Consider the following 144,179-nt stretch of genomic DNA (forward strand, 5'->3'; position numbering starts at 1 on the left):
AAGTAAAAGCAAATGTCACCGTGTCATCAGGTTTCTCACGTCAGCTTAAATAGCTTTTGCAATTGCTTCATAGTGATCCTGTAGCCAGGAACTAATGGATATAGTAGATTCCTGGCCATATCTCTTTCTGAGGTTGCTGTGTTAAAGGACCGTATTGCTTCCCAGTAACTGTAGAGAGCCATCTTACTCATTTCTTTTATCTGCATATTATGGAAGGCAGATACACATATCTAAAACCTATCAAAGGCGGGGGTTTCCCAAGAAAATGGGAGGGGACGCAGCCAGGATAGCTGACCCCAACTGACCGAAGGGATATTCTGTACCATATGACATCATGTTCTGTATATAACTGGGGGGTGGGCTGGAAGGTGGGTCAGTTTGGGCTCTTGCAGATCATCAACTTTGAGTGGTGAGAAATTGTACGGTTCTCACTTGGTTTGATGATGATTATTGTTTTTATTGTTATTATTTTCACTATTAAATTGTCTTTGTTTTTTTCCTTCTTCATTTTCAATTCTCTCCCCCATCCCACTGGGAGGGGGGGAGTGAGTGAACGGCTCTGTGGTTGTTTTAGCTGCCTGCCAGGTTAAACCATGACTGGAGGTCAGAGGGCTTTAATGTCCCTGGGTAAAGTCAACTTCTTCCAGTGGAACTTCAGAACTTGGTCAGCTGAAGTTAATGGCAAAAAAAAGAAATTTGGGCAGAAGTAACCTCCAGGGCAAGGGGCAGGGCAAGGGGACGGAAAATGGGAGGTAATGGCAAATGGGAAAAGAACGTGCAGGGTCAACTGGGTGAGATGAATAATCAAGGAAGTGATTAGAAAATTTTGTATAATTTTAGAAGAGGATTATGTTCCAGTTCTCTGTGACAAGAAATTCTGGGCCAGACCTTCTGCAGATATTTATGAAATACAGCAGTGCCTCTCCAGTTTAGAGAGATTGCACCAGTTCTAGCTCACGGTTGATCTTCAGGTCATTGGTCTTCACCTGCACTCAGTTATTTGGGTCTGGAAGACTGACTTTGTCCCTCAAGCCATTTAGGAATTAGGTCCACAAGGAAATGCTAGCAAAGAGGAGGCCTCAAATAGAGTGTAGTCAGCAAGCTGTAACGTTCATATGCAGTAAATGAAGAAAACAATACATCCAGTTGTTCACCTATTCATGAATGGAACGAAATGTCTGTGGTTTTATGACAGTGGTATCAATTAAGCATCAAATGACAGTTAAAAGAGCATTTTTTGAGACTTAATAGGAAAGATGATGGATAATCTTTAATAGAAAAGATGATGTGTAATCTAGTTAAAATTATAGGACACAAATATAATTAGATTTTCCACACATAAAAATTGTAACGAATATTTAGGCTCTTAATTGGATTTTAAAAAGCTAGCAATATCGAGTTAATAATTGTGACAACTAATAGAGTATCTAACTAAATGTCAGTATTTTTATTAATTGATATTTAATTTTCTGTAGACTGTCTTGGCAAATGTTAATTAAATGCCAGAAAATTTCTTACAAATTTTAACATATTAATAACCTTAAATTATGCCTTTATTGCTTACATAATTGTAAGTTAATTATACAGCTACAGACTTACTCTCTACCCTTTACACAGAGCTCAGGAGGATGAGGTTTCTTATGGGTCAAAAAATTCACCTGCTTATTAGCTACACAAATGGAAAATGAAGGCTAATCCTGTGTAATCATGTTCTTTCTGTGGTGTAGCACATATTAATTTCTGGACAACTCCTAGTTCCAGCCAAAGGAATTTTAACTGGGTGCAGTGTATATTTTTCCTTATTTCCAGGATATATGTCATAAAAGCTCATTAATTAGGGTTGTAATGGTCTGGGATTCAGAAAAACAGTTATTAATCAAAACTTGCAGCTGCTTTTGATGACTAAATATGGCCATGAACTAGCCGTACCATTGGTAATTCAAGTCATTCAGAACAAGCGAATTCAGGTCAGTACGACCAAATGCTTTGCCTTTTATCAAAGCATGTATTTATCATTTGGAAAACTAGCGAGTATTTCTGAGCAATTCTGTAGTTCAGCCCACAAGCTACTTCCAATCTTCTGACAAAACAACTTCTTCTTGAGCAAGGCTCACTATGAATCAAAAATACAAGCAAGTCCAAGACTCTTCTCTTCCTTCTTAAGGCCAGACATTTTCAGGATCCTTACTTAGATACCTACTGTTCTACATCTAAGAGGGAAGTCTGTACGTGAACCCTTGGTTCTGTTGTATTGTTTAGATGATTTGCGACTTCTCAGGCTATGGCTTTTTGCTTATAAAGAAGAGAGCTTTGCAAATACTGACTTATATTTGGATTTATTATCTCCTTACATATTTTTTTATTTAATAAAAAGATAGCATGCAGAAGAAGGAGCCACCAAAACATAGGCCTAAGTTTTTGGAGTAATTTTTTTTTTTTATACTTTCACTGTGAGTTTGCAGTGGTCAGTTATACCTCAGTGATGTACAATTTCAGCATCAGTGACTTGATTTCTGTTTTCTACAGCTTCCATGCAAGAGTAATCTGTGGCTATTCGTAGAAGCATCAGGTAGGGAGTTTGAGGAAAATTCAGGCAGTGAGGAGGCTGACAAGTCAGATCTATAACTGTAAATCCCCTACTTTTTAGAGGAATAATTCCCTGCATTACTGAAAGAATGACTGTGCTTGCATTGGTTTTCCATTTTTCGGAAAGGGATATTAGTTGCTCTAAACTATGGCAAGATTGTGTAATCAAAGTCTGTTTGTTGACATTTTGGCCAATGGGCCGAGTTTTCCTTGTATGCACATTAGAAAGTCTACAGAAAAAGTAGATAGTGACGTCTTAGCTACTCTGGATGTTTGTGGACATCACTGTGTAGGGCACGTATACTGTTCTCTCTTAAATACCTGAAAATATTGAAAGAAAGTTTGTCTACTGAGTGAAAACTTTGCCATCATGTTCAGGAAGCAGAGTAGCTTAATAATTTAGCACAAAGACCAGTGTTTGTGTTAAAAAGAATAGGCTGCCAGAAAAGTCACTTGGGTGCAGTCATTTTAGTCCATGTTTTGTCCCTTGTCAATGTAGCCATTTACACAGCTTGAATTCTTCTCCCTTGACAGATCATAGAATCATAGAATGGCTTGGGTAGGAAAGGACTTTAAAGACCATCTAGTTCCACGCCCCCCAGCCATGGGCAGGGAAACTCTCCACTAGACCACGTTGCCCCATCCAACCTGGCCTTAAACACTTCCAGGGAGGAGACATCCACAACTTCTCTGGGCAACCTGTGCCTGTGCCTCACCACCCTCACAGTGAAGAATTTTGTCCTTATATCTAACCTAAATCTACCCTCCTTCAGCTTAAGGCCATTACCTCTTGTCCTATCACTACATACCCTTGTAAAAAGTCCCCCTCGACATTTTTCGTATGCCCCCTTTAGGTACTAGAAGCTATAAGGTATCCCCAGAGCCTTGTCTTCTCCAGGCTGACCAACCCTAGCCCTGTCAGCCTGTCTTCACAGGAGAGGTGCTCTAGCCCTTTGATCACCTTTGTGGCCCTCCTCTGGACTCACTCCAACAGCTCCATGTCTTTCTTGTACTGGGGACCCCTGAGCTGGACACAGTACTCCAGGTGAGGTCTCACAAGAGTGGAGTAGAGGAGGAGAACCTCCTTTGACCTGCTGGTCATGCTATTTTTGATGCAGCCCCAGATACAATTGGCTTTCTGGGCTGCAAGTGCACATTGCCGGGTGATGTTGAACTTTTCATCAACCAACACCCCCAAGTCCTTCTCCTCAGGGCTGCTTTCAATCCATTTGCTGCCCAGCCTATAGCTGTGCTTGGGATTGCGCCGACCCACGGGCAGGACCTTGCACTTGGCCTTGTTGAACTTCATGCGGTTCACATGGGCCCACCTCTCCAGCCTGTCAAGGTCCCTCTGGATGGCATCCCTTCCCTCCAGCGTGTCGACCACACCACACAGCTTGGTGTCATTGGCAAACTTGCTGAGGGTGCACTCGATCCCACTGTTCATGTCGCCAACAAAGACGTTGAACAGTGCCGGTCCCAGTATTTTTCTGGCATTTGTGCCATAGCAATTACATTGCTGTTAATTAGGTGTGGAAGACTTTAACGGATCTGGCTTCTATTTCCTCCTTTTTTCCAAGATTGCACCGTGGAATTCAAGTCTGATTTTGGGTAGGTAAGAGACATTGCCAAAAGTTAGAGAGAAGTTCTTCCTAGGGATAAGGATGCAACTAAAAGTCCTTTCAAAACCAAAATTCGATAAAGCCCAGTAAGTGAAAGACACTGCTTTTCCCGTGTCTCACAAGTGGAATTGCTCTGGTGACAGCAATCACAACCAGATTGTGTGATCCATTGCAAGGTATTGAAGGGGATCCTGATATCAAAGAAGTTGACAGGAATGTATAAGGTCTCATGCTGTGAGCTGATACTGGATTTTGGTTAGTAAGCAAGCTGGTTCATTGCTGAGTAAACGTGTTACAGCTGCAGAGGGTGATCTACATACAAGCAAGTTCCCACTTCATCCAGAACAAGATGGTTCATCAGAATATGTAAGATTTCTGGTGGTTTATGTCACATTGCTGATGAACAGCTGTAGTTTGCGATGATTTGTGTGACACTTGTGTTCAGAATTACCTCTTATTTGCTGTAGCCCCTTCCTGTTTTGTTACAAGGATCAACTTTCCTAGCTTCCTTAATAAATAACACACTGTTTCTTGCCAGTAAACTGGATTGCACAAGATGTTCTTCATGTCAATCAGTGCTTTGGTTTTCCAACTAATCTGTTATTACTCTGAACTTCTCCCGGGACTTTGAGGGAAAAGTTTATTAGAAAGATTTGAATTTTCATTCACTCTGTCTCTTTTTGTTTGTCTGTTCATTATCTGGCTGGTTTTACTGATGCTCCTGTTTCTTGTGCCTACAGAAGGAAAGGCATCTTTTGCTCAGGCTCCCAAGGGGCGCTGTGCACAGATGCACTGCATTAGTGCCTGCATATTCAGGGGTACAGAGTAACACATCTTGCAGTTCACCTCAGCTTCTTTCTTGCTTTCCACCCCAGTTTTACCATCCTGTGAGGATGGAACCTTTCATTAATAACGAAGTAGAGATTGCTAAACAGTTATCCCCATGTATTAGTACAATAGCTGAATACATATGAGTTGTGGACAGTGGTACTAATGACCTCTCTCCCCTGCCTATCTGTTGGTTCTAGCTATGGCAGGGACTACAGCTGCTACAGACCGTTGCTGCTTCTAGACCATCTCCACCATTTGTTTCAGTGGAACGATTATCTTTTGCATCAGTGGTGTTTGATACTACAAAAAGAAAGTAGGATGAGAAGGGTGTGGGTATGTTGTTAATAGAGAACTCAGTGAATCAGAATGATTTTGGGGCATTGATTGATGTCAGTGGCAGCACTGTCCTCTGTTATGTGACCTGCTGGTTTTACTTTCAGTTTATGTTCCTCCTCAGTGACACAGTGGCAGAAAAAGCATTTGATCCATTCAATTCATTTGTGATTATGGTCATTTGTTACTCTGGCTTTCCTGTTTATATCTTACCAACATGAAGTGAAGGGTCACCACAAATGGAAATGTTGAAAATTAACTATATAATAAACACATGCATAATTTTCAATTAACTTGTCCTTAGTCCATAAATGTATCCTGCGGTGAAGTGCTCAGCTGGAGGTGTTTCAGAGGAATATACTTTTACAGAACTATTACTGCTGGCAAATGGCATACATGTAACCACTGGTGAAAAACCTATATTTACTGATGTATCAATAAGAGCAAGGATATTGACAATATAGCTCAATACAGACAATCAAAATGCACAACTCATTGATGGAGAGACATTTCCAACAGGTATATAATGTCACGGCATTGCCAGTTTCAACACGGTAGCAGTGATTTCCACCAGTGTCAGGATCTTCAAAATCCAGACATCATTCTTTTTCCTTATTAATGTGTGAATGTGTGTGAGAGAGGCACAGAGAGATGTTCTTATATACCTGGGAATGAAAGATACCTGGCCGCTTTCCGGATCAGGGAACAGCAGTGATTCAGGCAGAAGTCAGGAAGGTGTGTGGGCTACTAAGCTAATAGAAATTAGGATAGCTCATCAAAACTAATAATTTGTTAGTTTGTTTAGAGGGGGAAACAAAGAAAAACAAGCTCAAAATTAGATTTGGGATTACTTTTTCTCTTTGTCTTTAGAAAGTGAATTAAAAAAAAACCAAACAAACCGACAAAAAAAGAATAATGGTAAAGGCTTTCCTTGCCTTTTCTTTCAGCTTTATCAAACCTTTAACTTTTTGGAAGTTCAAGTCACAAAAGAATCACCGAGGCTCTGGCTTTGACGCTTTGGCTATTTACAGGGCTTGGTGTTTAAAATCTCTGAGGAGGAGAAGTTGAAACCAAACTAAAAGTCAACTATTTTTGCTTGGTTTACCTGTAATAAAATTCCACAAAATTTGTAATAAAAAAATGTAATTGGGAATCTCTTGTTACCAAAAAAACCTCACCCCAACGTACTTTTTGTTTTAACCAGCTCTGTTTTCTATAACGGCTGTATGTTCAGGTGTATTAAATACACCTTCTAAAGGTGTATTAAAGGCAAAATATTTTAACGTTTTCTAGGGGCTATTTAATAATCATAAATCAATGCCATAAGCAGCATAATTTTTCATAGTGCCTCTCATCTATGTGGACCTTTTACAAATTAGTTGGTGAAATCTGTTCTGCTATCTTCTAGTTGTATCCTGATTTTACATTGATTTAATTGATGAAAGTGATTTCATATTTGTGATATGATATACTTTCATGTGTGATAACACTTATTATTGACCTTTTTAAACTTCTAGCCTAACATCTGTATACTTCTTTCATAATTCCTGCGTTCTATATTCTTATGTACTTCTTTGTACTTTTCTCCTTAGATTTTGTTCAGTTTCAATATGAATAATTCTGGTTAATCAGCTTTCTTATATTCCAGATTAGTGATAATTGACACTGTTTCTTGGTTGTGTAGTTTATTCTACCTATTAATGGATTGTACTTTTCTAAATGTCAACCTCTGTTCTGGAAATAACACACCACCATTTTACATGAAAATTAAACGGTAGGGTTCTAGATAGGTTTGTGCATGTTTTTTTTCTCATTTTAGTATTTAGATGAAAATATGCAATTAATTTATATTGAGATATTTCCTAATTTTGCACTATACATTGAATGTGTTGACATTGATCAGGTGTTTTCATATCTTGTTTCGTTAATAAAGGATGAGTGAGAGAATCAGAGAGCTCTAAGTCATGATATACAGTATTGGAATTAAAGCATGCTCAAGTGCTGACTTTCTGAGCCTGAGAAATGTTTTGCACTCCCTATTAGAAATACTTTGAAGCACTCTCACAGCCTTTGAGAACTTTGCATTAATATTACACTGATGGACAGCGAAAATAAATTTGTACACACACATGCCCAGAGATATGCACTCGTGAACAAATACACTTTCAATTCCTATAAATCCTGTAGGTCAAATGTGATTATTGCAGGTACTGCAACTTCAAACAGGCTAAGATTAAAGTACTTTAAGTTTCTATACTCTTTTTTGTGAAGAACCATGAGCCAGCAGTGTGCCCTCGTGGCCAAGAAGGCCAATGGTACCTGGGCTGCATTCAGAAGAGTGTGGCCACCAGGCCAAGGGAGGTTATGCTCCCCCTCTACTCTGCCCTGGTGAGGCCACCTCTGGAGTGCTGTGTCCAGTTCTGGGCTCCCCAATTCAAGAAAGACAGGGAACTGCTGGGGAGAGTCCAGCGGAGGGCTACGAGGATGATGAAGGGACTTGAGAATCTCTCGTGTGAGCCAAAGCTGAGAGAGCTGGGTCTGTTTAGGCGGGTGAAAAGAAGACTGAGAGGGGATCTCATCAATACTTATAAATATTTAAAGGGTGGATGTCTAGAGGATGGGGCCAGACTCTTGTCAGTGGTGCCCAGTGACAGGACAAGGGGCAATGGGCACAAACTGGAACACAGGAAGTTCCATCTGAATATGAGGAAAAACTTCTTCGCTGTGAGGGTGACCGAGCACTGGGACAGGCTGCCCAGAGAGGCTGTGGAGTCTCCTTCTCTGGAGATATTCAAAACCCACCTGGACGTGATCCTGTGCTACCTGCTCTAGGTGATCCTGTTCTAGCAGGGGGGTTGGACTAGATGATCTCCAGAGGTTCTTCCAACCCCTACCATTCTGTGATTCTGTGAAGTAAGATACTGGCTTATTTCTCTATACTTCTAATCATTGTTTTGTATAACAAACATAAAAAAGTCAAGCTAAAACATGCTATAGCAGAACATTCTTAGACACATATTTTGAATAATATTGAAGTTGTGGGATTGTCACTGCAATGCTTCAGGACAAAATTTCAAATTAAATATTTGTTTAAAAAAACAGGATATTGAAATGTTCATGTTTTATTCAAATTGATATATCCTCCAGGAAATCTGTGTATAGTAGTTTTATTTTCAGGTCAACTAGTTCCAGAAGTGCAAAATCCCATATTTAGAGTTTCTTTAGCTCTGACCCCTAGATGATTTCTAGGAGCAAATTATAATTTGATCACTGTTCAAGTAAATTTTACAGAAGAAAAATTTGAAAACAGGCAAGTAAACCACAGGCAAAATGCACAGAATAATCAAACTTATATTTCTCTTTACACTGTGATATGAGTTTAAATATATCTGCAGAGTTAAGCTGGTTGAGTATAAATCAGTTCTGAGTAGTAAAACTATTCTTAGTTTTCCTGAAGTACATAAACCTATGTTTTATTTTCACTCTTCCTCATATTGTTCACGGGTTCTTAAGGACACGAATCCTTGTGTTTGGGTATTTTTGGTTTTTTTCCTAGTCATAGGGGAAATATTAATGAAAGAACTGCCATGTTATTTTGTAAGAAGCCTTTTAAAGACTGTCACCATTGGGCTGACATTGTTTCTTCCTAAATACAACATGCAATGTATGCAAGAGACTGAAATCCATGTACACACACATGCAACAAATACTACTCTGCGGTACTCATCTTCCAAAGTCCAGAATTGGGAAGACTTTCAAAATAAGTTAGCTTTGAGTTGTGCCAGGGGAGGTTTAGATTGGATATTAGGAAAAATTTCTTCACCGAAAGGTTTGTCAAGGATTGGACCAGGCTGCCCAGGGAAATGGTTGAGTCACCATCCCTGGAGGTGTTTAAAAGACATGTAGTTGTGGTGCTTAGGGACATGGTTTAGTGGTGGACATGGCGGTGCTAGGTTAACAACTGGACTTGAGGATCTTAAAAGTCTTTTCCAACCAAAATGATTCTATGATTCTATAATTCAGTTGTCTTCTGTGTCAATTTGCATTGGCATTGATTTGGCCCTGCTTTCAAATATATATATCTATCTCTATATGTATATTTTAATTACAGTGAAAAAAGGCTCTTTGTGTATATACACTTAGATTTTATCAGTTAAAATATTTTGTCAGGCATATTGTTCTTCCCTTGAAAGAACAAGCTAGCCTTATTTGTGATACTGTATATGTTCTGACATTTGAAGAAAACATTTTATTTCATATGGTGGCGACATCAGTAAGCTTGTTATAAGAACTGTGTTTCCCTCCCAGCTGCTTACCAGCCCATTTTTTGTTAATTTTATGAGTATGTAATATGGTCTTGATTTTTAAGGAAACAAATTACTCCAGTGAATCCAATGGTTTACTATGCAATGGATATGTACAAATCAGTATACCTCAGTAGCAGAGGTATAGGTTTTCTCTGCTGTGACATTGCAAAAGTATCTTAACATTACAGACATTAAGGACTATCTGCTGCACTGCTGAAGTAGTAAAGATTTTCTTGGGATCAGCACTACATGTAAGACAGTTGTCAGACAATGATGTGGTTAGTCCTCCACTAATCTTGAGTGACTGAGACAACAGGAACATCATTGCCATCAGATGAACATTTTTGCCCTACATGGATTTTTTTAATGCTGGGTAAATAAGAAAGTTCAGGACCTCAGAATTACAGACTTAACTTTGGTAAGGATTCTTACTTACAGTTGTATATCAGGTTTGCAATTTAAATGAGATAAGAGTTCTGCAGTTTTACTATAACTCTATAAAAAACAAAAAAATTGTTGAAAGTAAACCATGAAAGTAAAAGAATAGCTCAGTGACAATTCACAGTTGTCAAGGATATAATGTGGGAAGACAAAGGAAGAAATTGAGAATGGCAGTTACAATAAGTTACATGAAAACAAAGGCATTTCAAAAGTTGTGCTGAATAGCTTTATGTAATGTGGAAAATGGAAAAAATATATAAAGCAGATGGTTATCAAGCAAGAGGAGGTCTAGGCAAAAGGAGGTCTAGACAAAGATTTAATAAAACTATTAATTAAAATAACCAAAAAATCTTTCGTTTCTATGACAGCAATAGGGAGCAGAGGCCAAGAATTAGACATGGGGGAAAGAGAAGTTGTTGCTGAGAAGATAGTTATAAAGTGATATTTATTCTGTAGGTCTTTTAGAACTCATTTCTCAGTAATGGACCAACTAGGGCAAAATTGGAGCATAAATATGTCTAATAAGAAAATCTAAACATTTTATGAAGAGTGGAGGAGTGAACGCATTTTCTCTCCTTGCAGACTTAGCCAAGCTCATCAGCTACGCACTGAGATCAATACAGAAACATCTCTTTATTTTTGTGGACTCTGGATCACAACCTGGGTGAAATAAAATAGTAAACTCAGTAAAATAGTAGTATACTGCTTATATAACTGTCCAGAGTTGTTTTGTAATGAATCATTTAGACTGCAGGAAGAAATGGGTTACAAAATATGAAATGTGTGTTGATCTTGCAGAATATACGCAAGTAAATTACCTGACTCACCCTGCCTTTTTCTCAGCCTGATTGAGGATGAGACAAAGATTATCCCATTTTCAAAAATAAGATCCTCACAGCTGTTTATGTAAACAGAGATTTACTGAAGCATTGGCAATATCTGCATCTGCTCCTACCATTGCAATGAAAATCATTTCACACTCACTGCCCTCTTTGGTAGGGGAGAGCTGAACTTGTTCTCTAAACCATCATGACAGCACCTGAATTATAACAACCCACTGGTCAGGCTTTATTGTATGTCTGCATGCTTTAAACATGACTCCACAGGATATTCTTTCTTCTCTCATTTTCCTCTCTGTCTTAACTGTGCTATAATTTTCTTCTTCTCTCCCTCCTCCCTTTTTTGGGGGGTAGGACCTCTTTACTGTTGATTTAGTCTTCCTCAACACATAGTTAAACTAGTGTTTACCTCCTGGTGTGCATTGGGTGTTATGGCCCTTAGCTGTCAGAAACTGGGATCTGCAGTTTCCTTTAGCATTTATTAGGAGTGTAAAGAGTTTAAACAGTTTTGGGTATTATATAGAACTAACCTAAACACAAAAGGGGAATCAAAGCTAGTTCAGGACTGATGTTAATCTGTATAAATGACTGAAAATCATTGTCACCATAAACTGCATGGAAAGGAAATGTGAAAAGGAAAAGAAATGTGAAAGCCATGGCTCCCCAGTCCCCCCAAGAACCTTCACAAGGTTCCCAATACAATACAACCTGGCTTTATGGTAGTTTTAATAAAATGCTGATTTGGAAGCATTAAGAACCTACCAGACCAGTAATGATGTCAAAGTTAGACAGCTATCTAAGTATCTGAATTTCTAGGGTTAGGGAATTTTTTCAAGCCTTGCTTTAATCTAGAAGTTCAGAAAAACAAGGAAAAAAAAAGCAATAAAAATTCAGTACTTCAGAATTTATGATCTTTCTGAAACCAGACAAAACAAATAAACAACAAAACTCACCAACACCACAAAACTGAATCAGAGGTTAGTAGCAAAATTATTGCATTTCTTATTTTTCCTGGAGAAAGTTTATTTATTCTTTATCCAGCTTGGATTTACATGACTTTTCTCTTTAAGGATGGAAAAATCAAGAAGAGAAAGTCAGTAGCACATAGTGCAAGGGTGCTGTGAAAGTGGCAGACAGACGCCATCATTGCTTGCCATCAGCTGTGGATGTATTCACATTCCATTGAAGTTGCAACCAAGACTAGCCAAGTACAATTCACCATACGCTGGGGCAGCACAATTCAGAAGGCCACAGAGACTCTTGAGGGCTCATGGAACCAAAGATGAAGCCACCAGCAGCCTTGATATAAAGCAAAGAGTTTACATTATTTTTTAAGGAAAATACATGCGATATCAAAAGGCAATTATGTGTATTTAAACGTGAACAACTCAGGCATTAGTACTGCGAGCATTTTCTGCCTGGCTGGGAAACCAACTGCATTCCTTTTTACTGTCATTGGCCATATCTAATGCATCTTTGTGTTCTTGCTGGGGGTAAGGTAGACCACCATTTTCCAACAGTACATATGGACAGTACATTCTGGGCTAGATAATTCCTCTGCTACATCAGAGATAGCTTAAAATAGTTGTTTGAATTGTTAACATTAGATGTAAATTACTTTGCTCTTTGAACTGTCATTCCAGAAGATTATTCCTTTAATTCTCATTGCTATCGGATGTACTGACATATAGCTGGTCTTGCAAAGGACTATTGACTTGAGCAACTATCTATCATGTTTTTCTGTATTTTTTTGTCCTCCCACAGCTGGGATTGACCCCTAACTGGAATATAGTTAGACATCTTTTCTCACTTTAGCAAAGCAAGATTACTGGACAGCAGTTCAGAATGGCACTTGCCTTCCCTCTCTTCTTTTAACAAAATGATACAATGAGGCACTTTATTCAAATTCTTTGATTTTTAGGGAGGAGAGACAAATATTTAGTAGCTGAATGGGAATTCTGGATGATAACATTATCTATTTGTCCAAAAGTAAACTTTGTTACAGCAGTTACACTATATCACTGAACTAGAGAAGTCTCTTTGTCTCTCTCTTTCCTTAAAGATAGAAGAAATCTAGAAAGTTTTCTAGTATTGGTTCTGCTGCACAAAGAGCATAAAAACCAACAGGGCTCAAAACAAAATGCTATATTGAATAATAGAAGAAGGATGATATCAATATGTTTTTATCAGTTCAAGAAATGTCTCTGTAATAGCTTCTTGGTGCCCAGTGCTCTAATACTCTATATGGCTACTAATGGCTTTCTAATCTCATCATCTGCAATGCTAGAGTTTTAAATCTACTTACTTCAATTTCATGACATGTATCAGGGACAAAAGGATGTATTTGCTGGCTTTGTGTTACATATTTTTATTAGATTAGAAGGTGCCCAGACATCTTCATCAGGAACTCGTATTGCAAGTTCTCAAGGAGGGAAGGAAAGAAAAGGTCACTTTATTAATAATTTCAATAGTCAAATAAAAAAAGCCAGAGTCTTGATGTAGTTTTGAATTACAACATATCTGGCACTAGTTTCACTCTGAATTTCTCCTTTCAGTAGGCTGCAGCTTGCCTCTTTCTTCATTTTACCACCAGAATCCCTTCCCTTCCTTCCCCTTCCCCTTCCCCTTCCCCTTCCCCTTCCCCTTCCCCTTCCCCTTCCCTCTCCCTCTCCCTCTCCCTTTCCCTCCCCTCTCACTCCCCCTTCCCTCCCACTCCCCCTTCCCTTCCCCTCCCCTCCCCTCCCCCTCCCCCTTCCCCTTCCCCTTTCCCTTCCCCTTTCCCTTTCCTTTTCCCTTCCCCTCCCCTCCATTCCCCTTCCCCTTCCCCTTCCTTTACATTTTTTTTTCTTCTTAGGAGGTACAACTGACTAAACAATTTGAGCATGTGTGGGGAGAAAAATCTGTCAATAAATTTCCTTTAATCCTCCTGAAATTTTTTCCTGAAAGAAAGCTTAGCCTAGAGCAGCTGAGATATGTGTAGAGAATATCAATAGCATTTTCATCCCTTGATAGCTGACTTTCTTTGCTATAGATTACTACCATTTCAGTGCAGAGTAAATGACTTCTTTTTCAGAGGGGAGGAATTTTGAACAGGAATGGAGAGGAAATCATGTGAAATGCACTGTGTCTGACCTGTCCCAAAAGCAGACAACTCTATTAAAATCCTTGGATGTAAGAACTCATCTTTAACTCAAAAGTAGATATGTTTTTTAGGTCCAGAGATTTTCAAGTTAGTCTGTCAAGCTGGCTGACATAACAGCTGTTACAAAAACAGAGCCCACAAAAGAGGAAAAGGATGGGATTAACAATTAGTGTAAGATCGTATATAAACCTGGATTCTTCTTCAGTGCACAGAGACTTGCAAAGTTAACAGTGAACCTTGATTATTCTTCACTGGAAAAATACAACAGAACATCTTACCTTCTGGAGGCACTGGACCAGGGGGGACCACATCATGATGTATTCTTCTAAGAGAACACTCTTGAGCTTTCCAGTCAAGATTTGTCTCTGCAGCCCATGCTGACTCTCTCTGCCTGGCTTCCTTACACTGAATGCTCTACCTGAATGCAAAAAGGCGCTTTCCTCATGTGTTTCTGCCAGAGCAAGAGTAGAACTGGGTATTCCTTCCTCCCACTTTGGACCGGTTAGGTTGTTACAGGTATTTAGTAGGCACAGTAATATGAATGTAAAACTTGTCGGTTCTGCTCAAGTTCCCTACTTTGGGAAATACTATTAGAAGAGAGAAAAACAAAGATAGTACTAAAGAGCCACTTCTGAATTTAAGAAATATGTGATATGAACCTTGAAAAGTACTGATACTGAGTCTTCATGTGTCTGACCTACTGCCATGAGGTCACATGAGTGTTCACAGTAATTTTGAATTGTATTCAGAAACTTTTCAACTAATCTGACTGTTCTAGCTGAATATCCAAAGGCTGTTATTGCACTCTCCAAGAGAAAGCAAGTTGAAATAACACATTTCTGCTATGGCTGCAAGAGCCATTTCAGGTTCTAGCATTCTAGTAAATCAGTTCTACTGTTCTAGTAAATCCCTGTGCAAAAGGACACAAATCTGTCAGATCCAGACTTTGGCTGCATTTTTTTGACCTTTGTTGAAACTAGATTGATGTTATTCTGATGCACTCCATGAACCTTTAGAGGTTAAGAAGTTCAAAGGTTTCTTTGAACCTATTTACATTTCAGTTTAGTGTTTCGTTTACCATTTGTTTGTGCAACTCTATATTCTGATACCAAGCATCATGTAATAAATCATGCACGTGCACTGTAGTAGTATTTCACCAAGTGCTGAGAATTGTTAAAATACCTGATAGTTTTTCTTAAATGCCTCCTGTCCTGAAATCATTCAGGAGAAAAAACCTCAGATGCAAATTATAAAGTATGTTTTAGTTCTTGTGATTTCAGAAAAAATGCATGCTTGCCTCCCAAGCACATTATAAGATAATAGTAGTGTTCATAATCTTCTCTAGTTTTACAGGATTCTCTGTGTTTCTTAGATTAAATTGTTGTCTTTGCAGAAACAGGGTTTAATGAAAAGTTAGAAACGAGTACATACTATAATTGCGGGGGGGGGGGGGGAAGAGATTAGCCTAAAAGTAACTTCAATTTATTCATACTTTGGATATACTAAACAAGTGCTACTGAAAGCTAGAAGAAACATTACAGCAAATTTTGATAGTACTCTTTGTTGCACCTTCATTAAAAAAATGCATTAAACTTTCCTAGGTTTAGTATTTCCTATTCCTATTATGCTAACTTAATGGGTTTAGTTTATTTATTTATTTGTGTGTGTGGAAAATCCCATGTTTAATTAAAAAGGCATGAAAGGGAAAATAACATCATCAGATATCCTAAGCAGTATTTACCACTGCTTGTGCTCTAATGTGGGTTTTTTGCATTTATTTAACATCAGTTTTTAAGTAGTACGAGTTGGTACAGTTGTATTGAAATTAATGGACCTACATTGGGTAAAATATCTCAGAATATAGCCTACTTGGTTTGGGTTTTTCTGCTTTTCTAATGTGGAGTGTAGCACAGGATAGTGACTTCTGGATCCTTCCTGATCTCTGTCAGAGGAGGATTTTGCGTGTAAGGATTTTCTACCGGTATATTTTCCTTGGGGTCCTCTCTTGAATTTAGCAGTCAGGCACCTGAAGTCTCTGTTGGAGTCCTTTTGGGGATATCTGTTGTGAACTGTATCACCATCTCTTTTAGCAGTTAGGAGAACATCTTTTACTCTTAGTGTGTTTGTCTCTTATTTGTCCTTTGCATTTTTTTAAATAATATTCTTTTTTTCCCCTGTATTGTGTTTTGTAGATGATTGTAAAGTTACTTGTATACCTAAGATCTCTTTTCTAATTGTAAATTACAAAAGGAGTAAGAAGCTTGGGGATTTTGAACAGAAGTTTAGAAACCACTACCCTCAAATGAAATTAAAAATGTGGCTTATGTAAAAGAACAGGCTTGAGAGGTAGCCTTCACGATTTATAATTTGCCAGGGCCTACATATGTGAACATGGCCTATAGGATATGTGATGAATAGCCTTAATGGGGAGCATTAGTAAAATAAATAAAAGCAATGCTTCTGCCATGATTTGGCACCAATCAGGACTAATCTTCTGGGGTAAGTGGAAAGCTGGCAGATCACAGACACTGATATTAACAAGTTGGGTTTTTTCTTTAATGTCGAAGTGACTGTAATCCTGTTCCTACTTAAAGACATTACTGTAGAAAGAGAGAGAGCTTTCTGAACTGTGAGTTTAAAAAGCCACTCAGAATTCAGATATTTACTCATTTTCAATGTAATTATCTGTAACATCTGATTCTGCTTTCCTTCCAGCCTAACCTTTTCCTGGAAAGAAAACACTCAACTGATTTCTAGTGGATTTTTATGGTTTAAACAGATGAGACTTGAAATTAAAAGCTGACTTGTGACTTGCTTATCATGGAACTTTGATTTGATTTGAGATATTTTGACCATTTGTTGCTGCCTCTGCTATTAAAACTTCTGCCAGGTAGTCACTAAAGTGAAAAAAACTTTCTGATATGATTCCAACTTCATATCTTAGGCACAACAAGAATAACCAGGTGTGCTGGTTTTGACTGGGATAGAGTTAATTTTCTTCGTGGTAGCTGGTATGGGGCTATGGTTTGTATTTGTGCTGACAACAGTGTTGATCACACAGGGATGTTTTCGTTCCTGCTGAGCAGTGCTCACACAGAGCCAAGGCCTTTGCTGCTCCTCACACCACCCCACCAGCGAGTGGGCTGGGGGTGCACAAGGAGTTGGGAGGGGGCACAGCCGGGACAGCTGACCCCAACTGACCACAGGGATATTCCATACCATATGACGTCATGCTCAGCATATAACTTGGGGGAAGAAGAAGGAAGGGGAGGATGTTTGGAGTGATGATGTTGGTCTTCCCAACTCGTGGTTATGCGTGCTGGAGCCCTGCTTTCCTGGAGATGGCTGAACACCTGCCTGCCCATGGGAAGTGGGGAATGGATTCCTTGGTTTCACTTTGCTTCTGTGCGCAGCTTTTGCTTTATCTATTAAATTGTCTTTATCTCAACCCATGAGTTTTCTCACTTTACCTTTCCAATTCTCACCGCATCCCATGGGGCAGAAGGATGTGAGCGAGCAGCTGCCTGGTGCTCAGTTGCCAGCCGGGCTTAAACTACAACACCAGGTAAGGAAAGCAAACACACATTGGTTTAACTTTTGCTCTGAAGGTCACTGCTGTTGTGAGGGACATTTTTTGTTTCATGTAGAAACATAAAGATAACACATAAATTATTGTGAATAGGAATGTTTGTGCATGGATTATTTGTTATTCTCTCCTCCTCTTTTGCACGCTCTAAACACGTATGTTCAAAACCTTCAAGCTTAGACTGGCAGACTTTTTCCTGAAGGTAGAGTAGATTCCTGAAGAAAGGTAGAGTGCCTTTTCTTTGTTCATCTTTTACACCACTATATGAGAATGGCTGTGTGCCACTTGCTGCACTAGAGAGAATTACTGCACAAGATAATTAAAAGGAGACTACCAGAGAGAAATTTGATATTTGCTTTTGCTTGTCATAGTTGTCTTTTTCTGCTTCACTGTCACTAGGGTAAGTAGTATTACATTTTTATTTATATTTGTTGTTATTATGAGGTGTCTCCCCAAAGGGTACTCTGACTGTAGAAGCCTGATAACTTTGAAATCATCTAGCTCTCTTTGCTCTCTCCTTTTTAATATAGCTTGTTTTAGATCCATTTGGCACATCTCTAGATATAAGTGCTGCTGCTCAACTGATGTTGCTTTCCAGCTCCCTGCCTCAGTCACAAGGTAACTCTTAGATATTCTTGTGAGTTGTTCAATAAATTCTCCATTGAAAGCTAAGGGCAACTGGGTTAAATCACTCTTGATATGATTTACCGTTGTTCAATGCCCTTTCCCATATATTGAAGAATATGGAGCAAATACGTTTGCTGCCTCAAAATGAAACAATGATTAATACATGAAGACAAATAGTCAAGAGAAATGCATGCAGGTTTAGCAACAATGGAGGCAAAAATAGTAACTTATGAGTGATGATGATTCCACTTTTTTCCCCAAAGAAATAGATACAGTTTTAAATGGTTCAACAGGCTGCAGTAGGAGGAACATATTAAATGTAAACAGCCTGGCCATCAAATCATGAATATTGCATTTTCTTGCATTACCTGTGAGATTGACTATCACTCTAAAAGGGGTCAAAGTATGAGTGGAAAGAAGGCTCAGTGTAGCAATAAATAAACAACAAAGAGGCAATGATGGGATGAATTCAGAGACTTTGTTTTGGAGGTTAAATTCACCTCTCATAGCAGAGGGATTACCCCTTTATTGCAGCACAGTAAGTGAAAGAGTAACTCTGCCCTGAATGCTCCTTTCATTTATTCATTCCAAGATCCTCTTAGCACTTTTCTAGCAAACAGTAAAGGTTGAAAAACAATGCTATCAATTAACAACTTCTTTTCAAATACTCACACTTCCCTAGAAAACTCCCTTTTGGTCTTCTTTTTGAATTATTTTATTTACCAAATAGCCTTTTCTAGAGGCCTATTAGCTTATTCAACATTTCTGATCTACCACTATAAAGTAATGTGCTTTTTAATTGTGGCAATGCTAAAAATTATTTTTAAATACAAATGCAGTTCAGCTTCAGAGTCATATAAAAATATGTATTATAGTGGTTTCATGTCATTAAGCCTTTGTCTTGCTTATGATAAATAGAACTGGTTATAACTTTGTTATTATTCTGCTATTAATTTCCAAGAATATATTGTGAACTTCTTCAGTGAGTTCATGCACAATGTGTGGGATTTTTCAGAAAATATTTTTTAGTCTGCAGAACAGAGAAATACAATTCCCTGTTCATGATCGGACTTCATTGCTAATATCTAAAAGAATGTGAATATCAAATTCTATTGCATATTTCAATTTTAGTAAATTTTGCTGAATTATTTTGTTATAGTAAATCGTCTAACAAAAAGAAGAAAAATACTGTGTCATGTAATATAATTACCATTCTTAGAACAGAAGTAAAAATTCTAAACTAAACTAAACTATGTGATTCAACACTAGAGTATTTATTCATTAATATTTGCAGCAAGCAAGTGTGAACATGCTCTGGAAAGCTTATTGCCCTGATCCGCATTGTAAAATAACTTATTTTATAATAATAGGTTTTTAAAAATCAGGAAGGGAACATCGCTATAGCAATGATCATTGTGTGGCATAGATTTAAGTCTGAGTGCTTGATATTACATGACCATTTACACAGTTTTTTTAACATTTTTTTCATTATATTCTGCATTTTCCATCTACCTCATTCTGAGAGATTTCCTGTACCATACTTTTATGGCCAGCTGACAATGATAGGGTATCCTTTGAGTATTTGGGGTGGAGCAAGGAGAGAATAAAAATGGCTGATTTAACTTCAGGTTAAACATGAATCACTGACTAGTTCAAATCTGATGTGCCCTGTAGATAACCAGAGCTCATTTTATCAATATCAGTTTTCCAGTTCATTAACTGTATTTAACCGGTCCAGGGCAGGGGGATCAGAGAAAGTTTTCACACATCATTTCACCTAGGCTGTTCTGTTGTCAAGCTTTGTGGAAAATGACAAGGAATTGTCATAAAATGGAAAGAGATTTCAGGCATAGTGGATGCTGTACTTGCCTTTTACTTGCAGGTTTATCTGATGCTCAGCATAACTGCAGCAAGAGAAAATGTTTCAAAGCAGACAAAATCTATTTCCCATTATTTTGTGTGACATAGTGAGGAGCTGGACAAACTCCTTTATTTAGTCTCATGTGAGTTGCAGCAAAAGAAGGATACCATCCATTTTGAATCAGTGAAGCATCCTTGTGAAAAACCTACTTTTAATGAAAAGTTTTAACCAAATTCAGGTTGTCTGTGCTCTCAGTCTGACTGGAATTTCTACCACTTGTGACAACTCACTGGTCCTCAGTAACTGCTGCTATTCAGAACTTAATTATCCTAGGAAAGTTCAGTGTCTTCAAATTTATGTGGTTCAGTAAGAGAAAAGTAGCAGTGTCTTTTCCATCAGTGCTGATAAAACCTGGGTACCTGAGTTTGTGTGAGAAGCACTGCTGACGTTTCCCTTAGAAAAATAAATGTTAAACAATGTACTCTGCCCAAGAATCTAGCAAAGATATCCACTTAGAATTCATTAAGTCATCACCAGTTTTTAAAGAAGGTCCATAAACTGCTACATTAACTGCAATCAATTGTTATCAAATTTCCTGCATATGTGTTTTGTGCACTAGTTTCTAGACTGGTAGAAGACAAGGTCATTGTCTGTCTAATCCTCTTACCTGGTTTATTCACTAAAATGTTTAATACTGAGTTGTTTATTAAGTCTTAATTTCTGTTGAGAGAATAATCTGATATATGTTTTTCTTTCTGGTTTTGGAAAAATGAAAAAAAGGATTAGAATCATAGAGTCATAGAATGGTTTGGGTTGGAAGGGACCTCAAAGATCATCTCGTTCCAACCCCCCTGCCATGGCCAGGGACACCCTCCACTAGACCACACTGCCCAAAGCCCCATCCAACCTGGCCTTGAACACTTCCAGGGATGGGGCATCCACAACTTCTCTGGGCAACCTGTGCCAGTGCCTCACCACCCTCACAGTGAAGAATTTCTTCCTGATATCTAACCTAAATCTACCCTCTTTTTGTTTAAACCATTACCCCTTGTCATGTCACTACATGCCTTTGTGAACAGTCCCTCTCCAGCTTTCAAGAAGAAATCTGGCCAAATAAAGCACTCAGGAAAAATTTGGGCAGCTGTCAAACTAAATTTGTTTTCAAATAGATATATTGGAAGTGATAGCTACTCACACTTTAGCTGATTAAATAAAAACAAACTTGAAAGCAAGCTTTACATCCCTGAAACACAGCTACGTGCACGGGACAGGCCAGAGTGGGGTTGTGGAGAAGGGATAAATACAATGTTCTTCTTTGAAATTTGGCCATTCAAGATCAACAGTGCTGAGAAAGCTTATAAAGCTCAAAACAAAAGGCTGTATCTGTGCTCCAGCCTGATGCTGTGTTTCAAGAATAGCAGGGCCCTTTCAGGTTTTATTTTTCATCTGTAGGTCTGATACAATGCCACTTAAACATACTATGTTTCAGTTTCTCAAATGAAAGGAACCTATAATGCAATCCAAACACTGCCTGACTAAAACTGGGAGTTTAAATTTGGAAACCCAAATGTTCAAATGTCTGGATAGATTCTGGATTCCTAAAGGCACATCTACACCAAAACTGGAGCAGCTAGTGGAGAATCAATGCCCAAGCACATGCCCAAAGTATCTTTATGTGTAGACTTAGCTCTCATCCAAACGCAATTTAGCTGTGTTTCTTTGGAGAGTCCTGTACTGGATCAGAAAAGAGAGAAGCTGTCTTCTAGGTATAAGAATACTTCTAATTTTTACATATTGTGCTGGAAAAGTTGCCGGTATAATGAGTGAATTGAACTGGAACATCGAGAACAGGTGGCAGAGGTCTAACAAAAAGGCTTGTGTGCTAGAAAAAGGAAACAAATTTAATGACCAATTTAGTGATCTCAAAAGCACAGAATCATAGAGAGATGCTATTAGTTTTGGAATAAAGACAAGCTGATAACTTCTTGAAACTTGGAGCACGTAGGCATAATATAATGATTTGTGGCTTCAGTGCCTCATTTCCTTAAAACACTACTTTTTCCACATCATTGACAGTTTTTACTTTTTCCCTTTCTTGTAGATGTTTATTAACTTTAAATGCTATGTAAGTGGAAAATGTAATATGATGAGTCATTAAGGAGAGGGTAGGAAAGAAAAGAAAAAAAAGTGAAAGAAAGTTATCAAGTTAAGAGTATAAACACTGAATTTTCCTACAGCTATTTCAAACCAGAGTTTAATGATGAAAATTCTGTTAACTAGTTAATAAAACCCAAAATGTAATATCATAGAAAATGAAGAGAAGGAAGGTAAAAAGTTCAAGATTTTGGAAGCTGTTCTATATTTCCTGTCATCTTGACTGGATTTTGTACCTTCTGTAACCTCAAGTTGACCAGGGACCAATGATGTCCACCCAGCAGAAAGCCATGGCCTCTCTGAGCTCTGCACCCACCACAACTGACACTGCTTCCCAGACAGAGTGTGCTGGTGGAAGCACACAGCCACCCAGGTGCCAGGCTGCAGGCTGTGCCCTGCTCTTACACCATTATGGGATGTCAGCAGTGAGCACACCGGTGGGAGGTGTACCCAGGTTGGGGAAATCCTCTGCTTAGTGGCAGAGCTCAGGGAGGAGGTGGGAGGTTGAGGAGTATCAGAGAGTGTGTGTGAGAGATAGACTACTGGAATCACACCCTATGTTCCCTGGGACAGGCCCAAAAGGTAGGACGGATGCATGATATGGAGGATTCCCTATCGTCTCTCTGTGTGGCTGAACACAGTGGCTTAAGGGACAGGGGGCAGTGGTGACAAGTTCCTGCCTGGTGCAGCAGATGCATCTCCTCTGCAACTAACCCACCTTCCAGGTGCCCTTGCCTAATAAAAATGAGGCTCTGCAAGTGGAACCAAACTATAAGGAGGACAATGGTTCATCTAGCTTGGAGGTGTTGTTGAGGCTAAGATGGCCTACACCTTGCATCAAAACTGCTTCCATAAAGAAGAAAAAGATGGGTCTAGGTCATAGGAGACTCCCTTCTGAAGGGAACAGAAGGCCCAATAATGCAGATGGGACCCCCTTCTTAGGGAAGTCTGCTTCCTCCCTGGGGCTCAGGTTAAAGGTCTGAAGAGAAAACTGCCTACCCTGGTATGGCCCTCAGATTATTATTCATTATTGATTCTTCAGGTAGGCAGCAATGAAATTTCAAAAAGAAGACCAAGAGTAATCAAGAGAGACCTCAGGGCCTTGGAATGACTGGTTAAGTGATCAGGAGCATAAGTCTTTTTTTCCTCTATCCTGCCAGTTGCAGAAAATGATGTTGGAACAAACAGGAAGATGCAAGCAGATCAATACCTGGCTCTGAGCAGGGAGAATTTTGGGGTTTTAATCATAGACAGGTCTACAGCCCTGCCGGTGACAGATGGGGCATGCCTGTTTAAAAGAGGGAAAAGGATCTTTGCTCAGGAATTAGCAGGGCTTATTGAGAAAACTAGATTTGAAGGGGAAAAGAGATAAAACCAGGCCTACTAGAGACAGACCTGGGGGCAGCACATCAATGATTGAGGGGCAGTGTGATAGTAAAGGTCCTTCAGTCTGCCCTCTCAGTGGAGGTAGGGGATGAAGATCCATGCGGCAGCACAGACACAAGGCTTGTTGATGTGTTGGAAACCACAGAAACGCCAGAAAACAGTCACGTAGGAATTAGGGCTTCTCCCCACAGAAAGGTGGCAGGACAAATAGCCCAAATGAAGTGTATCTACACCAACACACGCAGCATGGGCAACAAACAGGAGGAGCTGGAAGCCATCGTGCAGCTGGAAAACTGTGATGTAGTTGCAATCACGGAAACATGGTGGGATGACTTACACAACTGGAGTGCTGCAATGGATGGCCACAAGCTCTTCAGAAGGGATAGGCAAGGCAGGAGAGGCGGTGGGGTGTCCCTGCACATTAGGGAGTGTTTTGACTGTCTAGAGCTTGACGACAGTGATGAAAGGGTCGATTGTTTATGGGACTGAATAGAAGGGGAAGGCCAACAAGGCAGATATTGCGGTGGGATGCTGTTATAGACCACCCAACCAGGATGAAGAGGCAGATGAAACACTGTAAGCAGCTGGAGAAGTCTCACGATCTCTAGCCCTTCTTCTCGCGGGAGACTTGAACTTACCAGATGTCTTCTGGAAATACAATACAGCAGAGACAAAACAGTCCAGGAGGTTCCTGGAGAGTGTGGAAGATAACGTCCAGAAACAGCTGGTGAGTGAGCCAACAAGGGAAGGTGCCCTGCGGGACCTGTTGTTGGTGAACAGAGAAGGACTTGTGGGTGATGTGATGGTTGGAGGCCGTCTTGGGCCCAGGGATCACAAAATGATAGAATTTTCAGTTCTCGTAGAAGTAAGGGCAGTGGTCAACAGCACTGCTACCTTGGACTTTTGAAGGGCAGACATTGGCCTGTTTAGGAGCCTGGTTGACACAGTCCCTTGGGAGGCGGTCCTCAGGGGCAAAGGGGTCCAGGAAGGCTGGGCATTCTTCAGAAGGAAATGTTACATGTGCAGGAGCAGGCCGTCCCCATGTGCTGACAGACAAGCTGGCGGGGAAGAAGACCGGCCTGGCTGAACAGAGGGCTTTGCCTGGACCTCAGGATAAAAAGGAGAGTTTATGGCCTTTGGGAGAAGGGGCAGGCAGCTCAGGAGGACTACAGGGATGTCGTGAGGTTATGCAGGGAGAGAGTTAGAAGGGCCAAAGCCCAACTAGAACTTAATTTGGCTACTGCTGTTAAAGACAATAAAAAATGTTTCTAGAAATACATTAGCAACAAAAGGAGGGCTAAGGAGAATCTCCATCCTTTATTGGATGTGGGGGGAAACATAGTGACAAAGGATGAGGGAATGCCTGAGGTACTTAATGCCTTCTTTGCCTCAGTCTTTAGCAGTAAGACCAGTTGTTCCCTGGGTATGCAGTCCCTGAGCTGGAAGACAGGGACGGGGAGCAGAATGAAGCTCACATAATCCAAGGGGAAATGGCATATATTGTGTTCTTCAGTTTTGTACCTGATTAGTGAGTGACATTGAATCTGTCACATGTTAATCTCTAGGAAGAAGAGGACAAATAGCAACTGCACTCATCCTAGCTAGTCATCCTTTGACAACAGAATTTCTTTCACATGGGATGAAAGAGGAATGTTACACAACACGCATAGCACAGGAGCTCAAGTAGAACACAGCAACAGTGTCAAAAAGGAGAATTTTTTATGTGGCATTCATTATACATGCCTGACAGATAACCTGTCTCAAAAGAAGAGAAAATACCTTTTCCTACTCTAACTGTGCTTTCTATTAAAACCATAAGAAGCCTTTGGGACCACTTTCCTGTGGAGTTGTGTGGCAAGTTTCCTGTGGTATGATCTGTGATTCTGTCTACCCGTAACTTTTAAAATAATTGAGTAAATTTTTTAAAAATACTTAAAACATTTTGATCATCCATTCTGTGCCTCACTACTCTCCATTTTGACTTGTTCTTGTCACTCTGCCATTTAATTACTCACCCACTTTTTCTAAAATGAGGTTATAAAAGGCCAGAAAGATGTCTAAGAAGCAGCGGCTGTCACATTGATACCAGAATAACAAGGAGGTTAAAAGATAGAAAAGTGATTTAAGGAGCTGAGTATCTCACGGTGATCAAGGATTAAAAGATATCCTGCTGGTCCATATTGAGTGCATTGCACAACACTGACCAGTCATTAAAGTCGGGGGAGAAAAATGTTTGTAGCTCCAAGCTCTACAGCTTTTCTGCTCTTAGCTATATGCCTGGCCCTGGATTCAAGTTCCCAGAGTACAATAAGATGCAGCCTTAAAAATTCTCTTCTGCAAGTCTGTACGATACAAGTATCTCCACATTGCATACACTGTACACTTAGTTGGATGGGTACTACGTGTCAGTGCCTATGACAGCTGGATTAAAACTAACTTTGTGGTGACTCCTCACCTCCTGGCTGCAGGTAGATGTACACAGCACTTCCCACTCCCATCCTCAGTATGCTGGAGTCTTAAATGCAATCTCTAAGGCTGCAGAGTGAAGTGTCGGTATGCATAAATGTGGACCTTTTCGCAGTATTGTGCATTCAATGAAACTGTGAAAATAATAAAAACCAGGCGGTTCCCACTGTGAGGTTTAATATAAGGCAGCATCTGAATAGCACTTAGTTTGGAGGAAAGGAGAAGACTTTAAACTGCATATTGACACCAGCCACCACCTCACACTTGCTTTTATTAATTGATGGTTGCTGAGTGCATAGCCATTTAGACAGGGAATTCACATACTTTCTAACTTTGTTTTGAACAATACTCACTCACCAAAGCTAGGACTCCTCAGTTGTCTTCTCTAAACATAACAGTGATTCACATGTTCTCATTTCTACCCAGTGTTGACCACTGCTGAACGAAATATCTCTAGCCCTTAAAAAGTGTGACCCCAAATTTCTGAACATTTCCTACACATATACAAATACTAGTTAACTACATCTGAACTGATCTGAAAAAAAAATCAGCAGTGTCTTCTCAGATTTCCCCCCCTCCCATGTTAATTTCCGGAAAATTGAAGAACAATAGAAAGCACTACAAGGAAAAATTAACTGTAGTAACATCCACTCCAAGGTCTGCCGCCATGCTATAGATTGTAAAAATAAATATGGTTGGACTTACTGTATGACTGTATGGATAGGAGAGGGATTCTTTTAGTACTGGATATAGAGGTCTCTATTTGCCTAACAATCAGACAGCAAAAAATACAAATAGTAGCATCCTATTATTGACTGCATGAAGGCAGGAAGAAAACTTCTTGCTAAATATGTTTCTTTCAAGCTGTACTCTCATCACTAAACAGACTTGAAGTGTGAAGAAGAGTCAGAGACATCATGCTTCAGTATGTTTCCTTTCCTTGAAGGGTCTCTCATTTGTACACAGAGTAGCCCCCCATCCCCCTTCACCTATCATTGGAAATTGTTCTTATTGACTTTTCTTGAATGGTCACTAATTTGGAAAAGAAACACTTGAGCAATCTTGAACTCAATTGGGGAGAAATTTAACTACACTTCTAGAAACTCCGGATAACCACTAATTTACTCCCCAAATCCAAAGACTTTTCCAAGGTAAATATTCTGTTACAGTAATTTCAGCCACAAAACATACTCAATTCATTCATGAATAAAGAACATACAACTTTAAATAATCTAATGAAAACCTCAGGGAAAAAAAGCAAGGAGAAAAGAGTAAAGAAAAACCTCTTTGGAATGAAACTTTGACCCTGAGCTGAAAAATGAGCTGTTGTTCCATTAAAAGGAGATGATTTTTCTTCTGCTTAATAGCAAAGAAAATGAAGGAGTGGAAAACCCCCTCACTTTACATACCCAAAGAAGCCTTGTTACTTCACTGCACCACGTACAGCAGTTATCTTCATATACATATGGATTTGTGACATAAATTTTCCATGGCTGAACAAAGTGGATTTTTGCACAGCTATGCACAGTACACCTCTGTCATGTTTGGTGTATTGTTCTCAGTTCCCAGGATTATCATTTATGCATGGCACCAATCCTTTAAAAAGTTACTTTTGGCATGTTATCACCAGCAGGAAAAACAGTTACAAACAGGATTCACATTGCTGGTTTTCATTCACGAGCATATTTCTGTCAGAATTAGAGTGATGCAAGTTTTGCCATTTGATGCTCAATGTTGTATTTAGCCTAGTCTTCTCAGGCTTGACTTAGATTACTATCACATCCCGAAATTATGTTCTGTCAAACCAATGTCTGATGAAAAGAAAAAAATTGCATTTTTTCCATGTTATTGTTGTGATTGTAAGCATGTCTGTGTATCCAGGGCTTATTACTTCATCAGTACCTCACTGTCTGAATCAGATAGAGTGTGGGAAGAAACCTGCTGGGGTAGTTTAACTGGTGTTTTTTGCATTATATACCTTTTATTTATAGCTGACCAAGTTACTCAGACAGGAGTGTGCAAGGTGCAGAGAACTGCACGGTTTGAAGAAATTTGGTTATGGAAAGGGCGCATTTGTACACTTTTAACCTCTTCATCTTTCATGCATGTAACATGTGATCTACATTTATGTCTCAGACTCCAGGACACTGTTATTAGAAAGAGCAGATGGAAGAAGTTTGTGCATTAATATTAATTTATGGCCGTGGAAGGCACATGACGTTTGCTGTCAAGGCTAAAGACAGAAAGGTTGGGCAAGAACTTTTTCATACCAGACCATCCTATAAGCCTTTAATCTGGTGCTTTGTATACAGCATGGAATAAGTAGTATTACTTTGTGTATTAAATACTACGTATATATCTTAGATAACTGAGTCCAAATTAGCTGGCAACAGCTACTTTCTAGCTGATATACAGGTCATTGAACAGCAACACATTTGTTTTACTTCCATAAGTATTGGCCCTTGTCCACTCTGTGCTAGGATTCTTTATAAATCCTCTGTTAAAGCAGTGATAAAATAGCCATTTCTTATTGTAGGATTTGTGTCTCTGGCATTTTCTAAAGTTGCATATGACCTGCTGTTCAAGTTTTTTAAAAATATTCACTTCCTTTCTTCCTGTCTGGTGTTTGCTTAATCTGGACAAATTTTACAGAGGCATTTTACTAAAAATTCATGGCTGCTTAGTCAATTCCACAAGTTCAATGAAAAAAACAGTTGAAATGTTAAGTAAAAAAAAAAAAATCCAAAATCTATAGACTGTAAGAGGCTTATTGTGTCTGGCTGACAATCAAGGAAACAGCACAAACTACGAAAGGGTCAGATTCTGAATATTGGGTCCTTCACTGTAAGGCCTCAGAGGTTCAGTATTGAAACATGTTAGTTCAGAGTCAGGTGCATATGTAAAGGTTAGCGTTTTTGTTCCTGTGGCTGAAATCCTTTATCTTCAAGGACATCTTATTTCAGAAAACATTCCAATGTTCCAGATGGTAGAAATATCATGAGAGCAGAGGGAATTTGAAGGTTTCAAATGGAAATTGAAGTGTCCTCCTGTGGGAAAAAATTGGTGTTACGTATCTGACTCATTGCTTTGTTGAGGGAAAATAATATTATTTAAAAAGAAGTCGTAAAAGTTGGGGTTGTTTTGTTTTGTTTTGTTTTAATTTTTTGTTTGTTTGTTTTTAGAGGCCAATTACCATAAGAAAATTAATGATAGCAGGAGGAGGAACCTTCAGTTAGTCCAGCCAGAGATATGCACGTGTTTGATGCCCACTGGCAGATATTCAGTGCTATCCAATTTAGCGTGGTAATAAGAACTGAACCTCACAGCAGCTTTTATACAGTAATTGCTGTTAGGCTTCTACCTAATATTTAGACTTAGGAAATAATCAGTGACTATTGTGTATACTGTCTAGAGGTAGTGCAGGATTATTAGCTAAAGTCTGGACTTTGAAGTATTATGAACATGCAGGCAGCTAAATTACACAAGCACGATATCTGCCTGACCATAAGAAACACTTGTTTTGCTCAGTGTGGTTCGGAAATCCCCCAAAACAAAATTATATGGACGGGTAACACCAAAGGAAGGAAACAAGGTAATATATGTGGAAATATAACTTTTTAACTCTTTTTGTAAAGCAGCCCAAACCTCAATCAGTGAAGAAAAAAAGAAGAAAGCACACTACAGCCATTTTATGAGTGATTAAAATTCTCTGCTGTGTAGTGCTTTGATGCAGTCATGTCAGACACAGAACAAACTTCATTAAGATTCTGTTCAGTTATTTTTTCAAAGCTTTAAAATTGAACTTCTGACTAGATCTGAAAACCTTTAATCATGTACATCTAATCTAAACCAGTTTTGTAGAGAAGTGAAAAAAAAAAAAAAGGACTTACAGTACTGAAGTAACCAAGAGAGCTCCTGCTGTACCTTTTGCAATCTGCCATCTATGTGGCATCTTCTAGGCACCCTATAAAGCTACTCCAGCATGTAGCCCTATTCATACTTGTACTGCAATTTTGTTTGTAGTATTTGCAGTATCGCTTTGTATAAGTACCGTTGTTGTTATTTTCCTCCTTCTTTGCTGTTCTAGTAAACTGTCCTTATCCTAACCCACTAATTTTACCTTTTTCTTCTGTTTCTCCTCTAGATCTTCACCAAGGTCTGAGCTTCAGTGGAAAGATGGCAGACAGAGCCTGAGGTATAGTACCATGACTCTCCAGCACAGACTTTTAGCACTGTAAGTCTTTGGGTCAGTTCCCACTGGGTCAGCCAAGATGACAATGATCACAGTATCTCCCAAGCCTTTTCTACAGTCCATTCTCTGCCAGCAGCCCTGTGCTAGTAGGTTTCTATGATACTCTGACCGATGGAGCAAAGCCCAAGCTTGCTGAGTTATTAGCATGTCTTCCACCATCCCCTTTCCAAAATCACCAAAGGAATCAGTGGAGAGGAAGTAGAAAGGCGTGTTGTGCCAATTTGTAGAAGTAATTTTGGCATGACTTTGATTATGTTGTTTGCAAAATGCCAGTGAAACCAATGCATTTTACTACCGTGTGTCCATCCATTCCATATGCATCAGGTTACTGCTGTGTCTTTGCACTTTCACTGTCCTTATTTTCGGCTGCCAGCAAAGATAATATCAGAGCTTGAGACTTCAATAAGTAAAACTGTATGCTGTAGCACTATTAAGACTAATTGCTAATCACAAATGTAAAACCAGAAATACAGAAACACTTCTGTCCCAGTCTCTTACAAAAGCTGGTGTTTATATCTATGTGACTAGACGTAGGACAATCATATTGTAGCTCTGGCCCTAAAACCATATGGCCATAGCAGTGTCGTGTTGTAGTTGCTACTTCACCAGAAAAATGCACGCTAGTATTATACACCACCAGATCAGGACAGAGTCAAGAGAAGACACACTAAACAGTGATCTGACTTTGTAATTGTACTAGCAATGTGAAAAATATATGAGTGTGCATGGCTGTTTAAGTACTGTCTTGCTCCCTGTTCTCCCTCTGCACAACAGTGTTGTCAAAGTTCATTACTATGGTTCTTATAGGTTAAGCAGCACTGGAATGAAAAGAAAAAAAAAAGTTGCTCAAAATTTGACATGTTACTGGAATTTGAGAGCGTCTTGATGCTCATGAGGTTCTGGCTGGGATGGGCTTAATTTTCTTCATAGTAGCTCATATGGTGCTGTGCTTTGAATTTGTGACCAAAACAACATTGGTAACACCACAATGTTTTAGCTACTGCTTGCACAGAATCAAAGCATTCGCTCTGACCCTCCAGCAAGTAGGCTGGGAGTGGGCAAGGGGTTGGAAGGGGGCACAGATGGTACAGCTGACCCCAACTAACCAAAGGGATATTCCATACCATACATCATCATGCTCAGAATGGAGGGGAGGGAGGTTTTAGGGTAGGTAGGTATTGCTTGGAGACTGGTTGTCCATCAGTCCACTTGTGGGAGGTGGTGAGTGATTACCTTTTTATCACTTGCTCTTTGGGTTTTCTTTCTTTCTTTCTTTCTTTCTTTTCTTTCTTTCTTTCTTTCTTTCTTTCTTTCTTTCTTTCTTTCTTTCTTTCTTTCTTTCTTTCCTTCCTTCCTTCCTTCCTTCCTTCCTTCCTTCCTTCCTTCCTTCCTTCCTTCCTTCCTTCCTTCCTTCCTTCCTTCTTTCCTTCTTTCTCCTTCTTTCTCCTTCTTTCTTTTCTTTCTTTTCTTTCTTTTCTTTCTTTCTTCTTCCTCTTTCCTTTGCATTTTAAAATGTCTTAATCTTGACCCACGAGTTTTCTCTCTTTTGCTCTTCCTATTCTCGTTGCTGTCCTGCTAAGTGTGAGGAGGGAACAATCAGCTGTGTGGTGCTTGGCTGTTGGCTGGCGTCAACCCACCACATATGATGCGTACAAATTGCTTACCCTGGAATAGGAAAGTTAAAATTAATTTTTGCACAAAATTTTTCAACTTTTTGTTTTAGCTTTAGAGGAGAACATGAGAGGGAAAGTGAGCACAATATCCTCCCCAAAACCAAAGTCCAACAATAGGAATTTACAAATGATAGAGAATTGCTTTTTCCTGGAAAATGACTCTTTCATCCCTCTGTGATCACTAGTCATAGGCAGTAGTAGTTGTAAGCAAAACTCAAGATTTTTACTAACGCAGTATCTCTGAGAGGAGTAGTTACAGTTTCTGTTATATTAGGCTGTCCAGAAAGTTTAAAAAAAAATCTTTAGCACTCACTATGAACTGAGCAGCTCATTCAGACCTTCATTTTCTACAGTGTCCATAAATATGGTAATTTTAACATTTGCCACCTCTTTTCCTTTCAGAAATGTTCCTCTCAGCGGGCCCACCACTTCTGACATTTTCCTTCATTTTATAGCAATGAGTAGCAACCTGGAAGTGCCTTCCTCAGGCCCCTTGTGACAAGAATTCACAATCTTAATTGCCAAAAATTACCAGCTGCAGAGAGTTTTATCTAACAAAGCCACTCTGTGGCTTGCTCAAGACAATATAGCACCATTTATGTCCCAAGCAAGCACTTAAGTATGTAAATAGGAAGAAGCTCAAAGTATAATTATTTTTTAAAAAATAAAATATCAGGCTGAGCTAAACAGTTTTTCAACATCCATCTTTTTCTTTTTTTTTCTTAAATCACATTTTCCTCAGAGAAATATGTTTTGGGACCTAACTGAGGAATTTTTAATTGATCAGAGCTAAGTGTTTTACTCTAAAGTGCCAGGAACTACACAGCTATGTAAAACACAGATCTAGAATGGGGGAAAATACCACTTAACTCTTAAACATCTGATCATGTAGAATCATGTGTGATTTCTGCTTCTTTTAAAGAACATAGAAGCAGGAAAAAAACCCCAACAAACAAACAAAGGAAAACATGACAGGTGAAAACTGTTACTAGATGCAGAAAATAGAGAGAACTGCTTACTAAACATATGTAAATGAAGTCCATGGTAAAATCAAAAGAAATAAAATTTCTTTCTGCTAATGTATGTCAATAATGACAACTTTTATACTCCCAAGTTACCTCACTGAATTTTTAGCTTCATGTTACAGAATAGGAAACTGCAGAGCAGAGCTCTTAACTGAGGTACCCAACTTCCTGTACAAGGGCAGAAGTTCTGTAATAGAGTTAATGGTTGGACTCGATGATCTCAAAGGTCTTTTCCAGCCAAAATGATTCTATGATTCTATATATGTAATTTTGGTGTGCAGTCCTAGATTTCAGATACAAAATTAACTCTTCTACTAAAAAATGTGAGTAAAAATATATTTTATAAATAATTCTGCAGTCGTACTGACTTGAATAATTTTCTATTTTGTCCTAGCAATGCTATACTGAAATTATGATGTGATGTGAAGTAAAAATTTATAGATGACAGTGCTTCAGAGATTTATTTCTCCCCCTCCAAAAAACCCACCCAAATTAGAGAAGCTCTATGAATGATAATTAAGCTTTCTGTCCTTCTTGTAGGCCCATAGTTAAATGATCAGTATCCTTTAAAAATACATATGAAAAAAAATCCTTCTGAAATACAACAAAGTAGACTTAGGTAAAAATCAAATACAGCCAAATGACCAGCAAATATGAATGATGAATCAATACAGTCAAAGACCCAGCAAACTGCCAAACTGAATAATAACAAGTGAAGGAATAGTTTGCTCTCTGGTAATCAGAATTTTCTGAATTTTAAAATACTTGAATTCTTTTCCCAGGACTCATTGATAACTGTGATTTTGGGCTAGTGTCTAGCTCTAAGCATCTCCATTTATCAACAGTGAATTTAGATCCAACATATTATTTTTTAACACGTATTTTGGGAGCACCTAAATTCAACTGTCAGATAAGTCCAATAAAGCCATATGCTGTAAAACATAAAAGTGATAGATCACACAATAACAGTCTCTTCTCAGTGTTTACAAAGTGCTTTGACAGCCTGGGAGACATAAAGACAAGTCAAAGCCAAAAGGTGTTTGCTTGGAGATAAAAGCACTAAAACTCAGGTGCAGAGAGGGAGAGGGCTTTTCTTGCCAGTGAATTGTTTATTGCAGAGCAAAAGAGATAGTCAGTTTCCCAAGGAATCTGGTCCAACATAAAGGTAGACAACAAGTTGCTAGTGTAGAAGTAAGTATGTCTGCATAGCGGCCGCTGTAAGTTGCTCAAAGTGAAGCCAGTGAGCCAAGTGTTCAAACTATGGCCTGTGAAGTACTAATAGCCCTGCGGACTAACAAGAGGGAGAAGGCAAGACATGCTGATCATCAGATAACAGCTGCAGCTGAGAAGTTAATAGAATCATAGAATCATAGCAATATATAATCTATTTAGTTGGAAAAGACCTTTAAGATGACCAAGTCCAATCTTTAGTCTAGCACTGCCAAGTCCACCACTAAACCATGTCCCTAAGCACCACAACTACATGTCTTTTAAACACCTCCAGGGATGGGGACTCAACCTCTTCCCTGGGCAGCATGGTCCAACGCTTGACAACCCTTTCAGTGAAGAATTTTTTCTTAATATGCAATCTAAACCTCCCTTGATGCAACTTGAGGCCATTTTCTCTTGTCCTATCATTTGTTACTTGGGAGAAGAGGCGAATACCCAGCTGGCTACAACCTCCTTTCAGGTAGTTGTAGAGAGCGATAAGGTCTCCCCTCAGCCTCCTTTTCTCCAGGCTAAATAACCTCAGTTCCCTCAGCCGCTCCTCATCAGACTTGTGCTCTAGACCCTTCGCCAGCTTCATTGCCCTTCTTTGGACATGCTCCAGCACCTCAATGTCTGTCTTGGAGTGAGGGGCCCAAAACTGAACACAGTACTCGAGGTGCGGCCTCACCAGAGCAGAGTACAGGGGCACAATCACTTCCCTACTTCTGCTGGCCCCACTATTTCTGATACAAGCCAGGATGCTGTTGGCCTTCTTGGCTGCCTGAGCACACTGTTGGCTCATAGTCAGCCAGCTGTCGACCAGCACCCCCAGCTCCCTTTGCACCGGGCAGCTTTCCAGCTACTCTTCCCCAAGCCTGTAGCGTTGCATGGGGTTGTCGTGACCCGAGTGCAGGAGCCAGCACTGAGCCTTGTTGAACCTCAGACAATTGGTCTCAGCCCATCAATCCAGCCTGTCCAGATCCCTCTGTAGGACTTTCCTATCGTCAAGCAGATCAACACTCCCGCCAAACTTGATGTCATTTGCAAACTTCCTGAAGGTGCACTCGATCCCCTCATCCAGATCATTGATAAATATATTAAACTGAACTGGCCCCAGTACTGAGCCCTGGGGAACACCACTTGTGATCGTCCGCCAGCTGGATTTAACTCCTTTCACCACAACTCTTTGGGACCTGTCATCAGGCCAGGTTTTACCCAATGAAGAGTATGCCCATCCAAGCCATGAGCAGCCAATTTCTAGGTAGGCGACATTCACAGGCTTTCTCTCATCTACTAAGCGGGTCAACTTGTCATAGAAGGACATCACATTAGTTAAGCAGGACCTAACTTTCATAAACCCATGCTGATTGTGCCTAATCGCCTTGTTGTCCTGTATATGCTGTGTGATGGCACTTAGGATTATCTGCTCCAGAATCTTCCCCAGCACTGAGGTAAGACTGACAGGCCTGTAGTAGTCTGCATCCTCCTTCCAGGCTTTCTTGTAGATGACTATCACATTGGCTAACTTCCAGTCATCTGGGACCTCCCCATGTAGCCAGGACTGTTGATAAACGATGGATAGTGGCTTGGTGAGCACTTCCATCAAAACCCTGGTGTGGATCCCATCTGGCCCCATAGACATGTGTGTCTAAGTGGCATAGCAGGTCGCTAACCATTTCCCCTTGGATTATGTGAGCTTCATTCTGCTCCCCGTCCCTGTCTTCGAGCTCAGGGACTGCATACCCAGGGAACAACTGGTCTTGCTGCTAAAGACTGAGGCAAAGAAGGCATTAAGTACCTCAGGCATTCCCTCATCCTTTGTCACTATGTTTCCTCCCACATCCAATAAAGGATGGAGATTCTCCTTAGCCCTCCTTTTGTTGCTAATGTATTTCTAGAAACATTTTTTATTGTCTTTAACAGCAGTAGCCAAATTAAGTTCTAGTTGGGCTTTGGCCCTTCTAACTCTCTCCCTGCATAACCTCACGACATCCCTGTAGTCCTCCTGAGCTGCCTGCCCCTTCTCCCAAAGGCCATAAACTCTCCTTTTTATCCTGAGGTCCAGGCAAAGCCCTCTGTTCAGCCAGGCCGGTCTTCTTCCCCGCCAGCTTGTCTGTCAGCACATGGGGACGGCCTGCTCCTGCACATGTAACATTTCCTTCTGAAGAATGCCCAGCCTTCCTGGACCCCTTTGCCCCTGAGGACCGCCTCCCAAGGGACTGTGTCAACCAGGCTCCTAAACAGGCCAATGTCTGCCCTTCAAAAGTCCAAGGTAGCAGTGCTGTTGACCACTGCCCTTACTTCTACGAGAACTGAAAATTCTATCATTTTGTGATCCCTGGGCCCAAGACGGCCTCCAACCATCACATCACCCACAAGTCCTTCTCTGTTCACCAACAACAGGTCCCGCAGGGCACCTTCCCTTGTTGGCTCACTCACCAGCTGTTTCTGGACGTTATCTTCCACACTCTCCAGGAACCTCCTGGACTGTTTTGTCTCTGCTGTATTGTATTTCCAGAAGACATCTGGTAAGTTCAAGTCTCCCGCGAGAAGAAGGGCTAGAGATCGTGAGACTTCTCCAGCTGCTTACAGTGTTTCATCTGCCTCTTCATCCTGGTTGGGTGGTCTATAACAGCATCCCACTGCAATATCTGCCTTGTTGGCCTTCCCCTTCTATTCAGTCCCATAAACAATCGACCCTTTCATCACTGTCGTCAAGCTCTAGACAGTCAAAACACTCCCTAATGTGCAGGGACACCCCACCGCCTCTCCTGCCTTGCCTATCCCTTCTGAAGAGCTTGTGGCCATCCATTGCAGCACTCCAGTTGTGTAAGTCATCCCACCATGTTTCCGTGATTGCAACTACATCACAGTTTTCCAGCTGCACGATGGCTTCCAGCTCCTCCTGTTTGTTGCCCATGCTGCGTGTGTTGGTGTAGATACACTTCATTTGGGCTATTTGTCCTGCCACCTTTCTGTGGGGAGAAGCCCTAATTCCTACGCGACTGTTTTCTGGCGTTTCTGTGGTTTCCAACACATCAACAAGCCTTGTGTCTGTGCTGCCGCATGGATCTTCATCCCCTGCCTCCACTGAGAGGGCTAGAGTGCTGTGCATGTTAGTACAGGGACATTTCAAACGTGTAGTCAGCACATCATGGAGCAGACTGAAGGACATCACTAGCACACCATCCCTTAAACATTGGCATGCCACCTCATGGCTTATCTCTAGAAAGCTTGGATTTATCCATTTCCCCCTTCAAATCTAGTTTAAAGCTCTTTCAGTGAGCCCTGCACAAAGATCCTTTCTCCCCTTTGAGAAAGGTGTAGACCGACCCATGAGCAAAACCCCAAAATTTTGCCAATGACACCAGTCTTGGAGCTAGGTATTCATCAACTAGGTCTCCTGTTTCTTCGAACATCATTCCTGCAACTGGAAAGATAGAGGAAAAAACCATTTGTGCTCCCTTAAACAGTAAACATGCAGATAATAACAACTTTGCAAAGATGCAGACCAAGTTTCAAATGATCATACACAGTCTTTCTCACCTTTAAAGAGAAAAATTATTCTGAATAATAGGTTATTATTACGATTAGTTATGAAATTCCTCCAGTTAAAATTGCATTATTTTCTTCATTTTTATTTTTGAAAACAAAAGCATAAAGCTACTTGTTTTGTGGTATTCTTGAAAGGCAGAGGAGGCATTTTATAATGTGGTAGAATAATGCAGGTAGCCCAGGAGGTAGGAATAAAGAATCCAAAACAAAAGCAAAGACCACATATTTTCTCTTCATAAAGTGGACTAGTTTTTACTTAACTGTTTCTAAAATGTTCATCTTTAGGCACAGATGGAATATGGAAAATGTCATTAAAAAGGTGAATGTTTTGGTTGACTTGGAAATAACAGGTTATAATGGAAATTGTTGTGCATAGCAACCACTTTCTGCATAATTTTTAACCTTGAAAATATTTTGATGCTTTAAAAGTAAAAAGACCTAAACTGACTTGGGGCTTTCAAATTCTGCATGTTTGAGATGAGAGATACGCCATAGAGTACCTACCACATGTTTTAATATCATACCCGTAGAAAAAGGTCATTCTATTAAGAGACACTTATTTCATTTGCAAAATATGATTTATAGCAGTAACAATAGCAATAGAATTACAAAATATCATGATAGAAATGTCAATGATTTATCACTATAGATTTAGCATTATTGTCCATCTGATGCATGTGGGTAAGTGGTACAGTGCTCTTGCAGTTAAGTACTCAATTAGAAAAGGAGAAACACAGCGTGAGTCATGTATGATCTTGGACAAGGCCTAACCACTTCTCACTTAATTGCTCTTCCTTGCATCACATGAATTGATTGTACGCATATCTCTGCAGATGTTGTAGCCAGATGCTATAGTGATAGAGTCAGTTAATACAGTGATTTCTATCTGAGACTCTATGTATAAATTGTTGGACTTCTGCTACAAGATGGGACTGTTTTGGGAAACAGAAATTGGGCAGACCTTCTGCTTGATGCCCCCAAAAGTTCCAGTAGCTATTTTTCCCCTTTAGAGTATTTGTTATTAGGGTGACACAGGTACTATAATAGATGTCCAGTTTGTCTTTGCAGTATTCTCCCAAAGTAGGAAAATAATATTAAATACAGCAGTTTTAGTTCTGTTTGTCATACTCTGAGTGACTGTTGGGTAACTTGGGAACATTTCTTTGATACAATGGAGATGGTTAGTGCTGATAAATGGTTTTTTGGAAGGCTTTACTGCCTTCTTTTATTAGATAAGACTATTTTTTTCCTGGAAATTTACAAACTGTAGACCATTAGCAGAGGAAAGGACACACCATCCATGTGATATTCTATGAGTCAAGTCCTCAGCTCATGGTAATGTGCTGATTAATCCTTCTGGAGGGATTGTCCTACCTCTTAAGTGACAAAGGGGTTTTTTTATAGATTATAGTGAATGTGTTCAGAAGACCTTTTACATCAATCACTGTAGTAGAATAGGAGCTACAGCTGGTGAGGTAGTGTAAGACATATATGCAGAGCTCTTTCAGAAATATTTAGACTTTTCTTGACATTTAACAAGTTACTACATGAAACCTTTGCAATACAAATAAATATCTAAACCACAGTACCAAACACTTCTTGGAGGCTGCATATGACATATTCATATTCAAGCAATAAGTAATGCTTGAAGCAGGGTTGCAAATGATTAAGAAACAAGTATAAGCAGATCAATCTTATCTTAGCCAGGTTCCAATGACTGTGCTTATTCCTTCCTCAATGAACTCTGAAAAAATAACCCTTTCTTTCAAGGAACATGGATTTTTTTTGTGAATTGTGGGAGCTACTAAACTGCTGTTCAGAGTTAACATGGTAAGTGCCCTGAAAGTTCAGTTCCTGCCCTGAAAGTTCAGTTCCATTCATACATAGGCTGAGATGTACATGTATGTACACACTGATGCAAATTCCTGTACTCTGGTATTTGAAAATAGTTTATGTCGCCTGCCCTGTTTTGTAAACCAAGTTGATGCATTTAGAAGTACAATTTAAGCCTCAGGACCTCTCTGTCCTCAGCAATATTAGTGAAACCATACTGGAGCCTAGGAGCTGGGTGTGACTTTGCTTTATACACTGATGCAGACTTGTTGTATCAGGGAAAAAGAAAATGCAGCATAAAGTAACTGCCCTGAAACTGCACAGGAACTGGCATGCAGCACAGTGTGTGTCCCCCAGTGCATCCAGAGAGTGATAACAGACTGGGATGTTCCTCTGAGAGAGTGACCGTGTGTGCCTGATCCATGGGGTTTGGGGTAGCCCTCATGCTGGGAGTGATGGAGGAAACCAAAAGAGGGAAGGTGCTGCTGGCATTGGAGGTAATGCAGACAGGAGCAGCCTGCAGATGGGTCCAGGAGTAACTTCGTCAAATGGCAGAGCTGCCCAAACGGAGGAGACACCTGCAGCAATGCAGGGAGCAGTAGAGATGCTGCCTCCTGTGTAGCTGTTTCTCACAAGCCCTTCTTAGACATGTCCTTCTAGGCTGCTGTTATAAAATCTATATTGCCTCAAGCAGCTTTTGCTGGTGACTGCTGGAGGTGCAGGCACATATACCTTGGGGCTCTGCTAGCCACCAGTCCCTGCAAAGGGAGGGGGCTGCTCATGGTTCCTGCTTCATCAGGCACCAGGAATGTAAGTGAGAAAAATGCTGTAGGAGGCTAGCATTTTCTGACTGTGGGGTGGTGCAAACAGACCTTATCTTTTGTTCAGTCTAACATAGCATGAGTCTTTCCCATCCTGCTCACTGCAGAGAAGTGTTTTTCCTCCTTCCCTAAATAGCAGAAATCACTGCAGGTGGTTAGTGGCAGGTGGTACCTCTGATAGCGTCCCAGAGGCAGCTTTGCTTCTGCCTCGGGGCCGCGTAAGGCAACTCCTGTCAGAAAACCCCCAAAGAGGCTGGGAGATATTTTGTGTGGTGGCATATGCCGGCTGAAATCCGTGGGCATTTGTTTCTGAATTTGTCAGCCTCAAAGGAGATACAACTGCATGGGTTATCAGTTATTTAAACTATAAAGCGGCATTTCCTTCTACTCACTGGTCTGATATAATGCTACAATAATGACAAAGGCATTAACAAGCTGAAGCAAAGTCATGCCATGGTCTCCATTGTTAGCCTCGGTTTACTTTATGATTTCATTTTGCTAGTGCTGTCTCTGGGCTGTCTGCTTTACCTAGTTAGGTAGGTAGGTAATATTTTTTGCTGCCTGTATATAGTAAATGAAGTAGCTGTATTTGGTGCTTTATTGGCAGAGGAAGACAAAATGTTTTATTTGTTTAGTGATCTTGCTATCTAAATAGATATGACAAATTTACACTATTATATATAACATACCTACTAAAAGAAAAGGAAAAAGCACAGACAGGACATTGGAAATGCTAAATAATGAATGTCACCTCCCAGTTATTCTCTTCTGTGGAATATTGCATTAGATGAGACTATTTCACTGCTCTGCTTATTTTTTTTTAAATTACATCATTAATTGCCAATAAATATTAGTAGTATATTGTGTCTATAGCTGATCTGGCTTATTAGTAGGATTTTTGGTTGTAGTGGTAAGACTAAAGTTTATTAATACTGTTTTTGAGACTCCTTTCTGAAATACAAGCCACAAAACTTAGCAATGTTTTTTATCACCTGTCACATACTTTTGGAGCAATGTATGCAGCACACCAGCCAAGGTTATCCCAAGAATATAGTTTTCCAACTCACCCATGGGCATTTATTTCTAACAATTACAGTTAAAGTATTCTTAAATGTTTCAAAATACCGTTATGATCAGCAGGGGACTGAGATACTGCAGCACAAGGCAGATGTGTCAGGCAACATCAAAACAAGTAAACACGTTTTCTGGAGTCATTCATTTGTATTCCTTCATTTTAGTAAATTCTCCTAATTTTTGTTAAGAATACTTTGGTTTTGATGGACAAAATCATCTCCAAACTAGAAAATGAAAGTGGGAAAAAATATTTCTTTGAGAAGCAGTCCACAGAGCCCAACATTTAAGCTTTTTTTTTTCAATGAATTATTCAAGTCAGATGTTCAGAGAAGGGATTGGCTCTGAAGATCAGAATTTTGGGCTTTCTAATGCTTTGTCTGTTGGAAATTTTGTCTTTAAGTAGTCACAGGTGTTTTCTTTCCTTTCTGATGTGTAGTATCAACTGATTTTAGAATGTTTTATTTGGCAATACAGGGCACAGAGTTACATTACCAATAGCTTTTTGTCCTTTGCACTCTATAGTGCTCCTCCATTAAAGAGACATATCAGGGATGTAACTTATAGCACTTCTAACATTAAAATTCAAAAATGGAGCATAGTCTCCAACTATGATTTTCAACATCAATCCAAACATGATTTTCAAACTATATGAAAAATGACCTACTCACTAATAAGGAATATCTGTAGGTTACAGTTCATTTAAAGCTGGGACTCTATTACTTTGGACAGGACATTTCCTGTTTTGCAGCTGCAGATGTGGAAAATTAAACACGGGTTCTGAGGTGTAATCATGCATGTCTGGCCATATCTGCTGGTCTCATAAAGCTCCTCCTTACAAACACATTGTGTTATGATAGCTAGTAACTCTATACATACAAAAAAGAGTTTTATGCATGTTGATTACTAGCTTCTCATTAACTGTATTATCTGTACAGGATGTTCTAATGAATAAATAATTTTGCTTTACAGTAGCAATTGGAAACACATCTATTTATATAGAATGTATTTGGTATGCACTGCTGTCATGATCTATAGAAACATCAGTCAGTGGTTTATATACGAATAAAGAGTGGTACAGAAACTGACTATCAAGGTTTCAAAATCCAGGAATATGTACTGGTTACTAATAATTAGCTTTGACTTGATGGATCTGTTGATGACTAAAATACAGTGGTAACATGATCTTTAAAATTATTGTTCTAAGGGCCTGAGCAATATCTTGTTCCAGGAGCCAGCAATATCCGGAGCTTTATGACTTCAGGCCTCTCCCATATGTTTATGACTTTAAATTTTTTTTCAGACTGTAAAACTTGTTAGACTTTTGTTTGCTAAATCTGTTCAGGTGATGTCTTCAATCAATTTTGTGGACGTGACATTCTCCTGATTATAACTTTTTGTGGTAAAATTATTAATCTAACGTAAAAGCTAATACCACCAACATATTAGTATTGATGAAAATAACAGTACCTATCAGCAGTTGATTTTCTCTTGCATTTGGTGCAGTTGCCTATTAAGAAAGGTTATCTAACTGGCATTACATATAGCCCATTTTTATATGCTTTCTATTACAGACTATCTTCATTCATGCAGCAGATCTTTACCAAACTTACCAAATAAAATTTTATTAATGACTATATTCACTAATTTTGAGCAGCTGCTTACAGTTCTTATGATAACTAGAGCTAAATGATATTGACCTGAATGTTTTTCTGAATTTATGTTTGTGACTTTACAGTCACAGTTTCAGAGGGATTGGAGCAATGAACTACTGCGTAGGCTTTAAACTAAAGTCAATAAACAAATGTTCAAGATAAGCATGCCTTGCTGTTTAATTTTTTTTTTTTAAAAGGCAACAGCTGAAACTGCTGACATATTTTCCACGTTTTACCTTTCATTATGATCTTGAAGAAAAGCCCATCATCTGATATAATTAGCTAGAAATAACCACACATATGAATAAATATGAAGCTTCAGCCTGCATTGTTATGTCCCTATGCCCACATCATACAGTTCCCCGACAGTTAAGGAGGCAGAGGGCAGTGGAGTAGCAGCAGAAGGTGAAGGATATAAAAGCCATTAGAGTGTCATGGGAGCCTAGTGTGGATGTATTGAAAATGGCTGGCCCACATTAACCTAGGCAATCTGTGGCACATCAGAGAAAAATCCCAGTTCAGTTGATTGCAGTTTTATGTTTTCTCTAGAAGGTTATTTGAAATACATATTTCAGGCCATGCATAAATATAAACAAGAAAATCAGAGGGGAAAAGAAGCATCTCATCTAGATTCTTATAACTCCAACCCAAGTTCTTAGACTTATTAAATGATTTGAACATAAAATAATCTAACAGTACGAGAACTTAAAACCTGATGAACCACAGGCATAGAAGGATACTTTATAACCCCAGTGATACAATTTTACAAAATCTTTATCTTTCTGCAAAGGCTACTGTGCATACTTGTGCATACTTTTAGGAAACTTTATTTATTGTTTCTTTTAAACTTCCAGAATTCTGAGTATGAAAAATGCCTTGCAACCCCTCATATTAAGTGTCAAAACAGCTGGCACAAGTATCACCTATTGGTCACAAGGCCCCAACATTCCCAATGTTTGCTTTATAACCCATGATAACACAAAGCAGTGTCATTTCATATATGACATTTCAAAGCTTCAATACAATTTAAAAAATGGATTCTATTCACTAACTTGTGGGAAGTGTGGTTTGTAATTAGTGGCAAAATATCATTTAGGAAGTATTTGAATGTTTTTTTGGGTGTTCATGATAATCTGCATAAATCTTCAAGGTGTCATTATTAGCAAAAGTCTGGAAAAATACTCAGAACTGTTCTGTTTGATATTTATTATGCATCATCATAAACTATTTAGTTAAAATGTTTTTTTTCCAATCAGGAAGAAAAAAAAATTATGTTGCCTAAGAGGACAGCCCACACAATCCAAATAGTAAATAACAAAGAATAAGAGAGGGGTTTACAAACAAACTGTGGAAAAAATACTCAGCAAAGCCAAACCTAGGCAGTATTCAGAAATATGGGGACAACTTTGTGAACTATTCAGCAATAATTAAATACACTGGATATCCAATGACATTCCTGGTGTTGGAAAATCATTGCAAGTCCTATGCTACTTGCTAACTTGCAGACTATTCTATGTTTTGGAGAACTCTAAGTATCCAAGATTGGTTTTTCCCTTGAAAAATACTTTGGTTTTGCACTTCAACACTACAGAAAGAAAAAAAATGGAAAGTGTAATGTCAGAGTGAAAATAGAAAGCAAACAAAAATAATTCAGATTACTCTTCATCATTCTACATCACCAGCAGCTCACGATTGTATACTAGTAAAAGTTGACTATATTGACTATTTGTAGCAAAAAAAAGAAAACCAGTTACATTTTAATTTTGCTTCACTATTGCACTCTGCCATTCACAGCTGTCTGCATTTGAAATCTCTGGACCCAAATCTCAACTAGTATAAATTGGAGTAGCTGAATTGTCTTTCAAGACTTTTGTCACTTCTGAAAAAATCTGTCAGTGGCACCCTGCAACAGACTGCTATAGCAGAGTTCAGTTCCTTTTCCTCCGATTCTTGAAATTGCGTGCTTTAGTACATCTGGTGACACATGTACGTACACCTACGACCTGGTGAGGAGTGCAGACATCCTTATGTACTTCCCTGGCTAGCACGGTATAAGCAAATATGTTTAAGAACGTGGAGTAAAAAAATTGTCAGGACACATGAAAAAAGGCAATGGACTTTAGTGAAAATCCAGCAGTAAAACCTGAAAAAGATCTCAGAGAGTTCAAGCACTGGCTATTCACACATATTTGAGATTTCCTTTGCTGAATTATCTAAAGGGTTTTAATGGATAAACTCAGGCCAATTGCACATTCAGAAAGGGATAGTCAGCACGTAGCCTGATGGGCTGATAGCAAGAATCCCACCAGGTCTGTGGGATGTCAAAGTTTGTGCCTCAATTCGCATCCTACTGAAAGCGAGTGCTTAGAGCTTTTTCTGGCAAGCACCCACATTGACCGGCTGTGACACATTTCTGTGATGTTGTTGTTCACACAGCAGCTCTATTTCTTATTGGCTGTTTTGTTAGGCAGTGTTATAAAGACCAATTTACAAAAACATCATCCTTCATAAAGTTGTCACTTGCTGTTATAAAAGACAGCAAGATTCTGGTATAAGTGCATCGGTTTCAGATAAACTGTCCACAACAGAGATTTTTCAGAGAGGTTCTTTTAATTATTTTTATTTGCTTTCTCTATCTCAGTTCTCATTTTTACATTAAACTAGGCATTATGTATAAATTGTGTTACTTCCTTTTCCACATATTTTTATTATATTTGTGATCCTGCTGCTATATATTATGTGTGGGACCAGTAAATGGCTATACTCAAGCATATCTACCTATTCGATTGAAAAAGTAGACAAGTTTGAATTCATATGAATTTACTTCCATAAATTATATCTGTGCAATTGTAATGAAAGTAATTTATGATTAGGGCACATCATAGGGTAAAAATAGATTAATTTCAAGAGGACTATAATACTGTGGAGGTGCCCTCTGTGTCTTCTGTGTTAATAAGACAGCTTGATGCTTGTCAAAATTTTCTCGTGCCTGATAACAAGACAGCGATCAGTAGTATTTGTCTTTTGCTGTTGTCTATTGCTGCACTGTGCTGGGAAGCAGTTGCACAGCACTACACCTCAGAAGTGTCTGTTTCTTATTAACCCTTTCCTAAAAAAGGGCAAATTCTGTCTTCCATTCCAGCCATTTAATGCCTTTACATTTAATGGGTGTGTACAGCTTTGAACATGATCAGAATATAGATCAAGCTGTGAAATTTTTCATGGCCAGTTCTTTGTAATCTTCAAAGACCAATGCTTTTTTTATTTGTGTGCATGATAAAGACCTAAAATTAGGTCTTTTCAGCCTATGAAAATCCTTTTTTCCTTGTAAGTGGGAGAGCTCCATCACTTGATCTACTCCAGTTTGAATTCCTTTGTAGAACTATTTAAACATTCCCACTGAAATAACAGGGAAGACCAAAAGGAAAACATCTGATTCTGGCTCTACTCTCAGTTTTGCCACCCTGCTGATGTAAACACAAATGGGAAGAACCTGTATCAGTCACAATGAGAATGTTGGTGGAGCGAAGCTTGATTTAGCACTAGGCATTTGTACAGAATTGCAGCCAAACTGCTGAATTGTGGATGACAGCAGGAGCAGACCGCACCAGACTGCTGGCAGCACTGACCCAGGCAGCAGGCGATGACTCAATGCTTTGGAAAAGTTCCTTTAGTGCATGTGCTGATACGAAGTCTGGTTTGGGTTATTTTGTTGTTGTTGTTGTTGTTGTTTTTAATCTTGTTAGGTCTCCCTGCTGTACAAGAAGAGATGTCACAACCACACATAGCAGACACGTAGAAGGGAACACACTTAAAGTAATGCTATCACAGCTTTTATCAGCAAATGTTTCACATCATGCCAAGAGTTAGAGCAACGGGAATGTCTAGTTTAAAGAGAGTACATTGACACACAGAGGTGAAGACATGAATTCTTACTTCATTCATACTTAACATAAAAAAATACAGGGCACAGACACAATATAACTACACGAGATAGAGGAAAAAGAAGGGAGGGAGTGATGACATTTTTTATACAGGAGCTATTTTTTTTTCACTGATTGAAAACAAGTACTTACCATCAACTCTATGAGAAATGACATGTAATGGAGAAGGCAATTCCAGCTCTAAAACTGAAGGAAACCAAAGTGACAAAAGAAGGAAAAGGATATATGTTTCTTTCCTCACATAACTGAAGGATGATTTTTTGGAGGGGAGAAATCACAAATTTGCAAATGCAAAAACAAAATGAAGGATTGGACACAGAATACTAAATTTTGCAGGAAAGAAAATGGAAAATAAACATAGAATAAATGGCAGCTTAAAACTACAAGGATTACATCAAAGAGGAACAATACAAAGCAGGCAAAATTATTACTTGTTGAAAATCTGCCTTGATTATAGCTAAGTTGAACTGGTTAATGTCCAGCTCCTGAGGATAATTTTACTAGGATATAGATATTTGTAACAGTTAAATATTGCTTTGTTTTAACATGATTTGTGGCTGGCATATACAGTGGAGAACACAGTGCTAAAATGCCTCAGAAAAGTTGTAATCCAGTCTACTGGCTATCAACACAGTAAGAAAACAAAAAAGGGCAAAGCTGAAGGAAAGAAGTTAAAGTGCAGGAGAAAGACAACTGAAGACAAAAATCCTGCCTGAGAAATGGAAAATCAATCACCAAAAAGGATCCCAAAGGCAAGGAAAACCAGAACTTTAAATTTTTTTACACATGCTTTTCACTACTTAAGGATTCTCTATGTAGAATTTACAAATCTATCATATCTATTATTGGTTTGTGCCCAGATCCTCCAAGGCATTCAAGAATCTGACTTCTTTTTAGGATTTCAAGGGAAATGATACTCCTATACATGGACCAAAACACCTTAGAGAACATAGGACTTGAGGGGGGATTTTTATTCAATTCCTTTTTTTCAGTTGCATTATAATTTTCATGATAAAGACTTGATCTTGTAGCATATGTATTTTTCACTTAACGCAGTTTGCAATACCTATGATGGTTATTAGGTTTCTTGAAGTGCATAGATTCCTCTGGTTCCAGACATCTACAAATTTCAGATATGTGTAGCCCAAATTGGAGGGGTTTTTTGCTTGAAATAATGTTTCCCTCAAAGATGACCTCATTATCTTTGTAGCAGAGAATAAACTTACCTTTCAGGAATTCCAAGATTCCAGCTGAAAATATGACCATCTAAGTTGGCCTTTACTGAAACTAGAAAAGCCATATGTAAGTGGAAGTCACCTTAAACAGTAACTCTTTCTAATTTTCACACCATTATTTAGTCTGGGTGAGTCAATGTACTACTGAGTACAAAAGGTCATCTGAGCATTACAAGTTCAATTTTAATTCATGTTGCCATTTGCAATGAGAGATGCATTTGATTTAGGTTCAGGTTTAAATGATGCACTCCCTTGACTTAGAGGCAATCAAAAAGTATACAACACCTGACCAAAGACCACCTAACCTATTCAGGGTAAACCCATATAGCCAGGAATTTCTAAGTAATGCCACCTTAGATGGAGATGAGGCTTTTCTGACCTTTTGTTATTATCTAGTACACAATATTCTAGCTGTTGTATGATGAGTATAACTGTTAGTGGGGCTCAAACAGGAGCTTAAAATGACTGTCACAAAATCCCTGTCTGCTGGTTGCATAAGAGTTTTTTTCCTCTGTAAGACTGGCAGTAGTGCTTCATGCTTTTGGTTTCACTGTAAATGGCTACTAAGACTGGAGTGTTGGGATGGAAGGATATAGGCTTTTTAGGAAGGACCAGCAGGGGAGACAAGGAGGGGGGTGTTGACCTCTATGTTAATAACCAGCTGGAGTGCATGGACCTCCACCTGGGGATGAATGAGGAGCTGACCAAGAAGTTATGGGTTAGGATTAAAGAGAGCACAGGGACAGGGGACAGTGTAGTGGGGGTCTGCTACGGGCCACCTGACCAGGGAGACTGAGTGGATGAGGCCCTCTATAGACAGGTAGGAGCAGCCTCATGTTCACAAGCCCTGGTCCTTATGGGGGACTTCAACCACCCCAACATCTGTTGGAGGGGCAACACAGCAGGGCACAAGCAATCCAGGAGGTTCCTGGAATGCATTCATGATAACTTCCTTCTCCAAGTGATAGAGGAGCCAATGAGGAGAGGTGCCACGCTGGACCTTGTTCTCACCAGCAAGGCAGGGCTGGTGGGGAATGTGAAGCTCAAGGGCAGCCTTGGCTGTAGTGACCATGAAATGGTGGAGTTCAAGATCCTCAGGACAGCGAGGAGGGCACACAGCAAGCTCCCTGCCCTGGACTTCACGAGAGCAGACTTTGGTTTCTTCAGGGATCTGCTTGGTAGAATATGATGGGACAAAGCCCTGGAGGGAAGAGGGGCTCAAGGCAGCTGGCTAGTATTCAAGGATCATGTCCTCCAAGCTCAGGAGCGATGCATCCCAACAGAGAGGAAATCAGGCAAAAACACCAGGAGGCCCCAATGGATGAACAAGGAGCTCCTGGGCGAAGTCAAACAAAAAAAGGAAGCCTGCAGAGGGTGGAAGCAAGGGCAGGTAGCCTGGGAGGAACACAGAGAAAGTCTCCGAGCAGCCAGGGACCAGGTTAAGAAAGCTAAAGCCTTGATAGAATTAAATCTGGCCAGGGATGTCAAGGACAACAAGAAAAGATTCTATAGGTATGTCAGCGATAAAAGGAGGACTAGGGAAAATGTGGGTCCCCTCCAGAATGAAACAGGTGACCTGGTTACCCAGGATATGGAGAAGGCTGAGGTACTCAATGACTTCTTTGCCTCAGTCTGCAATGGCAAATGCTTGAGCCACACTGCCCAAGTTGCAGAAGGCAGGGACTGGGAGAATGCAGAACCGCCCACTGTAGGAGAAGATCAGGTTCAAGAAATATCTAAGGAACCTGAAGGTGCACGAGTCCATGGGACCTGATGAGTTGCATCTGCGGGCCTTGAGGGAACTGGCGGATGAAGTGTCCAGGCCACTCGCCATCATATTTGAGAAGTCCTGGCAGTCCGGCGAAGTTCCCACCGACTGGAAAAGGAGAAACATAACCCCCATTTTTAAGAAGGGAAAAAAGGAAGACCTGGGGAACTACAGGCTGGTCAGTCTCACCTTGTGCCTGGCAAGATGATGGAGCAGACCCTCCTGGAGACTATGCTCAGGCACATGGAAAATAAGGAGGTGATTGGTGACAGCCAACACGGCTTCCCTAAGGGTAAATTGTGCCTGACAAATTTGGTGGCCTTCTATGATGGGGTTACAGCATCGGTGGATAAGGGAAGGGCAAGAGATGTCATCTACCTGGACTTGTGCAAGGTGTTTGACACTGTCCTGCACGACATCCTTGTCTCTAAATTGGAGAGGCATGAATTCAATGGATGGACCATGCGGTGGATAAGGAATTGGCTGGATGGTTGCACTCAAAGAGTTGTGGTCAATGGCACAGCGTCCAAGTGGAGAACAGTGACGAGTGGCGTTCCTCAGGGATCGGTACTGGGACCGGCACTGTTTAACATCTTTGTCGGCGACATGGACAGTGGGATCGAGTGCACCCTCAGCAAGTTTGCCGACGACACCAAGCTGTGTGGTGTGGTCAACACACTGGAGGGAAGGGATGCCATCCAGAGGGACCTTGACAGGCTGGAGAGGTGGGCCTGTGCGAACCACATGAAGCTCAACAAGGGCAAGTGCAAGGTCCTGCACATCAGTTGGTGCAATCCCAAGCACAACTACAAGCTGAATTGAGAGCCCTGAGGAGAAGGACTTGGGGGTGTTGGTTGATGAGAAGTTCAACATCACCCAGCAGTGTGCGCTTGCAGCCCAGAAAGCCAACCATGTCCTGGGCTGCATCAAAAGAGGTGTGACCAGCAGGTTGAGGGAGGGGATCCTGCCCCTCTACTCTGCTCTTGTGAGACCCCACCTGGAGTACTGTGTCCAGCTCTGGGAGCCCCAGTTCAAGAAAGACATGGAGCTGTTGGATTCAGTCCAGAGGAGGGCCATGAAGATGATCAGAGGGCTGGAGCATCTCTCCTATGAGAACAGGCTGAGAGAGTTGAGATCTTTCAGCCTGGCGAAGAGAAGGCTCTGGGGAGATCTAATTGCGGCTTACCAGTACCTGAAGGGGGCCAACAGGAAAGATGGAGAGGGACAGTTTGTCAAGGAGTGTAGTGATAGGACAAGGGGGAATGGGTTTAAGCTGAAGGAGGGTCAATTTAGATTAGATATTGGGAAGAAATTCTTTACTGTGAGGGTGGTGAGGTGCTGGAACAGGTTGCCCAGAGAAGTTGTGGATACCCCCTCCCTGGAAGTTGTCCTGGTTCTGGCAAGGATAGAGTTAATTTCACGAAGAGCCAGGACAGGTGAGCCAAGCTGGCCGGGGGCTATTCCATAGCATGTGACGTCATGCTCCCCATAAAAGGGGGTTAGTCGGGCAGGGGCGGGTTCGGTGTGGCTCCAGGACGGGCTGAGTGTCTGGTCAGTTGGTCGGTCGTTGGATCGGTAAACTGCTTTCTGTTATCACCTATTGTGAATATCTGTTATCAGTACTGTTGTTGTTGTTCCCCTCTCCCTTGCCATCCCAGTAACCTGTCCTTACCCCAACCCATGAGGTTTTGCCTTTGTTTTTCCCGTTCTCCTCCCCATCCTGCCGGGGGAGGAGTGAGTGAGCGGTGGGTGGTGCTCAGCTGCCAGCTGGGGCTGAACCACATCATAGTGTTCAAGGCCAGATTGGATGGGGCTTTGGGCAACGTGGTCTAGTGGAGGGTGCCCCTGCCCATGGTGGGGGGGTTGGAACTAGATGATCTTTGAGGTCCCTTCCAACCCAAACCATTCTGTGATTCTATAAATGGTCGCAGAGCTTCCAGTGACGCAGCTGACAAACTGTTTATAACATACAAAAAAATCTGTAGACCCCTTCTACAAGTCAGTCCTCAGTGCAATTGATTATCAGGTAACTGAGCCACCCAGGTGACTGGGTTTTGTTTGGCTCTTCTAACTCCATGAAATGTGCAGAAGCTCCTTCTGCCTCACCCTGGACCACCTTAGTCTTTCACTTGAGTGCTCTCTCAGCAGGGGTGTAGATGGTTTTGACTGCCTCACACTGATGCCAGAGTGGATTTAGACAATGAAGCTGTCAGTTACTGGTATGTTGAAAGTCATTCAGAGCAAATGTATTATTTTCAAGTGATGTGGAAATAGTGAGGAAGAAATAATTCATAAGTATACAAAAGTGCAGGTGATTTCCATTAAAGTTTCAGCATGCACAGCACTGTGATCTTGTCAAGTGACAGAAGAATGCACATGCTTTATCTTTACCTACATTCCTTCTGAAACAAACAAGATTAATAGAAAGGTGACTTCCATTAGCTTTTGCATAGTGATCATAACAGTCTATGCCAGTAGAGCCTACCTGAGTACTATGAATAAAGAAATGAATTTTAAATGCAGTGACTCAAATGACCTTAAAACACTCCCAATAAGCATAAGTTTTTCTTGGTATTTGCCGATCAGGGACATTCTTAGCAAGTACATTCATCTTTTGAAAAATAAATGTTTGCCATCATATCACTGCAAACAAACTAATAAAACATGAAAAAGCCCAAACAAACAGAGAAACAAATTAATAAAAATGTGGGAAAAAATATGGGTAGAGAATTTCTTGACTCAAAATGTATTTGAAGCTGTTTTTCTGTGTATTCAGAGTTCATCATAAATCCGTGTGGTTTTTTTACTGTGAGATGATGTAGACAATTGTAATTGTCTATCTTATCGTATGCCAATGACTTTATTCTCAAATTAGTCTAATCCGATGCATGTTACATGTTCCCATTTTCCTTGAAGAATCTGATGATCAGTGAGGATACGAATAAGATATTTATGAAGTGTCTGAGTTTCCAAAACAGTAATATATAATAGCTACTAAGATTTAAAAGGATGTCTACAGTAGAGCAGTATCATCAATCTAATTAATCAAATTAACAGCACCTATACCTTACACTATCCTTCTTGCATGGAAGCATTACAAAATACTGAGAGCTGTGTAAGCTGAGACACACTGAGAATTCATTCCTTCTATGTCTGCAAAGAGTACGCACATCAGCATAAATGCCTGTCTTGACCCTGCTCCAATTTCTGCTATAACAATACTGCAAGAGAGAATGAGAGAAAGAAGAAAAGGCTGTCAACTAAGGTAAAGCTATGATCACAAATAGTGATTTTAAAAGCAATTAAAATATTTAATAAGTCTTTAAATAATTTGTTTGATATCTACTTACAGGGGTTTTATCATTGTCTTAATTCTGAGTTTAAGGCTTAAATGAACTCACAATTCAAATGACAAATTCTTGTCTCTCATCTGAATTTTTAAACCATGTAAGCCAGAAATTCAACACACGTTTCAGATTCAGCTATAAGCATTGTTTTTCCTTAAGAACTTTTTTGGCAATAAAACTTTGGTAAATTTTTGCCTCATTCAGTTTTTGTTTGGACATTTCCTGAAGCCTCCATAACTGCAGCACTCTATTGCAAAGGCAAAATTTCTGGGGAGAGCACTTGGATTAAGACTGAAGGGTATGTGGGTTAAAATTAGTAATAAGGAAAGAGTGGAGGTGAGCACACGGTGGCAAAGGGAGTCAATAAACTCTTTACTGCTTTGCTGTTCCACTTCTGAACAGAAGCTATACTAAATTACAGTTAACTTCAGATCTTGTGAATAAATGCATTCATTTTAGTTTCTGAGGTAATCAAAGTAAGAATAATGTATTTTAATTCTCTTTTGAAGATGGAAACAACTGTTTCAGAGCTTGTCTAGTATTTTGGTTGAATGACTGGTATTTCATATTAGTATATAAAAAATGAAAATGATTAAAAAAGATGTATATCAGAAAAAGATCTGAGAAAAACAGAATCACTGACTACCTGGACCAGGCATAAGTTTTTATATATATTCTGTGAAAGAAGTTACCATATCTAGATTAACTTTTAAATGGTAGCAGCAGTGGGTATATTCAAACCAAAGCCTCAAAAATTATCTTAAGGACTTTGCAGAAGCAATGCAACAACAATGAACAGCTGCTGGATTTCTTTGGAAAACCTTTTGCCTATTCAAAGAGAAACAATATAACTTGAGCATTGTCATTAACTTCAGAGGGGTTCTTTGATGACATCTGAGAGGAACTAGAAGCTTTGAAGCTGAATAGTAGAAAAGATGTGTATGAATTGTGCTCTGAGTGTGCTGTCATTGCACCATTTATTGCCAGCATTTATTATAAGAGGTGACCTTAGAAGGAAAGTAGCTGGCCTTGCTGCCACAGGCAATCTTTGTAGCAACATATGGAAATGCAATAGATTCTACAAATCCACAAAAACTGATTAATGAGGATCTTTAAAGAGCTTATCTTGAACCTAGCACTCCATCTGATCATTTGGGTCTGCTAATGGCAAAAACTTGGGTGCACAGTGATTCGTTAAAGAACCACAAAATCAAAACCATTATGGATCCAAGTACTGAGCTAGAAATAACTTTCCTTCCCTGGAGATCAAAATTACAAAACTAGAACTTTTTATTAAGATGAAAAGTATTAATAATTATGGTGTATAAAAATAGTAAGCTAATCAAAAGTCTCAAAACAAACAAATAAACAAATCCACTAAACGTGTCCAAACAAAATTAAAAGTTCTCAAGCAAAACATTGCAAAATATACTTGATCAAACTAAAAAAAAAAAAAAAAAAAAAAAAGGAGGAGGAAAAACAATCCCTCAAATATAATTTTAAAGGATTCTGAGAAGAGACACTTACTATATGACAAGCAGAGGTTCTGTTCATGTTTTTGTTGCTTGCTGTGGGCTATTGCACGCGTTAAAATACACAAGGAAATACTGCCTAATAGGTGACACTTGGAAACATATTCAAACTATGCAATTGTTTTGCAAATATGTGTAATTAAAATATATATACATACACATTGCAGTTGTCTTGGCATCGAATGGTCTACAAGCAGAAATTCTCATCAAGTTGTCTCTTGAAGGCAGTATCAGACAAGAAGCAGGGTTGAACTAAAAGCAGCGGTAGAAATGGACATTGACCTGAACTTCAATCAGAAACAGAAGGAAATAAGTTATGATGTCTCATCATGAATAATACTTTCCCCACCCACAAGGAAAGATACCAAGGGCATGAACCAGACAAAGCTATTTTAGAGAAAAAAAGGGGAAAAAAGAGAAGTTTGGGAAAATATATTTATATTTAGATGATTTTACCAACCAACTAGGATGCCTTGGCAACAGTGTTGTTGACTCACGAGATGATTGCTCATTCCTTGTCATACGTTGCCCCTCGGGATGAGGTGCTCAGAGTGAAAAAGTAGATCTGGGACAGGTTGAGGTCTTGACTAGGGGAAGGACAAGATCAGAGTCACGATCACATATCCCGACCAAAACAACCAAAGCTGAGGCATTGCATAAGCAAGGTCTCATTGATGTGTTTTGTACATTTAACTGCCTCTCTCCCCATCTCAGCTCCACTCACTACTTTACATTCCAGTTCTTTTCGTTGCTTTTTAGCAGCTTGTAAGTGACTGTAGTCAATGGCAAATGGGATCTCAAAGGAATTGTTGAACAGAGATAACAGCGAAGTTTCAAAGCTAAAGGAAAATGCATCCCAACTACTGCCGTTTTGAAAAGCCCTAAAAGCCTTGCTAGTTCAGAAACTCTTTGTTGTTTGTCAGGCAGGTTTAAGTGCTGAGCCTTTTTAAGAATACAGGTTAATGTAGGACTCCTTTCCACCCAGTTTTCACGTATTTCTTGTGCCACATAATTGTAAATCATCTTCACTTACATATAACTGTGGCTAGCTTTCCCTAGACAGTTGTTATACTAGGTGAAGCCTGAACATAATGTTCATTTGTCATTGAGAAGGTGTCTTTTCAAATTGCTGAAGGTTAGGTAAGCCTGAACAGAAATCTTATTAATAGGATTTGTGCATCTCTCTCTCACATACAGTTTTGCAAATCTCCCCTAGAAAAAAACCTACTTTTCCTCACAGGGGGCAGAGATATCTCACACACCTTGTTTCTCGGACTTTGGATTAGTGGGAATTAGTTTTAATTGCAAAGGTTTTTGGGAAAGCTTAACTCAGTACTCTCCACAGTTCATATATGTAATTTAAAATTGCTCTGTCAGGTTCCATAAGTGTTGCTCCTCTCAGAATTTGGCTGATTTTGGCTCTTAAAATATCTGAATTTGCTCACAGAAGGAAATACCAGAATCTACTCACAGAAGGACTTGAAAATGTGATTGTATGGAATGGTCAGTGTCCTTACATTTTTTAAGGAGAATTCTTGTGTCAGTTTAAGTTGGTTCACTAGGAGCTTACATGTCCAGAAATTGAAATTGTACATAGACATTTTTATTATAAATTTTTATTGACAACTCAATCTTCATCCTAAAATGAGATGTTTCTGGTGACTCGGCATCTAGATGTATCTAGTATGTATGCCACAAAAGGATTTTTGTATTCACAGTGAAAATGACAGCTTAATTAAACTGCTTCCAGATTCCTTGTTGACTTAAAATTTGAAGTTCTAGTGGGTATAAGTAATTTTCTCCTTGCCAGACTGTAAATTTAATTTTTACTTTTCAACCCTGTGTTTTACTTCTTGCCTGAACTTAAATTGAATGAGCACTGGTGACAATTCAGTTCTCCCTATGGATCTTCTGCCTCCATGGCAGCTGTAACATAGGAAGGTTTGATGTCTGCAGCATAGAGCAAATAACTTCACCGCAAATTAGAAGATGTATCAGCAGATCATGAATGGGTTAATGTACCATACTGTTTCAGTACTAGTAGTAACAGTACATAGGATCATTTAGAGCTCCAAGTCTAATACTTTTCCTGTGGTCTTTCCCTTTTCCTTTGGTTGAGATGCACTTGCATAGGAAAGACTCTCTGCAGGTTTCCTGCGTGATTAAAGGAGAGCAGTACCCTACCTTGCTATCCAGCGACTCCTTAAGGAGGTAAGCAACAACCTTAAGGGTTGCAAGTGGGCTACTGGCGCTCGTCTTGTCCTTGTACACCCACACTGGGCTGATCACTGCAGAAGAAAAGCAATTCTTTAGTTGGTATTTCCCTGAAGGGAGGGTGAGAAGCGTGGGCATCTGTCCCTGTTCCAGGAATGATAGCAGTGGCAGAAGTGTCAGCTGTGGGTAGAGTACCTCATAAGCATTAAGACTTAACTTAGATGCACATTTCCACTGCATGATTAAATTCATCATTTCATCAATATACATTTAACTTTGAGACTTGGAGCTCTGTTGGGCCACAGGAAGTATGCAGTTCTGAAGAAAAGGGAATGGTTGAAAAAGATATTGGCTTCAAAGCCAATAACATATTTCCTATAGCATGACAGAGTCAAGGTAGTGTAGGATGAAAAATAAAATTAAAAAAATGCCATTTTCTTTAGAATTTTAACAATATCCCTTTTTCCTTTGTCCATCCTAGTAGAAATAAAAATCCAGTTCTAGGGTTTTTTTCTGGTTTTGGTTGGGGGTTTTTTTGTTGTTGTTTTTTTTTTTCCCTACCTTTATGTTGCTTTGCTTTCCAGGCCCCTGGAGCAGGAAAAAAAAAAAAAAAAAAAAAAAAAAAAGAAGACCATTAACTGCATTTGCCATTTATTTTAACTATTTAGAAAAAGGTTGATGAAATATCTTGACTGCTTAAGAAATAGATAGCAAGAACAGGATTCTCAGTTAAGTGGGACAAATAGCATTTGAAATCAAGGAACTGCACAAATTTACACTAGTCGAAACTCTTACCATGTATGATTAAGTTCCTGACAGGTAGTTAAGCACCTGAGAAATGTAATGTGAGAAAAAGAACTGTGACAATAGCAGAGGGCTTGCAAGCTTCTTTCTTCATCATACAAGTACTGATGTGGCAAGAAAAAAAGGTAATATCTAGTTTGCTAATACAACTGCATCCTGTGTCACATAATTTCCTTATGTGGGTCAACATCAAGTTGTGACTTATGAAATAAACAGGTGTGAGATAGAAAAAATACAAGAATTCTTGTGCAAAGTCTCTTCTCAAACAGGAATACAAAACCACAGCTGCCTTTCTAAGGTCATGTTAGAACTATGACAACATTTGTAATACTTAAATTTTACAGATTTCTGAAACTCAAGTAAATTTGTAATTAGTTTTTCATCCAGCCCCAAACAGCATATTTTCCAGAAAACTGTAAGATCAGATTTATGGTGTTCTTCCCTTCAGAAACAATGACTTAATGACAAAACAGAAGAAGTTTTAGATTTATATTTTTCCCATATTGAACAAGCCATCTGCACCCAAGTTGTATACTTCCTTTCCATAGGTGTGTATAACTCCTTCTGAAGTTTAACGTGAAAATTGGGTTTAGGAGAGGTTAAGAAGGGAGTTTTGAGGATACATGTAGATGCAGATCAATAAAAATTACAGAACAGATGCACAGGTCAGCGTTCCTTCTTTCATCCTGGCCTTGGTGATACTGTTTGTTGGGTATTGCCTGCTTTGCTGACCTATGCCTAACTCTTCTGTGATGTTAGAACCACTGCAAGAGAAAACAAAATGCTTAACCCACATTGCCATAGCAGGGTTGGGACCCTGGGCCCTCCACAGCTAGGCTGAATAACAGGGTAAGGGCATAGTGTTTTCCTATACCACCTTATTTCTGCACGTGTTCAGACACATAATATATAAAAGAAATTATCACTGCTGTGCATTAGATATATTCAGAGTATATTATCTTTCCTCAGACCCTTTTTTAACACCCAAGCAGCCCAGGAAAAGACCTCCTGCGACACATTCAAGATAATTTATCTGTTGTCTTAAGGGGCCAGCGGTAGAGCTGCACAACCAAGCAATGATGTCAAGCATATTTTATTTGCAGACTGCTATTGATGTGATAAAATGTGTATATGCAGCAAGCTTTTTAGCAATAAACTATTACAAATTATTGTAGGTATCAAGTATCACTGGCTTGGCTTGTCTGATGAGCAAACCACACACAGTCAACAGGCTCCTAAATATTGGTACAGACTAACAAAGCTGCTTGAAATTACTTTGGAATATAATGAACTATGATCAATTATTTATTACTGGACATATTGGCCTACTATTCAGTCCAGTGTAAGTCCAATTGTCTTATTGTAATGACACGTACAGCAGTTGACAGAGATAAGCGATTAATGTGTCTCTCAAAGACAATCACATTCTATTGCACATTAGCAAAAATGAATAAGCTGAGTTTTCATTACAAACAGCCTCAGACTCTGACAAGAGGGGAAGGAGGTGATGCTCTGATGCCCAAGTCCCCTCTTTGGCTGGCTTTCAGCACATAACAGACTCCCAAATTTAGCCTTGCAAAAGACTATCTTTCTCTTCCTATCCAAAAATAAGTTATGTGTTATTGGTTATAAGCATGATGGCTTGCTTTTTCCTGGCTGGACTGGTGACTGGTTACTTTCTAAATACATGTTCTTCACCATCTACTAGTCACCAGTGTTGTGAATCTAATCTACATTTTGCATGACAGTAAAGTGATCTAATACGATTGGTTAAAATACACTTTTATGTCTTGCACAAACCCCTTCCCAAAACAGCCTTGCCCAATAAGCAAATGTGTTACATATTTGGATTCTTTGCTGATGGATTATGAATTTGAATTTTGTTGCATATTTTACTATCTCATCTCTTACTCTTGCTATATGTGGTAACATTCTGGAAATAGATTTATACATAAACCCATGAACCTCAGAAAAATCCTGGTGATTACAAGATAAGCCCAATACTATTTGTGCATCAGTAACGCATCTTTAGGACAGGGAGATGCAGTTATTTATTCAAAACAAATGCTTGTGTCTAAAATAACCCCATCAAGAGATTTTTCTCCAGTGAATTGTACCCATTCCCTTGAGCTGAAAAAATACGCAGCTAACTCAATAAAATCTTCTGTGGAGCTCAGCTGAACATAACCCACTCTAATGCAATTATCCATGTTTCATTTAGAAGAGTGATCCTCCTGATGGCTCACAGTATTTCTCCCTTAATAAGTGAGACCATTTACATTTCATTAACATGCAAAGAGTTTCTGCAGAGTGAGAATGAAAAAAGAAACAACTAACATGAAGAATCCAAACCCAATCCTTTCTTTGTGCTATCTCAGCAGCAGTAATAATACAGTAAGTTAAAATGTTACACTGGAGGCACTTTTAAAAAAAACTTAGATATATTCAATCTGTTCTTTGCTTATGTATATACAAAATGAGAAAGGTGTTGTTAATTTAGGTTAAAGATTCTAAGAGTTTTTACTGACAAGCCAGAAGGGACTTTTATTAGGTATCAATAAAGAAATATACATGATGCTACCATGTGATACAGAATTCAGTTATGTGTTCAATGCTACAGTATGAGAAAGATCCCTAAGTGCCTGTGTGAGCAATCTCCTCTCTTGATTTCTGTGCACGATGTTGACAGCATGGATGTGCAGTAGGTATCTTCAACTTCTTTCCCAGCGAAAGTGCAAACACTTTCAATTTCTAGTAACTTGAAAGGAATGCAGGTTTAAAGAGGCATGTTAAAAATTTTCTGAAAAGTACTTATTTTATAGCTGTGCAGGTAGGCAGAGTTCTGTGCAGGTCTAGTAATAAGAATATTCAGGCTCCTTGTGTGAGGCCAAAGAGTTCCTATGTGTAGTGTGGGTGCTTGGGTATATACAAGTCTTCTAACAACAGCTCCTGGTTTCCCAGCACAAAATAAACTGAAGGATGTCCTTACAAGGGTCAACATGACACAGGATGAGGTGCTGGTGGTGGTAAGAACAGGTGAGGAAAAGTTCTCAGTGTTACTGCTACATGGATGCATGGTACCCAAGACCTGCAGAGCACCATAGTGGAGCTATTTTCAAGGGTGCTGGGGATGGTGTAAATGTAGGCTGCTTTATTGTCACACTAAGGTGAAGTATTGATTATAGGTCTTATTTTCTTGTGGGTGCATTAGTTAGAACAGAGGAAGTACAAAACTGTGTTCATGGAAGAGCAGTATAGACATTTTTCTCCGATGGAAATATGAGAAGTAGAGCTTTCTCATATGCCTCGGTGGGTTTGGGGGATGGGAAACACTTGCTTGGATTTTATGGAAGTTAAGGATGGGAAGTGAGACATAATAGACACCTTTCTGGTTTCTTCTCAATTCTTTATTGAGGTGAGAGTCACTTTATACTCTGCAATCACAGTTTCGCTTGTTCTTTCTGGCACAGCTTGTTTGCATATGACTGTAACACTGTGATTTTTATACTGCACAAAATGCTTGTCTCTGAGAGGAAAAGAGTTGTGGGGTTTGTTTTTTATTAATGAATGTCTGAATGCCTTGATTCAAAGGCGTTCTGCCTTCTACCGCTAAAAGAGCAATGAGGAAAACAAGATGGGTTCATCAAGTTAAACAGTAACATTTACTTTCATGGTTATCTGACATGTAATGTCATTCATGTTTCTTCTGCTCTTGCTATCCTTTGGCTTTCTCTATTGAAAGTGTCATTAGGTCTTGGATTTGAAGATAATGTTTCATCAGAGCATAGAAAAAAAAGTTACTGAACAAAAGCACTTCTTAGCCACTTTTCCTTGATCGTGATGAGACTTGAAAAGAACCCACTGTGAAACAGAGCAAACTAATTTTACTCTTAAACTCCTATCTGATGAAGCATTATGCTTACAGTGTTCTTCAAGACTTTTTGCAGCCACCCCAGAATCCTTAGAGAATGGTGTCTTCATTGCCAAACTTCCTCAGAAGTTTTCTCTCAAACTTTTCTCTGGTTCACTCCTGGTTTTGGAGATTTTTTGAGTGGGAGGGGTAATGGTGTTCAGCTAATTTCCTTTGCATGGACATGACTTATTAATATAGCCAATGCTAATCTAAAGGAAAACATTTATTTTTTTTTAATGTTTGCCTAATATAATCCTTTTGTAACCATTATTATCTAGCACAAACTAGGCTATGTGCGGAACTTGTTCTAGTTTTCCGAATTGCGCAATTCAGATTTGAGAGAAGCAGTGAAGAGGGTGAAAGACCATTCTTAGCAATTGCATCCTTTTTCTGCAACAACATATGACCTATAGCTTAAAGTCTGATTTGCACAGATTCAAGCTTTAAAAGATATACTTACATAAACTATATAAACTGACAGAAGTTACATATTAGACAAGAATGAAAGAGTGAGAAAAGGAAGACAGGTCTAAAGCTCTGCAAGTCCTGTTTGCTGCAGAAAATTTTGATATGAAGTCTTGCTTATTGATCAGCACAAAGGTGAAACAGAACAGAGAAAGCAGAAAGCATCTGACAGCTGATGAAAAATTTGAATTTACTCTTTGCTTTGCAAGAAGCTACATATGAACAACAACAAAAATACTATGCCAGCTGGAAAAGCTGCTGTCTGTGACTCCAGCTCAGTGGAACACCAAACCTTATGGCTATGTCATTCATGAATTATTAGGCCTGACAGATTCCAGAGTGACTCTGCTGCTGTGCCAATGAGAACGAATCCTGTATGGTTGGGTAGAGTTAAATGTGGACCATGCATGGCTTACCATGAATACAGATAGCTCCCTGAACTTCAATGTTTGCAGATATTGTAAATTTTTATGTACGGCTTTCAAGAGAAAAAGTTCTATGTACAAATGCATTGTAGACCTTACTGTAACTAATGTAGTCCTTGAGAGCAACAGGCAGGCCTGTAACACTTAACCTGTTTACTAAGGTATCCCAACAGCTACTGTTAAATAACAGTAGAGGTGAAATGGAAATCAACAAAAAAATTGTGCTACTTCAACAAACTGCAAGCCAGGGGTGACAATTTGTTCTCCCTTTGTACTGAGGAGTCAATAGAAACTACTTGATTTTAAGGACATCCTGACAATTTTAACTTTGGAGTATGGGTTTTTATTATATTCCTGTGTACATCTTTACTGTTATTCAAGCATTATCTTCTACATTGCTCTTGAAAAATGAAATGCTACTATGTAAATCTAATAGTTGCACTTACTGGGTAAATCTGTCTTCTAAAAGTGTCAATGCTGGCTTCTTGCAGTCACAGTTTTAACCTGCATGATAAACTCACCCTAAATTAATTGCAATTTAATAACAATGTATTGTTACTGTGTTGTAGTCTTGAAAGTTATGCTGGGCTCTTAAACCTTTCATTGTTTTCAGGAGGTGAAAGCCACCTTAAAGGTCTGTAGTTGTCACATAAAGGCAAACCTGAAACATGCCAGTTAGATTTAATGGAGGTGCAGACATGAAAAGAAACTCTAGTTTGCAAATAGGAAATTCCTCTTTTTAAAAAATATGGCTACTGTGGTGGAAGTTTTGCCAAACTAGTCACTACAATATTCATGATCACTTCTTACTTCGACATTCAGTCTGAGTTATGTTGCAGGGCTGTACAATATATTCTGCAAAGAAAGGGTCTTGCATAATGTTACAGTTCATCACAGTCTAGTCCAAATTCAACCCCATCTGCTATCCTGTAATAATTTGTCGATAATCCAAGTGCTACACTATTCTGACTTCTCTCGTAGTTTCCTTAATCAACCAAAAGAAAAAAATACTAGTTATATTTCTGCTGCATATTGCCCAAAATCAGGGCTAACGCTATGCTATTTATGATAGATTTTTTCAAATTGTTCTATCTTTAGAAAAAAAAAAAAATGTGTACACTTGTGTGAATTTTATTTTAGGCAGAATCCAGAGACATTTCACTCAAAGTAATCACTGAACTATAACGTTAAGATAATGACATTCATATGATTTGGAAAGGTTCAGGACAGAGCTTGAAGTTAAAACTCAGACCTTCACATTTTTTTGATGTAAGTACTGATATATGTATGAGCAAACAATTTCTTACTCCCTGTAAAATCTCCCCTGCTACCAGGCTTGTCACTGTTTTACTGGTCACCTATACAGTTCCTTACAAGCATTACTAAGGTATCATCACTTCTCAAGACATTTCCAAGCCACTACTTTCTCTGTTGCCTTATGATGGGTTAATGGCGTATGAACCAGCTCATTAAAAAACACTCTCTAATGCTGTTGTTAAATCCAATATCAGTTTTCTTCTTCAGCCTCAGGGCTTTTTTCTTTTTTTTTTTTTTTTTTTTACTTTCTTCTTTTCCACATGAAAATGTATCTTCAGAGTCCAGTGCTGTATAATTAATAGTATAAACAGTGGCAGGATTATCATACTTACTTTGGTATAATAATAATGTTTCCTGAAGGTTTCAGGAATTTGTTTTAGTCTCAGACTAGTCAAAGTATCTCAGTCAATATTTAATCTGTATTGACTCATGGCTTGATTACAATGCATAATGCTGACCGCATCAATCTTCCCATAAAGCCTGGCTTCTGCTTCTGACAAAACTCTATTGATACATTTGATTCATCCTGACATTGCAAAGCTGAAAAACTGCTGAGATTTTCACTCTCTATAAATTTGTGTATATTATTACCCTGAAAGGACACACAGCAACATCCTGCTAGGTTAACTGCTGCTTCTGTTTGTCCTTTTTTTGTTTCAAATGCAAAAATGAAACAAAGCAATAACAAAGATTCAAAACCATGTAAGGGTCTAGAAAGAGGCTTTAAATGGTATCTTCTCTTGTGAACAACTTCTCCTTCCTTACAGAAACCCAAAATGGACAAACCTCAAAGCCTTTTATTACTTGTTCTGGCATTAAACAATTCTTCCCAGCAAAACGTCTTGGCATGTGCTTGACTTTGTAATTACAAAGTCCTTTGCTGAAGAGATATATGTTTAGGTGCTAAAAGCTTTTGTTGAGCTGTGCCCAAGATCACTTGCTGGTTTATAATCTAAAGTATTATAAATTGATATATTACTTTGCTGTCTTATTTTTAAAAGGAAAATACAAAATCCCAATAATAGAAATGCACTTGTGAATTTTATCCATGTTATCTTCCCTTTAGGGGTTTGATCTCTAAACCCAGTCAGTTTGTATAAAAAATAACACGCACATTCACATAAATACTGTATCACACAGTTCATCAGAATATTTCTGTTCTAGGGTTTGAATGAGATAATTAGTAGAAGGCAGAGTGGATAGGGATAGTCTGAAAAATGTTAAAATCTATTGCATGCCAGTATTAATAAATGGAGACCTGATTTGTTAGAAGACAAATAAATTCAAAAGGCAACAGATTAAAACAAATAGGAGACAATGAATTTCCTGACATAAGACATATTTGAAACAAATGCTTCAGACTTTAAAAAAAACATGTAGATGCATCTTATTCATTTACCCTTACAGAAACAATATTCAAATCTACGGCAACTTCTAGTTAAGAGAGTAGTAGATTAAACAAAATGCATCCGCATAAGTGTCCGTGTGCAAGCTTTTGCTCATAATAGAAGCATGCAGAAATTCTGACAGAACAAACAAGAGCTGGTCTATCTATCACTGTTGAGCAGTCATAAATGGATAAGCATCTGCTCTTACTTTCTATACAACTCTGCTTAGGAAGTGTAAGGGCAGGTATAGTCACAAATATGCTTCCTATTCATTACCATATAATTTTGTGGTAGGTTCTAGAAACTTACTGCAATTATACAAAATCAAATAGTTAGAAATAAGTCCTAAAGATAAAATATTCGATCTTTGAAAATTAATCTGGAGTACAATTGTTACTTGTTAAATGTGCATTGCTTTATATTAATTTTTAAGTAGTCTTTTTCTAGGAGTCAGTTCTCCTTTGGCTGACATTCCATATAACTTCATTGACTCAGATGTGTTTCATACATGTTAACTCAAAATTGAAGACTGTATTTGGCTCAAAATCTCTATGGGGCAGATCACAAACTAGTGTGTATCAATTTAGACTGACCAGCTTTGACTTATATTAGCTCAGAGACCATCCTTTACTTTTGCATTTAATTTAAATTTTGACTCACCTGAGAGTAGTGATTACACTTGCCACAGCAGATTTCTAGTCAGCACTGCATATTTGATTGAGGGTCTGAAATTAGTAATATATAACAATGACTTTTCACTGTTGCATTGTCTGCAATATTTCTTTTTCTCCAGGAAACAGAGACAATATTAAAAAATCATGCTTGTACAATCAATCTTATGATTATAATGATGCTTTCCTGTCTGCTGGCTTGATTTCTAGTTTAGGCATCAATAGATAACACTTTGTAATGTCACAGAAAACAATGACTGTAAGGATGCTCTGACACATTAATATCTTTTATTGTCACGGTTTACCATAGGAACGGTGAGAGACTCTGTCAATACAAAAATTCGAGGTGCCTCCTTTTAGTACCAACCTGATTCATTTCCTGACTTGTTAAGAAATCTGTTTCTTTACATTGTCCATATTTTGCTGCTTTTAGACTTCTGACGAGTTGCGTCTGAGTCTATACATCTATGAAGATATAGGGATCCTTACAACAAGCACAGTAGTACAAAGAAAAATAAAGGGCAGTACATAAAATCTGTGGCTATACAGCAAAAGGTTCAGACGTAAAGATGACAGAAAACTGTTGCCAGCTGTTAATCCAAAGAAATAAATAACTACATATTCTACCAGTTTTTTTCAGAATACTGGGTAACAGTTTATTGCCATGGAGACTTTTCAAGTCTCCCCCTGAGCAGTTCAGTACGTCTGATCCACTGTTGTGTCTAAATGTTGTAGTCTAGCCCTCAGGAGTTAGTCTAGCCCTCAGGCTGCCTGGTCATTTTCATATGTGGATTTTTCCAGCTCCACTTTGTTAGCTGGTCCTTTTTAATGCTGTGAAGAAAGCCCTACATAGAAAGAAAAATCTCCCTGTAGAAGTTGGGTCAAAAGTGATTTATAATTTGTCATAAGAGTTGCCCTGGAAGCACATTTTGGGATCTCAAGTGCAAAACAAAGTTCTTCTCCACCAGCAGTGTGAAGTATGGGTCCACTTTTCTGTTTCTGTAAATCTCCACTTCTTTTCTCATCACGATGACTAATGATCCCAGGCTGTGTTTGAAGCTGGTAGCAGATCACACAGCATCAAAAGGCCTTGCTGAAATACACAAGCACCAGAATATGATGAGGTCTTCACCTACCTTTGGCATCTAAGAAAGAGTGGCACCCCAACATCTCAGACTACAAAAGATTTTGCTCTGCACAGAGGGATCCTCTGATTCATGGTGAAGCTACCGTAACAAATATGCAGTAGTACTAGAGAAATGTCATGCTCAGGAGAAAGACTCAGGCTTAAACGCTTCTTTTATCCTCATACCACAGCAAGCAAAAAATTCAATTGCAGATGTAGCTTATTTTGAAAATAATCTACAGTAAAACCATGAAGAAATAACAGTGTTTATCAAAGTGACAGACTTCATACGTAACAGCTATTATAGTAAGCACCTATTTATTTCCACAGCATGACATGAAACATGTAGCTGAATATAAATAGTTTATGCAGTGAATGGGCTACTATATCACCAGCCCTGGGTAAAGAATCAACCAGTGTAAAAAGCATCTCTTCTTCGTGATGGACTTCCAAAAAGACTAGCACAGGGTAGACTATACCAGGGACAAACCTGTGGCTGGTCATTGTGAAACTTATTTTCATGAGTGAAAAGACCTTTGTTACTAGCATATATTAATCCTGGTCTAGAATAGCTGAAGTCTCCATGGGAAACATGGTTTAAGAAGCATAATTTAAAAAACAGAGAAGGCAGGCAGGAATTTTTAAGTAGAATTTCCATATCCTTTGAACTTGAAAAATGTGACTTTACTGTAATCAAGGGTTAATAATGGCATGCAAAACAGAGAGAAATCCTATTTCTACTCAAGTTGATGGCAAAGTTACTTGTCATCCACAGAGTTACATTTTCTCTCAAAATTTATTGTCTCATGTTCCCTGAATGTGCTGTGAACAATATATCTTAGAAAGGATGACTATTTCTCCTGGTAAAAGTAATTCATTATGACTACAATATACAAATCCCACCTAGGAAGCCAACTAACTACTTGTTTTAAAGTGTCTTTATGAAGTTAAGGCTGAAAATTGACTGCAGCTCTCACATTCATGGCGTTTATAGATTTTCCTGGAGCTTGATCTTATATTTGAGGAACAAAGTGACAAGCACAATGAAAATGGGTGAAGATGTTCATGGAGTTTTTTCCTGCCTTCTTCCACTAATGTTACTGTTCTCTGAACCATCAGGAACACAGCCATTTGGCACTATTTGTTGATGAAGTAACAAAACACCTGATATTCCAGGCAGGGCCGTTAAACTTGGAAGTGCTAACTGCTTGGGAATATACAGAAAAATTGGGAAGAATGTAATTTAGCTTAACTCATTTCTTTGTTTTACAAATAAGTGAATGCAACAGAAATATATTTGCCAATATAATCTTTTAATGTATACAATTAGCATTTTAATTGTGAAATACTATTTTTAAAATAAAACATGATCTCTAAATTAAGGGTTTCTATTTACCAGTACACTGCAGTGTCCAGTTTGCATATAAGTAGCCATTTATGCCAATGTCATCTTGATGGCTGACAATTTACTTTCTTCTTGCAGATTATCAATTTAAACAATTTGAATATACATAGCTTCACTGCAATGTTCTTAACTTGTGCTTCAGTGTCATAAATGCACTTGGGAAACTGTTCTCTGAGGAATGCGTACTTATTTTCAGCCAAAAAGATCAGCTGCATACACAGAGTGGGCTCATGAGCTACTAGGAGTCAAAGGAGACCATGATCCTATCATAGCAGAGCAAGGCACGTGTGTAAAGGCAGCAATCACGAGAGCCAGCCAAGGCGGTAGTAAGGAGCAGAGGATAACAGCCCTGAAACTTCAGAACTGGAGCCAGCCTTCAGGAATTAAAGATCAGACTGAAATAGGTGCCTGACCTCTGAGACCTGACCATGTCAGGCTTCCCACAGCTTTGGCTGAAATGAAGAATAGTGATCACTGTCAGATAATGAACATTTGACTAAATGCACCCTATCCACTGACAGCTCCTATCTTAATACTGTCAGGATCTCTGACTGCAGGGATTTATTCTGTTGAATTCTGAGACTCAGTACTGACTTTTTAATTTACTGTTGTTTTGTTGTTTTTTTTTTTTAATTCCTCGCAGCAGTCATTTTCTTCCCAGAGTCACTGTGTCATAAAATTACTCATGGTTAGAGTTATAATAAATCATAATGATCCTTTTCACAACCAGCTGAAAATAAAATATACTTGTGTCTATGCTTGCAGTTCACTCCTGTTTATAGTGTCTTCTCAATTCGAAATCATATGTGAAAACAGCTATCACAGTCCTTGAAGTGCCTGTTTGCCAGTCTCCAGTTGTTTTCCACATCACTGTTGCTCATTTCCAGATTTAGAACCTCATCGCCTTTAAAACTTCCCAATTGTCGCATTCTCCAAGAAAGTATAAGCATAAAGAAAACCATGTGAAACAGATGTACTCCAATCAGTGGAAACCCACCCACAAGTTGTAATAGGGCTGTCTTGAAATAAGTGGCATGATGAGAAAGGGATACTTGAGGTTCTTGTGTAGCTTGTGTGACAGTATGATTTTTTTAAATTAATTTTTTAAAAAGGAAGGCAAAAAAGAAAAAGTAACATCAGATTCAGTCACCCATCTTCATGTGCCATTCCAGAGCATGTTAGTCACACAATGTCCCCCAGGTGGGTATGACAGTAAAAGAAAATTAACTTTTGTCATTTAGTATCCTTGCCTTACCTCACATTTGAGGCTAGATTGAACAACTAGAGCAGCAGATGATGTTTCTGCTGCTATTGAAAGTAAAAGCACTGTGTTGAAATTAAAGTGAGAGGAACACTATAAGGTAATGAGATTATGCTTCCAATTTCCCATGTGCATAAAAAATACATGGAATTAGCCTAGTTCTGGATATTTATATCTTCTTGTTAGAAGCTAACATACAGTATTAATGCAGAAGACTCAGGTCAATTCAGGCTTCACAAAGTTAGCAAGGAAAGGCATCCTAGGGGATGAAAAGAATATTTCCAGGGGATTCATATCCTTATATTTCATATTTCTGATGGAGAAAAAGAAAAAAAAAAAGTTATGCCTAGACACTCAGAAATTCTACCTTTCTAATCACAGGGAAGACAGTAAATGAACAGGAAAAAGGAAGGGGGAGAAATATGAAGAAAGCTCCTCTAGTTATACAACATTCATAGTTAAAAAAAAAAAAAAAGAAAAAAAAAAAAGAAAAAAATGTGGCCAGAATTCTGTACACTGAAATATGCTCCTACGGACAACCCACTGCACATATCAAAATATCTATCAAACTTGTATACTGTCTCATGAATGGAACATGAATTGCTTGTATAATGAGAAGTTTGATTAATTATTAGTAGTATGGAATTATCTCTCAAGAGGCACCATGGAAGCAAAACTCATTTAACGACAAGATAGTTTGATACTGTGAACTTGTCCTAGTTTTCAGCTGGGATAGAATTAATGTGCACAAGAAGGTGTGGGGGGACACAGCCAGGACAGCTGACCCAAACTAGCCGAAGGGGTGTTCCATACCAAATGAGGTCATGCTCAGTATATTAAAAGGGCTGGCTGGGAAGGAGGGGCCGCTGCCACGGATGGGGTGGGCATCGGGCTGGGCGGTGAGCAAATTGCATTGTGTATCACCCACTTCGTATATTCTTTTATGAGTATTGCTGTTATTTTCCTCCTCCTTTGCTGTCCCAGTGAACTGTCCTTATCCCAAACCACGAGTTTTACCTTTGTCTTCCCATTCTCTTCCCTGTCCCACCCTGAGGGGGAGGGCTGAGCCAGTGGCCCTGTGGTGCTCAGCTGCCGGCTGGGGCTGAATCACAACAGATCAGCGAAGAGCTCATGGTTCCATCAAGATTGTTTTATGGTCCTCTTTCAGAGAATATGCAGAAAAAAAGATCACGACAGACCTAAAGAAGTAAAACTGACTTCTGAAACTAGTAACATATCACTGTTCTTGAATAGTTTAGCAGTCTGTTGACAGTGGATCTGTTGACACCTATCACAAAGGTGTTGAGGCAAATTTCACTGTGGATGCTACAGGCTGGAGTGGAACTCACTGAGGACGCAATTTACACCACCAGACAGCAAATCTGGCTGCAGGAGTGCTGATATGCCCTAGTACAGAAGTCTTTTCTTGGTGGGTCAATAAAGTATTAGTGTACCTAGAAGAATGGATATTAGCTATCACAAATCAGAACATAGTTACAAATGTATAGATATCTTGATCCATAGATTGCAATTTGGCAAAATCTTTCCATTTTCTGCCCTTAGTAAGAGCAGTATTTACTCAAGGAAAATTATGCCTCCTTAGAATAAATTAAAAATACCCTAACTTTGAGAATGGTCTCATCCATCTTTTTTTTCTTTTTTTTCTCCTCCAGAAAGAAAATGCCATCAACAAGCTGATACTATGAAATTTCATTCCCCCAGTGGAACTGAAAAATCTACATTTCTTTGAAACTAACAGAATTATTGCACTATTGGATAACTATAATTCCAGTCCCTAGACATTATTAAACCTCTTAATCTATGGTTGATATATGGTTGTTGAGTCAGTAGAAGGACTCCCGGGTTCCAGGGTAATGCTTTTTACATGAGTAAAAAGTGTATATATGCAAACAAGTACATCAAAATCTATTTCCCAATGTTTGCAAAGTAGAGATTCAATTTCTTACAGACTTACCTGCGCTGTTTCTGCATTTTGCAGGCATTAAAGAGATCAGATTTGCTTAGCACAACTGCTCATTAAAGGTCTATTAAAGAACGCTCGCTTAAAAAGTGTTTTAGTTCTGTATGTCTGCTGCCCTCAATATATTTTTTGATAGCTCAGGCTTCTGCATTTGTCAGGGAAAATCTCACCTAGAATATGACTGCGTATCTTTGTAGCTTAACAAGGTTGTGTTTGTGTGTAATTATTGTAAATTCAGAAGAGGAATTATCTACATATCCTAATATTTATAATAATCCAGCCTAAGGAAAAGTCTATGCAGGCTTGAAAGATAAATATTGAAAATTATCTAATATTGTCTAATTCTGTTTATCTGTTTCCTATCAAATTCCTCTACCGTTCTGTCTTTTTTTCCCCCAAACATTCAGATTACATTTCCTGAATTCTTTTTCTAATTTTTATTATGACAAAACTAACCAACCAACCAAAGATGTTAAATCACAATGGGAAAGTATCCCATATATGAAAAAAAACTTGCATTGACTAATCAACATTGTAGAAATGTAACAAGCACAGAATTGCTATTAAAAATGTACATATAATTCACAGAATGAAAATCTATTTGAGAAATTTCAGTCTCAACAGAAATGAAAACAGAGAAAGAAGCTAATTTCAAGGATTACATTACTGGGAATTATCTATTCTAAAGGTTTGCAACATTATAAGCTTTCATTGTGATTTAATTATATAATGTTTCTGATATTTTTTTGAGCAGAATTGTGGAAAAGTTTGTCAAAAGGGATGAGAACTAGTCCAGTCTCTTGCTCAAGGTGGAAATTCTGCTTACACTAACATTTTGAGTCTCACCAAGCAAATTCCTCATAATCATTGTGACAGTAGGATAAATAGTAAGCTGTCATTTTAAGTGTGCACTAAATCCCTATTTGATCTTCAAATGAAAGTGTGACTTAGTGGAGACATGTTGACAAAGGAATCACTAAATCTTCATTGTGCATCATTATTTAGTACAGGTTTTTCTGTAGGTATGATGCATTGGGACACTTCAGTCTTTAGTGACCCTTGGAGTAGCGCTTAGCTCATGTATAGAAATAGTGAAATGTCAGTATTCTACACTGAGCTGTCACATAAAACACTTATATCTACTTAATATTTCAAAGTCAAAATTGCTCTTGCAACCAATGGAATATTGTGTGAGATAAGACAGGGAATTGGAGAGACATAATTTTTCTCTTTGTATGATGCTCTTCTTTGCTAATTAGCATGTTCTTTTCCTTCATCATACGTAACAACACAGTTAGAGAATATAAGTTTTTTTCACATGCAGACAGTAGTTTATAGATTAGATAACTGTCCTGGTTTTGGCCGAGAGTTAATTTTCTTCACAGTAGCTAGTATGGGGCTATGGTTTGGATTTGTGCTGACAACAGTGTTGATAACACAGGGATGTTTTCGTCCCTGCTGAGCAGTGCTCACACAGAGCCAAGGCCTTTGCTGCTCCTCACACCACCCCACCAGCGAGTGGGCTGGGGGTGCACAAGGAGTTGGGAGGGGACACAGCCAGGACAGCTGACCCCAATGACCAAAGGGATATTCCATACCATATGATGTCACGCTCACTTTATAAGAGGCTTAGGGAAGAGGAGGGACTGGGGGGTGGCGGCGTTCAGAGTGATGACGTTTGTCTTCCCCAGTCACCGTTACGCGTGATGGAGCCCTGCTTTCCTGGAGATGGCTGAACATGGGAAGTGGGGAATTAATTCCTTGGTTTGCTTTGCTTGTGCGTGTTGCTTTTGCTTTAACTATTAAACTTTCTTTATCTCTACCCACTTGTTTTCTCACTTTAACTTTTCCAATTCTCTCCCCCATCCCGATGAGGGCAGTGAGCGAGCGGCTGCGTGGGGCTCAGCTGCCGGCTGGGGTAAAACCACGACAATAACTTATGTTCATGGAGATCCATGCCCGCAAACACAAATATTCACATTTAGTCTATGTTGCTTCTCTCTCCTTAACTGTCTATTCATGAGTAGTTCATAGTTATTTGATATTTTCACTTCAATTATCACACATTGGAAAAGTTTTGATGCTGACTAGACACATCAGAAACAGAGAATTTAATAGTGGATTTGTTAGAAATTTTTTTCCCCTTCATCAGAACTGCATCCATAGCCATGAAACTCTTCATTAAATTGTATTGTATTTGCAAAATTTTGTCCAAGACATGATTCTGAGGTTTTCTGGACAAACTGCAGATATCTAGGCAAATTTCCAAGCTGTTTTTTGTGATAAAATAGTGAATTAACTAGGCATCACCACATGGCTGGAACCAGGTGGTATATTCTCTATCTCCTGATTATCCTGATTAAGGAAATTCTTAAAGGAAAAGGAAGAACAGGAAATGCTTTGTCTTTATCTTTCAGAACTGTAAGATGTTTTCCCACATGCATCATAACCTTTAAAAATATTATATTAAATAAGGCAAAATAGCTCACCTAATCTCTTTCTTATACTTTGTGTGTCCATAAGCTCTGTATCTTGTAAATGCTTCACAAACCACCTTTGTCTATTGCCAGTGAATCCATGTGAAACTAGAGTATGGTTTATTATTTTTAGCAATCATCACCTTTTTCATTGATAATTGACAATTGCAAATATGTTCACTAAGATTCATCTTCTACAGATAGCAATGCAAACAAAAAATCTTACTTGGAAATAATGGTTTTTTCAGTAATATTGCTCAATTCATGACAGCTAATAGGAGAGAATAATGCACATAACAAGTGAGCATAATATTTGAGGTTTATTTTTAAGTAATGTCAGGATGATTTTTCAAAACTATTTCTGACATGTTTAAATGAATTTATATAAAGTCAATCTGCCAGCAGTTTATGAAAAAGCATTTTGCTGGGACCAGATGCTATGAATCTTGCTTTATAATAAACTGAAACAGTTTTTATATTGCAACATATTTAATCTTTGCATGAGTGGGATGCACTCTGGCTACACTTAGGAGAAGTTGACTGTATGAAATACTGTTTTAACATAAGTCCAAAATAAGGCATAGAGGCATTGTCTCACAAGATAGCTTTTCACTTCGTCAACTTAAAAGACTGTTTTGCCTTGTCTAAAGTAGTTACAAAAATTTTTTGCTTGCTTTTTCAGTATCATGTGCTTTACTGGATTTACAGTGGTGGCTAGGAACAAATAATTATGAGGTACTTCCATTTTTGTTGCTATTTTATAAAAAAAGTTTCAGTTACTTGACAGCTTATACCACAATAAGCTTTGCAGCTTATTCATTGACCTTTTCTCAGTTTGTCATGAGTTTTGTTTAAGTTTTGTTGTCTCACTCTGTAATGGGAAAATAATTCGAGTAGTAAAATCGGTTCTTTAATGAGTGTTATATTTATGCCAATTGTTCATCTTTGGTGTTGATATCTAAAGGTACTTTGGCTGAGCAAGTTAATTTTTGTCCTCCACCCTCCTCTCATCTATCTCATGTGTCTCAGACTGTGGATAACACAGGATCCCATTGAACATCTGAAAACTTCGTTATTCTGTGAACTTACTCTGTGCCTCATGTACCACTGTGTGCCCAGAGGCTGATGTAAGTATGTCACATCTGGCAATTATTGCTCTGGTGTGATTCACTGTGATCCACTCATCAGACTTCTCCAAGCTGAACAAACCAAGTGACCTCAGCTGCTCCCCATAAGTCTTGCCCTCGAGGCCTTTCGTTATCTTGGTTGTCCTCTTCTGGAAGCCCTCTAAGAGTTTGATGTCTGTGGTGGTTTGACCCTCGCTGGGGGCCAGGTGCCCACCAGAGCCACTCTATCACTGCCCTCCTTCACTAGACAGGGGAGAAAAGGTATAACGAAACGCTTGTGGGTCGAGATAAGGACAGGGAGAGATCACTCACTAATTATCATCACGAGCAAAACAGACTGAACTTAGAGAGAAAATTCATCTGATTTATAACTAGGCAAAACAGAGTAGAGCAATGAGAAATAAAATCAACTCTTAAAACACCTCCCCCCACCCCTACCATCTTCCCGGGCTCAACTTCACTCCCGGCTTCAACCTCCTCCCCCCTCAGCGGCACAGGGGGATGGGGAATGGCGGTTGTGGTCAGTTCCTCACACGTTGTTTCTGCTGCTGCTTCCTCCTCAGGAGGAGGACTCCTCTCATCGTTCCCCTGCTCCAGCATGGAGTCCCTCCCACGGGAGACAGTCCTTCATGAACTTCTCCAACGTGAGTCCTTCCCACGGGCTGCAGCTCCTCACGAACTGCTCCAGCGTGGGTCCCTCTCACGGGGTGCAGACCTTCAGGAGCAGACTGCTCCAGTGTGGGTCCCTCCCACGGGGTCACAAGTCCTGCCAGCAAACCTGCTCTGGCCTGGGCTCCTCTCTCCATGGGGCCACAGGTCCTGCCAGGAGCTTGCTCCAGCGTGGGCTTCCCATGGGCCACAGCCTGCTTCGGGTGCCTCCACCTGCTCTGGCGTGGGGTCCTCCATGGGCTGCAGGTGGAATCGCTACACCCCCTCATCCTTCCTCCATGGGCTGCAGGAGGACAGCCTGCCTCACCATGGTCTTCTGCAGGGGCTGCAGGGGAATCTCTGCTCTGGTGCCTGGAGCACCTCCTGCCCCTCCTTCTGCACTGACCTTGGTGTCTGCAGAGTTTCTTACATCTTCTCACTCCTCTCTCTGGCTGCAAAAGCTTTTTTTTAACTGGTTTTTTTTCCTTCTTAAATACGTTATCGCACAGGCACTGCTGGGCTCAGCCTTGGCCAGGGGCGGGTCCATTTTGTAGCCGGCTGGCATTGGCTCTGTCAGACACAGGGGAAGCTTCTAGCACCTTCTCACAGAAGCCACCCCTGTAGCCCCCCGCTACCAAAACCTTGCCATGCAAACCCAACACAATGTCCTTCTTATATTGAAGCACCCAAAACCGCACAGGACTTGAAGTGGGGCCACACCAGTGCAGTGCAGAGTGGGACAATCACCATCCTTGACTAGCTATGCTGTGCTGTGCTTGATGCACCCCAGGATGTGCTTGGCCCTTTTGGCTGCCAGGGCACACCATTGACTCTTATCCAGCCAGCCATCAACCCAAACTCCCAGATCTCTTCTCACAGGGCTGCTCTACAGCTATAAGCAATTTGTGTATAGTTTTCCCCCTCCCCCTCCGCACCCCCAGACTCACCACCATCCAGTTCTCAGGATAAAGATGTAATTAACAGGAGCTGTTACACCATCATTGACAGGTAACAAATGTTACCAGAGTACTCATGAATTATTTCAAGTGGAAGAACTCAAAGCTTCTTCCCTGTATACCAGAGGAAGACAGTGCCAATTTTCAGATACTTCTCCAGCTCAGCCTTTTTGCTCTAGGAAAGACGTTGGGGTACACTCTGTGGTTTCCACTGCTGTGTGTCTCCTAAAGCTGTAGCTCAAAGTACTTCAACAGGTATTTACACCCCAGTATAGCAAATAATACCATCCATACCCAATGGACTTTACAGATGAGGAAATAGTGTAAGGGTGAGTAAGAGCTCAGACACAGTCCCTTTCTCTCCTTTCATGGTAGATGACTGCTCCACCAAAACAGGATGGTATTTAATAATCTTTTCTTGTTAAAGACAATCCATTTAACTTATTACTGGCAAATGCACCAGTGTTTTCTTCATGGACCTCATGCTCATTAGCTTCTTCCCTTTACCCCCCCTCTGACCTGACTGATGGGAATGAAAAGTGGTTATTATGCATCCCAAAGCTATTATTAGAGCAAACACAGGAAGTATAAGAGATGCTTAATAGCTTTCTAAAGAGTTTCATATTAGTCTCTATGGGAGGAATACTTGGTCAATGAATCAAAAACCTTTGTAGTCTCAAATTACCTGTCAGCTATCCCCAAATGCTCTAACAGTATTTTAACAATGTTCCTTTGCCTTTATCTGGGAATGCTTTTGATAAGATTTTAATTGACCTATTTATGGAAGCAGGTTGAGTAAATAACAATGGCTTCTGATGACTACATTTACAAGTAAATTACACACAAATTGAAGTGTCCTATTTTCCAAGACACTTCATTCTAGAAAAACTCCATTTTTTACTGCCTGCTGAACTGTGGAACAGCTCACAGACTCTCATCATGTAGTTATCATTATGAGAGAATATGCTGTGGCAGATATCTAAAAAGAACTGCCAGCCGAGAAACCTTTAAAAATCACATTTTCCTCTGGAGAAATTCACTGAGTCATCATAATATGACAAGTATGTGATTTCTTCCTAAAACCTAGTAACTATTGTAAAAACTTAAAATTATAGACTTCATTTCAATGACATTGAGTGAGGTTGGGCTTTTTGAAAACAGAAAGTTTAGATGGCAAGGACAGACAGGAATTAGACAGAAGAAAGTGGGGGGGAAATCCAGAAACAAGAAGAGCTGAAGGAAGTGACAAAAACCCCAACCACACAAAACAAACAAAAAAAAGCCCAAAACTTGAGTGCAAAATCTGAGGTGAGACTGAACTGGTATATTTTCAATACTCTGAAGTGGAAGGAAGAAGCATTTTAGTATAATTTAGAAATAATTGTGCGTCACACCTGAAAATATAGGAATTAGAAAAACTTCAAAATAACAAGTGCTGTCTTAGGAGGGAAAAGCCTAGAGGTTGGCAGGTTAAATTTGTATCTTGGTTAAATATAATGAGTATATTATGGCATTTCTATCTTCTGCCCAACAGAATTACAGAAAATTTACAAGAACTTGCAAATTACCACACACTTTAAAATAAGTGTGTTTCTTTTCACTGGATTTTTCATTTTTATTTCAGTTGGTTTTAATGGAGATATCAAGTAGTACTATATATATTTAGCAAATGAGAGCATTTCTATATTGTCTTAAACTTTTTCTTCTAATCAACTTTTCTTAACTAAGAAACTATTGACCTGTAAAATCCAGACCTCTATTTCATGCCTATGCAGTACTGCATTTCTCTCATTTATTCAAATGACTAAGAAAGAAAAGTTGCTTTAATAAGAAGGTCACACAAAACTTACTTCAAGGACTGGAGCTTTCCTCGTGAATATGGAATAAGAAGTGGTACTTTCCCCATTTTATTTAGCTATGCAAAGGCTATCTCTCCCAGGTGACCTGACACAGACCCAGTCAACACCATCCATAATGAAAATCAATGGCACCAAGTCACTAAACAATTACTCCATCTTCTTTAAAAATGCACAAGTCTTCAAAAAAACAAGGATTCAGAGACTGATTAATTTGCCATTTGCCTGGGAGATTGCACAAGTTGCATTATTTAAGAAGTCGCCTTGTCTTCGTGTCCTCAAAGGATGGACCAAGATCAAAGTCTCAAAGATTGTTGTGTGCCCTGAAAGAAATTTGTGACTATATGATGGGAAATACAGATCTGAGCCACAGTTGTGGAAGTTTTGTAAATACCTGTTTGTGTAGGTTCCTAATGAACATTGTTCTTTTGCACACAAAACCCACATTGATCTAGTTTTGCAGACCCCCAAATTTGAGTTGGTATTGAAGAAGGCATTTTATATACAGCAATTTAAGTGTGAACCCAGAAAAATACCAATTAAAAATATTTAGAAATTATAACCAGTTTGGACTAAGACCAAGAGCTAGAGGAGCATTTTAAGGATGAGATTTTCAAGAGTGTTTTTAAGCAGTGGGCATCCAGGGGTCTTATGGTTTTCATAGGATCCTAAAAAAAACAGGTTCACAGAATCACAGATTGGTATGGGTTGAAAGGACCTCTGGAGATCATCTAGTCCAACGCTCCTGCTAGAGCAGGATCACCTAGAGCAGGTAGCACAGGATCACGTCCAGGTGAGTTTTGAATCTCTCCAGAGAAGGAGACTCCACAGCCTCTCTGGGCAGCCTCTTCCAGTGCTCGGTCACCCTCACAGTGAAGAAGTTTTTCCTCATGTTGAGATGGAGCTTCCTGTGTTCCAGTTTGTGCCCATTGCCCCTTGTCTTGTCACTGTGTACCATTGAGAAGAGTCTGGCCCCATCCTCTTGACATCCTAAAAACTCTAAAATCCAAACCAATTCTTGACTTCACATGTTCATCACAATCTTCAAATGGAATACTATATACTTTTTAATTTCACAAAAGATCATCTGAAGTCTCTGCTATGGTATTCAACAGATATTTGGAGGAAACTGCATATGTAAGGTAATCAGAGTACTGAATGCAAAAACTTTGCAGTAGTTTCTTCTACGTAGATACAAAATAAATTCCTAACCTTATTGTTCAGAATTAATGCACTATATTCAGAAGAGCCTTGCTTTGCTTTCAGCAAAATTACTTCACGGGATGAAGAAGTTTTGTGACAAGGAAAGAGTCTCAAGATGGAGGGAGACTTTTTACCAGGGCCTATAGAGACAGCATGAGGGACCAATGCTTTTAAACTGAAAGAGGATATATTTAGATTGGATATAAGGAAAAAAAATCTTGCTGTGAATGTGGTGAGACACTGGCACAGGCTGCCTGGAGAAGTTGTGGATGTCCTATCACTGGTAGTGTTCAAAGTCAGGTTGAATGGGGCTTTGATCTAGTGAAAGATGTCCCTGCCCATGGCAGGGGGTTGGACAGATGACCTTTAAATGTCCCTTCCAACCAAAACTATTCCCTCAGTCTATGATTGCATGATTTTTTGAGTAATTTTGGCTTATCCTTGACACTTGAATAAAGAGTTTGCTGACACTTTCTAGTGGCAGTTGTGTAAGCAGTTCAAGTGCAAAAATACTGTAAATATCCAAATAAAGAATCAGATGCTTGATATAGCTGTTAAATGGAAAGAGTTCAACACTGAACAGAAAAAGTTGCTGTGATTTTGCTGTGTTGCTGAGCCTGTACAGCAACGACAGCTATAGATTGGGGGTTTGTATTTTTTTTTTTTTTTCAGAATTATGTGAAGAATGAGTCTAAGTAGACAGGAAGAAGGACATGAAAGAAGTGTCATAAATAGTTTCTTTGACAGAAGGATGTGCTGCTTACTTCTGCAAGCAACAATATAGGATGTCTGAGAGTATGTTATCAGTCAAGCTTCCCCCTAACTGCAAGGAATGATCCAAGCAGGGAATGGGGGAGGCTCTGTCTCAGACAAAGTCTTGGCTGTTCACTTCCTCTGCTTCTAACTTCTCTCCTTCTCCTTTAAAGCATCATCAAAACCATTTTGGACCTAATCTTCAGACTGAACTTATTTTCTCATTTCAACAGAGGACTATGCGTTTTAAACAGCAGCTTTCTTCCCAGTCTGCTTGACTTCTATATCTGTTCTCTACATATATTTGTATCTTAAAAAATAGGTACTGGCATAAATAATATATATATTTATGTTTATACGTGTATGTATATGGTTTTAAATAAATATGTATATTGCAAATATGTGTGTGTATATGTATATATAAAATTTAATATTTTCCTCTATATAGTTATTTCATTCTCTTTTATTCAATTCTTCCTAAAGTTTTATTATATCTTAAAACAGCTCATGTCATTTATAAAAGATTATAAAATCTCTTCTACTATTCTCTCTACCATACCAATCGTCATTCCTGTGTTTGCTTTTCATTTATAGCCTGGATACTAGCCCCTGTCAGGACAGAAGCGTGTATTGAGATGAACCTCTGTTTTTGTTTCTGAGGTGATTATTTCTGCCTTTCAACAGGTGTGTGATTCAGTTGTCAGTGACCTTATCGCTGGAGAGTTTTTGTAACCATCACAAAGCATCGCCTATGTGATCTGATTTTTGTGATGTCTAGCTTATTTACTTCAGATTCAGCATTGTGGAAATAAGGATCACAGAAATATTGTTGCAATATTGTTGGCTGTAGCTGAAATCACAGGATCAGGCAACATACTAATGTACAATAACAATGACATCTCCCATACATTGTGTAGTGACAGGTCAAAATAACTGGTCACAATGATACAGCATTACCAGAGCCAGCAGAGCCCTGATGCTAGAAGGTATTTAGGCACCTAACGGTATTGATCTTGCACCATCCAACTCCATTATTAAATCAATGGGAACTGCTTGATGCTCAAGGCTTTTGTAAAATCAAGCTGTCAATTCAGGGACATAAATATAGATTTAGAAATCAAACTTTAGACACTTGGTTTTTTTAAAAAAACTTGACCCTGAGAGACCAGCACAGCAATATTAAAGGTCATGTGCAAATCAAAGAACATTGACAAGAATGCTGTTTTGGGCATAGATTTTAAAGATTGACTCCAAAGTGGTAGGAAATTACAAGGCATAATGTAGTTTCTCTCCTAAATCAATTTGTTTGTGGTTCGTATTATTAGTACAACCACTTGATATGACACCGAATGCAACTTTGAAAACAAGGGTATTTCTTTTTTGCTTTCAGGAAGTCATAGTAGCTAATTTCTTTTTTGTTTTTTTTTTTTTATTCTTTTTTTTTTTTTGCTGGTGTCAGTTTAAGTGATTGCTCTTGATATTTTCTTCGGTTAAAATTAACACTGTCAAAAATCAAGGACCTTTGTTTCTTTGAAACCATATTAAATAATTCATGCAGCAAAAGAAACTTTAAGTCTTCACTCAGAATAATAAAAAAAAATATCCTTAGATTGTTGCATTTTGTCTAGTTGATGCTTCCATGCTGCTGTCTAAACCAAGCAACAGTTATGCAGCAACATATGACATCCCACTCCGTAGTGGTAGTGTAAAAGGCTTAAGTACAATGATACTGCAGGACTAATCCTGTAAAAGTGATGGATCCCAGAGCTAAAGCCATAAGTCTTATGAGGAGCAGCTGAGGGAACTGGGGTTGTTTAGCCTGGAGAAGAGTCTGAGGGGAGACCTGATTGCTCTCTACAACTGCCTGACAGGAGGTTGTAGCCAGGTGGGGGTTGGTCTCTTCTCCCAAGTAACAAGCGATAGGATGAGAGGAAATGGCCTCAGGTTGTTCCAGGGGAGGTTTAGATTGGATATTAGGAACAATTTCTTCACTGACATTGGACCAGGCTGCCCAGGGAAGTGGTTCTGTCACCATCCCTGGAGGTATTTAAAAGACATGTAGATGTGGTGCTTGGGAATATGGTTTAGTGGTGGAATTGGCAGTGCTAGGTTAACAGGTGGACTCAGTGATCATAAGGATGTTTTCCAACTTAAATGATTCTATGATTCTATTTACTGCATACATAGGTGAGCGGGATTTTTTTCCTTTGATGCCAGTTACATACACATTTGTTCCAGGGAAGTGCCTGTAAGAGTTTTTTACAGCAAATATGCTTACCAGTTAGTTTTGCTCATATAGAAAATAATCCCTGGGTCAGTGAGAAAGAAATCAGGATTGATCGTAATGTTGGTTAGGGTTGGGCAAATACAACAACAAATTTCTGTATAGATTTCAGAACAACCTCTCATCTGAGGAAGAGAAATACTGCATCTGTTGTCAGTTAGCTGGACTGAAGAAAGGGAAAGCCTTTAAGATACATGACTTCGTGTAGTGGGGAATTTGTTGCTGTTTTTACCATTTTGCTCCCTTGGTACGGATCTCTCTTCTGTGCCTGAGCTTTCACTTGCACTGTCCCTCTCTGGTGGTTTGTTTTATCTATACAAAAAGAAAAAAATATTCAATATTGAATATTCAATTTTGAAAGCAGAGTTCTCCCATGTGATTACTCATGGACTTCAATGCAGAAAATAAGTAAAAATGTGCATGGCTTTCTGAAAAATCATGGTGCACTTCCAGGCAGGTGGGTACTGCAGCCTCAGCGCTGGAGCCCAGGCACTCACCCTGGACACAGTCCGTGGACGAGTAAACGAGCAAATGCATCCCCACACACATCCTGCAAGCCCTGCCGCCAGCGCTTCCCACCGCACCGCTCCTGCCCATGCACCCCAGCGTCCCCCCCAGGGTGTCCGGGGGCATGGGGCCTGCTCCGGCTCCTGCTGATGGTCGGGGAGCCGGTGAAGCGTGCGTGCCGTGAAACACGCGCTGCACACTGCAGGCTTTCTATTGTCATGCAGTGCCTGACACAATCTTAGCTGAATTACACAATATACTCCACTATTTGTATTCTGGTTTATACTTGTCAGTTTGTAGCATTTTAACGGGTTGGTTTTTTTTTTTCCATTCTGGAGTACTAACACAAATAAATACTGCTGAGGTAATTTACAGAAATTACAATGTGTATTCATATTGTGGGGTTTTTATGTCACTGACTTAAATAATTTACATTAAGTTTAAAATGTTACTGTGAAGTAGAACCCAACTTATTTTACCCTATGCTACACAGCAGTATCACTGTAAAATTATACATTCCCCTTAGTTACAAATGCTTGTACTATCTCTGGGACAGGACAACTAATTAAAAATAAAAGTAATAATTAAAAGTTCCAAGTCTATCAATAAAAATACAGAATCAATGCAGTTCAAAACATTAGCAAAGCAGTATAAGTGTCATAGATCCTCCAGAAGTTCTGCTTTAATCACAGATTGATTAAAAATTAGAAAGCTTTAAAATTATTTGTTATCTCTATGGGATTTATACATTTCAATGTAGATATACTTTTATACCAGGAATTTCCTATCTTTTCTTTCTCTTTACATAATTCCAGTACAGACAAATAATTTTCACTATAATGTAAAGGACCTGTCATGAAAGCACAATAACTTCACAGGCCTGTGTTTCAGCAATTCAGGATACTGCCTTTATTTATTTTCCCTTTAACAGGTGGTGATTTTGAAATTACTTTTCCACAGTGAAAATATCTGAAAAATAATTTTCTCATTCCTTCCTTCATCTGCCTATGTGTATTTGTTTTTCAAAATTTTTAGGGCAATAAAGTTTGATATGGAAGAAGGAAAAGACTGAGCTTCACCCTTATTTTGGGGGGTGATGATTTAAAACCTGACCAATTAAGAGTAGTAAAAATATGGATAGTCTTTGTGAAACAAAGGTGCTGTAAAACTGCTATGCAATTCTTGACATTTTTTCTTATAGTGGATAAGACACACATAGAGATCTTTTTGTGTAATTGATATGAAGGGGAAAGATAACTGATACTATTCAACAAAGGCATGCAAATGCAACTCAGACTTGAAAAAATTGCCACGATCTTTCTGGGTGCCACGTAAAATAGCTCGGCTATAACAAAGGAGACTCCTGCTGTATAGCTAGGTTGAACTGAACCAAAGTGATTACAGACTCCAAGCTGTAGATCTTTGCCCTACCTCTTTATGAATCCTGTATTGATGATATTATTTCCCAGAATTGCAATCTATAGCTCAGTATCCCAAGACAGCAGTGTCTGTACTTGCTCATTTCACAAATCTCATGGCCCTAATATTGACCACAACCTCTTTGCTTAAGAAGGGTTTTTCTTGCAGCTGTAATGTTGATAACCACAAGCATACTGGCAGTTTGCAAAGAGTAACTAGCAACAGAGACAGCACTAGTCACTTTTCAGTAACCAACCCTTCAGAAATACGAATATACACAAACAGATATGCTTTTAAGGAATCTTTATATTGCACTTTCCTTTTGTAAAATATGTTAGCATGCTTCTTAATGTTAAACCTCCATGGTTCCCTAAAATAAAAGTAGTAAAGCAATATTGTGACTGAAATGACAATTAACATGGTTTTCAAACTGCTGCAGTAAGTTATTACATTGCAAAATTTCTTTCTGCTATTTAAGATTGAAGGGCTGTCAGGGGGTAACAGTTGTTACAACACATGCCTGAAGGGGACTTTACAGCCTAGACTGTATTTAGTAGGTGGATCTTATTCATATAGGACTGCAAATATGTAATTTATTTCATAGTATTTCCTGGTCGTGCCATCAATTGTAGATGTGATACAGTAATCTAGGATTAGCAAAAGCATTGGTGGTATTCCCTGGATTTCCTTTCTTCCTTCCCTTGAAACTGCTCCCCACGAGCCACAGTGCAGGCTGACCTACACATCCCTCTGAGGATGGAAAGGAAATCAGTGCCCTGCTGACCCCTTTGCTCATGCTACCTGAGTGGTCCAGAAATATAGGAAGAGGACTGGCTCTGCCGCAGCCCTTTTATCTTTCCCTAGAGTGCTGCAAGGAAATAAGCAAAACCATCCCCCTGCTGACCCCTAACTGCTCAGAGTGAAGTGGGATGGAGGCAGCAGCACCATGTGCTGTATATACAAGCTGTATCTCACAAACCCACTGAGAAAGCAAGCTGTGGCAGGAGAATTGTTATCTATCTCCAGAAAACAATGCCTCCATGGGTTATGTAAGGGTTCATTCGGCTTTCGCTCAGCCCTTTGTCCTAGGCTGTGCCTGAAGTCTCAAGCTGGCCCACGAGGAATTCCCTAACAGCTATTATGGAATGTTATAGCAGTTAAATCTCAGGATAGTTCTGCAAACAAATGAGATGTTTCAAAGGTGTGACTCTGTGTCAAAGAGACTGATTCTAACACAGTAGCGGTAAATGTCTGATTTGTTGTGTGCAAGGTTTCCAAAAGTGGTTTTATTTTATGGCCCAGCTTTTCATCTCCATCGTATCAATCTCTAGGCGTGAAAAAAAAAAAAAAAACCAAAACCAAAAACCGAAACCAAAACCCAAATCCAAAATGTCTTCTAAAATGACAGCCTGCCTGCCCCTGACCGTGCAGCTTCTGAAATCATGCTGAGCATCTCATTAAAGGACTCTCAATTATGGTTGGCTTTCTGCCTGAAATTTGCATCTGAAGGGTGATTGCTAGCCTCAAGGAACTACCTTTTTCTTTTACCCTGAAAAATGACAGCTTCTGAAGAGACAGCTTTGCAAACTGTCCATGCTTATAGTAGGCCTTCTCTTTAGTGTTCCAGTCTAATACTAGAGAGGTACTTACAACCAGAGAATGAAGAGAGGGGAATGGAGGAGAAAGTAATTCCAGTGCCCATGGGACTGAAAATGGATCACTGCAATCATTGTTACTAACTTGTCCCCAGGCTTCTCTTCCAGCGAAGGAAAGAACAAAATTCACCAGATCCCTTCCAAAATGCAAAAAACCATGAGCCACCTCACAGCAAAATGTTATCATTTCTTCCACTCAGCAGTCCCACACCGTACTCAGCCCTCTCACAGAAAGCATCAGGCTTCTGCTGAGCAAGGAACAGGCTTTGTCGACTCCCGTTGGAAAGCACGAGTGGGGTGCAGGGAGCGTGCAGCACTAATGCCAGCATGCCCACTCATTTCACTGGTACCTCTTACAGGAGGAAGGTAAACATTGACTCATTGCGATTTTCCCTGTATTTTTCACATTCCTCTTTTGTAAAAGGATGAAATATCTTCATTTCAAAATTTTCTTCTTCTTTTTCTTTCATTATATTACAGTATCACATCTTGATATGAGCACGATCTTGTGTGAAGTGGCAAATCGTTACAGACTACAGTTACTATTCCTCTTAGCAAAAAGAAATTGCTATAGTGTCAGATGGCTTTTTAGTAAAATAATTGCAATAGTGCATCTGTCAGGAGAATATAGAGAGAATGTTAAGAGGTGTGTTTTCTTCCTCTGCACAGGAATATTAATTCATTGTAAAGTGGATAAAAGAGATAGTTTTGAAAATTATCAGTGAATAAATGCAAAAGAAAATGGACTGAACATTATTTAATATTAGTACTACATTTATGTTGCATCAGTGCTAAACAGTGTAAAAGTTATAAAACATTGAAGCAGAATTAAGGAACTGCCTTTTTTTATTGGTTTTTACTAGCACCCTTCCCACTGTAAATACTAAAATTTAATTCACATGCATGAATTGCAATGAGAATGTAAAACTAGATTTGCAGATACTACATCTGCATTAAGCATTAAAATAAAACTAGTGTACTGTCAGTAAAAGTATTTTTAACATTGAAAATTTTAATTTCAAAAGTACTTTAAAGTTCAGTGAATTAAAGCTAAGACATTACATGAAAACGGAATTCTGTTTCACATATTTTTAAGTTAAAATACAGTATACGTGTTGCAAAAATATGTATAACAAGACATTGGAACACTCTAAATATTTATAAAATATATTATGCTTTTTTCCAATATAAACTATGCCCATTTTGTCTCTGGCAATGTAAATACTTTTTAATCTTTCCCTTCAATAATAAAAAAAAAATAATCCCTTTTTAAGGGAATTAAACAGCTGTTTTGACTGTAACTGAGCATTTAAAAGGATATATTTAACAGTTTTCACACAGTACAAAACACAAAAGGGATTAAGAACGAAACAGTTCATTTAATGCATTTGTTATGTATCCATCTTTCCAGTAATTTCAAAATAAATTTCTGAGGGGGTTTTGGTGATTTTTTTTGTTTGTTTGTTTTATTTTGTTATGTTTTGTTTGGATTTGTTTTGGTTTTACTTTGAAGTAGTTTAAAACACAGTATATTTGAATGTTAACATGGTTTCAAGGAAGATTAATAATGTGGGGAAGATGCTTCCTTCGATTTGCCGGAAAATCTATTCCATAAAAACTGATTGCTTTTCTTTTGGAATGTCCTTGATTTTTTTTTTCTTTTGGTTTGGTTTGGTTTTTTTAATGGCTTCTGATAATAATCTGTAAGACATTGTTAGGAAAAACAGTTCACCTCATCAGATATTCTGTGCAGAATGTAAAACCTTCCTTCTGATAAATCAGGTCTATTCTCAAAGTGACAATACTTACTTCGAGTTCCAGGCTGTACTGCAGCTCAATAAATTTGAGGAACAGAAGAAAAAGCAGAGACACTCCAGCATGCAAACTCTAGGGAAAAGAAAAAAAGTTACATATATTATCTATGTTGTTTAAGGATGAAGAGTTTTGTTCTAATATTTAGTTTCTTCTACTTCATTTTGCACTTATGTTCTTGCTTCTTCAAGTCCCTTGTAGCTATTGTCGTTGATTTTAATGAAACTGGGCAGAATGAAACAAAACCCACAGAAACATCTCCTTGTGCTGAGCTCAGCCCAGCCAGCAAGCATCCTGTGCCTTTAGCACGTTTCTGTTTTAAACTCAAGACAGCTAAAACTTTAGGTACTTGTTTTAACTACTGCTCTGGGTGCCAATGTCACCACAGAACAACACAGAAATTTGCTACCTGACGCCCACAACAAACTGCTGAGCTTTGTGGCAATATCACAACAGGAATTTAGGCTCGCAAACAACCAAACAGTTTTATAAAGACATGATGCTAACACCTGGCCGTTGCACAAAGAGGGGTCTCTGTCAGGCTGGCTCTGAGAGCTGCCACGTGCCTTTGGTCCATGTGGAGCACCCAGAGCAGGGGCACTCCCCATGCACAGTGCTTGAGCAACTCGGGTATTTGCAGGGACACAGAGCGGCATTGCGGACTGGGACGGTCTGTGCTTCTGCCCCTGCCTCTGCTGCTGACCGGTCAGAGTATTTTCAGCAGTTGATTTTATTCCATGTGTTGAGCATCGTTAGGTGCTTGGGATCAGCAGTTATCAAGTGGAGTTGTGTGGCTAAATGCTACTGAGGATCTAGGGCTTCATCTGCCTATGTCTGTGTTGTTCCACCTGTAAAATTGGGAAAATACTTTTTGTGGAAAAACAGTTGCTGTTGTCTGAGACACAAGATAAGAACAATGAACTGCTGTTGCATGATCAAGCTCAAACACCTGACTTTCTTCTCTTATCAATTACAGAAGCTCTTCTCTCTTCTTTCTCATACAGCTCACAATGCCAGAAGCCCCCAACACTTTATTTAAGATACAGTTCTTCTGGTTTCACCATTAAGATGAGTACTTACATACCCTTTCCCCTGTTTAGCTCAGTAACATGGCAAGACAACCCTTGGCCATTTTTTACTAGAAATAAATCATTCATCTATTTTATTCTATGATCTCTGAGGGCATAGAGGAACTTTCATTTGTTATTTCACATAAGGAGCAGATATTTCTCTGTAAAGATTTCATTGGGAAAGACAGAGAAGAAAAAAGTAAGGCTTCTGTTTGACAAAGAGCTTACAGACTTATTTAATTTTAGTGGGATTCCTTTAAAAATAAAAAATAGTTATGATGACTTTTCTGGATTAGGTCTGTATTTTAGTTTTTAGGAAATTAAAGAAAATAGGATCCGATGGGCAGAGCACCCAATATAAAAGATACTGGGTTAAATGCCTAGATAAATTTTTGATCACCTAGTTTTAAAATTCTGTCTTGAGTTAGCACCAACAGGCATGCTTTAGGAAAGGTCCCCAGTCTTTTCCTCTTCTCATTTGGTTTTCAGCAGATAGCAAATCCTTTTGGATAACAGGACATTCTTGGGCAACATTTCAAAACATTAAAAACTGGAGGATTCTTCTTATGAAACCTACCAACATCTGAATGACATACAAAGTGCAGAAACTATGTAGTAAATAAAGTTTGGATATTTCCTTACTGAAAAGAAAGGATAACAAAGCTTTAAACACATGATAAGAGCAGATCATATATTTATCACAACAGGTAAATTTTTGCATAGTGAAGCACTCATTTTTCATCTTTAGGTTTTGTGCCATGCTTTCATGCCCTGTTTTTAACCAGGTACATTTCTTTCCTCTACTCTTCTCCCATCACCTTGTAATCCAGTGGAAACCTTTGTTAAATTGTACTACAAATACAGAAATACCTTTACAGAGTGTTGAAAGAGCAGTTCTTTTTAACAGCAGTAATATTCCCCCAACAGAAAAAGATGTGTAGGTTAGAGAAAGGGGCCAACCTGAACGTATGGCCTGCAGTCTATTTTCATTCTGTATCACAGCATGATTATACAACAACACAGTCATTTTATCTTTCATAAAAGAGCACCATATGTTAATTGTGGGCTAATTATTTCTCTCTTTTTTTTTTTTTTAAATGTTATAAAAAAGGGAAGTGGATTTTCCTGTCTTTTGTTTCTTAGAGGATTGTTTAGTAGACAGGACCTGACTGAGAAAGGCACTAATTAAGTGATATTATTAGACACAACTGCAATCCAGTTCCTGTTGAGCCAAGGGACGGATATGCATTTAAATATAACTCAAAACAAATATGGCTTGAAGTGAGTTTAAGGATATGATTACTCATATCCTTAGAGTTAGACACATACTCAGTGCTTTGTAAGACATACAAGTCACAAAAACTTGTGATCAGTATTTTTCAATGCACTAATACTTTTTACTGTTTTACTCTGTTGTTAGGGTTGCTTGTTATTTCCTTCACAGCTGTGAATAATCCAAGCAGCAGCAGCACGCAAACAAAGAAATATCTTGATAATACTCTCTGTTCTTAATTGCTGATTGAGAAATGCAGCAAGAAGAAGTAACTACAGACTTTTCTGACTCACACGGGGCAAATATTTCTTGCCAGAGTAGTTGCCCAAGGGCTGAATGAGTAATGAAATACTTAGACCACTATCTTTTACTGCTTATTTTAATGCAGAGTTAGTTTGAAGGTTTATGCATAGCAACATGTAAAGCATGATAATATTCTGTTATTTAGAGCTTTGACATCACAAAGTAATCACATCACTTACATACAAAATCCCAAGCAGTTAAAAGGATCTGCAGCTTTGTTAGGGACAAGACAGAATATGCAATATAAGGCAATATTTATATACAAATGATTCAAAGGGATGCTGAATTTTCTAAACTATCCACCAAATCAGCTGCATGAAAGAGCAAGGCTAACCTCATATCTTGGATTCAGATCTCAAACTCATCAAGCTATCATGGTCATAAGTCAAATGTAAAATTTTGTACCAGCACACATATTGTAAGTTACAGATAAGAAAAAATCTTTTTCCTTTCACCAGTACTGAGATTATGGAGTATGTCTGTGGATACTTGCAACTGTTTTAAGAGAAATTTTCAGATATGGTCTACTTATTATTTTAGTATCACTGTTGGGTCCTTCTGGTCCTCCCCTCTTCCCCCCCCCCCAAAAAAAAAAAAAAAAAAAAGAACTTGAAACAAAATTTCAGTTATTCCTTTAAGTCATCTGAAGCTAAGTATTTCCCTAGGTAATTAGACGTTACACAGAAATAGAAACAAAGCAAAAAGTATATGGGAGTTGGAGGAAATGAAGAAGATATTAGCACAAAAGAACACAGCAGCTTTCATACAAAGTTTGAATCTTCTTTTTTTAGTTGTTATAGGATATAATCACTGCAAACTTTCTTGCCATATGAACTTTGTCACACTCTAAATGTTGAAAACAGTTCTTCCGTATTAAACTCACTTTAAGTCACTGCCAAAAGCCTCAAACTGGATATAAAAAGTATTGTTGACCACAGATCTGTGTCTTTTACATGCTTTTACATTTTCTAATAATTCTAACAATTTTAACATGAATTGTAACATTAAAAAGAATCTAAAAATTTCTGGAAGAAGCATTCAATGGATGGATATACTATGGAATGATAGTCATATAAAATCACAGAATGGTTTGGGTTGGAAGGGACCTCAAAGATCATCTAGTTCCAACTCCCCTGCCATGGGCAGGGACACCCTCCACTAGACCACACTGCCCAAAGCCCCATCCAACCTGGCCTTGAACACTTCCAGGGATGGGGCATCCACAACCTCTCTGGGCAACCTGTTCCAGTGCCTCACCACTCTCACAGTGAAGAATTTCTTCCTAACATCTAATCTAAATCTACCCATTACCTCTTGTCCTATCACTACATGCCCTTGTAAAAAGTCCTGCTCCAGCTTTAAAGAAGTGTCTCTCCAGCTTTCCATGGTATTGGAATGATAATATAGTATGGAATAGTATAGAAAGTATGGAATGATAGTTCATAGTTTGAAAACAAAGCAAAGCAAAGCAAAAGAAAACAAAACATAATACCTTTCAAATAAACATTAGGTGTCTGTAATACTACAGTTTAATATAGAATTTAAAAAAAAAAAATACCAAATTTTTTATCCATTTCCATTAATTGCAATAGTAGTATCACAGCATTTTGTTTGCTTTCACTATGAGCACCCCTGCAATCTTCCAATGAACTGGAAGTAAATTTAATTATACAGTAGAAGGAGTGACAGTTACACTTTAAAAGTGTTTCTCTGAATGCTGGATAGCCCCACCTGCAAGGTTGGTCTAAATCTTCTTTCCCCAAAATGAGCCAGGCATTGTTTATGACTCCTTTTTTGTAAAATTAGACTCTGGGTTTTTTTCACTCAGACTGACACATTTTTTCTTCTAATACACCAAAATCAGTGGGAATAGAAAAAACAGAATCTAGGGAAAGAAAATTTAACTTTTGTTTCATAACTAATAAACGTGAATAACCATTCCCCTTAATAAACCCTCACCTCCATCTGGCTGATCAGACAAGCACTTATCCCCAGCCTGACATGTTTGAAACTTATCAGCGCCCCTCAGGACCAGCAGCTTTTTTAGTCTGAAATCTTTAAGGGGCTTGTTGGTTCTGAGAAAGTGGTACTGAATTTTCTCTTCTTTTTCTCTTTGTGGTTGCTTCACTACTGGAGCCTTTACAGCTATGTAGGTAGAATCTTGGAGGGGCACAGAAGAGCTTAAAATTAAGCAAGAAATATGTTTATCTCTGCTTCTAAATGCACACAACTTTTCTCTTTTATTTTCTTTTATCCTCTTAGGCAGCCCCTTCCTAACCTAAATAACTGCAACCTTTGGCTTTCTGTCTTGCTTTGATGCCACGGCATGTTTATACACCCAACCCCTTGAAGAAACCCCCCAAATGTGTATCATAATAAATTTTTTACTCCCTACCAATAACATAGATGTGAAGATAGGGGTTGAAAGGCTGTAGTAGACATCTTAGATCTGCCAAAAAGTAAATACTGCAGGTACTGCAAAATTGGTCCTTTGATCAAGAGAGGAAATTTCAGTTCAAAGAATAGGGGCTTCATATCTGGTTTAAGTGTCTGTGAACAGCTAGCTGGCACTGTTAGTTAGAATCAATGGATCTTCTTTTCTCTTTCTTTTTTCCTATAAAGTGCAATCAGTTTTCTTTGATGGTTCCAGCTTCCAAAATACATTTTTTTCTGTAAAACCTAAAAAAAAACCCAATGAAAAAAATCCCCCAAAACCCAAAGAAGTAACAGCCTTCCACTCTAATTTCTGTTTTTATTATCCAGAAAAGCACCTAGATTATTCTGCATATAATTATCAGTGTAATCAGATTTATTCTACACACAACCTGGGTTACCCCTCAGACCTGTCATGAGAACAGAAGTTCCTACAGAAATGTTTCTAGAACATTAAATCCACCTCTTTAACACTTCGTCATAGCAGGACTCAGAAATCAGGCTGTGTACTGTTCTTCATTCTAGGGATAAAATACAAAATTATCTAGTCACATTCCAACAGGTGAGTGATACCAGTGGAAAGATGTTACTTCTTCTGTCTACCACACCAAGTTAATTACTTGTAAATGTATTTTATTTTATTTTATTTTGTTTTGTTTTGTTTTGCTTTGCTTACTTTTATGTTACATATGTAACTTGCCTAAACTGCTGTAGTGTGCATATAGCATTTATACTCATGTATGAAAGAATGTTAGACCTGTCAGCTTTATACCTGACAAACAGCACCAACCACAGGGATGAAAGCAAAGAAGGAATTGGATGAACCATTACTTCTGAAACTATTCTATTGTATCAGAAAAAAATAAAAAAATAGAATCTCCTCTGAATACTTCTTGTATTACTTTTAGTCACAGGGGTATGAATGCCTTTTTACCCTACTGTTTAGCCCTTCTGTTCTCTTTATTTAATACCTGCAGACTTTTTTTTTTTTTTTTTTTTTTGGGGGGGGGTTGGGTGTGTGGTAGATGTCTTTATCTAAGTGCATTTATGAAAGAAGACATACTGGGTCCTCAGTCTCATTCTGTAATTTGAGCTTGTATATTTTAATCATCTGCTTTGCAAACTAAAGAAAAACTTAAACCTCAATTTATACTCAGCTATAAATGTAAATATTTTTCTGGTTTCTGGAGCTTGAGTACCTTCTGTGGGTTACAAGGCCCAGGTTTGGAGTTTAAAGAAGGTAGGGACTGAAAGCTCCAGACAGGTTTTCTGGAGGGCTTGGGAAGGTGGGACTCCTGGAAACCTGCAGCACCTTTCTGAAGGGTTGCCCCATAAGAGCCTAGTAAAATACAGAACTTTTATCTGCTTTCCAGGACCTTTCTGGGGAGGAGTGGAGAATCTCAGTGAGATTCTAGAAACTAAATGAAGACTGTAAAATAGTACAATCATTGATGATGTAATCTGTTCCCCTCCGTAGGTTACATTTTCTCTTCAGATTTAATGTCTGAGCCTGTCTGTTTAATCTCCTAACACATTTTTAGGCCTTCTGTGTTTCCAGATTTCCTTCCTAAAGAGCATGCATGCTGCTGTAGGCTCACCTGCTTGCAGAAGTGTCTGAAGAGGCAACACCTTTTCACTATTCTCAATCATCAGTTCTAGCCTGTCTTCAAAAGCTAATTTTTCTCCCTCCTTTTATCGGGGTACTCTCTTCTTTTTCTCATTTTCCAAATCCCAGAGAAGTTTTCCTTTAGAGGTACTTCCATATGAAATTAATTTTTTTTTAACTGTCAATCTCATCAGCTGCCATTTGTTATCTCAATCCAAGGCACATCGCTCCTGTAGTCATGCAGCCTAGTATTTCTTTCCTTTAGTTACTGGTTTTGATCGCTCACATTGAGCATGTAATAACATTGTCACTCTATTGTTTGAATGGTGCCATTGATTTAGTTTTGCAGAAAAAGTGTGTCACATACGCAGTGGAAAAACATTTGCTTTGTGAAGACTGGAATCATGAATGAAACTCTCTCTAAAATCCAGGAAGTTTATTTTACAATATATTAATTTGTATAGCATAGGGTGTTAGAATGCTTTATTGGAATACTAAAGTGGAATTGTTTTATCTTCCAGTTTTGATGTAGCTTTCTTACACATGAAGATTTACTATGTCTGTAACACAGAGACAGTAACTAGAAATATTTAAAGTTGCTAAATAGGGATGAGAGAAATGGACTGTTGTAGTATAGGAGCACCCTGCACTGCCAGTCATGCTCCTGCTCAGGGGGAGATAGATCATTAGCTGGTGTAAACCGTACAGCTCCAGAAACCACTGGAGCCACACCAATTTATGGAAGCTGAAGTTGCAGCCCTGGAAAACAATAGACTGGTAAAGATAGAAATAATGGAAAGCAAATTTAGCATTTTTTAAAAAAAAGATTGCCTTTTGCTATTCATTATTCTTGTTGCACTGAAGTGAAACAGTAATAAGAGACAGCCAGTCTGTAAAGACAGAAGGCAATTCTGACCAGCAGGAAAAAGGGTCCTGCATCACAGACCCAGAGTCAACACACAGCTCAAAGAGGGCTTTTTTCCATTCATGAGAATGTACACAGTGAATAGTCTTAGTAACCAGGATACATCAAACAAACAGGTATACTGGATCAAGCTATAGCTGTAATTTCATGTGTCTTTGAATCTGTCTGGTACTGTATATTATGAAATAGAATATAAGAGGATCAGATAATGCTTCCCCTGATTTTTGGGACTTCTTGGGACAAAAATTGCATTTACATTTTCAAAATCCCTGCTAGACATTTCTTCCAATAATTATTCTGATTTATTTTTGGCATCTTACTAGACATAATAGCAATAACTTCTGTGGCTGTACTGGTAATTCAATTTTAAAACTCATTCTTTAAAAAAAGTAAACCACGCAAAACTCTGTATCTGATCATAGAATTCGATAATTTTGACTGAATTCTATGCCATAAAATACACTAAAAAAGCATGCATGATCAGTATTTTAAAGAAAAATAACAATCATCTCTCAAATAGGGAAGTTATCCAATCTCTATCTGCTTCAGTCTGGGAAATCAGTCTTGGGAAATTATCAGCATTGAGGAATAGTTACAGAATCACAGACTCTTTGATATGGACATGTTTATAAACTGTTGCTTCTGTGCTCTGGTTATTTGTCTCCTTCTGTACATTTATGGAGAAAACTCGCTGGTAACAGATTTGTTCAAGAACAAGTGTTGTTTTTGCAGCTCCATACAAACATCTTATGATGTCTCATCTTTGCTACTTATTCCTTCCCCACAAAGCAAGCAAGCAAGCAAGCAGACAAACAAAAATTTCCAAGGCAAAACACAGACTCAGATTTTTGTCACAAATTCTGCAAGGACATTTCAAGTTGTCAATAAAATGCAACAGGCTGGGATAATCTCCTAAACCAGTCAGTTAACAACAGTTACTGCTGCTGTTAGCCACAGATTTCAAATTCTTTTTATTCCTGATTCTACCTACAATAATTACCCTCTTGCATATTTCCTGATATTTGATTGCACTGTCAATCCCTTCCCTTATTAATTTCATATGTTTTCATACTATTTCAAAGTGAATGTATCAGTTAATAACATTCTGAACAGATCCGAGTTAGGCAGAGCCTTATTTTTCAGCACTGTTTCTAAGGAAAGTGCAGTCAGAGATCCCCATTTCTAATATCAGAATTACTGGTTCCACACTCAAAAGTCACTTTCACAGAAGGTGAAAACTACCTAGAAAAAAAAGTCAAGTTATTTAAAACAGAAGTGAACAAAGTTTCTTTACTTATCGCAATCAGGCAATTCTATGCGTGCTACTTGAAAAAAATATTGATGAGTATTATGCAAGCTAGAAGATATAATTGGTCTCAGTTCACCAAATTCAGCTATGAGTAATGTGTAACATTCATTTCTGTAAATTTGTCTACCATGATTTTGTGAATCAGAATTATTCAAATATAGACCAAGAGGTATATATAATGCACAAATTTGCCTCCCCATCTGTCTCCTGAAATCTGCTCTGTCCAGCATATTTGCATATGGCGTTCTGGCTTCATTTTTTGTCAGTACTGAACTTGTTATCAAGCAGTGATGTCCTTAAGGCTAAGCAATGTTCAAATCTGGGCTTGTCCTGTTTTCAGCTGAGAGAGAGTTAATTTTCTTTGTAGCAGCTAGTACAGGGCTGTGTTTTGTATTTGTGCTGACAACAGTGTTGATGACACAGGGATGTTTTCGTTCCTGCTGAGCAGTGCTCACACAGAGCCAAGGCCTTTGCTGCTCCTCACACCACCCCACCAGCGAGTGGGCTGGGGGGGCACAAGGAGCTGGGAGGGGACACAGCCGGGACAGCTGACCCCAACTGACCACAGGGATATTCCATACCATATGACGTCACGCTCAGCATATAACTTGGGGGAAGAAGAAGGAGGGGTGGGATGTTCAGAGTGATGGCGTTTGTCTTCCCAAGTCACCATTACGCATGATGGAGCCCTGCTTTCCTGGAGATGGCTGAACACCTGCCTGCCCATGGGAAGTGGGGAATGGATTCCTTGTCTTGCTTTGCTTGTGCATGCAGCTTTTGCTTTGCTTATTAAACTGTCTTTATCTCAACGTGTGAGTTTTCTCTCTTTTACCCTTCTGATTCTCTCCCCCATCCCACCAGGGGTGGGGAGTGAGTGAGCAGCTGCGTGGTGCTCAGCTGACAGCTGGGGTTAAACCACAACAGGGCTTTAAATTGAGTTTAGTCTTTGCTTATACTTTGAAACTACTGTGAGTGCTGTTACTCATAAGACCTGTATTCTATGTGAAATCTGAAACATACTAGGCTAAAAGTAATAAAAACCTAAAATACTTGTTTTCCCCAAGACACACTGGAATGGATAAAGAACATTACTTTCTGTTTCACTGCACTTCTGGTTCCAGACTATTAGATCAGATTTGCAGAAGGAGTTTGTTCTACATTACTAACTGCAACAGCTCTGGTATGTATCAATGTATAGTGGAAAAATACCTGAAATTTCTGGTGGAAAATATCACATCACTCATCTTTTTAGTGCTTAGAAACTGAATTATTCACTGGAAAATAATCACAATGCTATCTCTTTTAAAATGCATATTTTCCTATTCTTCCCTACTCTTTTATGGACATTCTACAAAGTCTCTTTTGCATATATTTGATGAATAGTTGAAAGTCATGCTGCTAAATATTGTTTCATCCCAATGAGTCTTGCATTGCTCGGTAAAGCTTTTTATTTTAAGTTTCAGGATTTGTTCTCATAGATAACTTGCTACCCTTACTATAGCCAAGCCATTACCAGGCTTCTATCCTCTGTTTTTCTTTAGAAGGATTTTCTTCATGGTACTTTTCAGCTCTTACATCCTGTACTTTGGACTATGTTTCACAAATATAACTAATTACCATCAAGCCTTCTTTCAGCCGGGCTTTCAAAAAAACCCTGGTCTTAGAATCAGAGATATTCACCCATTTGAGTTTTGAAACCCCACTCAGTGGTATGCACAGCTTTTGGAATCCTGCTACTGGATCCTCTCCAGGGAACGTGTTTCAAACCCTGGCTGTTAGCATTGTAATGGAGAAGATCCTGGTGCTCTGTATTGGTGGTGTATATATATATATATATATAAAATAAAATAATTATAACATATTCTAAATATGAGATATCATCTCTAGAAAATATATCATATATATTATAAATAATATACACTGCCCCTCCCCTCTCCTCGCCTCTCCTCACCTCGCCTTTCCTTGCCTCCCCACCCCTGAAAATCTCCTCTGCTCCCTAGGCATTCTTTTTTTGTGTGTATTCTGCCTATGCGTTAAGACCTGCCTTTGAACAGGAACGATACCATCCTGCTATTAAAATATTGCTCAAACTACGTGAGATCACGACATACATGACCCCATAAAACCAGTGAAGAAGTCGTACGCATCCTGCCGCGCCCGGGTGCGGCCAGAGGCTTGTCTCTCTCTCCGGTCAGGGGACAGACAGCATTCCACCTCTGCCCTCGGGTGAGGGTGTGAAATGCCCTTTGAAATGAATCAGGAAGTGTTTAACGTCCAATTAACAAGACACTTGCTAAAAAGGGCAAGAGAGAGAGAATTAAGGTTGTGGATAGATCTGACTGTCTTGTTTTTTCTAGGTTTCTTTTGGCTTAATGGGGACTAAGCAGAAGCAGTCACTGCACAGGCGAGTTTTTGCGACTGCAAAGGCAGTTGTGTAGCTGCAAAAGTTGTTTAATATCTGTCAGGCACATGAGAAACAAGAAAGAACATACATATAAAACAAAAAGAATGTGGAGTGAGAGGCTTGGTGTGGTAGAGACTCCACAAACAGCTTATACACACTGCTGCCAGGGTTAATATATAAATATAGCACTTTGGATGTGATGTTGCAGCATTATCTCATCTTAGTGAGTCAATACATACAATGTTGAAAAAGTCCCAGTGCCCTAGCAGCTCTCCAGTTTTTCCTGCTCTCCAACATTTGAAAACACCATGAGCATCACTATTAGCAGTTTTAGTTTTGGGGTTTTGTGTTTTGTTTTGTTGTTTGGTTTGGGGTTTTGTTTTGTTTTGTTTTGTTGTTGGTTTTGTTGTTGTTTTTTTTTTTTTAACAGTTTGCTCCCTAAGTCTTAGAGCAATTAACATCCACTGAGTGGAACCTCAGGCTTTGCCAAACCTGTTTTTTTTCTGGATATAGGTAGAACCACAGTATCCTGAAGGTTTGCTAGGCTAGACCATGACTTGCACTAACTTAGGTCAGTGTGTCTAAGGTTACTTAGGAGATAGGGAGAGCTGTAGTTGGCAGTAACTGTTCAATAAGCAGTTTTTATCTAGATGATAAAGATGGACTGTTTTTATTTAGAAGAACTGAAATGATGTCAGTACAGGAGTTTAAGTAGTGATATAACTGTGGCAGAAATAACTCTTCTGTTTTTGAAAACTGGGATAGCATTTTGAATGTGCAAAAGTGGTACAAAAGTAAAAGCCTGGATGCTAAGTCCTAAGGAGATTAAAAAAGTAAAGAACAAGTTCTGAGGATTAGAGGAAATCTCTTTATGAGACTGAAACAGGAGCACACAGTGACTAATTTGTCGACTGAGTCACATTTGACAAAGGATCTAGTGCTGTTGTGTAATAGAATGTACGTAACAGATCTTACTTGTACAATGAAGTTCTTGCTAATGGGATAGCTCATCTTGTGCCGTGCAGGGCTGTATAATTGGAGTCTGAAAATGTAACTGTTAGGTACAGTCCTTGCTGCACCACAGATGACTTGCTAGATCACTGTGACGGGTATTTACTGGTGACATTAATGCATTCAGAGATACTGGATCCCTGATTTCAGAAGTTTGAATGTCACATCAGATCTAATTTAAGATCAGCTGCTTCCATGGAATTACAACAGGGATGGCATTTTTTTATTATAATTTTAGAGAATTAGAGAATCAAAACATTTTCTGAAGTAGATAGAAAGCTTATCTTCAGCTGCTTTGTCACGTGCAGTTTATGCAAGGACTAGGTGGTCTAATACCTTAATGCTCTATGAGAACACATACAACACAAGAGCAAAAGAACACTCTCCCTCAGCCTGACACAATATTTCAAGTATGATTTGAAAAGGCATAAAATTACACAGAATTGAGTTCACATTTCATTAATATTAGCAGATCAAATTTCATTTTTCAAACGAGTAAGAACATGACATACTTGCATTTACATACACAGAGGCTGCGTCATCCCACTGATTGAACACAGTAACTCCAAACACACAAGTAAAAGAGATAGGAAACTGATTTTCACTCAGCTATATACCTGAGCTTTAGTGGAAAATGCTGCTAACTTTTCTGACATGATATTCCATTTTTACCTGTGTGAATACACGTTCTGAATAAGAATCTACACGGCAAAAGGTTTTCACAAGAGTATAACCTGGCTGAAAGAAGTTTTCCTATTCAGCTGTCTTCACAACTGGCTTCTTATATTATAAGCTGTTACTTAAAAAGTCAGCAATTTTTTTCCAGTAGCAGATATGCCTTTTTAAATAACTGAAGAGAGTCTGTTGTCAAATGCTGACTCCAAAATTGCAACATAGCATTCCTGAGCAAGGGACACATTTGTCTTCTTAACTATGCAACAGTATGCTATAGGGAAATTGGGGTGCCTGTTTTTGTTTGCCAACCAGTGAAATTATAGAATACAACAGAAGAGTGTGGCACAGCTCCAAATACAATCGCATGGTATTATTTCTTTCAATAAGTACCTTCACCTAACTTTCTGTGTCTGATGACCCTTTCATTCACTTTTATCTACATCCTTGTTCTCTTTTTGTTAAAAGGTGAAATGTCCTTTTGAAAATCAGTCTTCTGTAGTGAGTGCAAAGTAATTGGTTTCTTTTATGTCAACCTTTTAACCAAAAAAAAAAAAAAAGGTATAGGGCACCATGAAATTATCAAGGCAATTGAACCTGCATGTTTCACACAGAGAATTAACATTGTTAGGTGAAACTGCAAAGATAAAATCTCTAGCCCTGAGAAATTTTTATTGTGAAATGGTTTTCTTATCAGCGAGGTTAATGAAGATGTCAGCAAATGGGATGAGGTTTTGCCAAATGGAATTGCTTTTACCTCCAGTCCAACTTGGAAAAGGTGTTAATCAGTACATTAATCTTATCAGCAGCTGAGAAGACGGCTTTGAAACTGGCCATTTCTCTTTTTCATTAGGAAAAACTGAAAAGATAATTATTCTCAAAATCCATATTACCAATATTATTCTTCCTTCTCACTCTACTTCAAGTGCATACTTTTGCAAAGATACGACAAGGATTGATGTGTGGGCAGTGCAAGGGTAGGTAAAAGGATTACGTGCAAACGGAGATGAACTTTTCTCTGGAGTTTTTAAGACATGCTTGAACAGCCTTTTTCATGAGCAGTTAGGAAAATACTTGGGAGATCTTTGCATGTATAGCCATTCCTAAAACAGCAACATCTCTTATAGTAAAATATTATATAGTATGACTTCTTAAAATTGTAATGATAGCATGACAAGAAACAAGATTTACAGGATCACACATGCCAACCAGTGTATTGGTTGTTCGGCAAGGAAAATGGGATTATTTTAAGTGATCTTATGATTGTGTGATTTTGTTGTCCTTGTTTATTTCTAAGTATTTAGGAAAAACTTTGCAAAGAACACTGGAATATATTGTGCTTGGATGATGTGATACTTTCATATAACCTTACAGATATAAGATATTGCCATTTACATCTGTACATCTCTTGCATCTCTTACTCTGTGCTATGAACATTCTTTGAAAGTGAGATGATATAAATTCACCAGTGCTAATCAAATCCTGCTGCAGCTAAAGGAGGTACTGAAACTATTTAAGTCATAGAGCACAAGAAGTATGCTTTATATTTATTTTGTTTATTTATGTAAACACACTTTCTTTGTTTTAAAATTAACCCATGAGAAAAATATTACTTTAAAATGTTTGTTTTATTTTAAATAAAACACAGGGAGAAGAAAAGATAACTGAAGGTCTATGTGTGAGGGTGAATGAATGAGGGTCAAAACTCTAACTCTGTTGTTAGTTTTCTGACCCTGAACAAGAGAGAAAATGTTTTTAAAGTCTTTGAAATGACTGGGAGCAGAGTGGGAAAAAGTTGTTCTAAGGCTTCTGCTTGAAAGACACTTTGGCATGTAAGGAAAGACTCAGTAGGGAACAAACTCCCAAATAATGCAGCTTGAAACTCTGACCTTAATCTCCACCTCGGTTCCTTACCTGAATAATAAAAATAACAACATATCTCATCCAGACATCATTACAGTCAAATTCATTCATGACTGTAAGGTACATAGACATGTTGATCTACGTGAAGAGAGAATTCTCTGTCTCAGAGGAAATATGAAATTCAAACTGTTTAACAGTATTTATGATTTCTAGAACTAGTTATACTCCCTTTACTCAAGAGCCAAAATAGAGCAGATACACATTGAGGTACTTTTCTATGCTTCCAAATTAAAAACAAAAAAAAGAAAAAAGAAAAAAGATTGACAGTCCTCACTAAAAAAACAGTGGTTTTGGCAAGCAATGAAGTCATGTTTTGTACCATTTGAACTACCGAAACTCCCAATTACTAAATTTGTTCTGCAGATGGGAAAAAGAAACAACAATAGTCAGAGAAAAGAGTATTATTATTCATTACTAATGGCTCCTCCGTGGAAAAGGAGACAATTTAATCTCATTTCTTCTTACACAGCATAGGCATTGCTGTTACTATAGTCTCTGCTTTTCCATCTTGCACAGAATTGATTCTAAGTTGCCACAAAGGTGACATTCAGTTTTGGTGATTCACACACAAAGAGACTCCAACTCATTAAAATGACTTTTACCTTTCATTAGGGATTTCAGAGCTCTGAGGCTCTAATCACAATCTACAGTATCAGTCTGGTGGGTTGACCAGGCTGGAGACCAGGTGCCCCCCAAAGCCACTCTGTCACTGCCCTCCTCAGCTGGGCAGGGGAGAGAAAATGTAACAAAAGGCTCCTGGGTCGAGATAAGGGCAGGGAGAGATCACTCACCAGTTACCGTCACGGGAAAAACAGACTCGACTTAGAACAATACATCTAATTTATTACAAAGCAAAATAGTAATGAGAAATAAACCCAAACCTTAAAACACCTCCCCCCACCCTGCCATGCTTCCCAGGCCCAACTTCACTCCCCATTTCTCTCCCTCCTCCCCCCAGAGGCCCAGGGGGATGGGGAATGGGGGTTGTGGTCAGTTCCTCACAGGGTGTCTCTGCCGCTCCTTCCTCCTCAGGGGGAGGACTCCTCACACTCTGCCCCTGCTCCAGCCTGGGGGCCCTCCCACGGGAGACAGTCCTCCACCAACTGCTCCAGTGTGGGTCCCTCCCACGGGCTGCAGTTCTTCACCAACTGCTCCAGCGTGGGTCCCCCATGGGGTCACAAGTCCTGCCAGCAAACCTGCTCCGGTGTGGGCTCCTCTCTCCATGGGGCCACAGGTCCTGCCAGGAGCCTGCTCCATCATGGGCTTCCCACGAGGTCACAGCCTCCTTCAGGTGCTGTGGGGTCCTCCAGGGGTTGCGGGTGGATATCTGCTCCCCCATGGACCTCCATGGGCTGCAGGGGGACAGCCTGCCTCACCATGGTCTTCTCCAGGGGCTGCATGGGCTCCAGTGCCTGGAGCACCTCCTCCCCCTCCTCCTTCACTGGCCTTGGTGTCCACAGGGCTGTTTCTCTCATGTCTTCTCACTCCTCTCTCTAGCTGCAAAATCTGCTCCTCATTATTATTTTTTTTTTTTTCCTTCTTAAATACATTATCCCAGAGGTGCTACCACCATCTCTGATGGGCTCAGCCTTGGCCAGCAGTGAGTCCATCTTGTACCTGGCTGGCATTGGCTCTATTGGACATGGGGAAAGCTTCTAGCAGCTTCTCGCAGAAGCCACCCCTGTAGCCAAGCCACCCTTATAGCCACCTGCTACCAAAACCTTGTTGTGCAAACCCAATACAATCAGTTACTACTATGGTTTTTTTCACTTTGTGGAGGACTGAAGTCAACTCCCAAACAAAATTAATTGTTAAATATTGCTCATAGCATGTGAATGTATCCACTAGAGTCAAGTGATTCTTCAGTATATGTTCATGTTTATGGCTTTTAAATTTAGAGGGCTCATGCAATCTCTGAATGGGCTTGTTGGGGAAATATAAGGTGAAATTCTAGGGGCCATTATGCTTCTTAGATTATGTATATTCCTCTTATACTGCACGTATTATGCTTAGAAACTCTGTGCTCACTGTGAATGGTAATCAGAAGGTTGGATCTGTTTCAAGAGAATTTTTAAACACAAAGTACCCCATAAAATATTTACATCAAAATTACCAAATTATAAAATTCCCTGTTACTTTTCTTTCTCACTTATCTTCTAATATTAGTTCATTAAAAATGCAACATCATTATTTTTTCAATGTCCCCAAAGTAAAAGGCACTTGGTGGCTTCTTTGATCGGTCATACTGAAAAGTAGCAAACCTGGTTGTCTTCTGATGGAGGTGTTTTATTGCCTAGAAGTATGTGAGATATGTTTTAATAAAACTGTAGGACAGAGTAAGTTCTGTCACTTGTCATGGGTAAACAATGCAAGTCTTTGCATGTCAAGGGCCTTAGTACAATAGGACATAGTAAATGAAAAGCAACCAAGATAGATAGAATTCAGGCAGAGCAGAGAAAGAATAAGATGAGTAGCAACATCGTGAGTCTAAATAATGATAGTCTTGTCCCATTGTTGACTCAGATATGCAGTATCTTGGGTGTACCTTAATCGATGTGTTTCAGATTCATTAGCAGGACCGAGGAGTGGTGATATTTGTCTTTTAAATCTTATATTGGTTTCAGTTTTTGCCCTTCTTGCCTCTTTTGTCTCCAGAGTATTACAGGATAAGTGAGAATGCAAAAGTGGTGGAATGGAGGAAGTGTGCGGGTACAGAAGTTCACCAAGCCTTTCTGAAAACTTTCAGTGACTATCACAGCTTAGTTACAGTTGCAAATGCTGAAAAATGCTGAAAATGCTGCATACATGCTCTCCAAGGTTTTTTAAGGCAAGCTGACATGTCAGCAGGCAGTTTGCTCCATGACATCTACTGTGAAAAGTCTGCTTTATGTACTACAGCTTCTATTTCCTTGAAGTGCAGTTCAGTTATGATTTCAGTGTTAGCTCATTGTATTTCTCACCTAGACTATGAAATAACACCCTAATAAGAACCAGCAGTTTAACATAACACTGTCAGTCTAGTCTTGGCCAGTCTTGCGCCAGCTACTAATTTAAGCTGAAAATTGTGTGTTCCTAAGTTTATCCCTTAACTCTACAGTTATTATGGTTGCTTATCACTTCAAATGTACATTCCTATTTCTATATTCTGAGCTTTGAGTGAAATAAACTAAGGTCATTCCCCATTCTCTGTGTGTCTTTTTCTGACCTTTTTCCACCTCTGTCACTTCCTCTTCTCTTTGGAAATTAAGGTGGACTGAAAATTCAGTTGTTTATATCATCCTTTATGGCCTTTGAATGAATTCTATGCTCTCACTTCTATATAAATGAAAGGATCCAGAGACAAAAGAACATAAAATACACCTAAAGAGAAATAAATATTGTCCTCCCACCCACAAATAAAAACGCCAATACTGGGTTACGCTAAGTCCAATGTTCTGTCTCTTATGATAGCCACATACTAGCTATCTACATATAAGCACAGAAGGAAAAAAAACCCTAATGTTTTATATGTTTAGCCTCTGTGATTAGGATCCTGAGTCAGAGGTGTAAGATTGGATTTAATAGTCCCTCATGTACTTTTCTTTCTTGAGTTTTTTTCAATGGCTTTGGGAACAAATGAAAACTTTTAGCAACCATCAAATCTCTGAGAGAAGCGTTTTACAGTTTATCTACTCAGAATGTGAAGAAATCTAACCCTTTGTGGATTAAACCTTCTGTCTGATGGCTACATTTTGTATCTGATATTTGTTGTATTAGAGGAGGAGGTAGATAATATGTCTCTATTCTTCATGGCATTCATGATTTTAAATACCTCTACACTATCCTTCTTCCTGCATGCACAAACACAACTGTGATAACAAGGTTTCATTATTCTACCTCTGGAATCTGTTCCATACAATTAACCATCCTTTGCCTTTTCACTTTCTCTATATGCTTTTGAAATAGATACCAGAATTGACCTGATTGTAGAGATACAGGTACCGTATATGGTGGTATGGTTGGATTCTTTTACTAAAAATACTTCATATTTTATTTTCTTTAACTGCTACTAAATATTTTCATAAAACTGTTTGGATGTGAGTGACATCACTCTTCTCCACCCTGAATGTCATAACCTATTTTTTTTTACCTGCTCACTCAGTAACAATCTTCTGCAACTCTTCACAGTTAGCTTTTATGATTACCTTCCCAAATAGCTCAGCAAACTTTGTCTGCTTATTGTTTATTATTGTTTCATTCTTCATCTGAAGATCTTAAACATATTTTAATTCTGCAAAACATCTCTTTAATTAATTCCTTCCAGTTTTTAGCATCCACCTTTTGCTACCTGTAGCAAACCACTTTAACTTAGAACAGCTCAACAGAAGTGAACTGCCTAGGAATCCAGGCTATACTCTGTCTTTGCCAATGATTTGTTTTGCCAGATGAGTTAATTCACCTTAATCTTGGAAGTGATAGATTCTTGATCTCTTTGAAAATCAGACCCTAACTAATTTTAATTTCAACACTTAAAACTGAAAATTAAAGCATGCAGAATTAAATAAATTTAGAAAAGTTTGCATAATTATGTGCTTGACATATCAAAGCAAATCAGTAACAAAGTCAAGAACAAAGCATGGGGCTCCTGAAGTCAGGAGCGTTGGCATCACATGGTAATTGCCAACAGTCCAGACTACATCTTCCACTCAGCAGGGCAAAACTGATGCAATAAAGCAAGTCCTTCCACTAGGCAGGGAAACTCCTCTTTGTTCTGGTTTAACCCCAGCTGCTAACCGAGCACCACACAGCCACTTGCTCACTCCTCCCCTGCCAAGGGGATGGGGAGGAGAATGGAAAAAAACCCATGGGTTGAGATGAAGGCAGTTTAATAGGATAACAAAGGAAGTGAGTAATAATAATAATAATAACAACAACAACGACGATGGTAATAATAATACAAGTGATGCACAAATGCATTTGCTCACCACATGCAAAAGGCAATAAAACAAGCCAATGACCAATCTGTTTCCAAGTAGTGATCCCACCTCCCAGCTCATTTCCCCAGTTCTATCTGGAGCGTGATGTTCTATGGTGGGGAACATCCCTTTGGCCAGGCTGGGTCAGCTGTCCTGGCTGTGCTCTCCCAGCCTCTTGTGCACCTGGCAGGTTGTAGGAAGCTGAAAAGTCCTGGACTTAGGGTCGACAACAACTACCCAGCAACAACTAAAAATATAAAAAATTTTTCTCATCCTAAATCCAAACCATAGCACTACACCAGCTACTAGAATGAAAAATTAACTCTATCTCAGCTGAAACCAGGACATTCTTACTTCAAAGCATGTGCTCGTGGCAACCCCACCTCACACAAACTTCATGGTTATCATCCACATATGCAAGTCCATAGCACAGAAAAGAACGGAAAGGCAGCATTTATCTGCCTGCCTGCCAGTACTGAAAGAGGACAGATGTGATCTTTGGGCCCAGAGTCTGGTCCAGGACTGAAGAACAGAAAAAAAGGCATTATGGACCCCATGTGCTGTGGCTCTAGGTTCTGCTTACAATCTTACTGACATTCAGAGAAAAATGAACCTTCACTGGCTTCACTGGACTATTAGGTCACTTGCAAGAGTACAGAGATACAAGCAAATTCTGGTCCTGTAAATGCATTATGAAAAAGTACCAAAAACTTATATTAAATTTATTGAAAAAATTAATAAAACATTTTACAGTAATTAAAGCAGCTTCTCTTTCATTGGTATCATTTGAAATTGAGTAGAGTGGAACAATGAAAATGGAACACTGTAGGAGCCATCACTGACACAGTGATATAATGGGCACTTTGCAGAAAAATTAGAGTTGGGACTGTTCTAGCAGTGCAGTAATTTGATTCCTTAACATCATTAGAGTCCTCTGTAATCAGATTTTGGATACTCTCATCTAATTTCTACTCTAATTTTTTGTACCACCAGTGTCAAACAAGTCATCCTGGTGCAATTTGGGGCAGAATCAGACCCTGTGCCTTACTATTCCATTTTCATTAAAGCAATGCTTTGACCTTCCATATTATTCTGTGTTTGTTGAGCAATAATGGCTAATAGTACAACAACGTTTTTCTTAAATGAAAGCCTCCTTTATGATATGTACAACTCAGGCAGGTAAATATTTCTGGAGATATTCTTTCTTGGTATCAACAGGGACTGCAAAATTTGTGAACATAAGACACTTCCCCATGACATTCTGTGTTGGGTTTGCGTGGCATGGTTTTGGTAGCGGGGGGGCTACAGGGGTGGCTTCTGTGAGAAGCTGCTAGAAGCTCCCCCTGTGTCTGACAGAGCCAATGCCAGCCGGCTCTAAGACGGGCCCACCGCTGGCCAAGGCCAAGCCAATCAGTACCTCTGTGATAACATCTTTAAGAAGCAGAAAAACACTTAGAGGGAGAGAGCTTTTGCAGCCGGAGAGAGGAGTGAGAAGATGTAAGAAACTCTGCAGACACCAAGGTCAGTGCAGAAGGAGGGGGAGGAGGTGCTCCAGGCACCAGAGCAGAGATCCCCCTGCAGCCCCTGGAGAAGACCATGGTGAAGCAGGCTGTCCCCCTGCAGCCCATGGAGGAAGGATGAGGGGGTGTAGCGATTCCACCTGCAGCCCGTGGAGGACCCCACGCCGGAGCAGGTGGAGGCACCTGAAGGAGGCTGTGGCCCGTGGGAAGCCCACACTGGAGCAAGTTCCTGGCAGGACCGGTGGACCCGTGAAGAGAGGAGCCCATGCCAGGGCAGGTTTGCTGGCAGGACTTGTGACCTGTGGGGGACCCCACGCTGGAGCAGTTTGCTCCTGAAGGTCTGCACCCCGTGAGAGGGACTCCGTGCTGGAGCAGGGGAACAATGAGAGGAGTCCTCCCCCTGAGGATGAAGAAGCGGCAGAAACATCGTGAGATGAACTGACCATAACCCCCATTCCCCGTCCCCCTGTGCCGCTGAGGGGGGAAGGTTGAAGCCGGGAGTGAAGTTGAGCCCGGGAAGATGGTAGGGGTGGGGGGAAGTGTTTTAAGAGTTGATTTTATTTTTCTCATTCCTCTACTCTGTTTTGCCTAGTAATAAATTAGATGAATTCCCTCTCTACATTCAGTCTGTTTTGCTCGTGACGATAACTAGTGAGTGATCTCTCCCTGTCCTTATCTCGACCTACAAGCATTTCGTTATGCCTTTTCTCCCCTGTTTAGTGAATGAGGGGAGTGAGAGAGCGGCTCTGGTGGGCACCTGGCCTCTAGCCAGGGTCAACCCACTGCAGAGTTTTGCAGTAATGACCCATAAATACAACTGGCATGAGATAGTGAAACTATCACTTTTTTTCATTCGATGTTTTGGTGGACTATTCAGAATAATGAGATAAAGAGAAAGGAGGGCCTTCACAATGTCTCATTCCTATGGTCAACTCAGGAACTGTGTTGTTCAATTCCAAAGGTGTTCTGTCGGGTTCCCTCAATCAAGATAAATAGCTGGGGGAAAACTTCCAGGAGATGTGTCTACAGTGTGGTAAAGTAGAAGCTTTCTCAGGGCTTTGATAATAGACTAGAAGAGGCCAGGAAAAAAATACTTGAAGAAGAAATTTGATTTTCATTGTCTGAAGCATGGGCAACAATTTTGATTCAAGTAACAATAATAATAATATATGTTTTTAATGAAAGCATCAAGTGCTTAAGACTTTTTTCTTCAATAATTAAAAAATATCATCCTAAAAAACAATTTAGCAAAAGATTAATCTTTTAATCTCATTACAGGCTAATCACTTTGGTCATTATGTTGTTTTCTGAACAACTGAGTTATTTCATTTAATAATAATCTTTCAAATGTGTTCAATATTTTTTATTTTGTTGCATTGGAGAAGCTGTGATCTATTGAGGCAATGATCCACCAACTAAAAAACTCAATAGCTCAGCCTTGGTATGATAGGCCATAATATGCGTTAGAAGGACCATTATAGTTCATCATGTCAATGGCACTGACATTGTTCTGACAGTTTATGACACTTCAGAATAAGTTGGTAATGTTGAGTAATATTATATGGGGGTTTTTTTAAAAAAAATGGAAAAAAGGCAACATATTAAATATTTATATGATGGTCAAAAGAACTGTCTAATCACCAATATATCTCAGAAATCCTCTGTTCTACACATAGCAAAAAACCCCAACAAAAACAACCCAAACTATGAAACTCAAGGAGTTAAGTCAGTTACTGTACTTATATAACATGTTTTATATTTCGATAAGAAATTTTTTTTTTCACTTTGAATTAAGGAAGTGTCCACCTAAGCCTGGCATTCATCCACAGGAAGTCATCATCATAAATGTTTTCAAGAGAAAACATAACTATAAATCGTACTTCCAGAGCAACAGAACCATCCAGCGTGGAAGGGACCTCTGTAGAGCTCCTGTGCAGCCTCCTGCTCAATGAAGGGTGAGCATTGCATTCAGACTGGAGTGCTCAGGTCTTCTTCCAGCCAGGTCTTGAAGACATCCAAAGATGGAGACTCCATAAGCTCTCTAGGCAACCTGTTCCATTGCTTAATTACCCTAACTACTGCCTGTATGTTAAGCTGGCCCTTGCTCTTCTCACTGTCCTGCTGAGCCCGAGATCTCCCCACAGCTGCTCCCAGACCTGGGGATCCTGTTGCAACCGTGGAATAGGGGCCATGAGACAGAAACTATAGAATCAGGTTGAGATAATTAGTTTGTAACCAAGGTAATAGGTAATGAAGCTAACTGACCATGGCAAGGTACAATGCTGCTATGTTCCATGTACAGTCCCTACCAAACCGAACAATAGGTTCAGAGATATTAATCTTATGAAGTAAGTTGTTATGGACAGGTGCACCCACAGCAAGGATACTGCGCATACCGGCAAGAAGAGGGTCACGCAGCGGACGCGGGTGCGAGACCACTGACAACCACCAGAGACCCTTGAGGACCACCGACTCAAATCACTGAGCATGCGTGACGGGGAGGAGAATATGGAAATGGATTCTAAGAAATGATTATCATAGGACTGCCCTTTCCGAGAAAAACGATGAATACATATGTTTTGATCCTACATAACCTGTGTGTTGGTGATCACCTGGCATGCACGTTGGGTGGAGCTATCCCCCGTGCATCCAGCACTGCAATAAAGAATGCCTGCCTTTTAACACTACATTGGTGTTATGAGGTTTATTCCCGGATTTTGGTGACACTGTCAGTCCCTTCCTCTCAACAGATCCAGACCCTCTAGATGGACACATTGTCTTGCACACATTAACTGATTCACCCACATCTGGTATCATCTTCTATTTTTTTTTTTTTAATGGCCTGAGTTGGAAGGGCCCTTAAAGATCATTTCATTCCAACCCCCCTGCCATGGGCAGGGACACCCTCCACTAGACCAGGTTGCTCAATGCCCCATCCAACCTGGCCTTGAACACTTCCAGGGATGGGGCATCCACAACTTCTCTGGGAAACCTGTTCCAGTGCCTCACCACCCTCACAGTGAAGAATTTCTTCCTAACATCTAACATAAATCTACCCTCCTTCAGCTTAAGGCCATTACCCCTTGTCATGGCACTACATGACCTTGTAAATAGATTTCCTGTAGGCCCCCTTCAGGTACTAGCAGGCTGCTATAAGGTCTCCCCAGAGACTTCTCCAGGCTGAACAACCCCAACTCTCTCAGCCTGTCCTCATAGGAGAGGTGCTCCAGCCCTCTGATCAGCTTTGTGGCCCTCCTCTGGACTCGCTCTAACAGCTCCATGTCTCTCCTGTACTGGGGCCCCCAGAGCTGGACGCAGTACTGCAGGTGGGGTCTCACGAGAGCAGAGTAGAGGGGCAGGATCACCTCCCTCGACCTGCTGGTCACACTTCTTTTGATGCAGCCCAGGACACGGTTGGCTTTCTGGGCTGCAAGCGCACACTGCCGGCTCATGTTGAGCTTCTCATCAACCAACACCCCCAAGTCCTTCTCCTCGGGGCTGCTTTCAATCCATTCCCTACCCAGCCTGTATTTGTGCTTGGGGTTGCACTGACCCATGTGCAGGACCTTGCACTTGGCCTTGCTGAACTTTATGCAGTTCACAGGGTCCCAATTCTCAAGCCTGTCAAGGTCCCTCTGGATGGCATTCCTTCCCTCCAGCGTGTCAACTGCACCACACAGCTTGGTGTCGTTGGCAAACTTGCTGAGGGTCCACTCCATCCCACTGTCCACGTTGCTGACAAAGTTGTTAAACAGCGCCAGTCCCAATACTTACCACAGAGGAATCAAATCCTTTGATTTCTGGCTAGAATAATTTTTTTTCACTGAGTGATAATTAATAATAAATTGATTCTTATATGATTTTTCTGGCATCCGTGCCATAGCAATTACACTGTTGTTGATAAGTGTGGGAATCCTACTGTCCATGCCCCCAGCAAAGATGTTAAACAGTGCTAGTCCCAATACTAACCCCTGAGGATCAACATTGATCACTGGTTTCCACTTGGACATCGAGTCATTCACTGCAACTATTTGAGTGTAACCATCCAGCCAATTCCTTATCCACCGAGCAGTCCACCCATCAAATCAATTTCTCTCCAATTTAAAGATAAATATGTCATGCAAGACAGTGTCAAATGCTTTGCACAAGTCCAGGTAGATGACATCAGCCACTCTTCCCTTACCCACCAATGTCGTAACCTCATTGTAGAAGGCCACCAAATTTGTCAGGCATGATTCGCCCTTAGGGAAGTCATGTTGGCTGTCACCAATCACTTGCTTATTTTCCATGTGCCTGAACACAGTTTCCAGGAGGATCTGCTCCATCATCTTGCCAGGCACAGAAGTGAGACTGACTGGCCTGTAGTTCCCTGGGTCTTCCTTTTTTCCCTTTTAAAAATAGGGGTTAAGTTTCCCCTTTTCCAGTCAGTGGGAACTTCACTGGACTGCCACGACTTCTCAGATATGATGGAGAGTGGCTTAGCAACTTCATCCACCAGTTTCCTAAGGACCCACAGATGCACCTTATCAGGGTTCATGGACTAGTGCACCTTCAGGTTCTTTACATATTCTCAAATCTGATCTTCTCCTACTGTGGGTGATTCTTCATTCTCCCAGTCCCTGCCTTTGCCTTTGCTTTCTGCGACTTGGGCAGTGTGGCTTGAGCACCCGCTGTTGAAGACTGAGGCAAAGAAGTCGTTGAGTACCTCAGCCTTCTCCATATCCTGGGTAGCCAGGTTTCCTATTTCCTTCTGGGGAAGGCCCACATTTTTCCTCGTCTTCCTTTTGCCGTTGATTTACCTATAGAAGCTTTTCTTGTTGCCTTTGATGTCCCTGGCCAGATTTAATTCTATCAGGGCTTGAGCTTTTCTAACCTGATCGCTATCTACTCAGACAATTTCTCTGTATTCCTCGCAGGCTACCTGCCCTTGCTTCCACCCTCCAGTGGCTTCCTTTTTGCATTTGAGTTTGTCCAGGAGCTCCTTGTTCATCCATGGGGGCCTCCTGGTGTTTTTGCCTAACTTCCTCTTTGTTGGGATGCATCCCTCCTGAGCTTGGAGGAGGTGATCCTTGAATACTAGCCAGCTGCCTTGAGCCCCTCTTCCCTCCAGGGCTTTGTCCCATCATATTCTACCAAGCAGATCCCTGAAGGGACCAAAGTCTGCTCTCGTGAAGTCCAGGGCAAGGAGCTTGCTGTGTGCCCTCCTCGCTGTCCTGAGGATCTTGAACTCCACCGTTTCACGGTCACTGCAGCCAAGGTTGCCCTTGAGCTTCACATTCCCCACCAGCCCTGCCTTGCTGGTGAGAACAAGGTCCAGCATGGCACCTCTCCTCGTTGGGTCCTCTGTCACTTGGAGGAAGAAGTTATCATGAATGCATTCCAGGAACCGCCTGGATTGCTTGTGCCCTCCTATATTGTCTGTCCAACAGATGTTGGGGTGGTTGAAGTCCCCCATGAGGACCAGGGCTTGTGAACATGAGGCTGCTCCTATCATCTGTCTATAGAGGGCTTCATCCATTCGGTCTTCCTGGTCAGGTGGCCCGTAGCAGACCCCCACTACAGTGTCACCAGTCCCTGCCCTCCCTTTAATCCTGACCCATAAACTCTCAGCTGGCTCCTCATCCATCCCCAGGCAGAGCTCCATGCACTCCAGCTGATCACCGACATAGAGGGTGACACCTCCTCCTCCTCTGCCCTGCTGGTCCTTCCTGAAGAGCCTGTACCCTTCCATCCCAACACTCCAGTCATAGGAGCCATCCCACCTCGTTTCCATGACACCAGTAAGATCATAGCCCGGCAAGCATGTACACATCTCCAACTCCTCTTATTTATTCCCCATGCTACATGCGTTGCATAGAGGCATTTCAAGTTGGGCCCCTGATGAAGCTGACTTACTGGCTACAGTTCCTTTGTGCTGCGCTTCAGGTGTTCTCCTGCTGTGATCCTTGTCCAGGCTCTGGGCATCTATTGCTGGCACTGGCATCAAACTGGTAGGAGCGAGATGGATTGACGTTCCCCTGCTCCGGCAACATTACTTTAAAGCCCTCTTCACCTGCTTGGCAAGCCTATATAATCCTTCTTGATGTTCCTCAGATTGCTCCTGGTTGTATCACTGGAGCCCACGTGAAACAACAGCAGCAGATAATAGTCAGTGGATTGTATGAGGCTTGGTAGTCTCTCAGTGACATCCCTGATCCACTAAGCAGCAAATCTCTTTAGAGAGTGCGTGGGGTTGGCAAATGGGTGCCTCTGTACCTCTCAGAAGAGAGTCACCTGCTACTGCCACCCGTCACTTTTTCTTAGATGTGCTGGTTGTTATACGTGGAGCAGATCGGGCCACCTTACTGAGCTCCAGGGTCTCTCCTGATGTGGTGGGTCCTTCAGTCTGCAGAGTGGTGAAGTGGTTCTGCAGGGGCACCTCAGACTTTGGGGCAAGTCTCTTCCTCCTGCTGGTCCTTGCCATCACAAGCTTCCATTCTTCTGCGTTATTGGCTCCCCTCCCTTCTCTGTGTGCCGGTGGGGGATTTTTTAGCTGTTTGGCTGTGGGCTGTGGGTCCACTGCAGACTGTGCTTGCAACCAGCTATCCAACTCCTTCTCAGCCTCCCTGATGTTACGCAGCCTTCTCACCACCTCCTGCAGCTCAGCCACCTGCTGCAGGAGGTCGTCCCCCTGGGCACACCTTCTGCAGGCAGGTCTGCTGCCTGTCCATGCCCCGGGAGAAAGGTCTGGGCAGTCCCTGCAGCCTGAGGTCTGCACTGCAGCCTCTCCCTCCAGCAGCTCCGTCTTGGTGGACGCATCGGCCACCACTGGGGTAGGTGGTGCAGACCCCCCAGCCCGAGCTGCAGCCTTTGCTCTCAGACGAGTGCCCACCATTCTGCCTCGAGGGTGAGGTAGGACGGCTGCCCTTGGCCTGTCACAGAACGGTGCCTGTTCACAAGACAGCAGCCTCAGAAGACAGTCCCACCACATCTCAGTTTCTCCAGCAGTACTACAACTCTGCCACCACACAAAGACCTCTGCCTACCACTGCTTGTCACCCAGGCTGCACACACTTGTGTACAGGCATTGAAGTGGCTCCCTTTTGGTCTGTTTTATCCCTCCCAAAGGCTCTCTCACTTCCATGAACTTGCCCATGTACTTAACACCCTGACCTCTAGTTCTTCACCACCCTTTTGTTTAAAGCCCCCTTCAATCAGGCTGGCAAAATTATTGCAAAAACTAAAAAAATCAAAAAAGAAAATCCTACAATATTTCTATGGATGTGCACTGCTATATATTGCTCAAAAAATCCTTCCTAATTCTATTCACTGCAGGATATAAAGTTACACTTGGAAAGAAAGTGATCTGAGAGGTTTTGTGCTACTTTTCTAGCAGGGGTCAGCTGCATGCCTTTTTTGTTCATAAACATAAGTGATATCAAAGGAAGAACATGGAAGAAAACCTACAATGCATTCTGGCAGACTTCTAACTGAACACACAAACATATCTGTGTGTGTTGGGTTTGCGTGGCAAGGTTTTGGTAGCGGGCGGGCTACAGGGGTGGCTTCTGTGAGAAGCTGCTAGAAGCTTCCCCTGTGTCTGACAGAGCCAATGCCAGCCGGCTACAAGATGGACCCGCCGCTGGCCAAGGCCGAGCCCATCAGTGCCTCCGTGATAACATCTTTAAGAAGGGAAAAAAACAAGCTAGGGAGAGCTTTTGCAGCCAGAGAGAGGAGTGAGAAGATGTAAGAAACTCTGCAGACACCAAGGTCAGTGCAGAAGAAGGGGGAGGAGGAGCTCCAGGCACCAGAGCAGAGATCCCCCTGCAGCCCCTGGAGAAGACCATGGTGAAGCAGGCTCTCCTCCTGCAGCCCATGGAGGAAGGATGAGGGGGTGTAGAGATTCCACCTGCAGCCCATGGAGGACTCCACGCCGGAGCAGGTGGAGGCACCTGAAGGAGGCTGTGGCCCGTGGCAAGCCCATGCTGGAGCAGGCTCCTGGCAGGACCTGTGGCCCCATGGAGAGAGGAGCCCACGCCGGAGCAGGTTTGCTGGCAGGACTTGTGACCTGTGGGGGACCCACGCTGGAGCAGTCTGTTCCTGAAGGTCTGCACCCCGTGAGAGGGACCCAGGCTGGAGCAGTTGGTGAAGAACTGCAGCCCGTGGGAAGGACTCACGTTGGAGCAGTTGGTGGAGGACTGTCTCCCGTGGGAGGGCCCCCAGGCTGGAGCAGGGGCAGAGTGTGAGGAGTCCTCCCCCTGAGGAGGAAGGAGCGGCAGAGACAGCGTGTGAGGAACTGACCACAACCCCCACTCCCCGTCCCCCTGTGCCGCTGCGGGGCAGGAGGTTGAAGCCGGGAGTGAAATTGAGCCCGGGAAGATGTGAGGGGTGTGGGGAGGTGTTTTAAGATTTGATTTCATTTCTCATTCCTCTACCCTGTTTTGCCTAGTAATAAATTAGATGAATTCCCTCTCTCAGTTCGGTCTGTTTTGCCCATGACGATACTTAGTGAGTGATCTCTCCCTGTCCTTATCTCGACCCACAAGCGTTTTGTTGTACTTTTTCTCCCCTGCCTAGTGAAGGAGGGCAGTGACAGAGCGGCTCTGGTGGGCACCTGGCCCCCAGCCAGGGTCAACCCACCACACTGTGAAATTATAAACCAGACTTCAGAGAGCTCTTTGGAAAGGCTTTGATCAGGATACAAAGTACAGGACTTTTAAGGTTTATCAGGGAATAATATGTTACTACATTTCTTAAAATGTTGAACAATTGTGTAATATGTAAACACACATACACATGCATGCACAATGGTTTGTATAAAAGAGCATTAGTGTATAGTGTGTCAGCAAACAAATTCAATCACCACCACCAGGCCATTCCATGACTACTGCTTTGCAAGCTGTATAGTGATGTGGTTTGGTGAAGGTTCATTACCCTCTATATTCTTCAACTTTCTCACCCTTTTTCTCATAACTTTTATTTTGTTTTCTGAACAATCTATTAAGTATTCAGCAAAAACAAACAGGACATGATTAAGTGGATGTGTCTTGTAAGAGACTTTAGGAGTGTTGAATAGTGGCTGTACCTCATCTGTTTTTACAGCTGGCATCGCACCACTGTGGTCAGCTCAACAAGAAGCACTTGCTACTGCATCACAGATTTTTCTATGTGTTAAATTAAGACCTGAGAATTACATTGAACATGGACCTTTCCTTTGTGATTTATTTTGCTGGCTTTAACTGGCAGTGCCATAATTTTAATGTTTTGATGGGCAACACTATGCCTACACCAAATGTCTGGAAAATACTGTACAGTGTTTATGTGCAGAAGACACTAAAATTATCAGAATTTAATCAAACCTAAATTATATAACTCAAGGGTTTTTTCAATAATTCATGCATTAAGGGTATAACTGGTATAAAATACGACATATATAGGCAAGCAGCCTTGTTTAAAGACAGTAGTTAACAGAAAACCCATCATAACTGTGAAATCAAATTAATTCAGAACTGGATACTTGAGAGAAGCTCAAAAACTGCAGCAAGGATGTTGGCAATGCACGCGTGTGCTTTGGGCTGCACAGAGCAGGAGTGATAGCGAACTCGGTACAGGCTGCAACAGTTAGTGCAACAGGTTTACTGTTATTACAGAACATAAATATGCACAAACTCATCAAGAAGAACTTTTACTGTAGACATCCTCAAAAAGGGTGTCTTAAAGCTACTTAGCCATCATCTCTAAATAGTTAAATTTATCCTGGAATACTCTAGGATTCAGAGAGGAACAGGCCTTCCCCTAAAACAGGCTAAAATACATTTGCAAATTAGGCAGTAGTCTCAGACTGATTCCTTCAAGACAGGTGCAGCTTGTTGCCTAGGGTGAGTGCAGTTAATTCCAATTTGGAAAAGAAAGTAGAAAGAAAGAGAAACATGAGCAAGAATTTATCACCCTGAACAATTTTTCTTTTGTCAGATAATGCTGTAACATCCTGAAAGCTGCACAGGCAGCCTTTTATTCCTCTGGTTGCTGTACAGGCAGTGAAGGTTGAGAGACAAGTGCAGAGCACTCTTCTCATGCTCACAGATGCAGATCTTTCAAAGAAAGTGAATGAAGTGCTTGTATGAATGGCTGATGATACGTCACATATCCAGGCTACTTTTCTGCTTTGCCACTGTGCTCATCTTCTCCAGTAGCATGAGTTTCACCGAGCTCTTTAGTCTCCCTTTTCAGTGATATTATGCATATTCTTCTGTATAAAACTGGATGTTCCTTTGTAGAGGGTTTGGAGCTTTCTTTAATTCCGTAATAAAACAGAAAGCTATACAGCTTGGTTATACTATGTAATTGTCATAAGGCGGTATAAAAAGCTCTTCCCATATACTAATTCCCATTTCTGTCTTTGCATGCATCCCTCAGTTCTGTTTCTGTATAATGTCTGTGTAACTACAAAGCAGTATCGATCTAGAGATTCTGCATAAGTTTGAATTTCCATATAGTCTGCAGAATTTTACCATAAAAATCAGCAAGTTCAAGACTGATTTTTCTTCAGAGTTTAGACTAGCAAGGGGAGTTCATCTGTCAAGGGAACATATGTGTACCATGATACCCTTTCTGATACATTCTTGAAGCAATTGAGCTATATACTTGTCACAAATATATGAAATGAGCAACAGTGTATGTTTTAATAGTGGCCCAACTCCTGTTGTAGAGAGATACGATAGCATCATAGATACAGCTACAGAATTCAACATGACAAAGTGTCATAAATGTGTCGAGTGGCAATACTGATTGCAAAACACTGGCCATGTATTTTCAGGGATCCTTCTGCCACTGAGGAATACTTGGCAGAACAGTCGCATGGTCTTGCTAGTTTCCACCTTGGTTTTTTAGGACAGTTGATAAGGTGCTGTACTGTACTGTATTCATTGCAAAAATTGCCTCTCTCCCATAGTCCTGCTTTGTTCATATCAGTAGTATGAACTCTTGCATTGTTCTAATGAAATGTCTTAGAGTATTACCTCTCAAAATATACCACCACCGAGATCTTAACAAAACCAACTCCTATTCTGTGTTTTCCAGAATAGATAGAGTCAATTTTGCCTTGCTATAGTAAGCAAGACATTTTCAGAGTAATTCAAGAAGAATATAGTGTTGGACTGAAACCTCTTGAAACTATTGGAACTAGCTGCCACTCATCATCTAAACTGGTTGTGAAAAGTCATTAGAGAAGCAGGCAGCTAAAATAATCACAATGTCTAACATATTTCATCATAAATATCTAAGCAGAGGTGTGTGGGGTTTTTTCACAGCAAAGGCTATGTGAGCCCCCTTGGTATTTCAATGATTCAGGAAGAAGAATTTTGCATTGCTATTATTTTAGAACAAAAATATTTGACTGTGCAGGACAAAACCTAGTATAAAGAGGAGTTAGACACTTTTATTAATGGCTAAGGCCTGTGTCAAGCATGTCGTTAGTTACTTGACAACTAAGCTGCTATGGGACTCTATCTAAACCCACCTCATAAGTTGGATGTAAGTGTCCTAAGCACCAAAATACCAGCAAGGAAAAAGGGGCAGCATGACAACTGTTTGTCATTTTTCACCTTCTTCATGAAGAAGTTTGACATTTAAACAAACAAATTCAGGTAAAGGCAAGTTGAAATTGTATTTCATCCTTTTTTCTATTTACCTCTGTATTGATGTTCTTAATTGTTCTTTTATTTCAGATGTGCTCTAAGAGTAATTATTATTTACAATACTAACTAAAGATCAGTAAAAGTACCTCTTTCAAGCTCCTCAGACTACTTGATTTCTAGTAATTGGCTTCAGAGTCTCATAAGAATTGTTAATAGTGTTACATTCCTATGAGTTGCATCTTGAACAGTGTTCTCACTGAGTTATATGCTGAAAACTGTATTGCAGTTCAGCCATACTCTTCCATGCAAAGTTCCAGTTCATTTCAGTAGGGAAATGAGGTCTACACAGATGGAACTCAGTGACAGCAGTGCCTCTGGAGTATTGGAGAAAATCAGAGAATAGCTTAGCCAAACGGCCTGTCAATAAAGGACCATAGCAGAAAATAGCAAGTGTGGAATGAAAGGGCTTTAGGCAATCAACTAAACTAACATGTCAGCACATGGCTCTCATGCCAACTTCTCTTATATGTGTCATCTAAGTACATGTTTCCCATGAAGGCAAACTAGGGAAGAGCCACCTTTCTTTGAGCAGGTCTACTCAGACCTCCCTCATTGTCAACATGTTCCTGTCTCCAAAGCCCTCTTCTCTTCTTAATTAGCTTCTGTCATCCAGGAACAACAGAATGTTGCTATGGGGGCAACTACTGTCTTGTTGAAAAACCATTATTCCTGGTTGACAATCTGGCATCCTCCCTACAGTGAAGGTGAAGAAGGTCTTGCTGCCAGTATCACAGCCATGCAACTCTGACTGGGAGAACTATTCCAGGTGTTTCACGGTCTGGTTAAGTCCTTTGCATCCAATGAAAGAATAAGTGGACTTCTCCTGAAGGACTTTTTGGGGGTTATTTCCTTGATATGAAGGTGGAAATGCTCTCTTTTTGGTGCATAGATACACAGATTCTCTGTTTACCAATAATGTTTGCTGCAGGATGTGTAGCTCACGAACACAGATTTGACTGTCATTCCAGACTCTGGTTTTTTATTACCACGCAGTGCAGTTCAAGAAAACAAATTCACAGCTTTTAAATAATCCTTCTACATGGATGCTAATAAGCCCTGGCTGTCCTTTTGGTCTGCTCCCTGACTCTTAAGCTTCTTTTTCCTCCAATCTTGAATGCCTGATATGGGACTCAGCATGGGAAGTTACAGGCTGCTACTGAGGAAACAGTATTGTATTTGCCTGTGAACAAAATCTGTTAGCTCCCAGATGTTTCTGGCTGAATGCCTGGGCCATGAAATTATATAGAGGAAATGATGTGGATATCTCCTTGGTAATTTTTATAGTAATTTTGTGGCACAAACTTCTAATACCTTCACTGGTTTATATCTAGATGGGTATGGCTCTATGGAGATATAAATCAAGGTACATTGTCTTGATCAGGTACCATATATATGCATTTCGCCACCTCTGTTCCTTTGGAAATCAGCTGCAATACCAAACAGCATTTAAATCTAGCCATTGTCAGTTCAAGTCCCTGTCTCAGTGGATGAAGCTTTTGCAAATTTAGTCTTTAATCTAGAGGTATGTCAGTACTTCACATTTTGAACTACATACAGATACACACATAGGACTACATACATAGCAGGATAAATTAGCCAGTGCAAGGCTCTTGTACCTCCAGAGCTAATGTAATTTTAGCACTTGTAACTGGCTCAGAGCTCCAGTATCACTCAATCACATCATGGTCTACAGTCAGCAAACCCGCATACTTTCTGGTGAAAATTGTAACTGATAGCCCTGTAATACAGCATTGTCACTGCTAGTAACAGGCCATAACCTTTGTAGCAAATTTGGAAGACTTCATGAGGAAGGTTTTTTGGGCTTGCTGTCTCTGAACTTTTCTTGATCTGTCTCCAGCTTTATTTTCATTTGGTTTAGCTGTGACAGCAATTTCTCTAGCGGACCAGGTGTCTATGGATGATTTACTTTTGTGTATCTTTGTGTAGTACAACCATATTTTCCCCCAGATAGCAGCAACAGTGAATCTGTGAAGAATGAGGTATTTATGACCCGAACTTTAACCACACAGTGCAGAGAAAGGCCTGGTACGACAACAGAAGTGGAGACATGGGATGGGCCATGGAGGAGCGCAGGCATGCAGTGTCAACAGATGGGGCACAGGCCTGCCACTGGTGACCCCACAGCTATAAGCAACTCACCTACTTAAAGAAATACATACCTAGAGCTGGACAAAACTGGTTTTAAGGGCAACAAAGAGAAAAAAGAAACTGTTCTATGTGTATGTATAATATAGGCAAAAGCCACCTTATACAGCAAATTCACATGTAACCTGCAGCTGCAACAGCAAAGAGGTATGCGTGAAAGCATGTTAGTAAATATATCTCTCATAACATCCCTGTTAGCAAGCCTAGGAAGCGTGGGTTGGATGAGGGGTCAGTGAGGTGGGTAGAGAGCTGGCTGAATGGCAGACCCCAGAGGGGTGTGATAAGCAGCACAGAGCCTAGTTGGACACCTGTAGCTAGTGGTGTGCCCCAAGGGTCAGTGCTTGGTCTGGTCTTATTCATCATACCCATCAATGACCTGAATAAGGGGACAGGGTGTACCCTCAGCAAATTCTCTGATGATACTAAGCTGGGAGGAGTGGCTGACACAGCAGAAGGCTGCGCTGCCATTCAGCGAGACCTGGACAGGGTGGAGAGCTGGGCAAAGAGGAACCATATGAAATTCAGTGAGGGCAAGTGTAGGGTCCTGCACCTAGGGAAGAACAACCCCAGGCACCAGTACAGGTTAGGGGCTGACCTGCTGGGAAGCAGCTCTGCAGAGAAGGACCTGGGAGTCCTGGTGGACAACAAGTTCTCCACGAGCCAGCAGTGTGCCCTCATGGCCAAGGCGGCCAATGGTACCTGGGGTGCATTAAGAAAAGTGTGGCCAGCAGGTCAAGGGAGGTTATCCTCCCCCTCTACTCTGCCCTGGTGAGGCCACATCTGGAGTGCTGGGCCCAGTTCTGGGCTCCCCAGTTCAAGAAAGACAGGGAACTACTGGAGAGAGTCCTGCGGAGGGCTACGAGGATGATTAAAGGACTTGAGAATCTCTCTGATGAGGAAAGGCTGAGAGAGCTGGGTCTGTTTAGCCTGGAGAAGACTGAGAGGGGATCTCATCAATACTTATAAATACCTAAAGGGTGGATGTCAAGAGGATGGGGCCAGACTCTTCTCAGTGGTGCCCCGCGACAGGACAAGGGGCAATGGGCACAAACTGGAACACAGGAAGTTCCATCTGAATATGAGGAAAAACTTCTTCACTCTGAGGGTGACCGAGCACTGGAACAGGCTCCCAGAGATGTGGAGTCTCCTTCTCTGGAGATATTCAAAACCTGCCTGGATGTGATCCTGTGCAACCTGCTCTCATGATCCTGCTTTAGCAGGGGGGGTTGGACTAAATGATCTCTAGAGGTCCATTCCAACCCCTACCAATCTGTGAATCTGTGATTCTGTGAATATAAAAATAACTTTGTGTGGATCCTAGAGTGAGGAAGAAGAAACTGTCAACATGGACATCATATTATTCCAGCAAATGGATTCAGATGCTGAAACCCACTCCCACCGCCAACATCAGCATGAAACCATCAAACTTAGGACCCAGCAGGAGGGTTAGCATAACATGAAGAAAAAGGGTAGAAATAAAGTGTGCATAATAACATTAACTGCATTATTATTTTTTTTTGTAATTGGATGTAGACTAACAGTGATTCTTGAATTAGACTGTTAAGATTTCAATGTACTATCAATAGATTCGTGGCTACATACATAAATATATACAGATATATATTCTGTCCTTGAACAAAACATAGTAGTTGAAAAAAACACAAACAGTGGACAAGGCATATTATTTTCCAGTCCATTGGGTTACTTTATTTTTAAAACCATGTTTATCATTATTTAGAATAAGGGATCCTAATTTGAATAAAAAAAGATTTTCACTTAAAGCAGTTGGAAAAAAATGATAGAAAAAAAAAATCTTGCATAGGTCATTCTAAATGGCATAATATTTTATTCTGGAGCAGTTCGAAGATCATCTGCCATGCAATGGCATTATATTACATCTTTTGTTGAGTCTTTACAACAATTAATCAAAATGAATAGCTTCATCTCAAAACCTGAGCCACAGCTGGAAGCCAAATTAGGCTGAAGGACAACTTGCCAGTGTCTCAAGTCATATATTATTCCCAGTTTATTACCAAAATTGCTTTTATCATTTTAACCCACATAGTATTTTCTACTATTTAGCAAGTAAATTATTATTCTTTGGTGTAACATGCATAATTTTAAGTAATTTACTGAGAGCTTGTTTTTCTTTTAATATGGAGCCTACAGTTTTGAACAAAAAAGGAAAAGAAATCCCTAGCTAAGTACATCGAAATCTTTCTCAGGTTGCCAAAGCAAGACCTAATCCTCTCAGCATAGAATAAATATTTAGCTCCCTAACCTTACACTAGTCTGAAATTTCCTAACACTACCATCATGCAAAGATTTCTCTTTATTTTTAAAAATCTGGAAACAAAGTCAGACTTTAATTGTTCAAAGAATTCTTCTGCCTCATAAGTGGAAAAAAGCCTCAACCAAATATTAAAGGACCACAGATTTCTCACTTCATTGCCAAAGAATTTAATCTGACAATGTTTATAACAAGGTTTCCCTTTCACTAAAATGTAGTGGTGAGAACCCGAACATCTTTTAAACAACCAATTTTTCTCTTCTACCCTTCCCCCATCTCTCTGAAAAGTTATCTTTGAAATCAGTAATTATGAAAGGAGCCCTATATCCTAAAGAAAACAGCAGGGAAGCTCTTTGATTATTTATTGAAGATACTTTTAAAGAGGGTTGTACTTTGATCATGAATGCCCATTTTCAAAGACTCTCCAACCCTGCACAAGAAGAACTGAAGACTGTATTGTGATCTTAAGCAACAGTTTTTTCCCTAATGGCAGTGGGATCTTCATACATGTGTCTATACGAACTGGAAAAGAGTAGATATTTTTGCACCTCCAGCAATTCCTAGGTGTCACTTTTAACAGACATTTGCCTGACAATTATGATATCAAACTTTTTACATTTACACACCTGTAGAGAAAAAATTTGTCTTGTTTATACACCATGCATTAGGATGTTCAGCAAAGTCCCACATAACTGCCGATGGTCTTTAGGGTTTATGCAGTATCACAACACAGACATCTATGTTTATGAGCTTTCTTTTTCTTTACCAGAATTAATTTGGTGTTATGCAAAGTATTTGGTGAGTGGAAAATTGCTAAATTAAGAGCTATGGAGAAAAGAGCTGAGGACAAATCTCAGTATGAGATGAACCTCCCTTCTTCAGCAACATAGGAAGGGCAATGAGGGAAAACAATTATAATTTAGATCTGTTCCAGCCATTTATGGAATTTCATGTTCCCTAAACAATCTCACTGGTTCTTGTCTGTTGTTAGCTCTGAGAAATATTTATTCTGAGATGCAGCAGCTGCTTCTGCACCTTATACAATATTTGATAATTGAACTCCAAGTTCAAATGTGTTGCAGCTAGCTTGAATAGCAGCTTCCAGCTGAGACCTTTGTAACTTCTCTGAAACGGTGTACATGTGTGTGTCTGGGGGTAGGGGTATCTTCCTTAATGCTGTGAGTTTTAACTTTTTGCTGATGCTAAGAGAAGGAGCGCACAGTGGACATACAAAATACCCCCATCTTTGTCTGGGGACTCCAGAACTAGTGTAAGCAGCTTCAATAGCCTCTAATCTGTTTAAAAATCCACATGAATTATGCCAAAGGAAATCAAGGAAGTAAGGTGGAAAACAGATGATATTCAGACTTCTAGAAGTGCAAAATTACATTGGGTTTTGAAAGTATTTCTTTGGCAAGTTTGTTCAAAAATCACAGCACCTTGTTAGTCAGATATCCTGCTTCATAGTCTGTCCTGTAATGAGCCTGGTTTTCAATTTTTTTGTTAAATGAAGCTTCTTACAGACATATTTGAAAGGTTTATGAGTCTAGAACTTTAGGATCTAGTCTCTACTGACATTACCTTTTTGTCAACAAATTTTTTTTTTTAATAAAACCAATAATTAAATCATGCCCATCAGATATTTGGGTGTACAGAATGAAGATTTGCTTTGAAATCAGAGTGAAGGATAAGCCATCTGGCACAAAATATTCACCACATATCTCCTCTACCATTTCAAAATCTCCTTGAGCTTTCTCTTCTTACCTATCTTCAGCCTGTTTTTCTGGTTCTTCTGCAATATTTATGAACTCAAGTGAGCTATGACATTTTATTTACAAAAAATGCAGTTTAAAATCTGGTCTCTACTGTTATGTTTCAGTGCACCAAACTAAGTTATTGTTCACAAATTTCAGAAAGCAGAGTGAGTGCAGAACCTGCCAGCAAAGACAGAGTTTTTCTCAAAAAATAAGGTGCTGCTATGATCAAGCCTGAGCATGTTTGTTTGCTTATAAAACAACAAAAAGCAGAGAAGGATTAAAAATGAAGATGTTTTGTTAATATTGTTGAAAATTAGAGGGTTTATTACATTCAATAACTAGATTTTTCTTTTCTTTCCTTTCTCTCAAATAGCTGTACAATGAAGCTGAAGAGCTAAAAAGACATGGATGAAGACAATTAAATTAACAGGAACATCTGATACCCACTTTACCTAATACTAGTCTGCCAGTTATTAAGCAGGGTCTTATAAGGTACTCAATTTCTTCTCCTGACACTGTATTCCAGAATAAAGACTTTTTCTTTGCATGCCTAAGTATGTTTAATAAAATAAGAAAAATGTGGACATTATATAACTTAATCTCTTTTACATGCCTAAGTGTGACTACATAAAAAAATGTCATGCAACTTTTGTTCATCCTGTTAAAGAAGTATAATTTTTACTTTACTTTAGAATATGAATAATACAAGATATGGAATACATTTCACAAAATATACTGCATATTGCCATATTGAAAAATAGGTAGTTCTGGTAGACTTAAAGTATTGTGATATAGAAGGCTTAAGTGAGGTATTACGGGAGTCCAAGGTGTAACTTGGACTTTTTTACATGATAAATAAAGTTAACAACAGGAACCTGTAACTAATAGCATCACTGCAGGGCAGCTTCCATAAAGTTCATATATTTGTAATAGGTGAAGCCAAAGTTGCTTATTCTGAACTACTTGTGCTTCAATGATTTGACTGCTTGACTACTCAGATATCAAAATATATCTTGGCTCTATTTTAATAGCTGATGAAGAGGAGGAAAAGTATCTCTCTATATATATTAAATATGTCCAAAGAAATTTAATTAATACATAGTAAAAAGGCCAGCTTTTTTGGGCAAAGTTTTGTCTGTCTTGAAAAACCATTGGCTGTACTGAGATGTTATAGTTTGGTGGGGGAAAAAGAAAAAACAATATATCATTTTGGTAGAGTAGTGTCATGGTTTAGCCCCAGCCAGTAGCTGAGCACCACGCAGCCACTGTGTCAGAGCGTCAGAGTCTGAGAGATAAAAGTTGCAGAATAAGCCATTAAAAAGGCCTGATAAAATCATTCATGATGGAGAATAGGAATGAGGGGACCCTGAATGTTTATTTGGCTGAAGAGTGGTAACAGTTTATCAGTGAAATCAAAAAGATAAAGCTGATAGCGAGGCACAGTGGTGGTCTTAAACTTATCCAATGGGACTTTAAATTAAACTAAATGGAATACTTAGAACTTTTAAGAACAACTGTTATCGGATAGGTTTATTTTTTCTTACAAGAATCCTTTCCCTTTGAAATCGTACAAAAAACATAGATGAAGGAAGAGACTCCAACTTTAGCAGTAAATAAATTCAATATGGCACAGATCCTTGTTTTAGTAAGTGAATTTAAGCTGAAATTTAAATAAAAGTTTCCTAGAAACTGAGATGTACATCTAGCATAGCAACATGTTAGCTAAAAGCTTTGAAGAACTTTCAGTAAGTGCCTAGATTACTGAGCTCCTCTTTTACATGCCACTTTTGGTTTTTACTTTTTGATTTCCTTTAAATTCCTCCCTGCAAGAACCTTTGCAACTCTGTTGATTTCAGTGTTGTGCAAACATTTAATTTCACTGTTAAAAATGGAAGAATATATTCTCAGATCTTTGAATGATCATTAGTCTGTTATTGCAAATTCTCATCCTTCCTTTATAATTCATGCATTTTACGTTTTCAAGAATTTGATTCCTCCAGCCTATGCCCTTGGCACAGCATGACCTTTTTCTCAAGCTTCTGTCTATCTAACAATAGCTAGCTACTGTTTACATTTGCACATAAACTGGTTTTTTAGATTTGATAGAAAAACCTGTACTATGAAACTAGATCTGTAACATTGGTCTGCTAGGCATTTTATAGGTTATGATAGTGTAACAGCAACAGAGATGTATTTTTTCAGCTTTTCTTTACTAAGATTCTATAAAAAATCCCATCTTCTGCCATAGAAATTTAGTCAGAGAGAAATAATTATTCTTTTGAGCAAGAGAATAAAGAAATATTTTTTCATATTTTTTTCATTCCGGCCGTTGTTTTAGTCCTGCCAAAGCCAAGCTAAGCAGGACATGGTTAAATGAAGTTGCACATCAAGTGATTACTCTTGAATATGTTGCCATGTTCTGCCAGAAACAATCTGTTCAAACTGACATTGACTGGTGTACACTTCCCTATCCTATCTAAACAGAATGTCACTGTGAGAGGTGCATCACCATTTTTTGCATTGCTGCTAGTAGAAATAAGCATGTTTGTTAGGAGAAAGTGGATTGGTGTGAAAAAAAGGTGTGGTAGCTATTCTATGGACATTCTTAAGATAAATCATATGCAGCAAAATAAATCAAATCTTTATTTCATGGCCATTCTTTGAGAAAGCTGAGTCTTAGGCTAATACTGCAACCAAATTGATTCATTTTGTATTCCAAGAACAGCTGAAAAGGCAGCCCTTCTGGGCATCTTTTTGCTTGATGCTTTCCAAGTCATAATGGAAGCATTTAGGAATTTTGGAAAAACAACATTTAAACTGAAAACACTTAAAGTGCTTAAAAAGCAGAAATGGAATTGGAAACATCGTGTATAGGAAAAGACTAAGAAAGAATTGGCCCGTTTGTGTTTGTACGGTATACATACTTTGGTACGTATACCTGTGGTAGATTTACCAACTACTACCACTCCTTTTCATTATGACCATATATTTTTTTTTTTTCCCCAACAAATCCTTTGCCTCAATCCACATGCATGTTTTTTCCATGCAACAGTTTCCTTGATGCTGTGCATATCAGGAATTTGTCAGCAGAGCTGTTTCATTGACATGGTTTAGACTCAGCCAGCAGCTGAGCACCACACACCACTTGCTCACCCCTCCCCCATCGGGAAGGGGAGGAGAATGGGAAAACAAAGGCAAATCCCGTGGGTTGGGATAAGGACAGGTCACTGGGACAGCAAGGGAGAGGGGAACAATCAACCACAGTACTGATAATAGATATTCACAATGGGTGATAATAGAAAGCAATTTACTGATCCCACCACTGACCCAATGTGGCCAGTCCTGGAGCCACACTGAACCCGCCCCTGCCCGACTAGCCCCCTTTTATGGGGAGCATGACGTCACATGGTATGGAATAGCCCCCAGCCAGCTTGGGTCACCTGTCCTAGCTCCTTGTGAAATTAACTCTGTCCTTGCCAAAACCAGGACATTATCCACCCCTTATTCTATACCATCTACGTCATGCCCAGATTATTTCACATTTCTCATTCCCTTACTTTATGGGCCATTGCTCTAAAATGTCTGTCGAGTTCACTTAGTCCATGGCTTTGGGCTCCATCTGTCATTACGGTCTCTCAGGGCAGGAGCGATGGTGCGTGCTGCTGGATTGTTGCACATCGCATCTGGAGTTTCACGGCTGGTGTATCTGGCTTGGTCCATGCTTGCAGTCTGGGCATTGAAGATGTGATTTTCAATGAAGTTCCTGCTCATTTTCAAGGTCCATCCTTCATTAATTTTGGGTGATTCTTATGGTCATACCATTGATACAGCATATAGCAATTAACATAAATCAATTTAATTTATCGGCTATTTTCACCCAAAATCAAATCCCCTTGAGGTACACACCAGACTTCTCCATCCTTCCTCATCACCCACCAAGTGCACCCTGGTCCCTGAGCAAAAGAAATCCCGCAGATGGGCTTGCCTTTGCCTGAAGCAAGGCTAACCCAAACTGTCTTCCCCAAGATATTTTTCATGTGCACTATGGGAACTTTCTACTGGGCATGGAAATTTTGATTGGGCAGGGCCAGCTTGATTGGCAGATCCCTTAGTTTTGACTAAACAGGTGGCCTTTGCTAAATGTGTGTCCCACTGTTCGAGGGTCCCACCACCCATTGCTCTCAGGGTAGCCTTTAGCAGTCCATTGTACCTTTTGATCTTCCCAGAGGCTGGTGCACGACAGGGGATGTGATACACCCACTCAATACCATGCTCTTTGGCCCAGGTGTCTATGAGGTTGTTCCGAAAATGAGTCCCATTGTCTGACTCAATTCCTGCTGGGGTGCTGTGTCGCCACAGGACTTGCTTTTCAAGACCCAAGATAGCATTCTGGGCAGTGGCATGGGGCATGGGCTGTTTCCAGCCACCCGGTGGTTGCTGCCACCATTGTAAGAACATAACACTTGCCTTGGCGGGTTTGTAGGAGTGTGATGTCATCAGTCTGCCAGGCCTCCCCATATTTATATTTCAGCCATTGTCCTCCATACCAAAAAGGCTTTACCTGCTTGGCTTGCTTGATTGCAGCACATATTTCACATTCATGGATAACCTGTGAGATGGTGTCCATGGTCAAGTCCGCCCCTCGATCATGGGCCCTTCTATATGTCGCATCTCTTCCTTGATGGCCTGAGGTGTCATGGGCCCACGGAGCTATGAACAATTCACCCTTATGCTGCCAGTCCAAATCCACCTGAGCCACTTCAGTCTTGGCAGCCTGATCCACATGCTGGTTGTTCTGACGTTCCTCAGTGGCCCAACTCTTGGGTGCATGGGCATCTATGTGATGTACCTTTACAACCAGCTTCTCTAGCCAGGCAGCAATATCTTGCCACAATGGGGCAGCCCAGATGGGTTTGCCTCTGCGTTGCCAGTTGCTCCGCTTCCACTGCTGTAACCACCCCCACAGGGCATTGGCCACCATCCATGAGTCGGTATAGAGGTACAGTGTTGGCCACTTTTCTCTTTCAGCAATATCTAAAGCCAGCTGGATGGCTTTCACCTCTGCAAACTCGCTCGATTCACCTTCTCCTTCAGCAGCTTCTGCAACTCGCCGTGTAGGACTCCATACAGTGGCCTTCCACCTCCCATGTTTTCCCACGATGCAACAGGACCCATCAGTGAACAGGGCATATGGTTTCTCATCTTCTGTTAGTTTATTATATGGTGGGGCTTCTTCAGCACATGTCACCTCCTCCTGTGGGGACATTCCAAAATCTTTGCCTTCTGGCCAGTCCATGATCACTTCCAGAATTCCTGGGCAACTGGGGTTTCCTGTTCGAGCCCGCTGTGTGATCAGTGCAACCCACTTACTCCACATAGCGTCAGTTGCATGATGTGTAGAGGGGACCCTCTCTTTGAACATCCAGCCCAGCACTGGCAGTCAGGGTGCCAGGAGGAGCTGTGCTTCAGTGCCAATCACCTCTGAAGCAGCTCAAACCCCTTCATAGGCTGCCAATATCTCTTTTTCAGTTGGAGTGTAGCAGGCTTCGGATCCTCTCCCTGGGAAAAACACCTGCCTGATCATGGTGTCTCCCCTGCCAGGTAAGTGTAATTGAATGTTTTAATAGGAGACAGACAGCTGTCTAGTATTTTACATATATATGTAATTTTCTGAGAATTATTCCTGTGTGAAAAGATGTATACATACAATCCATCCATTTTATCAGTTCAGAATCCCAGTATCAGCAATTCAACCACTTAGGGATCAATAACAGAATGTCCAAATATATGTTTGCATATTGATCCACATCTACATTTCATCACAGCTATTACCATTTTTTTTTCACTTCTGTCTGCGAGGTGGCTTCTATCAAAATAGAGTGAGATATGTATTGTTTGCAGAGAGAGGAAGTCTGGGTCCAAATTAGTAGAACAATATGTTATTCTGTTGTTACTGTTTACTTAGTATTTCTTCCACTTCATGTTTCTTCCATTTTCCATTCTAAATGTATTAAGAATTTGAGATGAACTTTGCATGTGACTTCAAATGTGCATGAGTCGTGTCCAACAGTATTATTATCCAAAAAAAAGGGTTCATGAAAGACTAGCACTTACACAAGGAAAGCAGCATAGTCAGTTACTAATTACTCAGTCAGCAAGTGCAATGAGCGGTCATTATGGTTGTTAGTTGCCGATTTCCTTCTGAGCCCCAATTCAATGCCATGTCAAGCAGAATTATTGTAGTAATGTAGCAAAACTAATTAGACAGGGATAACCATATTGGTGGACAGATACCATTAAAGTCAGCTTGCTTGAACATGCTTGAGTTTTTCAAGAGATAACAAAGTGCAAATTTACTTACACTTGCAAAAATCTTAAGGCAATTATATTTTATTTAAAAGGATATGTGCATAATTAGTATATTTATCAAACAGTCAGTTCCTGGCAAGGGAAAACCAGAATGCAGATTTGTCAAATAATGATTTTGTCAAATGAAATAAATGTGCTCATCTGCAAATTCAGTTTAAACTTTTATTTGCTTTTGATTTTCATAGGAATATAAACCCACTGTCATTTATGCAGTCAATCTTGTTTCACATAAATATGGGTTAGCGACGAACCAAACTGACTCCATAAGTCAAGTATTCTGAATGGTGGTGACCCTTATACATTTGCAGTTTACATAGCAAATTTTTATAGTTGTACAGTTTACATTTGTAAACTCCCCCCTCACTCCCCCCAGTCCATTGCAAGGGAAAATAAAATAGTTTTGGATGGCAGCTTTTAAATAAGCATACAATTAATTATAGGATAAAATTGGTTCCAAATCTACTGGAAATCTGAATTTACTCCTCAACTTATCTACCCACCTCCTGTGTCATACAGTTCTGCCCGTGACTTAGGTTTCTGTCTATCTCTTTCATTACAAAACCCCCAAAGGATTCTGAAACACCTTCCTTTGAGAAGTTGAGAGCACAGTTCCTTTTTACAGACAACTAGAAGCAAAACAGCCGGTGTGTCTCATTTTGCAGACTGCTGTTTTCTCCTACAAGTTCCTACAAGAAAGGTATTGATTGGAAGGTGCCACACTGGAGCCCAGCAGGTGGGCAATAATCAGGGCAATGATACATCCCATGTTGACTTTGCTAACCATAAGTCACACAGAAAAGACAAATATTGCATCCACAGAACAAACAGTATGGGCGTCATCTGCCCATGCCTTTGCATCACTTGTTTTATTTTGTTTTCTTTCTTATTCCACTTATTTTTCACTTGTTAAACAATTGTTTATCTTGGCCGTCAAATTTCTTTGCTTTTACTCTTCCTTTGCTCTTCCCCCATCCCCGGGGGGCCACGGGGGGGAGGGAGGGAGAGTGACCGCACGTGGTTCTTACCTGCCTACTGGGGCTAACCCACAACAACCTAAGAGAAGTCTGTGAGTTTGAAAGCTTCTGATCACAGACAGCCAAAGGAAAAAAATATGTCAAATTCCAATCCCCCTATATATTTTCCAGTATTGCTATATATCCATGCAGCATTCAGAGATTTCAGAGATGGCTTCGAAAGCCTTTGGAAACCTTATTCTGACGCCTGCAGATTTATGGCTTCCCATCTGCTGAAAACTCAAGTTTTAAAACTCTCAGACCTCTCTTGACTTTTTTGCCAAATACATTTAGATGTCAGAAGGAAGAAGTAATGAGAAAGCTCACCTTCATGGAGCGTAGTGAGTACAGCTAGTCTGCAATGCTTTATTCTGTATTATGTTACTTGTTTTCAGCCATTGTCCTTCACTCCAGAGAAGTCAACATTCTATTCTTGGTCGTTAGCAGAAGCAGCATAAAAGGTGAAGAGATTAAATTAACATCAAAGTTACCACAGGAATTTGTAAAAATTATTATTATTATTATTATTATTATTATTATTATTATTATAACAAAGGTCATAATTACAATTATTTAGTTTTCAGCAGAAGTTACAAAGTTCAAGTTTGTAAGAGATACTGTTTCAGGCAGCAACTGAATAGCAGATCTATTGCTAAATGAGAGTCATATTCTTATGCATGAAAGCAATCGCCACACCATAGATTATTGGGGAGTACTTGGTGGCTCCATAAAAAAAAAAAAATAAAAAAAAATAATAATGCTGAATTACAAAACATTACCTGAGTCAGTTTGGAATGCAGCAGATTTGATTGTCACCTCAATACCATTTGGATGTAATAAAAAGGCAGCTGAACCGGTTATGTTTAAAAAGACATAACCTAATGGAAATCCATGGTAAATAATTCTGTTGGAAACAATTCTCCTCATCTCAGCTGTTTTCCTACTCCTCTTCATCAATAGACATGAACATGAACTTTATTCTCTGAGAAGGTTGCCTGGACACACTGGTGTAAGGAATGCAAGGAAAAGCTGAGGAAAAATTCAGAAGATGGCATAGATGAGCTGGAGACCAAAAGGGCTGGTTTTTACCAAGCAAAAGGGAAGACCAGCTAGATGGCAGAGACAAAACTGGTCAGTAGTGACAGCAGAAGAGAAATGAGTTATGGAATGTAGTTGGAAATGATACAAGAATTTCGTTTAAAGTTGAACTGATCAAATGGGCTTGAAATGTTGGAAGGAAATAAATGTAAAACCAAAGCATATATACCCCACTGTGACCTCAAATCTTATTTGTATGATTTCAGTTGTGCAACATGTTTGAAGTGTAATCGAAGATATAATTCACATGCACTTATTCAGTTCCCAGACTGGTTGCCATAATCACAAAAATTTTTTACTAGACTTGTAATGAATATAATTTTAATGTTACTTTCACTGTTTATTTGGGGATTATTTTAGAGTCAGCTTCCCCCACACACACACATTTTTCTTTTCTTGCCTGAAAAAAGTCCATCTAACATATGTGAAAACAAAATTAAAAAATTAGGGGAAACAGTCAAAATAGGTATAACTAAAATGCATAGAAAGACTAAAATAGGAATTTACCTCTGCAGTTAAAAAAAACCCCAAACCCAAAGTGTTACAGTAAGTAATTTAGTTCACTTCACATAAGTACAGATAAATTCAAATAAATACCTCTCTTTTTTTTCACAAATGGAAAATCATTTCAAATATTTTGTGAAATTGCAAAGAGACTTTCTGTATTTTTGGTTTTGTCATTGCCTATAATACCACACTCTCTGTTTATAAAACTGGCAAGAGGTTTAGACAAGAATGAAATTGTAAATTAAACTTTTTTACTTAATTCTAAGTATTTTGAGGTTTTGGAAAGAAATCTTAACATTTTTTTATCTTTATTTAGCGCTTTCTAACACTAGCAGCTTATACCATAATACAAGATAAATAGTCTATAAAAATGTTATCTTTTTGCTCAGAGTTTAAATTAGTAGCTACACCAAAAGAAAATCCTTTAGGTGAATTTGAGTAGGGTAGTAAAAAGGTGAAATCAATGGAACATTAAAAGTTGCAGTCTCTTTATGTCACATTTTATGACCTCATCACAGAGATCCCCAGGCTCATCATTCTCTGCATTTCTTTGTTAATGGAATGGGCTTGATCAGCCTCTTTTCTGCATTATCATTCAAACTGGTGTATTTTACAGTATAGCTTTGTAATGATCTCTAGTTGTTATGGTTATAGTAGTAATGAAATCTATGATATGATGCCATTAGCAATCTATATAAAATCTATGCATTCAAGGTCAGTTCAGAGTCCTCAAAACAATCATAATTCGATTGATTTGTAGCAACTTTGATTTTTTTGTAGCCAAAAGTCACAGAAGAATGTTGCACATATTGTCAACAACCCACAGAGGAGTAGGTTTGTGATTTTATGGGTTCATTTATCTGGCAAATGCCCAGAAGACCTTCTGACAAGCCTGGATCCTGAAAAGGACAACTGCAAGCTGGTTTTGAAGTACAGCTGAGTATACTTAGCAGAAGAAGAGGACATCAGTTTTCCTTGCTTTTGTTCAAAATTATGTTTACTATGTTTTTCTTTTTTTTTTTTTTTTTTAATCTGCCATAACATTGCAGATTATATTTACACTTTTTCATCAGGTAAAGATATTCTGCTGATGGCTTGGTGACTCAATTTAGAAGTACTACAGTCTTTCACATGAAAAAAGTACATTTGACATAGGCTTAACTATTTCATTTCATCATGAAATAAGCTCCCTCTGATAGTGTTAGGATACTCCAGAACTGATAGTAATTTCTCTAATGGCTGCAGTGGAGTAATGGAGCTTTCTATAGCTGTAGTTAAAATCTCCAAGGATTTGAAGTCTACTATTATGGAAGCATATCATTGTCCAATGGATTGGTGATCAAACTGGACTTTTCACTTTTCCTCTCTTTTACATTGCTTTGTATGATGTAGGTGGAGTGATAACTTGCCTGAATGCATTTTAAACATGCTCCTAAAATTGCTGAGGTGTCTGAATTATAGTTGCATGACTTCCATTGTCTTCAACAGGAAATACCTTAGTAGCACCTGTGCAGCACTTAATAATCTATGGGTGAAGGATTTTAGTCGTAATATATTGGAAAAGAAATACATATGGGCAGAGGGATGCTCTTTCCAGACTTTTTTCCTTCACGAAATTTAATGTAGGTTTTCCTACTAATTTCAGTATCTGGGAAAGCAGATCTTCATGAATCTGTGACAGTCCTAAACAAAGAATCTGAGAATACGTAAGCTACTTCCACAACAACTAGGGCATATTAGTAGGATACATAGGCCATACTGATACTGTTTCATATCTGAATATGTTTGTGCATGAGGTGGGATTTTTTGTTTGATTTTTTGTGGGTTTTTTTGGAGGGGGAGGGCAAGTAACTTTTCTTAGGGGAGGTGTTTACAAAATGTTCAATTCTCTAGCTAACACCTACTTTAAGTCTGTGTAATGAATGAATTTTTTTCTGTGGAAGTGTTAAAATCATTAAAAAGAATGACATTCCTTTTCTCTCTATCACCACAAAAACCTGTATATATAATTACTGTATGTGCGGTGGTCTAGAGTTTTCACAATGTTAGTACCTGGCATGAAGAAACCAAGGAAAAAAAGAGGGAGAAAAAAAAAAAAAAGAAAAAAGAAGCATTCTCTGTAGCAGTGAATTCTTCCAAAGTAACAGAATCTCTTAGAATACAATGTCAGCATTGGCCCAATGACACATTGCAATCTTCCCATTTGGATTTCTCTAAATCAGACTCAGACTATGAAATGTTAGAGAAACCTGAGTGTCGTCACTGGAGAAAAACCATAAAGGATAAATTACATACCTACACTTTGATAGCATCTTCTGCTACAATTGAAAATTTGTTACCTTGCACCCTCCCTGACCATAACTGAGTAGTTCAACAAACTCAGTTTTCTGGGTCCAGATATGAGAATTCTTCAAAACATGTTGCGAGGGAGAGGGGGGGAGTGCTGAAGAATACCACACAGTTATCACCTCCCTTCTGTCTCAGGTGGCCAGATTGTCTGTAGCTTCCAGCAGCTTCCTACTAACACATTGGGCCATCAAAAGTTTGGCTGCTTCTCTCTCCCCAAAATTATATTAATCAAATTCAGGACATTTACTTGATTGTCTGTAACTACCATATCAAATGGTTATAAAGAGGTCTTCTAGAGGCTCTAGCTCATGTTGTGAGGCTTGGGAATCATTAATTTGCTTTTAAGTTACTATTACAATAGAACACGTGAGCATTGGAGGGGCATTCTGAAGAAAGCAAACTAATCACAAGAAGACATTAAGAAACACAGGGAATTAAGAAACTAAATAAGGAGATCAAAACATTCATCTGGTGGCCCAGGACAAACACTTCCTTATTCCTCCCCTTCAGAATCCTGTTAGCCATTAACCACTGAAGTTCATCTTCCAGAAGGGAGTTCTGCAGAAAATGATGTTGAAAATACAGAAATCCAGTGGAGGTAAAAAACTTCACAAACTCACATCACAAGTGTACATGGAGCAAGGATCTAAGGATCAAATTAACTCTGTGCTGTGTCTATACTAAGCATTCAATTTTTTCTCAAAGAAACATTAAGACCACCAATAGTTTTAAGAATGACATACAGCTGTTAAATAACAATATTCAGTGCTCTCAATATGAGCTTTGTTCAAACCCAAAACTTTTCAGTGCCCACAACATCCCTGGATTCATTCAGTCCCATTACTAAAAGCACTGAAAAAACAGTTCAATGAAAACATGTATTTGTTGGTGGTTATATGAAGAATAAACAATTGCATTTCTTAGTGCTGCACTGTCAAATGTCACTGCATGAAAGACACCTCAGTTAAGCAACAATGACAAAGAGAAAATAGTGATGTTACGTGGAGTTCTTATGTATTTGATTCTCTGGCAGTACTGTTATTTTCAATTCAATATCATAAGTAGAATACTACTCCAGTTGCCTCAAACTTAATGTCAGTATCTCCTGTCAGTAAACATGACAAAGCAAATCAAACAGTGCCCTCTTCTCCTACGTGAGGAAGCTTATTTACTGTAATCTAATCTAACGTATTTTTTGTATTGGTAGTAACTCAGTCCTTCAACGTCAAAACAATGAATATCAAAACAATGAAATATCAGTGGAAAATTTATATTAAAATTAGCCTCCTCAGAAGAATTTGTAAAGAAAGGAAAATGTAACAGCATTACTTATAAAATCAGAAAATTTTGTTTGTGATACTTTTGCAGAAATTGATTGTTTCTATAAATATGGGTACTGAAAACAAGCCATGAATAAATCTTAAGCGAGGTAATGTTAAAAGATATCCTAAATTAACATAAAACACAGAAAAAACATTTGGGACTGTTGATTGTTTCAGAGACTTATGAAACATCTTATGAAATCCAAAGAGATTCAGTGATCACTTACATGGCGTTGACCTCTGTCTTTCTTACTTTAAATTCGCTTCATAGATGTTCATGTAATATTTTTTCTTCCCCAATAAATGCTTTTTGGGCACTGCTTTGGATGTCACAGTCTTTAAAGTCTGAACTTCTGTAGAGACACTAGCCTAGAAAGACTGTGATTACAGAAAAACATGTATATAAAACTAGATTAATTAGGTTTTTACAAAATCTGGACATTATAGGCATGTTAATCAAGAGACTTCTCATCTGAGAAATCACCTTGTACTGGAGAAAGTCTTGAGGCTGATCAGGACTTCCAATGCCAGATCAGATAAAAAGGTATGTCTGGAAGACCTTTCATCCCAGCTGCAGCCAGGGAAAAGAGAAAATTTCATCAGAGAAGTCCAGGAGACGGCACCCAGAAACAAGGAAGTATTGTGATGGAGACTGAAAGCAAGCTTGCACATGGCAAGACCACTGAATGGAGAAAAAAAACCCCACACACGTGTTTAGTGTGCAATAGCGGTGAGCGTTGAGAGTCTGGCCTCTTTGCTAATTTTTTTAAGTCCGTTTTCAAAGTCTGTGTTTTCTAAGTGCTACATTTGAAATCAAAGTACCCAGCAGGCTGGAACCAAGTAGGCTGTGCAAAGCCTTGGGAATTTTTGTAAGTTATTGAGAAGGTCATAGTGTTAAGGGTGAACAGTGCATCTCATGACAGACAGGGCACTCCAAGAGGAGACAAAGGGATCTTATGCAGCCCCAAAGAAAAATAAAGCACATGGATCTCATGATAAGGCCTGAACATGGTGGTCTTGGAAGAGTTTTAAGGCCACTGCAGGGCTTCACCAAAGCTGTGACAGGACTAACAAAATATACTTTCAATTTTTATAGCACATGTGGCATAACTTAGCTGACATTTAATGACATCAGATGCAGCTCCTGTCAGTGATTTTTACATCTAGCTTCCTTAATCATAATATAGGGGAAAAAATCCTACAGGTAGAAACCAGTCTTAGGCATTAGAATTCAGCTAGGCTCCTTCGTCTTTCATGATCTTCAGTGAGACGTGTGACCAACACTGAATCAACAATGTCACTGCTGATCCATCATGCGTAACAGCAACACGAGGCTGGAACTACTTGGTAACCACCTTGTGTAGTTAATGTTCCTAACACACAGTTTTCACTAAGTTGTATGCAGCAAATTACAATTTCTCAACAACTGCAGTGGAATGAATTATATATGAAATGATGAATTATATATGAAGCAGCAAGGACAATAAAAATTAATTCAGTCTTATCAATATCTTTCAGCTTTTGGAGTTAGTGATACTTACTGTTATGAAAAGCATTTACAATTATGAAAGAAGAAATTATACCCTCTCAGCAAGGTCACCCATGGCCACACTTACACTGATGACCCCTAGTTTTCTGTAGAGCTCATCTTTCATACTCCTTTTGGACTTCCAGTTCTAGTGCCAGTTTGATATCTTCTTTTGGTACTCTATTCTCAAGTGATATTGAAGAATTTTATTAATGGTTGTCTAGTCAATTTTTCTTTATATATATTTTTTATCTCAACTTTATTGCTCACTAGATTACATCATCACATTTCTCATCTTCCTGCCTCACAATTTGCTCATTGTGTTGTCTTGCCAGCAAAGTATTAGTCAAGAATATCAGATATTTGAAATGAAGAAACACCAGTGAAATAATGACTACTGACACTGGCTGAGGATCTGGCTTGCTTTAACTCAGTTCAGATTGTTTTAGACACAGTATGAATTCCCATCTCCTATATATCTATCTGCAAATCTGAGAGTCTTTAACTCTCATAGTGGGCCTGCAAGATAAGGTGTTTGCATCACAACGACAATAAACCATACATGTAACCCACAAAAAGACATGTGAGTAGCTTAGATGCACTAGAATTTAAATTACAGCTGTAAAGGGAACGTAAGCAATCCATGCTTCTTGATTTCTTTTGAGACTCTTAACATTAGTTGTTTAAAATACGAACACTGAAATTTCTTTTCTTTTGTTTGTTTTGTTTTGTTTGTTTTGTTTTCTTCTATCCTTTTTTCTATTTCCACCTGAACATATGTAAATATGTATATTTCGAAAGCTCAGTATTTATAGTAGGTGTTCTATTATATGCAAAGGTGGTATTTCATACTGGTCAAGATATCACACTTGTTTTATCTTCTGAAATTTTATTTTTTATTAACTAAGTAGACGTGACTAAACACATCACTAATAATGATTCAAGAAGAGAATGAAGAAATTAAAATACAAACTGAAAAAATTACTTTCAATATATACGGACCTTCTGACTTACATGCTTCATTATACTCTAAATACAAGCAAACACCTGTCTTTCATTGCTTTTTAAATTTCGGCTTCTAAGATGAGAAACTTTCAGATATGGATTCATTCAATGATGGACAGCAGTTAATTCATGAGATGCATCACAGCAACAGTATCAAAAAAGCTCTTATTTTCTTTTTCATTTTTCTTCTGTAGATGCAACCATACTTAGAAGACCACATCACAGGCTTGGCCAAGCACCTCACATGAGTGGGGAAGGAAGGGACCCTCCACCTGGAGCACTGTTCATTGGGGACATCAGTCCTCAGGGATGTCACTTAGTTCTGCCAGGTGATGAAATTTGAATATTCCAGGAGAAAAGTCTGGAATGGATTTCAACTGTGCTATTCACCAAAATGTGAATAGCTTAAAGATGGCTTAAAGGAAACCTTTTTCTCTGCTTCTCCAGCCATAAACCATTTAACTATGGGTCTCCAGCTGACAGGCACTAAGTAACTTTTATTCACATGTACAAAATAAAAGAAAAACATCTTGGAACACAGTACAACACATGCAAGAAGCCCTAGATTTTACATCTTTAAGGTGGAGTGTGGCTATTTTATTCAATCTAAATCAATGTCAGTGGCAGTAAAGAAAAGCTTGAAATAGAAGTGATTCAGCCTAAAGTAATGACAGCTAAATAACCAATACATATTAATCTGGATAAAGAAGTTTTATCACTCTGCAGGATTTTTTCAAGATTTAATATTCTTTTATATATATATATATTTTTAAAAGAAAAAAAAGGAAAAAAGTAATATGCGACTAAGCATGATTAAAAATATAGTTAGGAAAAATATTTATTTCAACCATAAATGAAATTTGAAAATGAAAGAGCAATAAATTTCTACAAGTGCTCAATAATGTTATTTAAGAAAGACAACTGTAAT

The sequence above is a fragment of the Grus americana genome, chromosome Z, assembly GCF_028858705.1.
Source record: "Grus americana isolate bGruAme1 chromosome Z, bGruAme1.mat, whole genome shotgun sequence".
Taxonomy (NCBI): Eukaryota; Metazoa; Chordata; class Aves; order Gruiformes; family Gruidae; genus Grus; species Grus americana.